Source organism: Thermobia domestica, chromosome 2 (genome assembly GCF_964235325.1).
Source record: "Thermobia domestica chromosome 2, izTheDome1.hap1.1, whole genome shotgun sequence".
Taxonomy (NCBI): domain Eukaryota; kingdom Metazoa; phylum Arthropoda; class Insecta; order Zygentoma; family Lepismatidae; genus Thermobia; species Thermobia domestica.
This window is the reverse complement of record NC_137455.1, coordinates 108,933,498-109,043,416: the sequence shown is the minus strand read 5'-3', so window position 1 is coordinate 109,043,416 and position 109,919 is coordinate 108,933,498. Positions and strand designations below refer to the sequence as shown.

The 109,919-nt window shown below is 36.8% G+C and overlaps 1 protein-coding gene across 1 annotated transcript; it reads left to right on the top strand.

Annotated features, from left to right (window-relative positions):
• The first annotated feature begins 22,503 nt into the window (after positions 1–22,503).
• Positions 22,504–108,841, top strand: LOC145674622 (uncharacterized). The gene is made up of 3 exons (XM_081744839.1): positions 22,504–23,175; positions 79,862–80,002; positions 108,511–108,841. The coding sequence occupies exons 1-3, from the start codon at positions 22,932–22,934 to the stop codon at positions 108,576–108,578; spliced, it is 453 nt and encodes a 150-aa protein (XP_081600965.1). The 5' UTR covers positions 22,504–22,931; the 3' UTR covers positions 108,579–108,841.
• Positions 108,842–109,919: the final 1,078 nt, after the last annotated feature.

Genomic DNA, 109,919 nt, shown 5'->3' with positions numbered 1-109,919 from the left:
TAGTGGAGTTTTGTTTAAAATGTGGGTAGTTGCAGAGGTGTATCTTGAAGGTACGGAAACCCTTCTCCGAAATCCCTACGTTTAAGTAAGTTTTTCCAAATTTTAGACCTACTTTAAAACTTTTAATACTATTATTATTATTATTATTATTATTATTATTATTATTATTATTATTATTATTATTATTATTATTATTATTATTATTATTATTATTATTATTATTATTATTACTGAATATTTGAGACCTAAATATTACGTCTTATTCCAATGCAAATAAGCATACTGGAGTTAAGAAAAATCAAAAGAAATTTGTTGGACCCTCTATAAGGTTGAATTGCCGTATAAGAGATACTTTGGAAGGAAAAGAGGGGAGGGAAAGAAGGTGTCAGCTACTGATCAATATGAAAATCGAACTTTCGGATGCCTTAACAGAAACTAAGTAGGATTTATCTCCATCACGATTCATAGTAGCTCCCTTTTTTTGGGTAAAAGACATTGGATTATGTTTGCGTTATATTGATATTTTAACAAAATATATATACAAAAAAATAGTTCGTATTTACCAATTTTGGTTAAACGAATATATGGAACGTGTTTGAAAATGACGAACGGAAATATTATTATTATTAGTAGTAAGAGTGGAAGAACGTAGAAACAATTTCAGAATGTCGTTTCAGACAAATTTATGACTCATAATGGACCTTAAGGATGACCGTTTTATATTCATGAATTGTTTGCGAAACACGCCGTTTCAGACAGTAGGAATCAGAGTGTAGACTGTGACGTCATGTTAGTTTTCCCCCTGTGAAGGAAGTCGTTTCAACTCTAACTTGTAACAGCGACAGAAACTGACTATGTTTTATGTTATTATACATCAGAAATATCAACTTTGTAAATTATAAAATATTTCTGAATTTCGTCGGAGGGACTCAAAGCGCGGACCCCTGACTCACGAAATGACTGCTCAAGCCACTACCCTAAAACTGCTCTTCTAAGTATGAGTCAAGAAACACTAGTATATATAACAAATTGCAAACGTTTACGATTGCAATATTTTATTAACGATGAAACACTGATTTCGGTGATGATAAAATACTATAGTCCAGAGAATTTAAGTTTAATTTTTTAAAAAAAAAAAAAGACCGAAAGTATCTTCGAACTTACTCTGTTATATTCGGTTATTCTCGTTTTACATTTATTTCCAGTAACGTTGAACGACAGGGACACGAACACAAATACATCGAGGACATTTAATATTTCAAAGGTTCTCCCATCGGGAATTGAAACTGAGGAATGTATTTCTGGATTGCATAAGAAAACGGGGCAAGAGGTTGTTATTAATTAAGACTTACAATTTTGGTAACAATTTCTAAGCCGCGGACTGTACCCCTGCTGGAAATATTTATCAACACTAGGGTGCCATAATTAACAGTATACAGTAAGGGGTTCATATGAATAAACTGTGGACTATGATGGGCAGACCTACTTTATTGATGTAATGATGATGGTATGGAAGGGCGCCCATCAGGGGGGCCAAGGTGGGGCGATTGCCCCCTTTAGAGGAAATTGTACTTCGGAAGATCGAAAACCTAATAGATATTTTACAATAATTACCTCAAAATTTGAGACTACATTTGAAATGTCGCTTACACTTGCCCTCCCTTGGAAACCACAACATGGGTGCCCTTGATGGTATGTTATATTAGAATTCTTTTAGATCAGTTTGCGTATCCTAAAGTAACATTGATTATAGAGTGTGGAACAACTAGCTTTAAAAAGCATGTATCGATTTTAGTTACTGACAAGTTTCCATTCACCCACAGTTCTGTGTTCTCATTTTTTTTAGTTGTAGTGTAATGCTTCCCTATATTCTGTATTTTAAATTTTACATAACAACACTGTTATTATTGTATAATTAGTTTAGCAGAATAATAATAAGCAGACATTTTTTCTAACGGATAGGGATGGGCACGAGTTAAGCTAAAACTCAACTCGAATTCAAGTCGAGTTTCGAGTCGAGTCAAAAGTAATATTCTCGAGTAGAGTTCCGAGCCGATTCACTGTTTTTGACGTCGAGTTTCGAGTCGAGTCGAGTTTGATAAATGGCTCGCTCGGTCAGCTTGTTTTAACTCGTTTTGAAATGGTGCCCTGATTACATTGGAAAGCGAAAGCCATGAAAAATGTAAGCTAAGCAGTAATATGGTATACTTTTAGTGTTGCTTTCTCATCACCACCGTCTCCTTTAGCCTAACCGGCATAATCGTGGGACGTAAAACTAAAGATTTCATTTTTTTAGTGTTGCTTACGAGAGCGGACACTGCTCGCATCTTGTCTCGTCTCGATAGTGAGTCCGCAAGAGATTTATTTATAACAAGCTCAGCTCGGCTCGGCTCAACTAAGCCGATGGCTCGAGTCGGCTCGCTTGGGGTGAACTATCGGCTCGAGCTGGCTTGGTTGGGATGAGCCATCTGCTCGATTCGGCTCAACTGAGCCGAGTCGTTGGGTGAGCTATTGGCTTGGCTTACTTCTCGGTTCGGGTCGATAGTGAATGAGCTGTGAGCCGAGCTGCTCGAGTCGTTGACAATTCTAAACCCGGACCGAGCAGTTTTATTGGCCTATAAAATTTAACAATGTTTGGCTCGTGCCCGAATACTCAACCTAAACCCTCAATCCAAATTCAGAAGCTCGTTTACAATGCCCTTGCCTCCTAGACTTCATGACTACCGAGGTTGGCAATCAACTAGTTTTTTAGTATTCAAATACAAACCGCCTATCTTTCATGTTTATATACGTAGTAGTAGTAGTATCATTGATAATAATTATGCTGTCTATGTAAGGTACTTGAAAAGAGTACTCGAAACTACACACCGGATTTGACTGGACTCGACTCGAAACTCGATCCGACTTCGAGTCGAGTTGGAGAAAATTTTCAAGCCGAGTTCTCGGGTCGAGCTCAAAGATGTCTGCTTCTAGTCGAATCGAATTTCAAAGAAAACTGGCTCGAACTCGCTCGTCCCCATCGCTACGAGTAACGCAGTATGGCATTTTAGTCAATGTTGCATTATATGAAAATGTTCATATACTGTAGCTGTCAAGTAAAAATTTGTCCTTGCTTTTTCATAAACTGATTTAGAACATGTAATAATAATAATAATAATAATAATAATAATAATAATAATAATAATAATAATAATAATAATAATAATAATAATAATAATAATAATAATAATAATAATAATAATAGCGGTAGTAATAATAGTACGAAAAATTGAAGTAATAAGATTTTTTCACATATTCAAAGTTTCGAACCTAAAAGTAACGCGTTACGTTTTAAGGGAAAGTAAAGTAACTTGTAACGCGTTACATTTTTACAAGTAACTTACCCAACACTGAAGATGCCCTGCTGTCAATCTTACTACAGAGTAGACGTGCGGAGCCAAAGAACGATACGTACGGAATTTGTTTCCTTTCCTCGACTCAGATGCTGTTGAATAGTATAAGGAAGTGTTCCATCAAGCCCAAATCGTAAATCAAGAACCAAACAGCGGATATGCAGAAGATGATCTTTATGAGTCCTATGTTTTACCAGCCCTACATAATGCATAAACTGGTTCAAATGCCAGGACTGTTACATGTCCAGTTTGTACATTATAAATTGATTACTTTAATGTATAATTGTAACACTTACACCCTCCATTCCAAAAGAAACCGAACGTTTTAAAAAGACAAAAAAGCAATGTACATTTTGGAACAAATCATTTTTATTAATCAATGTATTCCCCTTCTGCATCGATACACATATTTGCACGCTCCAACAAGTTGTCAAACGACTTCTCCATGTCCTTTATTGGAATGGTCTTTAGGACGGCGGTCGTCGCCTTCTCAATGGCATCAATCGATGCGTGCCACTTTCCTTTCATCGCCAAATGCAGTTTCGGGAACAGATAGAAATCGCACGGAGCGAGATCTGGTGAATAGGGCGGATGATGCAACCGAATAATGTGATTTTTGACCAAAAATTCAGTTACAAGTCGCGAACGATGTGATGGTGCATTATCGTCCAAAAGAGTCCAACTGCCGATTTCGCGATATTCGGGCCGAATACGACGAATTCTTGCCAGCAAACGCTTCATGACGCCCAAGTAAAACTCTCCAGTGACTGTCTGGCCGGGCTGAACAAATTCTTTGTGGATAATTCCTTTTGAATCGTAAAAACAAATCAGCATCACCTTAACTTTTGACTTCACCAAGCGACTTTTTTTGGGTGTTCCTTCATCCGGCGCTCTCCATTCAGCACTTTGCCGCTTTGTTTCGGGCTCATATTCAAAACACCACGTCTCGTCACCAGTTACAATCGATTTCAAGAAGTTTCGATCCTGCCGAGCACTTTTAACGATGTCTTTGCAATGAGCAATTCGATCAACTTTTTGGTCTTCAGTGAGTTTGTGTGGTACAAACCGCGAATTAACCTTCTTAAGGCCCAAAACTTCGGTCAAAATGCGGTATGCGGTTGTTTGAGGAATGCCTAATTCCATTTCAATAACTTTCACCGACGAATTTTTGTTATGTTTGATGAATTCACGCACTTTTTCGATGTTTTCTTCCGATAATCCGGTTCTGGGACGGCCTGATCTTTCGTCATCATCCAGCGTCTCTCTACCCGATTTGAATCGCCTGAACCACTCGTAAACTTGCGTACGGGATAGACACTCATCACCATATGCATTTTGTAGCATTTGGTGCGTTTCACTAAAAGTTTTACCCAGTTTAACACAAAACTCAATTGCAGCTCGTTGTTTGAAACTCATTTTCCGACCGATGTACACAACACACTGACAGTTGAAACGCAATAACTTTGTTGCCGTGCATCCAAATGTCATGACATTTATACCAGTTGTCAATGAGGGACTACGCCATCTACCGGTAAAATATTACAACAGATGGCACTAGTGGTACTATTTGTTTTCAAAAGTTCGGTTTCTTTTGGGATGGAGGGTGTATATTGCTCTGTTTACTTTATACTTTGTTTTTTATTTTGCAATTACGTTTCTTTATTCATTTTCACAAAGTGTAACACACGACTGCTGCGATACATACACGCGAGACTCCTGCACAGTCATTCTCTCTAAAAAGGGCCTATGTAAGCTTTTTTTTTTTAAAAAAAAAAAACACATTCATATTTATGTTATAGTGAAACAAACTGTTAGTTTCTTTGTATTTCGTAGAAGAAAAAAATAAGGGTGCACATGTATATACATCAGTTTGGCACATCAGTATGGAAGTACAAACATAAACGTATATTCGGAAGCATAAAACAAAGTGTTTTCATACATTGCGTTACATTCATATACGAATGAAGTACAATCATGTCCAAAATGATTGTCGTATATCTATAACTTCCTTCTTGTAAGAATATAATTTGATAATGATTTTGCAGGGTACGTTTAATACTGATACTAAGTATATAAGTAAGATCATTTTAATATCTAGTAATCATATTTTAAGTAATATATCAGTAATATACTGATACTAAGTAAATTTGTGGTAAATTTCATAGGAAAAGAATTATAAATACGAAAATTAGAATGAGTAAAACAAAATGTTGCTAAATGGACAAGAAAGTTTTGTTTTCGATTTATTGTTCTTATTTTCTGCTCTTTTGACATGAAAATTGCCGATTACACATACTAACATTATAAGAAATACCGGGAGAATTCGTTATCAAATTATATTCCTAGAACAACATATTTATAGACATATGACAATAATTTTAGACATGAGTGTACACACGTTTGGTTAAAAGGGTCTTTCAAATAGTTTTTGTTTTATCCCTCAATTCCATGAAATTCTTAGATACCCTTCTCGTCACGTTTTTTTTTTTTTTTTTTTTCACGTACAAATAAATAACGCAGTAACACTATGTATGATAATTTTTAAAAGTAGGCATTTTAACACTAATAAAATAATATTAACTAAGGGCCGCATTCATAGATGACGCCAACTGAAGATCTTATCTGGAGCAAAACATGTTTTGAGTAATACTTAATCTTTGATTAAAAAAAAAAATCCGTCTTGCGATAACTCTTATTCATAAACATATTTTGAGAATTTCTTAACGCAGTTACATCTTGGTAAAGCAAGATTGCTACGTGTATTCCTGCCTTGTAGACATTATTGGACCAATCCTACTGTCAACTTTGATTATAAATTAGTAACCGAAAGCTTGAGAAATGTTTATGAATAAGGTCAAAATGTCATTTTCATCAAGACTTTCTTTTTTGTCGGATGAAAAGGGACTAGAAAGCTAAGCGTTTTGCCTATATCGACAAAGTCAAATGCAATGTCAAGACGCACTAGCAGGTATCAAACAGGCCAAATTTGCACGATGCTTCCAACAATGAAATAAACGTTTGGACAAGTGCGTTAGCACTAATTGCGGGCGATTAAAGTTGTATTTAAAAGAAGTTTTATTTTAAAAAAACAGTCTTATAATTTTTATCAAGGATAAGCCTCTTTGGCGCGTCAAACAAACTATTAAAAGCAATTGGTTTACCCTCCTTTGAAGAAAGGGAACATTGACACTACGGATGGCAAATTCCGGAATTCGGAAAAAAAATCGAATTTCGGGAAATTCTCGAATTCGGAAAAAATCCGGAATTCGAACAAAATATTCATCTCATATATATTTTGAGAAAAAAAAACAAGCATTAAGTTTTCAATCTTTAAGGAATATTTTAACGATTATTACAAATAAAAATTAATTCCTGGAAAATTTAATTGATTAACTTAAAAATAACAAAATTTAATTGATTAATTTAATCGTTAATTTGTTAACGGATTAATTACAAGTCTCTGAAAATTTGGCGAAATATTTTTTGTGTATGAGTGTTCTATTTTCTTTCTTTCCTTTCCTTGTTACAATTCATCATCGAGAGCAATTGAATTGCGCACAATCTAGATCCCGAATTGCGCACAAATCTCTGTTGGCCTTTTTGAACACAGAGTTTTGTTTAACGTTGCCACAATGGTAGCTTTAAAATATGTGCGCATACAAGATCTTTTTCAGACTAGAATAGAAACAGAAATTAGAAATAACATACAAATTATTTTGAGGATTAACTAAATACAATTTGATCAGTAAATACAACAACTCAAGATACATCCAAATCCAGGTTTTTATATTTACAATCCACATGTTAAAATTTTCTTGGTTGCAATTTTAAGTCTGCAATTTTTAGAAATTTAATACTCCTTTTTTCATACTCTGAATAATCACCTTTAAGTATCTCATACTGCTTCAATATGAAGTTATATCTCTTCAAATCTTCCTTTCTTTGTGTACCTTTAACAAACATGAAAACACTTGATAAATATCTGGATCCGGTGAATAGAATTGTTCATATTAATGTTTATGAAATGCTTTCGCCCAATTTGCCGTTCCAGTAGCTACTTGGTGTTCTGAAGCTCAAATTCTAGGTGAAAACCTGAATTAAACGAAGCTAACAATTCTTATTACATTCTCAATGCTTTATTAATAGTAATAATATAGTAGGCATACTTTCCTCTACAGTCAAGTTTTATGGAAAATTAACAATTGAAAATCAAAATAACTAATGTTTTCCATTGTTGTAAATATTTTCATTAGTAAATTTATTAATGTCTGTCGTTAACATCGATTTTTTCCTGATCATATAATATATTTGTTACCAATGGCGCCCATGTTGTGATTTCGAGAGGGGGGGGCAAGTATGAGAGACATTTCAAATATAGTTTCAAATTTTGCGGTAACTATTCTAAAAATTCTATTGGGTTTTCGATCTTCCGAAGTACAATTTCCTATAGGGGCTAGCGCCCCACTCTGCCCCCCTGATGGGCGCCCTTGCTTGTTACAGTAGTATAAAAGATACAATAAACTTAGATTACAACCAGGGTGCGAATTGGCGGGGGGGATGCCAGGGATTTCCCCCCCTGACAAATATCTTTCCCACCCTGGAGAAGAAAAATTTTATCCCTGGCAGGGATAACTTTTTCCCTTTCTAAAGTATTTTTAAATGGACATAAAGATAAGATAGAAAAAGGGAATAATTCTTACTTTGCGTAGCTAACCTAAATATTACTTGAGTGAAAATTTATGAAAGATCTCACATCTCAACTGTATATATATATATATATATATATATATATATATATATATATATATATATATATATATATATATATATATATATATATATATATATATATATGTGTGTGTGTGTGTGTGTGTGTGAGGACTGGGTGCGCGTATGGGTGAAATTCATCCCCCCCTGGGAAAATTTTTCAATTCGCACACTGATTACAACACTATTAATATAGTACAACGAGAGAATATCAGAGAGAACAGAAAAAAGAAATTTTTCCTCTAGACTCAGAGCGTTCACCTCTGGTGCTTGGGGTCTCGGGTTCGATCCCAGGCCCCGCTAAGTGGACTTTGTGCTGGACAAACACCATGTGCGTGGGTTTTCTCGGGGTTCTCCCGTTTCCTCCCACTTTCTTCATTCCTACATTTCATTCATCACTCATCATCACCGTCTCCTTTAGCCTAACCGGCATAACCGTGGGACGTAAAACTCAAAGATTTCATTTCCTCTAGACTCCGTTTGTGTAAACACCTTTCGCTTGTCAATAAAGTCACATATTTACAAACATACCAGAAGAGAAAATATTTTCCATCTGACAACATTGCTTGATTTTTTTGTGCACAATCCTGTACATTATGACAGCTTGTCAACGGCTTATCTGATAAAACTGATAAAACCGGAAAAATGTGCGCAATTTCATTGCTTTTTTTTAGTTTTACGTCCCACGTTATGCCGGCTACGCTAAAGGAGACGGTGAAAATGAGAAATGAATGAAATGGTGGAATGAAAAAATTGGGAGGAAACGGGAAAACCCCGAGGAAACCCACACATACGGTGTTTGTCCACCACGAAGTTCACTTGGCGGGAGAAGGGTTTGAACCCGGGACCCTATGCACCAGAGGTTAACGCTCTACCACTGAGCCACCGCGATCCATCATCATCAAACGTATTCTGCCATTATTGGCAGGCCATTTGCTGCAACTGAGAAGCTTTCATGTTCTACGGTCTTCACCTAACCTCTTCGTCTTCACGTACGATTTTTCTGTTTTGATGTCGTCCATCAATTGTAACCTCCTTCACCCCTTCCTCTCTATCCTACCACCATACCCTCTAGCACGTCCATCTGATACAGGTCTTTCTTAACCAATTTCCCAACAAGTTTCTCTTCCTCTTCTTAATAATATCTAAAATGGTTCTCCCCCCCACCATTTCCAAGACCCTCTCATTTGTTTTCCGTAAGACACAACTAATTCCTCTTTCCACTCTTCTCCACACTCACATTTCGAAAGCTTCCAGTTGTTTTTAGTCTTTTTTGCGTAACGTCCATGTTTCTGACCCATACAGTACGATACTCCACATTAAGCATTTTATGAGTTTTTCTTAACTCTTTATTCAAGGTCCCACAAAATAGTACTTCCTTCCTCCTAAAGACTTCTTTCGCCATTCCTATTCTTGCTTTTATTTCACATTTTCACTTCATATTATCATTAATAATACTACCCAGGCATCGAAAACTAATCACTTGTTCTATTTTCTCCCCTCTTATTTCTATATTTGACCTCGACCGCTTCGTTCCGATCACCATGGCTTTTGTCTTTCTAACATTTATTTTTATTCATAGCCCTTCCTCAAGTTTTCTAACATCTTATTGATTTTCTTTTCAGATTTCGCAACAAGCATCATATCAACTGCAAACCGTATACATCTAATCATTCTACCTTCTATCGAAATGCCGTCTTGATTATGTAGGCTCATTTTTACTCTCTCTTTCAGATAGATATTAAATAAGTCGATGACAGAGAGCATCCCTATCGAACTCCCCTCCCCATTGCACTCTCATTTGTCACTTTCTCCCCTATTCTAACACTTACTTGGTGGTTCATATGTAAGTTTCTTACATGTCTTCGATCTTTCCATCCCAATCCAACATTCTTTAAAACTTCTAACAACAATTCCCAATTCATGCCTTCAAAAGACCTTCCATATCAATAAATCAGGCCCGTGCTGGCTTACTAATGAGGGCGGTGGACAAGTCTACCAAGAGGGCGCTCATACAAACGTGATTTACACACACACACACACACACACACACACATATATATATATATATATATATATATATATATATATATATATATATATATATATATATATATATATATATATATATATATATATATGTGTGTGTGTGTGTGTGCGTGTAAGTGTGTCTTGGAAGATTTAATTCCTGTCCCCAAGATAAAAATAAAAGTATAGACCAACCTGGGTGTAGAAATGCCTCGGAGTGATGACCACCCGAAAATTTTCGGAAAAATGCAAAAACAGCTATACTCCAGAACAAAATGTCGGATTGAAATTGGGCAAAAGTGAATGTCCATTATTTTTAGTCATAGATTCCATTAGTGTACAATCGGATAAAGTGCAGTGGCGGTGCAAGGGTGGCTCCCAAAGAAACTGGGGGAGCACAGTTGTCTTCAATATTGGGAGACGGGTAGATTTAAGTCTTTTTTTGGTGGCGAAGGGGCAGATGAGACTCAGATGAATCTGCTTTCTGAGGTGAACATGTTGTATATTATATATCAGACGGTGTAGATGAAATAGTGGTACATATCAATATTACAAATCAGTGCCATGAACTTATTCTGAAATCTGAATACATACATATTTGTAATTGGTATGCTTCTACTTAGACCGCATTAAATTTTAGGACACTTATTTTATAACAACTTAAATAATGACTTTTCCAAAACTACGAAGAAAGAAAATCAATTATGTATGACGCAAGAATACTATTATTTGAGAAAAATGATGATGATCTCAATAGGATTATAGGAATCGTTACAGGAATTAAATAAATAGACTAACAATAATTAAAGACGAATTTAATGTATTGAAATTGGGGGGCAGGCCCCCCCATTTCCTCGGGATTTGTGCCCTATCTACAGCTGAGACAATTTTCCAGCATGAGGAGAGGCACATATTCTTTTCTGACATTTATTGCAATTTGTGTCCAAGTAACGGGAGCTGAATTAATACAGATTGATGTGACGTAAATACGCCAGGATACGAAGTTCAGTTTGAAAATGAAAGAATACGATTCTTTTTTTAAATGAAACAATCCAAGAGACATCAATTTCATCTCACTTTCCTTTGTGGCAGTCGGACACAAATCATCACATTTCTCCCCCAAAAACACATTTCAAATCGAATTATTGGGGGGACAGTCCCCCGTAGTTCCAAGGTTGGGGACATGTCCCCCTCATCCTCTCGGGATTTGCGCCAATGACTATATGAATTTACTATATAGAACTGATATACAGAAGGACAATTAAAACCACTTCCCTCTAACGTGGTGTTTCGTAGGGTGCTCAATGCGTGAGACGCACTGTACCCTTCACGGGTTCTTCACCCACAGTAACACTATGTATTCATTTTATAGAACTAAGCCATACAGAAAAATAAATAAAACCGTTTACCTTTGATGTTGTTTTGCAAGGGTGCCTTGACGGGTTCTTTTCCAACGATAACAGTATGTATATTGTATAGAACTGTGCCATACAGAAGCTCTAGCGGATCCAGAGGTATCGTTTGGAGGTGCGGTTCGCTTTCTGGAAGATGAGGTAGCCTAAAAGTGACCAGAATTTTAATTTGCAAAAATGGGACACATATGAATCCGGGGCTGGAGAGAGGGGTGGCGTAAACCTGATTCTCAGATTATATTTTGTTACCCGATTTGTTGTTGTTGTTGATGATGATGATGAAAGTATATTCTTTCTCTAGAGTTAAATTAAATACGAACTTCCGTTTCGGAGGCGTGGTGGTATCATAATTCACTTCACACTTAGTCACCACAATATATCAGATACACTGTCTTGCACAGTACTTACACAAAGTACTATATTGACGATGGCATTTATATGTCATCTGTTATCTGCCACGAAGCCTCTCCCATATCTCCTCTGTGTATATAAATATAGCTTCCCTTTGTTTCACTAAAGTGATCGCAAGAAAACATGAAGTTTGACATAACTATCAATTTCATTATCCAATAGAATGCCTTGAGGGTATGTTCCGTTCGTCGACCTCTATCCATGACATTTTTTTTTCACTGTCTCTCTCATCTGATCTTTTATCTATAGCGCTATGGAAAGAACATTTCCTGAGGGCAAGATGTTGGATTTCCGTTACGTTTCGTTTTGCTAAACTCAATATTTCACCATGATTTCAGTTTATCAACATTGTTGACATTTTCTTAAGTGCGCGTTAAGATTGCGGCTACATAAGTCGTACCAAAATCTTCTGATGTATCAAAGGTGAAGAAAACATTTCTATGATTGGTATAGAACCCAAGATTGACGAGAAGTTGGGGAGTCATTGATAAGCCTTGACGTTATGTGTGCATGGAATAGTTCATTTCTCAAGAAAAGCTCCCAACTGTACTCAATTTATGCATTTAAAAATGAATGTGTAAGGAATTCAATTTCTGGTACATTCAGGAATTTTTAACTTAAGCAGGAGAGAGCAAGAAGACAAATATAGGACACTATTATAAAAGTGTAAACCTCTATACATAGGGTATTTTGATTTGTTGCTTGAGCTTAACGTTCTATGGTAGTGACATGACGGCTAAAGAAGACGTGCACTTATTGATTGTAATGGAATCCGAACCACATTTTTCGTTGAAATGTACCCTCACCGGAAATCAAACTTAGGACTATAAACACCGTATAGGGTATTTTGTCCGAATACTCTGCTTTTGCAGTGGTATAATTGAGTATGTAATAATAATAATAAAAAAAAGCTGACCAGACGAGGAAGAGGGGGTTGGAAATTGGCTCTATTAATTAATTTCTTAAAAGCAGCGTTTAGAAACATGTATGCCTACAACAACAATAAAATTATATTATAGTAGCCTTCACCTAGGTGGGATTTGGCACAATATTTCGCGTTCTCCCTTCTGTGTCTTTGATATACATATAATTGAATCGAGCTAAAACGCTGTCACGAAATTCAAACACCTCGCAAGGCATTTTAGTCAACCCTCACCTATTTTTTTTTTTTTTTTTTTGCCTTTCTACTGTACGTTAAGTGGCAAAAAAAAAAAAAATGCTCAAATACATGTTTCACTATTTTAAATGAATAAGCAAACTAGCAACTTTCATGTCTCTAGCCGTAAGGAATCCCGAAATATAGGAATCTAATAATAATAATAATAATAATAATAATAATAATAATAATAATAATAATAATAATACAAAAACGCTGAAATACATATTGAATTGTTTTAAGTGAAATATCCATATACCTAATTCCATGTTTCTAACCTTCAAAGATTCTTAGATATTGATATCTTATTATGATAATTGCAATCCCCGCCCCCTTTTCTTTACACCTCTTTTCCCCATTTTACTGAAGTATCAAAAAATGTTGAAACGCATTATTTTAAATGAGAAATCCAAATCCAAATTTCAGTTTTCTAACCTTAAGGGATTCGGAGAGATGATCATCTTATTAAAATAATTCCCACCCCATTCCCCCTTCCTTTCTTTGAATTTCCCAAAAATCCTTCTTTAGTGATACCTTAGATCGAAAATCTTATCTACTGTCCGAATTTCAAGTTTCTAGCTTAAGCGGTTTGGCCTGTGCGAAGATCAGGACGACTTCTTTATATATGATTACAATAACAGCTTGTATTATTTCCTAAGAAAAGATGAAATGCCATTAAAAGTCACAATGAATGTTTCCGTGTTGAACTACAAAAGTCACAGTTCTTTGTTGATGTAGTAGCTAGCGGACGTACCTTTGATATGTGATGCATGAGGTTCTGTGGTTTGATACAAGGTAAGTGAACATAGAACGCACTGCAGTGGTTCAGATCCAACTTTAAACTCTAGTTCTCGTTCTGTAAAGCATCGCTTTTGACAAACGACATAAATACATATCAATCAATCAATCAACCGAAAAGTATCCTCTTAGGTTCAGAGAGCTTTTCGGTAAGGAGCGCTGAATATTCTATATTTCTCTTTATTCAAGGTAAACGTAATTGAAGTTTCGGGTTTTGAATCACACATCATTTTTTTTTTTCTAGGATATAGTTTTAAAATATACATTTTTAGTTCAAAGAGTGATCCATCTTTCCTTCTTCCTACAGCTGTTTGTTCAACGAATAAATCATTCTCGCTCGTTTGCGGCTTATGGTGACAGTCTCAGGGAACAAGGGACAGAAGTTTTCACAATTCAAATATGTCTGTATTAAGTACCATACATTTTTATTAGACTCTGCTAGGCTTGTCACACAGATTGGATCGGCCAGATTGAAAAGACAATATTTTTATTTCCGGAAGTAAACTGGAAGTAAAAGACCTTTGGGAGAGCGGTCGCCCCCTCCGCCCCCACGTGGTCGTGGATCCACCAATATACAGAAGAATAAATTAAACTTTTATCTTTGATGTTGTTTTGCAAGGGTGCCTTACGTAAAAGGCGCACTGTACTCTTCACGGTTTCTTTACCCACAGTAACAGTAAGTATTTATTGTATAGAACTGTGTCATACCGAAGAATAAATTAAACCGTTTATCTTTGATTTGGTTTCACAAGGGCGCCTTACATAAAGGGCGCACTGTACTCTTCATGGTTTCTTTACCCACAGTAATAGTAAGTATTTATTGTATTATATAAACTGTGTCATACCGAAGAATAAATTAAACCGTTTATCTTTGATTTGGTTTCACAAGGGCGCCTTATATAAAGGGCGCATTGTACCTTTCACGGGTTCTTTACCAACAGCAATAGTATGCATTCATTGTACAGAACTATGCCATACAGAAGAATAAATAAAACCGTTTATCTTTGGTGAGGTTTCGCAAGGGCGCCTTACATAGAGGGTGCACTGTAACCTTCATGGGTTTTTTACCAACAGTAACAGTATGTATTCATTGTACAAAATTGTTCCATACAGAAGAATAAATAAAACTGTTTATTTTTGATGTAGTTCGCGAGGGCGCCGTATGTAAAGAACGCGCTGTATTCACCACCACGTTCTTTAGCAATAACAAATGTAAGAATTTATTAGATCTATATATATATAAAAAAGTTGTACCTTTATTTATAATGAGATGTTTCGGAGGGCGCACCGGGACATGTCCCGGTGGGCCAGCACGGGCCTGCAATAAATACAACATACACATCTTTCCCTTTTTCTATAAACCTTTCACTGATGACCCTTAATAATCCAATTGCATCTCTTGTGTCCTTACCTTTCCTGAACCTGAACTGGGTTTCCTCAACCTTTCCATTTGTGCTTCCACAACTTCTGTTCAGTATTCGAAGCAAAATTTTTGCTGCATGCAATATGAAACTAATAGTTCTATAATCCTCACATCTCTTTGGGTTCGATTTTTTAGGCATCAGTATCACGCAGGGGCGGATCCAGGACGGACTTCTGGGGGAGGGGTGCGTTATAATACTGCTACTTAGAGCTACTTTTAAGAGCTCCAAACTCTGGGATGGGATCTATGCATAAAATAAGAAAGTTTCCTCTTCTGGGGGGGGGGCAATCGCCCCCTGGATCAGCTCCTGGTATCACGATAATCGTCAGGAAGTCTGTTGGCTAATCTTCTGTTTCATATATTCCGTTACAGAGTAGAAATAATTCTTTCTTGCCGTTGTCTCCCATAATCTTAAAGAATTCGTTTGGTATATTATCTATCCCGGTTGCTTTCCCATTCCTAATTTCGAATAGCTTTTCCAAATTCATCCTGAAGTATACTAAAGCCTTGATCATCCTTGTGAACTTAATTTTCTACTTCAACATCTAGGCGACACGATCTATCCCTACTTTCATATAAGTCCTCAACATATTCTTTCCATCTTCCTAAGATTTCACTTTTCTCGCCGTCTATCTTCCCATTTTTATTTTCTACCGCCATCGTATTGTACCTTATTGTTTCCTTTCCTCCGAAGTTCTACAGATTTCACCTTGTATATAGGCTACATTTCCTCATATTCCCAAGCTTTTTCTAATTATTTTATGTCCTCGTATTTTCTTTTGTAAAACTCTTCTCTTGTTCTGTCTGTTTCCCTTCGTAACTCGTTGATTAAGAGGCCCCATCACGGCGAAATTAAAATACCGCTAATTTGACAGAAATTATGTGATATCTTCAAATAGATAAAATATAATCGAAATGTAGAACAAGAGCGCCCTAAACAATATCATTTTATATGAGATACCGTTATCACGACTCACCTACCTCCTTTCCATTTTCAGCCGTTTCGAAAATCGTCACTTATTTTCGCGTTTCTAAATGGCTGCAAACGGGAAGCTGCTAGGTGACTAGTAATAACGGTACCACATGCAAAATAATATTGTCTAGGGCGTTCTTGTTTCACATTTCGATTATCTTTTATCTATTTGAAAATATCACATAATTACTGTAAAATTAGCGGTATTTTAATTTCGCAGTGATAAGGCCTCTTAACTTCCTGTACATCTTTCTGCCCTCTTCTGTATCAACCTGTTTCCACATTTTCTGCAACATCTGTTCTGTTACCCATGGTTTCTTAGTAATTTTGTGTTGTCGGTAAACCTGTTAGTTCTGTAGCCTGCTGTATGCAAAGTTTTATATGCTCCCACCGTTTGTTACTATCTGCGACTATACCTTCCTCGTTTGAATATTTTTCTTCTAAGTTTTCAACGAAAAGATTTCTTATTTTCTCGTTTTTCAATATTTCAGTATTCAACATCTTGTTGCCTACTTTTTTCTGTCTACATTTTTCAGTTGAGTACCCACTACGGCCAACACAAAGTAATGATAAGAGAAAATGTCGACTCCGGGGAGGGTCTTCGCGACCTTCAAGCTATTCCGATATCTGTCCTGAATCATAACATAGTCTATCTGATATCTTCGGCCGTCTATTGAGGATTTCAATGTATATCTTGTTCTCTTGTGCTGATTGAATCAAGTGTTCCTTATTACTAGTGAATTCTGTCTACAGAAATTGACCAATCCCTCTTTGGTTACTGGTTAATGGAGTTTAGCGTCCCTCTTCATTACCGAAGCTACACGAAACGTAGTCCTCGGTTTAAGGTAATCTAATGTATTTAAATCTTAAGGCTGTCCTACCAGGATTTGAATCCGAAAACCTATACACAAAAGGCGCGCACGCCAGCAACTACACCAGCGGGGAGGGCTTTTCGCTTGTTACATGAGAAAGAGCATCAGAGGCGATAAAGTTAATAGTTGAGACTTTACTATCATATGGAATTACTTAGAATCCATCCACATCCACTAAGAGAGGTGGAGAACTTAGATCTGATATCTCGCTTTCACCTGCTTTTTAAGAAAGTACTTTTTAGTTTAAATCCCATGATTATGCTCTGAGGCTAAGGGAAACGTTGATGTAATAGTAAACGAAATGGTGGAATGAAGGAAGTGGAAGGAAAAGAAAGACACCCACGAGAAAACACTTACTTGGTGTTGCCCACCAAAAAGTCCACTTATAGCGAGAGCTTATATCGAACCTTTTAGCACCTGTAGCGAACCTTTGGGTGAATGGATTTTGACGTCACTAAAAATTAAGCGAGTAGTTTTTTCTTTGTGTTACATTTTTCCGTCCAAAAATTTCTGACCACTCGCCCCAATTAATATAACGTACGCTTTTACTTCTGAATCGATTTAATATGCAAGCTTAAGATTGATTGATTGATTGAGGTTTAATGAGAGGAAGTAAGCGAGCTGTAAGATTGAATAGTCCAATATCGAGTATGCAGATCTGCACATGTCTCTTCTGTTTGATTATCGTTAGGGTAAAGACATGCCGAAGATACCTCGCGGTCGAGGTTTAGGTTGTGGTCGCTACCTCGATATGGCACAAACACATGGATTCAAATGTGTGAGTGCATGACGGAGGTAAACGCTACATCGCACAGAGGAGTATTTATACCAAAAATCTGGCCAAAAGTTGAAAATATAAAATATGAGAAACGTCTCTCTAACCGCCCTTTTCGAACATGGAATAACTGCTAAGTGATATCCTGGCTCCTCGCCCCACCTGTCTTTCACCTTCCGACGAACAGGCAGTCGAAACTCAGTCATATCGTTTAATCTACACCGCTTTGTTCTCGATAACGTGATTTGCTAAATAATTACAGCCGTAATTTTAGTTGGTTCTAAGTAGAGTCACAAAATAAGCATTATGGAGATGGAAAATGAAGGTACCTATGTTAATATGAAGTATATGTAATTGGTAGTTACAGAAATATGTTTTAAATGTTATTGAAAACAACCATAAATAAGGCATTATTTTGTTGTAAAATGTTGTAAACAAAGGTGTTTTTGTGCGTGTTCCGGGCACTTCCGGGTTATTATTCTGACACCAAAATAAATTTTAGTGTTTCCTTAAAATGTCAGAAAGAGAAAACGTTTCACCTTCTTCCACTATTTTGTTTACCAGATGTCCAAGCTTAATGATATTTATGTTTGTATGTTCTATTTGTTTAAATATGTTCTCCTTTCTTTTCAGGATCATCCAAAATGTCAAAAGAAATAACTAAAAGGGCATTATATGGCATAGTGCAAGAACGTCCCAGTAAGAAGATAGATGAAAAGATGTTATTTTTGGAGGAAAAACTTATAGAGTTGACCAAATGTCCAGAAAGTGAACTACCCCAATTGAAACACACATTAAGTCATTTCAAGTTGGAGTTTAAGCAAAAATGGGCATCTGCTAATTACATCCAAGAACGTTTTCTAAGTAAAAACGAACAATGGCTGAGCAATTCAATTACATTTGCCGCTTGGACTTCAGAGAAACCAGGACGACCAACAAAAGAATAAAGCGAATCAAGTGACAGAAGTAAGCGGAGGAAAACAGAACATTTGAGAGAGCAGGTACCTGCGGAAGAGTTAACCTATGCTGCTCAAACGAGTCAACGTGCTGAAGAAAATACAGACGTACGTAAACTCATTAAAGATATAATTTCAACACCGACAGGAGCTACAAAGTTCAGACACGCGATCTACTAGGCAAATAAAAATGAAATCAAAAAGCACACACTGTCTGAGGCTTTGGCTATCTTTGTGGGGGGAGATTTTACTCGGAAACAATGGGAAATACAACACAGTGCAAACAAAAGTATTTATCCTCGCTACTCACTCATAAAGAACGCAAAAAAAGAATACTACCCGAAGGAGCAATCAATAAGAGTCACTAAAACATGTGCTGAAATTATCTTGCAAGATTTACTCGACCATACTGCTTTACGATTATGTATGTATTTGGACGAGAGGTCATAGCAACTTATACAGAAGAACTTTCAACTTGTCACAAAATAGGGCTGTGACAGATTGCAGCAATTCCAATTCAAACAAAAGTTTGAACATAATACAGATAGTGATGCAAATATTTTCCAAAGTAGTCTTCTTTCGCTACGATTACAAAGAGACAGTGGCGTATTTAGGGGGGTGGCTTCCGGGCTTAAGCCCCCCCGAAATCTTACTTAGTATAATAAAGTAAATGAAATATCTTGCAGAATTTTCACATTTCCAGGCAAAGCCCCCCCCGAAAGTTAGCAAAGCCCCTTCCGAAACAAAATCGTAAATACGCCACTGCAAAGAGACAATAATGAGCAGAAAAGAGCCACCTGGCAGAATCCAGTACCATCATCTCCGAGGTTCTGCAGACCGATCAGGATACGTTTTATTCACAAAACTAAAGATGTAACAAAGAACGAAATGGAATATATAGAAAACCAAGCAAAGAACTTGCAACCAAGCAACAAACCGAAATACCGACTGCTGGTGGAGTACTTGCGATTACACACATCTTGCTAACAACAATGGTAGACGCTAAGATTTGCAATGCAGCGACCAATACATCTTCTACTATGAGGTGTTATGTTTGTGGATTAATCGCCAAAGACTTCAACAGCTTGTGTAAAGGCAAGGAAGTTGAACCTGATACTTTGAGATTCGGACTGTCAATACTTCATGTCCGAATTAGATTCTTTGAATCATTGCTTCATCTTTCTTACAAGTTACCTATTAAAAAATTGCAAGTAAGATCAGCTGGAGAAAAAATTACGAAAGAGAGAAAAGAACAAATTATTCAAAAAGCATTTAGAGATGAAATTGGACTTTTAGGACGTTCCGAAGGCAGGGTTCGGAAACACTAATGACGGTAATACATCTAGAAGCTTTTTTGCTGATCCAGAAGAAGCTTCCCAACTTACCGGACTAGATAAAAATTTGATCCACAGGTTCAAAGTGATCCTAGAAACAATTTCAAGTAGCCATATGATTGACGTGGACAAATTTGAAGTTTACACACAAGACACAGCTAAGCTGCACGTAGAACTATATGGATGGCATCCAATGTCACCCACTGCCACAAAATCTTAATGCATAGTGCTGTTGTCATTTCACATTTTTTTATTGCCAATTGGGCAGCTCTCAGAAGAAGCTCTGATAAATTACAGTAAATAATTTTGGCCAGGTTTTTGGTACAAATACTCCTCTGTGCATCGCGACCTAGAGATCGTGAGTTTGTTTTTACATTTGATGTTCAGTGGAAGCATCGCGGTGACTCGTATTGTCATTGGTTCTCCATAGGTCTCTAAGCGCTGCACGGAATAAAATCTTCATTTGTTCAGAATTTCGTCTGCACAGGTTTGTGTGTGTCTATGCTCAAGAGATATTTCTGTACTGTTAAATTTGATTACAAAAGACATATTAATACAAATAGTGAGGCTGATGAATGTTTTAGCAATATGGGATAAAAGACATAAATAACACCATAATAGGCACGTTTTAAATAGAGAATAGAAGAAAATAGCAACTCAAATGCGAATGTCATGTAAGATAACCCGATTCATATTTATTTGAGAATTATTTCTGTAACTAGTTATTATATAAGGCATTGCTGGTTATGGGTAGGGGGATTTCAGGCTGAAACTCTCAAATTCCGGAATTTCTAAAAAAAAAAAAAAAAAAAAAAAAAAAAAAAAAGCTAGCCATATCTATGCTTTAATCTTCAAGTCCCCCCCCCAATTCCGAGATTAATAAAAAAGAATTTCTTCTAAATTTGTTACTGATATAGGTAAATAAATAGTGGTCAAGACAGGCACGTATTTAAAGGGAGGCGATGTCAAATAATGGAATTGCAGTGAGGAAACTACACTTGATGGAGTTAATACCCCCTCCACCACGAAACCTGAAGCCATAACCTGCTTTTGATTTTACTGGGAAATGATTTTCTCGCCCGGGTGCTGAAAGAGGACACTTCTTCACGGAAAATTTAAAAAAAGGTAAAAGTATTTGATTTATTGATAGAGATAGATAAGAGATGAGACTCAAAATATTTTTGCGAAATACGAGAGGAGACTATGGGATTTCTCATGTCTCGTCTCGCGTCCATCCCTATTTATGAACCGTTTGATCGTTTTAATTACACTGATGGAATAATTTCATACGCGTCACAGCAATTTTCCTCCTCAAACTGAGAACTTAACAGCGACGACGCGATCTCTTCGTTAAGTGCGCCCTTCATCCATCACGATCTCGACATCGAGGTAGCGACAGCGACTTAAACCTCGACTGCGACTTCTTCGGTATATCTTTATCCTTATACAGTAGTTATAATTATTATTATATGCATGTTGTTCTGGAAAAATAAACACGTACGCAAGAATTGATTTCTGCAGGAGTCCAAAGCTTCTAGGGGGGCTCCAAATTCAATAGGCTATGAGGATAAATTACATTAATATTTGAAAAAAAAAAAAAAAATCACCTTAAAGTTCAATTTACGGAAAAGTCGAGATTTTGAAGGGCCCACCTGCGTACATCTCTGCTGGAAGAAAGTTTTTAATTGATAGTAAGGGTGCAGCGGATTCTTTCCATTTAAGATAGCGTTCCTAAAGAGTGGAACACGTTCTTTATTTAAAAAAAAAAAAAAAAAGAGCAACGAGCCTTATAAAAAGAACTTTCCTAACTTAGTTAAATATTCACTTTATCCTTCAAATAGATCGCGAATTTCTTGTCTGAAAATTCTTACCTTCAACAACATACAACACTTTGTTTAAAGAGCTGATTTTCCTGAAACAGAAGTTTCCTAATTCTACAAATTTTACGTGTTATACTCATCACAAAATCTTATAGCAGCTAGTTATTGCCATTCTGTAAATAATTTATTGGTATCTTCATATGCTAATAAAGTTTTTGACAGTTTAATTTCTCATATAATATATTTCTTTATATGAGTAATAAATACATGTAATTGCTCAAGTAAAATGATGTTTAACATCAACAACACTTTGTTTTACGACATTTTTATCATTTATTTATTTTTTTTTTTCTTCTACGCTTGATACAGGCATGGAGTCTCTTTGTCTGTTAACGCATGGTTGCGCATAAGACGTGCTTGGTGGAACATTGCTTTACATGAAGATAAGTAAAAAACAGTATGGGCCTATATGCGTGCACACACACTTTTTCTCCCATATGCATATAGGCAGATGCAATAGTGCATAAATTGAAACTCATGTGCAGTGATGTGGCAACTGCGCGCCGATGACCTTGTGTGAATATTGCATCTACTAAGCTGACTTGTTTTTTTAATGTGCACCGGTAGAGACGAGTGAGAGGAGAGACAGTTGTTGGGTGCAGTTTGCCAATTGGCTCACGAGTCGAAAAACTGCAAGTTGCTAGGTGCATAAGCAAGAGAGAATGCAACACACAGACACAATCGTCGGACTGTCCCTATAGACACAGAGAGAACAAACGACTACAAAGTTTCGCTGTTCATTGACGCAGGCCAAATGGTTGGGAAAACACCATCTCGTTTATGTGCCCAGTGTCGAAATCACGGTCTCCGAGTTCCTGTCAAGGGTCACAAACGATATTGTGCATATAAGTTGTGCACTTGCAAAGAATGTTGTTTGGTAAAAGAAAGACAACGGGTTGTTGCTTTACATCTGTACGTGAGACGAGCACAAGACCAAGAGGAAGCAGACAGCAGCCAAATGACGTCAAGAGACCGTTCAAGAGAAGATGTTAGTGGGGGTGAGTGAATGAACTACCTTAATAATGTTCATGTTGTCTGACGTAATTCAGCGACAAATATTTCAAACGAACACATTTTTCACTTTTTTTTTTTTTTTTTTTTTTTTTAATTTCGGTAATGGAGCTTTCAAGAATTTTAACGAATGAGAAAATTATCTCTGAATATTTTGTTTGAAGTAATATAGTCACAGATAACATTTAATTAAGGGGGAAATCGTATCTAGTACAGATAACGATGCGGTAAGAAGAATTTTTAGTCACAAAGTAAAACGTAAATAATAATATACTTAACCTTATTACAAGTACAAAGGTCTTTTCTTCATTTTATTTTTTTAAAACTAAATTCCTGTACACAGTACAGAAACTTGAAGATTAAAAATTTATTGTGTAAATAAATGCTTCAAACTCCGGGAGAAGAATTTACGAAATTATCGTACATTCAGTTGCTCTTCTCAGATATGGTAACGTAAATTAAATAAACATATTTCAAACTAAAAAATCTAATTCTTCTATTTATTATATTAGACACTCATGGGAAGGGAGAGAGACGTGCTGATACACCTAACATTTTTAGCCAAACGTATATATTCAGTTTTTTTTTTTTTTTTTTTCATTTGAGGGGGGTCACAAAGATTCAGTGGTAGAGAGGTCACTTCTGGTACAAGCTGGTTCAAAGCCGAAAGATTTCATTCCATAATGTATGTATGCCATATAAACAACTTTTATAAATTTTGAAAGTTATATAAAGTGTAGAGAGAAATTCCAGAACCCAAAGGGAATAAGGTTTTCCGAAGTCTGATGAGTTTAGCGCTTGCTAAGGTACACTTATGTCCAAAATTATTGTCGCATATCTATAATTCTCTTCTCGTAAGAATATAATTTGATAATGATTTTGCAGGGTGCTTTTAATACTGGTGCTAGGTATAATCGGGAAATGTATATCTCTGGTAAATTTTATAGGAAAAGAATTATAAATACGAAAATTAAAATGAGTAAAATAAAATGTTGCTAAATAAACAAGAAAATTTTATTTTGGGTTTATTGTTCTTATTTACTGTTCTTTTGACATGAAATTTGCCACATACACGTCTTTGCCGATTACACATACTAACATTATAAGAAATACGGGCGAATTCGTTATCAAATTGTATTCTTACAACAACATATTTATAGACATGCGACGATAATTTTGGACATGAGTGTACGCGTGTTTGCATGTTCAAACTTTGCTGGAAGTATACATCTGGATCCCGTTCATCATAACATGATTCCCGTTCGAATTGAGCTTTCTGTGACGTCATACTTTTTATCTTTTTTTTTTTTTCATTAAGCATTTCTGACTTTTGTGAACACGAAAATACGCATTTTATTCATAATATATATAATACATATTTGGGCCAGAACTGATATAAAACAATATTTTTTTCTCATATATTAGACGAGTTTAACTTATGGTTCGAATCAACCTTTTTTTTTTTTTTTTTTTTTTTTTACGAGAGGAGGAAGGTATTCCAAATATATGTAGGGTGTAATATATAAATATAAAATGGGTGGTAAGTATTTCCCTGGCAAGGAAAAATTGTTCTTAATGAGTCGGGGAAACTACTTGATAAGAGGGGAAATCATCCTCATCTGCCCCCGATCTCTGTTTCCCTCTTCCTCAGCAATGTTATGGGGCAAGCAAGGTGCGGTGATCAATGTTTCAGAACCTAAAGATTTTTATCCAGGACTAGGTAACTTTGTAAATATCTCAATAATTTTATATTTTTAAGGATTTTTATTAAATATTTGTTTATTTTTTATGCGCCATTCTGTCATATTTTTTGCCATTTTTAGATCATAAAAAAATGCATGTTTTCAAAATTTTTAAAGTCAGATATCCGAGCCCTACTGATAAGAAACGAACTACCGTGTTCTACTTTTCGTTGGCATCATAAAAAGGGAAAAACAAACTACTGACTTGGCCGGGGAAAGACATTTCTGTAACATATAGTCAGTGCCGTCTCATAGGTGGGGCAAGTAGGGTGATCGTTGAATACCCTGCTCCATAGAAGGAAAATTATTTCAGGAAAAATAACAAGTTTACTATTTCTAATCCATTCTTGAGATTCAATACATTTAGACATGATTAACCATCACTTTGTAAGACATGTATACCATTAGTGTCACAAAGTGCACTCTCAGTTGAATATCACTAACATTAATATGAAACAGTCAGTGTTGGCACAAAATAATTGTTTTATTCATGATGGATATGGAATTCTCATATACAACATCGCTTTGACGGACATACATACATTCAGGGGTGGACTGGCTATGTAAAAAGGGCGCGGTCATATACTCTGGGAGGGCGCCGTCCATCCGAGGCTTTCGCTTTTATGGAATACCCCCTCCTAATAAAAGGAAGTGCCGGGGGGCTTTCCCCGGAAAATTAGTACACAAAAAACAACAAAAGATTAAGTAGCTATTGCAGTTAATCACGATAGAATTATACAAATTCAATATTTTCATAAACAAACACAGAGACTTTGAGTACTAAATATATTAGGTCTATATAAATCTGCACACTTTAACTGAGACTACAAAAATCACACCAGTTGTTTAAATTCTTCGGCTACATTTATTAAAAGCCTAATTATAACTGAAGATTTGAGTTAAGTTTGGGGCTTATGCTATTTTTCATACTTCTGTCCTTTTAAAACTATGTTCATCATGACATTAACTTATTTTTCATCTATTTTTAAAATCATTGATAAAAAGTATACATGAAACATTTATTACAAATTAACAAAAGTAAATTTAGAATTATATACCTACCTAGCGAAGAAAGAAATTCAAAAACAAAACTGGAAAATGCAAGTAAAGTCACTGTTTTATGCTTGAAGGAGCCTTCGCATCTCCCTGCTTTTCTCACACATTTTGTCAATAATAAGATTGTTGTCTATTATGGTCAGAATGTTTCTTTCTGAGTTCATTAAGAACAATGATTCCAGATGTTCATCTGTAAGTCTTGAACGGAGTCTTGTTTTTATGTATCTGAGCTTTGAAAATGCTCGCTCACAGGAAACTTATGTTGTCGGTAATGTAAGGAGATACTTAGAAACTTTGAATAATTCTGTGTAGAGTCTTGAGTACATACTGTACTGCAGAATCACATCGAAGGCGCACTTAAAGCAAGAATTGCACTTCACTCCATCACATTTTATAGACCTTAAATCCATTATATCGTCAGTCGGCCCCAAATATTCCTCCTCATCCTCCATGAAATCTTCAGAAAACTTGTCCTCTTCAATCAAATCTTCAATCGTACGAACCTCAACAGCTTCTTGATTCTTTTCCTGGTTCTCATAAGGGGATTTTGAAAACTCTTCCCACATTGATGAAAACGAAAGAAGCTCTTCTTTAAGTTTTCCCTCTTCACAATCAGGAATTAATTCTGTGATTCTTTTCAGTGACAACGAAGCCAGACTTAAACTGTTTAACATCTTAGGATCAAAACACTCTAAATCTAAGTATAAGCTTTGATTTTTAGCAAATTGTTCCTGCATGCTGTTAGAAATTTGGTCTAGAACACAGTTGAAAACGGTTACTTCAAATCTGTATTTACAGTCTTCAATTACTTCATCAGAAGCTGGTTCCCCTGCCATTTTCTCTCTTTTTCTACATCTTACCTCAGGCAATTCTGTTTCTATAATAACTTGTTCTAGACTAGGGACATCTGTAATGAGTCCTTCAATACTATTTGACATTTCTGTTGCAAAGTGTTTTGCTGCTTTGTTGACTTTGTCAAACTGATCCCTAGCTTCTTTCAACCTATTTTGAGTTGAGGATATCAGGCGCCATACTTGGACATAGTCTAAGTTTTTTGTTTGCAAGTAGTCTGATAAAGGTGTGGTATGCTGAAAAATCAATAAAAAAATCATAGCCACAATGATAGTCTCAAAGGAGCACAACTTTTGAATGAGAGACATTGCATCATGTCTGACTTTGAATTCTTGCGAGTTGCCAATCACACTTAAAGCTGCTACGAGTTCCACATATACTGGTTTTGATTTTCTTGGTCTGGCATCCTTGGCCGAATGCCCAGTAATGAAAGTGTCCAAATATTTTTACAGCAGCGTTGCTTTTACTTCTCCATCGAGTTATCCTAATAGCTTCAAGACAGACGCTTGGGTTTTGTTCCAAGTACACCTCAAGTCGTTTCTGGGATTCTTCCAAAAATATCTGAATTTCCTGGAGACGCCCAAAGAAAGATATACAAACACCCAAACTCGGCCAAAGGGCAAGGCGGTAGGCCGAGTAAAGACGGGAACTGGGGGCGGAGCAGTGAGGGTGGGAGGGTTGATATATAAAAATCATCCAAAATGACCAATATTGGAGTCAAATCTATATATTTAGGGATAAATCTAATATCATTAATAGCATTCCCAGAAAGAGAAAGAGCGAGGCCGCAGGCCGAGCAAATACCGGGCTCTGGGGTGAAGCCCTGGCTGGCAAAGGCTAGCAAATTTATAAAATAATTATGTAGCTTTGTTTTTTTAAATTGTGTTCAGAGAGGAAAAGATGGGTCTTAGCCCCTCCCGCGGAGGGCGCAAAGGCACTGATGTGAGGTGGGCGCAGCGGCCATCGGGCCGGTACTTGATTATGGCCAGTCCACCCCTGCATACATTAACTATTCTATGCTCGCACTTGGGAAAACTCAAGATAACACCTGCTATCCTCATAACTATCGTCAACCTCCACCAACCAAACATAGCTCTAATAAGTTTTGAAGAATTTAGTTTATTATTATTATTTTTTTTTTTTATCCATTACGCTGTCCGTGTGTCCGTCCAGACGTTCGGGAGACAAAAAAATCTCAAGAATAAATTGACATAGGCCTATCAGACATTTGGTCAGGATGTAGTGTCAAAACTTAGGAATGGAGTTAGAAAGGATGTCAAAACCGGAAGTGGTAGAAATAAATAATTTCTGCTTTATTACTATAAACGTTGATCGGTACAGAGCACAAAAACGGTGATAGATACCAATAAGCTGTTTTCTACAGTCAATCAAGCATCCCAAGACTACATTTCATCTTGGGGGCGCGGTGGCTCAGTGGTAGAGCGTTCATCTCCGGTGTTTGGGGTCCCTAGTTCGATCCCAGCTGGCGCCATGTGGACCTTGTGGTGGACAAACACCGTGCTCGTGGTTTTTCTCCGGGTTCTCCCGTTCCCTCCCACTTTCTTCATTCCGCCATTTCATTCATTTCTCCTAGCCGGCATAAACGTGGAACGTAAAACTTAAAGATTTCATTTCATTTTTTACATTTCATCTCCATCCTTAATACTCTGCTGAAACCGAAAATGGAAGAAATCAAGTACTTTCGGTTTTAGCGTTGATCGTTATAGTGTAAAAACGATAACAGGTAGCAAGAGACGATTTTGTGAAATTAATTATATTCCACTTCCACTCTAATCTCTCTACTAAAATCAGAAGTAGCAGAAATCAACCACTTCCGGTTTAAAAGGTGATCACTATAGAATAAAATAATAATAAATGCCGAGGAACTATTTTCTGTAATCAATGAAGCATCGCAAGAATATATTCCACCTTCACTGTAATCTCTCTACTGAAACCAGGAGTGGTAGAAATAAACCACTTCCGATTTTAACATTGATCATAGTTGTAATAGACAGAGTGAAGCGGTTTTGCAATCAATCAAAGAGTCCCAAGACTATATTTAGTCTTCCATCTAATCTCTCTACTGAAACCAGAAGTAGAAGAAATAAACCACTTCCGGTTTAAACTGTGATCACCATAGAATAAAATCATAATAAATGCCGAGAAACTATTTTCTGTAATCAATGAAGCATCGCAAGAATATATTCCACCTTCACTGTAATCTCTCGACTGAAACCAGGAGTGGTAGAAATAAGCCACTTCCGATTTTAACATTGATCATAGTTGTAATAGACAGAGTGAAGCGGTTTTGCAATCAATCAAAGAGTCCCAAGACTATATTTAGTCTTCCATCTAATCTCTCTACTGAAACCAGAAGTAGCAGAAATCAACCACTTCCGGTTTAAACGGTGATCACCATAGAATAAAATCATAATAAATGCCGAGAAACTATTTTCTGTAATCAATGAAGCATCGCAAGAATATATTCCACCTTCACTGTAATCTCTCGACTGAAATCAGGAGTGGTAGAAATAAGCCACTTCCGATTTTAACATTGATCATAGTTGTAGTAGACAGAGTGAAGCGGTTTTGCAATCAATCAAAGAGTCCCAAGACTATATTTAGTCTTCCATCTAATCTCTCTACTGAAACCAGAAGTAGCAGAAATCAACCACTTCCGGTTTAAACGGTGATCACCATAGAATAAAATCATAATAAATGCCGAGAAACTATTTTCTGTAATCAATGAAGCATCGCAAGAATATATTCCACCTTCACTGTAATCTCTCGACTGAAACCAGGAGTGACAGAAATAAACCATTTCTGATTTTAACATTGATCATAGTTGTAATAGACAGAGTGAAGCGGTTTTGCAATCAATCAAAGAGTCCCAAGACTATATTTAGTCTTCCATCTAATCTCTCTACTGAAACCAGAAGTAGAAGAAATAAACCACTTCCGGTTTAAACTGTGATCACCATAGAATAAAATCATAATAAATGCCGAGAAACTATTTTCTGTAATCAATGAAGCATCGCAAGAATATATTCCACCTTCACTGTAATCTCTCGACTGAAACCAGGAGTGGTAGAAATAAACCATTTCCGATTTTAACATTGATCATAGTTGTAATAGACAGAGTGAAGCGGTTTTGCAATCAATCAAAGAGTCCCAAGACTATATTTAGTCTTCCATCTAATCTCTCTACTGAAACCAGAAGTAGCAGAAATCAACCACTTCCGGTTTAAATGGTGATCACCATAGAATAAAATCATAATAAATGCCGAGAAACTATCTTCTGTAATCAATGAAGCGTCGCAAGAATATATTCCATCTTCACTGTAATCTCTCGACTGAAACCAGGAGTGACAGAAATAAACCATTTCCGATTTTAACATTGATCATAGTTGTAATAGAAGAGTGAAGCGGTTTTGCAATCAATCAAAGAGTTCCAAGACTATATTTAGTCTTCCATCTAATCTCTCTACTGAAACCAGAAGTAGCAGAAATCAACCACTTCCGGTTTAAACTGTGATCACCATAGAATAAAATCATAATAAATGCCGAGAAACTATTTTCTGTAATCAATGAAGCATCGCAAGAATATATTCCACCTTCACTGTAATCTCTCGACTGAAACCAGGAGTGACAGAAATAAACCATTTCTGATTTTAACATTGATCATAGTTGTAATAGACAGAGTGAAGCGGTTTTGCAATCAATCAAAGAGTCCCAAGACGATATTTAGTCTTCCATCTAATCTCTCTACTGAAACCAGAAGTAGAAGAAATAAACCACTTCCGGTTTAAACTGTGATCACCATAGAATAAAATCATAATAAATGCCGAGAAACTATTTTCTGTAATCAATGAAGCATCGCAAGAATATATTCCACCTTCACTGTAATCTCTCGACTGAAACCAGGAGTGGTAGAAATAAACCATTTCCGATTTTAACATTGATCATAGTTGTAATAGACAGAGTGAAGCGGTTTTGCAATCAATCAAAGAGTCCCAAGACTATATTTAGTCTTCCATCTAATCTCTCTACTGAAACCAGAAGTAGCAGAAATCAACCACTTCCGGTTTAAATGGTGATCACCATAGAATAAAATCATAATAAATGCCGAGAAACTATCTTCTGTAATCAATGAAGCGTCGCAAGAATATATTCCATCTTCACTGTAATCTCTCGACTGAAACCAGGAGTGACAGAAATAAACCATTTCCGATTTTAACATTGATCATAGTTGTAATAGAAGAGTGAAGCGGTTTTGCAATCAATCAAAGAGTTCCAAGACTATATTTAGTTTCCCATCTAATCTTTCTACTGGAAACAGAAGTGGTAGAATATACTACCACTCCCGGTTTCAATACTAATTGATAAAATATAACACTATACATAGGGCTGGCCTTGAGCCGATTGGACCGATTTCTCCCAATCGGGCCCCGTGCTAGTGCCTTCTACTCTACTGCCCAACCTAATATACTCTTCAGTGCCGTTTTAACAGCATATTAGGCCCCAAAGCAAATAAGTGTGTTATTGTCCCTATGACTAAATTTTGCTCCTAATGCAAGTAACTAATACATGCCATTCTGCTCGCAGGCCCTCCCGTCCAAGTGGCTATGATACTGTTAAGATGGCTCTGCTACGCTCGGTTGTCAAGTACACACAATAATATATTGCAATACATGTACATCCATGGACTCCACAAGGGAGGGTGTGGCATTTCTCTAACAAATAAAAGAATAGTTTGTATTAAGTTTCCGGGCATAAGCAAATATTTTCTGAATTTAATGTTGCAGTAGATTCTTTATTTTTAACGTTTACAATTTCCGTTGAAAAAATAATTATGTCCAGGGAGTATTCTGCACCCCCTAACACTTCCCAACTACCCTTACACACACTCCTGGGCTTAAAAATATTGTTTTCTTTGAGTTTGTGTAAAAATGTATATCATCATTCAGGATGCACACACTCTTTTATTTTAAACACCTCACTAAGTAAAACTTCCTGGCGTTCTTACTGTTTATGTCATGTGATATTACCGTGAATACCGAGATGGTATCAAATAAATCAGCCTCAGTGCGACTTCTTTGCATATCCTTTTACTTATTATAGCTATATTAAAAATACAAAACCAGAGGACAAACTTTGCCCTCTCCTACGAAAAGTCCCGTGGATGTATTTAAAAAAAATCAAGACAGAAAAACCGTGGATGTATGCTAGTTCATACTGAATAGGTGGCTACTTATGAAGGTTTGTCTTCAAAATTTAATAATCAAATGGAAAATACAGTCCCGCTAATCCAAACTAATTGAGACCGAACCCTGTTCGGATTACGTGATTTTTCGGATTAGATTGAAAAACAGTAAAATCGAGGTTTGAAGCCAGTGAACAGGTCTATTGTGCTGTAATACATAATGTACAGTATTTCAAAACACATTTTCTGACTACAGTATATGTACTGTATTGGAAAAGTGTTTAAAATGTTGGAAAGACTTGATGCATTTATTTTTCCACGTACGGTACATACATTAGTTACAAACCTTTTCGTGAGGGGTATTATTATCTATTTGTAGTTAACTCTGTAGCGGTCGGCAGCAAGGTTTGAAAAAACCCGGGCTTTTTTTGAAAAAGCCCAACCCACCTGGGCCCATATGGGTTTTTTCGGGTTTAATTGTTTTTTTCGGGTTTAATCAGTTTTTTTAATATTTCAATGTCTTTGGAGTAAAAGTGTTAAAATGTGATTTATATTTCAAGATTGTCATTGTCACAACTTGCAACAATTTTCTATTCATTGCTGTTTTGGGAAAGTGGCCGCCATTTTGAAATTTTACATTGGATCGCCAAGAAAATCTATACAGCAAATTTGGCATATCTCGTGCTTCCACCGTCAAAATTTCAGCTTAAAAGACTGAAAATTGTTCTTTGTAGCTTGGATACTTGCTATTTTGAAAAAAAAAAGCCACCATTTTGAAATTTTACGTTGGTATGCCGCCAAAATCTATACAGGAAATTTAGAGTGTCTCGTGCTTGTATTCTGAAAATTTTAACTTAAAAGACCGATAGTTGCACGCTGTAGTATGTGTAGCAGAGGCAGACAAACGAGTTGAGTTGATTTTGTGTTTAACGTCCTTCAGCAGAGAGGTTATATGAGACGGGACCTGCTGAAATACGTGTAATCCGAACCACATGAGCTCTCGCCGGGAATCGAACTCGGGTCGCCCACGCCGAAGACGCGTACGCTAACCGCTTAGCCATGAAGAAGCTTGGCAGACAAACGAACAAATGTAGATCAAGTCATCCAGAAGCCTGACTGACGTTCCCCAAAATGAATACCAAAAGGGGTCTATTAATTTACAATAAAGATACAATTCACGTTGTATGAAATAAATAAATATTTCAAAATGTCTTTTATGAAATAAACATCTTCCAGCGTAAAATAAATGGCTTTACTGTTGAAGTTCACTTCCGATAATTTGTGCGTTCAATTAAGGGAATTTGCCGAGCACTTGTTGCAAAACGTTTTTTTCATGAAAATTAATTAAAACAATTAACAAAGATATAATTCATATTTTATAAAGTAATTGTTCCAAAATGTCTTAAATAAAATTAAATATCTTCCAGCGCAAAACAAATAGTTTTATTGTTGAAGTGTTAATTTCTGATGCTTCTGCGTTCAATTGCGGGAATTTCCCGAGCGCTTCTTTCACCAGGCAGATTTTATTCGAAAATACAGGTTTCTTTACTGAACATCGAAACTTCCGCTAGTACGGAAATTTGAATTCAGCACTTGAAATAGTAAGCATTACATAGTCTTCGGAACTCCGAGGAACCCTTTTAAATTATGATGGCACAACACCTGTGCCATGGCGTCGACCTTCGGAATTTGCTTTATAAGTCTCTAGTAAAGCTTTTTAGACCTTTTTTTTTTTTTTTTTTGCATTCATTCAAATATGGAAGCATCATAGAACATATTTTATGAGCATTTTGCAGCCTCGCGTGCTCTGTCTGGGGGCTGTGACGTCACAAACATGGACGATGGGCTTTAAAAAAAGGATATATTTGAGAAGTTTTTTCAAAAAATCCCTGACACATTACTATTTATCCTAGAATCGTGGTTTGTACCTCGTTGGTTTCGTTATGAGACAAGCTTTCGAAATGTACCACTCAAATATCCCTATCGTGTACCAGAAGCGGCAAAATCTCGTCCAAAATGGAAAAATGGGATTTTTAAAGAAAAATTCCCTTTTCCCTATTTTTCTCTCCACAGGTACACGATAGCGAAATTTGAGTGGTGCTATTTGAAAGGCTGCCTTACGCTGAAGAAAATGAGATTTACATTAATTTGTTCTATAACTATCTCAGGCTAAGTTTTTTTTTTTTTTTTTTTTTCGGGCTGGGCCCACTTGGGCAAACCCTGGTTGGCAGTTTGTTAACTGTTGTCATCCTTTCAGTTCTTAATTTCCTAAAACTGCGTATTTTCGCCACACAATGAATAAATAAATAAAATTTTCCTCCGGGACCTGTTCGGATTAACAGGAGGTTCGGATTACTGGGACTCCAGTGTATGTCATCCATCTTCCATCAGTTCCTTAAGATATGTGATCGTCTCATCACTATTTCATTTTGTCTGCAGTCGATAACGATTTCAAGCTGATTATGCCTTTCATAAGTAGCTACCTACGATGTTCTCACAAGCGTACATTAGGTTTTTCTGACTTCAATTCTTTCAAAAGATACAGCTGTTAAAGAATCTTTAAACCAACGAATTCATATTAATGTGAATTTCATTATGCCTTACAAATATAAACTTATGGAAAGATAGACTTCACCATTGTATTTCCCGTAAAATTCTAGCCCAATTTGCATGGCCCCCTTCCTACTTGAAAGAGTCGAACGAGATACAAGATGGCAACGAGGATATACCGGCCGGTGAGACAAAAATCCACTCCCCCCCAAAAAATCTCTTGGGTAGAGTAGCAACTTTGCTAATAAATCCTCCCTCCTTGCAGGAGGGGGAACCTTTGCTTCAAGAAGAAGAAGATGAAGATACAAGATGGCGGCCATGATTAGCATACCCTCAAATTGATGACTATTTTTTCCCGTTGTCGGTAAATGTATGTTTGTTGTTATCCTTTACTCGTTTTACAAGTAAAATGAAATTTTCTAACTTGAAATACATTGTTATGGCTTATTATGATCAATCAAGGTTTTTGGCCACTGCGGTCGTCTTTATGGACGGAAGCACTTTAAATTTTATTTATACTCGTTTCTTGATATTACACTCTTCTCTGCCAAGTTTTGTCAAGAAACTAGATTTCGACATCGACAGGTTTACTTGTAAGACAAGAAAACTATGAAATACTGGTAAAATTGGCATAAGGGTGAAATATGTATTTTAAACTTCATTCACTGTCACTTCATTCATATATATGTCAATGTTGTTTAAAAAAGCGGCATCGCAGTTTGCTACACAAAATCAAAGAAATGCAATGCACATATTCCGGAAGTCTTACATTTACATAATCCAGCCAAACACTGTTCTAAACTCCAACTGTCCCAGTTTCTCTCCAAAACATAAGCTAATATCATTCTTGTAATATTAAAAGAAAATACCACTTTTATTAATTACAGTATATTTGTACTTGGCTAATAGAAATAATCTATCCTCAGTTACTTTTGGGTGACTGTTGTTCCATTATTTAATTAATTATGATCTTTAGCAAAAAGCAAGTGCATATCTATAATTATATTGTAAATGTTCATGAGGCATCACGGTTTTTATATCATGATGTAAATTTTCCATAGGATGTTCGCTTTTTATAGTCCGAAAATCCGGGAGCTCTATTTACATATGTAAGATTAGTAACTCTGAAAACAACTGATCGATTTTTTTAAAAAAATAGAAGAAAATATTGGGAGTTAAAAGAGGAAGATAATCATCAAGAAACGTGGAAGAAACATTTTCACGGCTCGAACCTAAAATAAATAAATAAAAAATAAACTCATTAATTCCAGAACCTATCAATAGACAGTATAATTAATTATGATAACTCTGAAAAATAAAATTACCAGCAGCGACTTATAGTCCTAAAAACTGATTAGCAATAATTGTGCTTTAAAGCGCCTTATAATAATTGCTGAAGCTTGTTTATTATATGGAGCGCTTAGAGCACGTGGCAATCAACCCATAAAGTTATGAGATAAATAGACATAAAATTTGTTATGTAAGCTTCTGCACGTAGGTCTACTTACCTTGATTTGGGACTTGTAAATTTCATCCGTTTTTCCACTGAAAATTATCGATAATTCAACAAGGAAATAATTAAACCATAATAATTTAATTGAAATTCATCGTAATTTTGCCCATGACAAACATATTACCATTTTATATCGTAAAGGTCAGATCCATCGTTATTGTAACAGAGCGGTGCTTGAGCGATTGACCGTAGAAATTCAAATTCCCATTAGTTAGAATTCGACAACCTGGTTTTATTATAAGTATAAACTCTTTAGTCGATAGAGAAGAGGCCGTGAATCATGTGACAGAGTTGATGGCGATGTGTTTAGGTGGGTCAGTGGTTCATGGTGGGTAGTGGTTGGAGTGGGTCATGGTCTGTTGACTGGTGGTTCCGAGTGGGTCCCGGGGCGTGTTTGGTCACGGTGGGTCATGGGTCAGAGTGGCTCATGGTGGGTCGTGGGTCATGGTGGGTCAGAGTGGTTCACGGTGGGTGGTGGGTCAGTGGATCGTTGGTCAAGCTTTTATTGACCCACGCCATCTCTGGTCAAATCTGTAAAACCAAACCAAACATAGAGCAATATTAATACACAAAACGCTCAACATCTTAGCTATTCATGACATAACTATTGCATGATCGGAATACCTCTATTATATCCACAAATCAACATTTGTCATATTTTATCGAAATACGTCATGACTTTTCTGACAACCTGATACTTTAAATGTTAATACGCAAAATTCATTGATCTCATCACTTATTCACTTACTCTCTTATGATCATCAAAACCTTTAGGATACTTCCCGTAGATATAGACAGTGAAATATAGTATTCAGGCTTGGTGTAGCGTGCAAGTAAACAAATAAAAAGCAACAGGATAATATTTCCCTCCCCCTAATCCACTACAATGGAGTGTGTTGATTGTTTAACAAAAAGACTTGAAATCCAATCAGAAAATTCATAAAATATAAAATTTGTAGACAAGTCACGACTTTGTAATAATAATAATAATAATAATAATAATAATAATAATAATAATAATAATAATGAAATAACAGAATTACAAAATCAATTACGCAAACAATACCTTCTAATTAAGAAAACAATGATTGCCACGACGAGATTCGCACCCGTCTCTCTGCCATACGAGTTTCATAATTTGCCAATCTACGACAAATTCCTCATACAAAGATAAAACAATAAACTAGTAGTTACGGAAGATAAAATAGAACTCTCTTTTTCTACACGTGTTGATGCAATTCAAAGAATGCAAAAATAATGTCTGCCGGCTTGCATTTTCGTGGATTCCAAGAATTTCAGATATCCTCTGATCTTATTGGCAGATGCAGATAGGACATCAAGAGTCATGACCTACATATAGCGGAAAGTAAATCGGCCCTCGTAGCCTAAAGTGTTGGTGCAACATCTTAGTAATAAAATTCATTTTTGGCGTGAGTTCAAACCCTTCCCAAGGATATTTTATTTTACTTTTTAAATTTTCATAATACTTTTTTTTTCATTAAAATAGGATTGAAAATAATACTCAAAAAAGTGATTAACCGATAATTTTTTAAATTTTCGTAACACTTTTTCTATTAAAATAAGGTAGCAGTTTTACTGTACGGATCCATAGTAAAGTTGTAGTAGTAGTAGTAGTAGTAATTGTAGTAGTAGGAATAATAATAATAATAATAATAATATAATAATAATAATAATAATAATAATAATAATAATAATAATAATAATAATAATAATAATAATAATAATAATAATAAGAGTAGTAGGAACGGGTTAGAAACCGCGCAGAAGTTGGTTGGGTTCTGTCCTCTTGCCCAAATTCTTCTGTACATTTTACATGACCAACTTCAAACAGCTGGCTAGGGTAACGCGCGAATACTGAAACTCTTCGGATCGGCGTAAATGCTGCCGGCTTTTCTTTGGAAATTAGAAGTTGCGATGAGGAAGAATTGTAGTAATGTAAATCGGGGGCAACTTGAAAAATGTTTCGTAATATTTCCCTTATTGACGAAGGTCTATATAACTTGCTTTTTAGTTAAACAAGGAAATCTCGAGTAAGTCATTGTGACACTCGTAAGGAACGTCTTTTTATATGAGTATTAGTATTTTGTAGTCTCGCATACAACGATTTTAACTAGCTAATAGTTTAGATAGAAGGTGAAGTGACGCGTAGGTAAGTGGTTAGCGTATAGAACTTCTGTTCGGCGGACCCGAGTTCGAATCCCGACCAGGTTGAAACATTCTTAAATGTTTCAATTTCAATACATTCTCAGTGTGACTGGCAATATCTTCTCTCCTCCAGAAAGAAAAGTACGTTGGAATGAGGAGAATTGGATATCTTTCAATGGGGGCAACCGTTTACAAACTTATTTCCAGCAGTTGTTCTAAATTTGATATTTTCAGCTAATTTCAAGCATTTCGTGATTCATGCGTGGTCAGTATTTTATTTCTCTAAACATACAGTATATAAGGAAATAATACATAACATACACAGCAATATTGATATTAATATACGGTGTTCTTTGGAAAACACGATCCGAACCATAGAGATTCATCTTAAAATGGGGAACTGTTTCGTTAGGCACCTACTTTATTGATATTAATATATGGTATTCTTTGGAAAACACGATCCGAACCATAGAGATTCATCTTAGAATGGAGAACTGTTTTGTTAGGCACCTACTTTACAATTTTACCTGCATAGACACAACGATCGAGGGTATTATTATTATTATTATTATTATTATTATTATTATTATTATTATTATTATTATTATTATTATTATTATTGCTGCAAAGTCGAGGCGGCTACATATTTTATATTTTATGAATTTTCTGATTGGATTTCGTCTTTTCCTTGAATAATCAACACTCCATTGTAGGCGGTTTTGGGGGAGGGAGATTTGCCTATTATTGGTTTACTTGCACGCTACACCTAACCTGGATACTACATTTCACCTTTCTATATCTACGGGAAGTGCCCTAAAGGTTTTGATGATCATAAGAGAGTAAGCGCATATGTGATGAGATCAATGAATTTTGCGTATTAACAACATTTAAAGTATCAGGTTGTCAGAAAAGTCATGATGTATTTCGATAAAATATGACAAATGTTGATTTGTGGATATACTAGAATTATTCGGATCATGCAATAGTTATGTCATGAGTAGCTAAGATGTTGAGCGTTTTGTATGTTAATATTACTCTATGTTTGGTATAATTTTACAGATTTGAACAGAGACCAATGAAAACTTGACCCACGACTCACTGACCCACCACCCACCGTGACCCATTCTGACCCACGACCCACCATGACCCACCACCCTCCGTGACCCACTCTGACCCACTACCCACCATGATCCTTCTGACCAACACCCACCATCAAACATTGACCCACCAAAACACATCGTCATTAACTCTGACACATGATCCACGGCCTCTTCTTTCCTAACCTAAAGAATTTATAGTTGAAACAAAACCTGGTTCTGAATTTCAAAATAATTTGAGTTTGAATTTCTATGGTCAATAGCTCAAGCACCGCTCACAATAACGATGGATCTGACCTTTACGATATAAAATGGTAATGTGTTTGTCATGGGCAAAATTACGATGAATTTCAATTAAATTATTATGGTTTAATTATTTCTTTGTTGAATTATCGATAATTTTCAGTGGAAAATCGGATGACATTTACAAGTCCCAAATCAAGGTAAGTAGTCCAACGTGCAGAAGTTTACATTACAAATTTTATGTCTATTTTTCTCACAACTTTATGGGTTGATTGCCACGTGCTCTAAGCGCTCCATATAATAAAAAAACTTCAGCAATTATTATAGTAGAAAGCACATGGTAAGCATATATGGTTATATGACGCGAAGTACTTTAATTTTTGTTGAGTTTATTTAAAGTTTAAAATTCCTTTCAGGAGCGAGGCTATATGAGACGTGGTCTTACGGATTAACGTGGAACCCGAACCACATGAGCTCCCGCCGGGAATCGAACCCCGCTGTATTTTTCTTTCTCAACTAATATCGATTGTTTTTTTATTATTTTTATATACTAACCCACTAACAATTTACCATATATAGAAAGTGTCACCCCTCCCCATAAAGGAGAATGTTAAAAATGCTAGGAGGCGTTCTGTTCATTTTCAATAAAGATTCAATATCCTGAATTTCAGCTGCGTAAGTTTAACGGCTTGTGAGATACTCATTTTTCGCAAATATTCGGATCCCCCCTATCCCTTAGAATATCATTATTATGAAAGCAATATGATAATATCCTAGTTTGGATTAAGGCCTAACTATATACCAAAAGCCATTTTATTTGACTGCAATTTGACTGTGATGATTAGGCACACATCGTTACATTCAATTTTTATACAATAATTTATATATTACAGTGATTCAAGAATGTTTTTCTCAGTAGTTAGCTTCTCTAACAACTCACAGGCTGTGTGTCTCTAAAGCCAAGTAGTAATATGAGTCCTATTGCAATTATTACAATTACAGATATTTATATCCAAAAATGCTTCAAGTTCTTTTTTCATTTAGAGATACTTCTCAGGTAAGTAAACAGAAACAAATAAAAGGGGAAATGGATGCTTTGAAAGTAAAACATACACAAATTCACCAGTGTTCAGAAGTATATTTTTAAATCACGCTCGACCGTACTCATAGGAGTTAATTACACGGTTCTGGTTAGGTGGAGTTATCCGTTTCTCCAACGTATCTACGTAGCATAAATATAGCAGAAAGGAAGTACCTGTTACTGGCAGTCTTCGTGGCCGAAAGTACTAAATCCACGGGCTAGTAATTATAATTGCTTTTTGTGTGTTTTTAAACCTGGGCCAAGGAAAGTGTTTTATTTTTATATTTTATTTTCTAAATTTTCATAACATGTTTTTCATTAAAATAAGATGAAAATAATACTCAAAAAGTGATTTACTTACGTGTGCACTTTTGCTATACGAATCCACAATAAAAGTAGTAGTAGTAGTAGCAGCAGCAGTAGAAGTAAGAGTAGCAGGAGTAGTAGTAGGAATGGGTTAGAAGACCCATAGGGCTCGTTTTGTTCCATCTTGACTGCCATGACAAATTTAACCACAACTGCTTCTTCAATTTTCTTCTTCAATTCAAACAGTGACAGTTTTCTTCTATTACTACTATAATACACAATACATACACCATAAGGTTTGGACAATCGCAAACTGCAAGCAATCAGAAACGTGACTTTAGTTTCTATGGCTATGGTCGAGGGTGAAAAAATGCTGTTCAGAAGATGCTGTCTACAATGCAGTGATCGAAGTGGGTCGCTGGGTCATAGTGGGTCAAGGTGAGTCACAGTGGGTCACGGTGGGTGGTGGGTCGCAGTGGGTCACATACTGTTCACCAACTCTCCACTGACCTTCTCAGAAAACGATCCACTGACCCAGTCTGTGTCTGAATTTGACAACACAGAAGATGGAAGACCAAAAATTGCATGTTCAGCATATGTTATTGTTTTACTTCACGCAAAGAAAATAGCGCGAATAGTGTTCGTGATTTTTACTGTGTTTCAGTGTTTCTCAGTTTTTGTCCCTGTTCTTAAAGAGTTACTGGAAAAATTGTAGAAGTGAGTAAAACGCGTACAAATAGGAAACATAAGGTGCTGAGGAAGGTTCGTTAAATTGGTTAACTTAAAAAAATAATCCAGTGCCCTGAAACACCAGATTCCAATCAATATGGGTATCTGTGATGTCTTGGAGTAGTGGCTTAATCGTTAGTTTCATAATGTTAGGGTCGTGGGTTCGATTCCGACTGAGACAGTTAAGGAAATTTTTATAATTTGCGATATTGAAACTTTTGATGTATACTAATATGAAAAATATTCACTTTCTCTGGGCCTCAACTCTGAGACGACTTCGTTCAGAGGTGAAATGCCAACAACACAAAATTACGTTATCCGTATCAACCTTGATTCGTACTGTTTGGGAACGTAACGTGTTTGGACAAGAATTGATGAATACATAAAGACTAAACACGTGCTTACTGCTGTAGTATGGGCTAAAAATGAGTTCCTATCCTTGTACAATTTGCAAATAGTGATCGAACTTAGAATTCTAGTCACGAGAATGGTCCTATTAAAGATGTCACCTCACGTTTCTAGCTAGAATAAGGGCGATACAAAATGCATTACTGTTATCAGCTAATAAATGTTTATATTCCATTTCTTTTCATAAAATGATAATTCTATCTGTAAATCCATAAACGTAATAATATTATTGCGTTCATGTGTAAACCTAAGAAACATCTGACATACTCTATTTCTTTTCTGTTCCTATGAACACCTTTGACTATGTTACTTTTCTTTCCATTGTGGTAATAATTAACATAACCTTCCCATACAGAAAAATTCATAATTGCTACAACGGGATTTGAACCCAGGTATCTGCAATGGGAGTTTCCTGTTTTCACCAATTTTTTCAACAAATCGCCCCAGCCAGAGTAATGTTCGCCACTTGCACCTCATGTCCTTTCGACGTATTCCAAACACTACAGGGACATGAACACAGAAATACTTAGGACAGTTAAAATTCTAACCTTGCTCTTCAGAGGAATTCGAACCCCTAGTGGATTGCGCCTCATAATCAGAAGCCGAACGCCCGAGATCACTCGGCTAGTGCCACCGGCGCCATTTCCCACAAAGCCGTCATATGAATATACTAGAAAATAAACTTGTAGTTATGGAACATAAACATAAAACTGTCTATTTCTACACGTGTTGATACAATTCAAAGAATGTGAATATAATTTCTGTCGTCCTTTGTTCTTTGGAAATTAGAAATTATGGTAAACAAGAAATGTAAAGTAAATCGGGACCATCCCTGAAACCGATGACCTAGCTTCAACTTGAAGAATGTTTCGTGATATTTTCCTCGTTGAGGAACATCTACATAACTTGTTCTTGAGTTAAACAAGGAAATCTCGAGTAAGTCATTGTGACACTCACATAAGCATTAGTATCTTGTGTATATTCTTCCATGAAACGATTGTAACTAGGTATTAGCTTGGGTGGAAAAGGAAGTGGCGCGGTAGGTGAGTGGTTAGAGAATTGAGCTGCTATTCGGTAAACTCGGGTTCAAATCCCGGCCAGATTGAAACGATTCAAGGGGCCGCGGTGGCTCAGTGGTAGAGCGTTCACCTCTGGTGCTTGGGGTCCCGGGTTCGATCCCCGCCCCCGCCAAGTGAACTTTGTGGTGGGCAAACACCGTGTGCGTGGGTTTTCTCGGGGTTCTCCCGTTTCCTCCCACTTTCCTTATTCCACCATTTCATTCATTACTCATCATCACCGTCTCCTTTAGCATAACCGCGGGACGTAAAACTCAAAGATTTCATTTTTTTTGAAACGATTCAAATGTTCCAATTTTAATGCGTACCGAGTGTGACAAGCAAGATCTTCTCTTCCCTAGAAAGGAAAAGGTGTTAGAATTGGAGAAGGTCTGTCAATGGAGACAGTCATTTACAAACTTATTTTCAGCACTTGTTTTAGATTTGATACTTTCAGCTGCTTTCAAGCATTTTCTGATTCATGTGTGATCATTGTTTTTATTTCTTTGAATATACAGTATATAATGAAATAATACATTACATACACAGCAATATTGAGAGTAACATATGATGTTCATTGGACAACACGCTCTGAACCAGAGAGATTCATCTAAGAATGGGGAACTACAGAGCGTTCAAAAAGTCTCTATACACCTGAATCGTGGCAAGTCAAAGTCGGATTCAGTCACATGAAATAAGTGTTGGTACGGCACAAAAGGCGGTTCGTAAGAAACTGCGTCTTATCCCGTATAAGGTGAGGGCGGTGCAGCAGTTACTTCCTCCCGACAGTGTAAAACGAGTGCAGTATTGTGAATGGTTTACACGGTTTGTTATGGACAAGTATGACGATGTTTTGGATAATGTTTTTTTTTTTTTTTTTTTTTAACTGATGAGGCCTGGTTCCATTTATCAGGTTACGTCAATGCCCAGAACTCACGTTTGTGGTGTGCAGAAAACCCACATGTCATACATGAAGTTCCTCTGCGTGACCAGAAGGTAGGGGTGTGGATTGCAATATTCAGAAGAAGAATAGTCGGCCCCATATTTTTCAAACAAACAATAGTTTCAACTCGTTATTATGAAATTATTCACCAGTTCATGGGAGAACTAACGGAAGACGAAATTCGTAATGCTTGGATACAACAAGATGGCGCTACAGCACATACAGCTCGCGAATCCATGAGATTACTGCAAGAGGTTTTTGGAGATCGAATAATTTCAAAGGGATTGTGGCCACCTCGGTCTCATGACTTGTCTCCTCCGGATTTTTACTTCTGGGGTTATGCAAAGAATTCTGTTTATAAAGGGAACTCCCACACGCTACAAGAACTCGAAACAGCTATTCGAGATTTTTTTGCTCATAGCATTCCACATGAACAACTTGTGAGAGTATTTGAGAACAAGAAGAAACGTGTGCAAGCATGTTTGGAGGCTCATGGGGGACATTTCCAACATTTGTTGTGAAAATGTGTGTTAAAACGTGTGTGTATATGCTACGCTCTATACATAGTGCTTTTATGCCATAAAATATAAATTTTGAGTAAAATAATTTTCTCGTTGCTTTGAATATGTGACAATTCAGGTGTATAGAGACTTTTTAAACGCTCTGTATTTCGTTAGTCACTTACTTTATAATGTAACCTGCAGAAACACCTGGATCACTGCTACCAACTGTTGTCAGTGCCGAGAAACGTTACGTGTAAGTTGGATTGCATCTGCCTAGGCATTCTCACAACTGCAAATGACCTGGACCCCAAGTAACGGGATGAGAGCACTTAGGGGGGAGATACTTTTGTGGTTCAGTGTACGTATTAGGTGACATATCGGTGTTCGAAGGTGGTGGGTGAAAAAGCGACAGAACTTTCTTGGTTACCTTGTAATTAACACACTTGGGAATGTGTTATAACCAGCTATAACAGGTATATATTTTCGCTTGTAATATCACTTATCTCAATCATCATTCATATCAACTTCCGCAGAATTACAACAATGTTTACCTTTACAATGAATACAAGCACTTGCCTTCTGCATACGCACTGTAAGGTAGCACATTGTGTTGTGCTATATCCGCATTTCACAAATTTTAATAAATAATTGGGTGCTGGTGATTGAGCCATTTTCACTGGTGTCAGATGTTCGTGACGCAATTCCCATCCTCAGCTACATGGATCCATTGCATTACCCGTCCAGTGTTGAACCTGGTGATACACTCTTTGTCTATGAAATTGCATTGCTTCTACTGAGGGTGGCAGTCATTCCGCCTTCACTCGAAATGTTGATCTTATCCCCTTGATGTTAACATTCGAAACCGTATTTCGTTTGGTGTATCTCCTGAATTTCCACCATAAAGGTAGACCATAGTTTCGTGACCAGCAATGCGAACTTCTTTTGATTTGCCAGCTGTCTTAAAAACAGCAACATGTTTCTTAAATATTTCATTCCTCTTTAACATTCTGATAGAGTCACATTTCGCTAGTGGATAAAACAGTGCATGCGTAAAACCCACACACAGACAAAAACAGCGCAGGCAAATACAGCGTGGACAAAAACGGCACATGCAGGTCTCGCAACGCTCATCCTTTCCTAAAGCAAATATTAAGGCAATAGCTGTGAGACTAATGTAGTAAAGCACATTAGCTCTTGCGCTGAACCCGGCCCTTGACCGTATCGCGATGATTTTCAGTATTTCAAACTTTACTATAGAGTTCATTTTACTGCTGATTCCTACCAGTCAGGACTATCACAGTCATGCGTTATGCAAAATGAGACAAATAGAGCATCCAAGATGTCAATGCAAAGAAATAGTCACACCAGAACATCGCGTATTATGGTGTCCATTACTGGAAGAACGGCTAGGTGGAAGAGATCAAATAAAAAGGAAAGAAATAAACGAAATTATAGCTAATGAGAAGGAATACAGGATATTGAGCAAAATAACATAGGACTAATCGGAATTAAGAAGAGTACAATATACTAGGGCAAATGATTAAAATTGTAATCAAAACGAAGAAGCATCGAAATAGGAATGACATTTATAATAGTGTATCTGAATGAATGGAAGAATGGCTGCAAATCTTTCTGGACCGGAGGACTCCTCCAGGAACGTCGGCATTCCGCGTGTCCCAGAAAGAAACTGTACGCTTGGATTCGATATATTCAAGGGTAAAACCGGATACGAGCTCCAGGTCTATCGGGAGAGTGTGTGGTTTATTTTTTTTTCTGTCGTGAGTGTCGGGAAGTGCGTTTTATGAAATAGTAAATATATAATGAAAAATATCTGAAGCACATGAAGGAACTGAAGCATAATCCATTGTCCGCATTGCTGCATTCAAGTGACATGCAAATCTCACAAGGAAAGGACATGAACATGTCATCCGAGCATCCTAATCAAGCCTAGTCCATTTGATAAACATAACAAAGCCATTTAACATGGTACTGGGGTTCATTAACCATGTTAGCATTAAAAAAGTCGTAGACCCGCAGGGAAAAAGCGATTACATCAACACTGTTTATTGGCAAGTCATGGTTTATAGTTCATTCCCTTTAATATGAAACAAGCTTTCCAGGGGCGCTATGTATTGGCGTCCATAATGTATTTGGACACGGAAAATTGGGATAAAGTCGGGAAAATTCTCTCCTAAAGTCCCTTCCGTCAACTTTGGCCCCCTCTGGAGCGGCCCCGGGTAAAAGTACACAATCCAAATGTATCTTGAAAAATGCTATAGGGGATGAAAAATGAGTGTACCAAGTTTCGTTTTGGTAGACGGAGTAGATATGGAGGGAAAAGATATATACAGGGTGGTAGGTAACTCCACCGACAAACTTTGGGAGGTGATTCCTTATATGAAATGAAAGAAAAAAGTTCTGATATACATAGGTCGCAAAACGTCTCCTTTCAGAGTTATGAACCGCCGAAAATTCGAAAAATCATGTTTCGAAACGCCCTGCCTTAGAAACTACAGGACCTATCCCAAGCGGTTTAAGGAATTACACAGGAACTAGTATGCGATCTATCTAAATATCCATATTTTAACATTATCCGTTATCGGCGAAACGAGCGCGCCATTAGTACTTAAAGGAGTATCCCTATACCTCAACTTTCTTTTTACAGTTCGTTTCGCCGATAACGGACCACGGTAGAACATGGATATAATCATGTCATAAGTTCGGTTTCGTATATACAACCTTTCCCCTCATATTCATTCCGAGTGTATTGGTATACAACCTTTCCCTCATATCTATTCCGTGTATCATAAAGAAGCATGGTAAATCCATTTCCTAACATCTATAGTACGTTTCGAGCTACATTTGGAGTATTTGCTTTTAGCCGGGGAAACTCCAGAGGAGGTCAAAGTTGATGAAAGAAATTTTTGAAGGGAATTCTGAAATTATCCTTGTTTGAAAGGAATTCTCCTGAAATTATCCTGATTATAGGTACGTTATGGACGCCAATACATAACACCTCTGGAAAGCTTGTTTCGTACTGAAGGGAATGAACTATAAACCATGACTTTCCAATGAATAGTGAGCTCCCTCGTGGTTAAGCGGTTAGCGCACGCGCCTTTGGCGTGGGAGACCCGGATTCGATTCCCGGCAGGAGCTCATGTGGTTCGGATTCCACGTTAATCAGTAGGTCCACGTCTCATATATCCTCGCTGCTGAAAGGGACGCTAAACTAAAATCAACTCAACTCAACTCCAATGAATAGTGTTGATGCAATAGCTTATTCACTGAAGTCTACGACATTTTTTAAATGCTAGCATGGTTAATGGACCCCAGGGACTTATTCCATTGTCCGTGGTACCTAATTTTTTGTGCATGAATATATCTTTACGTTTATCGAATCGACTAGGTTTGATTCGGATGTCCGGATGACACGTTTATGTCCTTTCCTTGTGAGATTTGCATGTCATTTGAATACGGCAATGCGGATACTGGATTTTGCTTCTGTTCCGAGACATTTTTTTTTCATTAAAGGTATTTACTATTTACACAAAACACACTTCCCGACATCATTCCCGATACACACGACAGAAAAGAAACAACAAACCATACACCCTCCCGATATATCTGGAGCTCGTATCCGGTTTTACACGGGAATATATCGGGTCCAAGCATACAGTTTCTTTCTGGGACACGCGGAATGCAGACGTTCCTGGAGGACTTCATCGGTCCAGAAAGTTTATTTCATGCTGAATAGAATGAACTATAAACCATGACTGTAATGCACAATCTTCATGCAATAGCTATTTCACTGCGAATCTACGATTTTCTTTATACTAACAGATTAATGGGCCCCAGGGACTTACTGCGTTGTCCATGGTACCTAATTTTTTGTGCATGGACATATCCTTGTCAGGGGCGGATCCAGGGGGCGATCGGGGCGATCGCTTCCCAGAAGAGGAAACTCTTATTTTATATATAAATAAAATACATCCGTGAGTTTGGAGTAGAGATGGCCAGAACCGGTTCCTGGTGGAACCGGTTTTCGGGTCTGAACAGATCCGGTTCTTGAAGATCCGGTTCCGGAACCGGTTTTTCGGATCCAGGTCTAGAACCGGTTCTTCGGATCCAGGTCTAGAACCGGTTCTTCGGATCCAGGTCAAGAACCGGTTCTTCGGATCCAGGTCTAGAACCGGTTCTTCGGATCCAGGTCTGGAACCGGTTCTGAAACAGAACCACTTCCTCGCGGAACCGGTTCCGCTGGAACCGAAACTTTGTTACCATCCCTACGCTAAACGCGAGCTGCTGGCAAGCTGTGAACAGTGTGCTAGATGAAATGGTGGAAGCGACAGGCAGGCGCCCAGGCGGCGGCAGCTTGTCTCATTTGGCTAAATAAAGTGGGTAACTGGCAAACTCATTGGCTAAACAGGCAAACTGGCCAACTCATTTGGCTAAACACCCACTGGTGGACCAAAATTTTTTGGGGGGGCACAAGCGGGTCTGGGCGGGGAAGGCACAAGTGCATGGTCCTCTTGCATTATTTTTGAAGGTGAACTTTGTGCTTCCTTTACGGGTCTTTGGGGGCTTTCAGATCCAGGTCTGGAACCGGTTCCTAAGATCCGGTTCTGGAACCGGGTTTTCAGATCCAGATCTGGAACCGGTTCCTAAGATCCGGTTCTGGAACCGGGTTTTCAGATCCAGATCTGGAACCGGTTCCTAAGATCCGGTTCTGGAACCGGGTTTTCAGATCCAGATCTGGAACCGGTTCTTAAGATCCGGTTCTGGAACCGGGTTTTCGGATCCAGGTCTGGAACCGGTTCCTAAGATCCGGTTCTGGAACCGGGTTTTCGGATCCAGGTCCGGAACCGGTTCTGAAAACCAAATCTCCGAGAACCGGTTCCTCGCGGGACCGGTTCCGCCGGAACCGGAACTTTGTGGCCATCCCTAGTTTGGAGCTCTTGAAAGTAGCTTTCATTAACATTATTACAACCCACCACCCCCTAGAAGACCGTTCTGGATTCGCCCCTAATCCATGTTATGTTTATCGATTAGACTATGTTTGATTTGGATGTCCGGATGACACGTTCGTATCCATTCCTTCTCAGACTGGGCGTAAAAGGCGGAAGGAAAAACTGACCAGGTCCTGCACTAAGTGTTCCGAGTGGGCCCTGGATCTCAAGTGGGTACGCCTGAGACTGTCGTGTTACAGATATCCAACTAGGCACATGATACAATAAATAGATTTATAAAAACATAAAATAGGAAGAAAAGTGGAAATTGATCATAATGAGAGTAAGCAGATTTGAACGTGTACAACGATAGTGAGGTGAATATACAGGGTGTCTCAAAAGCAATAGTAAAAAATGAAACCACAAATTCCTGGCAACAAAACAAGCAAAAAAGTTTATGACATATAGTAAGGAAGTGCACCGGGGCGGAGCTAGACAGCTCCGAAAGTGGTGGGAGAGGAATTTCACACCTACCTACCGGAATAATGAAAGAAGCTAAGAGGGTGTTCAGAAATACGTAAAATCATATCGGCTTGATCTGTTAAACGCAAGTTACGTAACTGCACCAGAGATTCTCCGTACGTCATTTAAGGATCTACTGAATGTTTCTACGGCAGGGGAAAGAAACGGTACAGTAAATATGGAAACCACACTGAAAGAAGTTGTTATCCATGGCACAATTCCACGTACGTGTACAATGGGAGTCAAATCAAAGACTGACATAGTTGCATAATCTCAAGGGGCAATGGAAAGGGGTATACCAGATAGAAACTTTCAAAGAGAAGGTAGAAATAACAAGTGTAACTAATAATGTAATGCAATGAAATACCAGACAGAATACACGACGTACTGTGCTTGTAACATAGTATTTAACACAGAGTAGCACTACAAACTACTAGGTCATACGGACTAAGGATAAACGTATCTACAGAAGATGTTCAAAGTGCTGTCCTCTCACATCTATGCAACGTGATATTCGTCGCTGTAGTGAGTTTCGAATGCGTTCCATCACTCCCGATGTGTTGCGTAACTGTTCACACGCATCTTCAGTGCGGTTTTGTAAGTCGGCAAGAGCGTCAAAAGGAAAGCTGTAAACAACGTTTTTGAGGTGTTCTCAGACACTTTCTTCATTCCACCATTTCATTAGTTTCTCATCATCACCGTCTCTTTTAGCCTACCCGGCATAACTGTGGGACGTAAAACTTAAAGATTTCACTTCTCAGGTACACGATAGTGACATGCAAGTGGTACCGCTTGAAAGTCTGAGTCATTCCGAAGAGAACGAGGTACGCTTCATGATTTTAGGATAAATAGGGATTTGTAAAACAGTTTTGGATATGTGAATGTTTTCCCTATTTACACATTTTGCTTTAGTAAAGTATCTACAGTATTATCACTATTTATCCTAAAATCATGAATCGTACCTCGTTCTCTTTGGAATGAATGATCATTTCTAACGGTACTACTCCCAAATCGGTTTCGTATACCTGAGGAGAGACAATTCCCTCCAAATGGGAATTTTGTAAGAAAAAAATATTTTCCAAGTTTGGGTCCCTCTGCCCCCCTGTGTTAACCTTAGTATCTCAAAATCACCTAAAACATACTACATAGTGTGTGTAACATCTGTGCAAAATATCAATCTCATATCTTGAAAACTTAGGGCGAGAAAAATTATTAACTCATATGGAAAGAATATTCCACTCTACCCTACATCATAAAATATAACACGAGGTTATATAAAATATTTCCCGCCCTCAGTTTTCAAGATATGATATTGATATTTTGCACAGATATTCCATACGCTAGGTAGTATGTTTTATGTGATTTTGAGATACCAGCGTTAACACAAGGGGCGCTCAGAGGGACCCAAACTTAAAAAAAGGATTTTTCAAAAATACCCCTTTTTAGGGAATCTTATCTCCTCAAGTACCTGCTACCGACATGCAAGTGGTACCATTCGAAAGGCGGATTTATTCCGAGGTACGATTCATATTCCTACAATGCTGAGGCTGATTGAATATTATAAAAATTGACTGAAAATGTATTATCCGGGGAAAATTGGTAAACCGGCTAGAGCATCAAGACCATTTTTCTTTGCACCATTCGTCCTAGCTCATTTCCTCAATTTTTTATGTCATTCGCATGTTCGTGTCATACCTGAGGGGAGATATTCGCGATAAAGGAGGACACTTTTTTCATTTTCGTTTTTTCCACTTTGGGCAGAAATTTCCCGCATTAGACATATAATAGGGAAATTTGACTGGTACAGTTGGAAACACTGCTTTATTACGAATAAAACGAGGTATGAACCATGATGCTACAATAAATATTCTCGACGCAATAGCTGCTTGACTGAAAGTCTAAAATTAGCTTTAAAGTGTGGAAGTCTCAAAAGGGTTAAATAAACATTGTTAATAACAATGTGCACTGGAATTCGCATCCGAGAGCAAACAATACAACAAACATTGATACTTTATGTGTAAAAATATCAATGACAACCGTTCAATGGATTTCTAAACTACATATAATGAGGCAAATGGGTGTCCGGTTGTCAAGCGGATGATTACCAAGGCGCGGATTCATCGCTGCCATAGTAACAGTTGATACGGTTAATGGTCTCGGGTTTCCATGAACAAAGACCCACGGTTGTCAAAATAACTGCCCCCGAAAGATCCCCGTTTTCATGGCAATTATTGCAAGGCGGTGCCCTGTTCACAAATGAGACAAAGTGCCCAAGTGCTCTAATTTTGCCAATCAACATTGTTTGTTTGGTTAAAATATTTAGCGAAATGCTGTTGGAAAGATAAAAAAGAAAGTTCATTTTTAAAACTGGAGTCTGAAACTAGTCAAAATACATGGAAACCAACCACGCATATCCATCTGAATGTAAAATAGCTTGTTTATGAAGTAATAAGTTCATTTTTCTAAACAGCTATAAGTGGCCAGGAAAAACTAGTCAGATACGTCGACCCTTGTTGAAGTTAGTTTGTTTAGTTAAAATATTGTAAGAAAATGCACAGATAAACAGGAAGTTATTTTTTTAAGTTCTCAGTGGAATATAGCACTACCAAACCCAAACAAATTTATTGACCTGTATCGAATTTCATTTGAAAATAATTTAAGAAGTACCTAAGATCAAGTTACTAATCAAGAACGCACTATTTTTGTTCATTCTTTCCTTTTGTCCGCTCCGCGTCGCTCCATCCGCTGTTTTTCTCTGTGCACGGTTTTTGTTCATGCGCTGTTTTGTCTACCTTGTATTTGCGTGCGCTGTTTTTGTCCACGCTGTACTTGCAGACATTGTTTTTTCCACGTGCGGTCTTTGTCCACTCCCAGTTTTTGTCCACGCGGTATTTGCATGCGCTGCTTTTGTCCACTCCCAGTTTTTGTCTACGCGGTATTTGCGTGCGCTGCTTTTGTCCTTGCGCTGTTTTGACCGGATACCTAGTAATAGGCAAGTGCTTCTTCTGTAAATAAGATTTAACAGTTTAAAGACTGATCATTTATAAAATGTGTTAGGCGTAACTTATTTTATGCTTTTTTTCTTACTGTTACAGTAAGTATTAAGAGCGAAAGGTGGTTATAAAAAGTGGATGACAAATTGTTCATGATTCTCTCTTGAAGGCAATTTTGAAATCTGATTCCTGCTCTATTTTTCTCAGTAACATTGTAGTACATAAATCGAAGGACTTGTAGCAAAAATAGGCCTTGTCGAAACAAGATTTTTTCAGAAAAAATGAATAGAAAGCCGCATGTTTGTGTATATTTCAGAAGGTATCAGAGACACATATAAAGAAACAGATTTGCAAAGTTTCTCATACTATGTACTACAGAAAGCTCTCTTTTCATTCTTCAGAGAAATTTTGTGTTTTTAAAAGGGTTATTTTCCAAAAATCCCCGAAATTGATATTAAAAATGGATATTTTTAATTAGATTATAGACAGAAATAATCATTAGGATTATATACTTGCAGGCAGACAAGATTATATATATATATATATATATATATATATATATATATATATATATATATATATATATATATATATATATATATATATATATATAGATAGATAGATAGATAGGTAGATAGATATATAGATATAGATAGATAGATAGATAGATAGATATAGATATTAATCATCAGCAGCTGCTAATAGGCCTATCTATCTATCCTACGTTTGTGGAAAGGTAACTCTTAAGCCACGCCATGATCAGTTTCGCTCACAACAGAATAAAATCGCTTATAACTCAGGCATAGGTATTAGTTCTACATTACTACAGCATTCTACATTACTACATTACTACATTCATGAAAGAGCATAAAATGGTGAAAAACTTTTAGAGGAAACATTTTTCCGAATTCGATCTTGTAAAGAACCTGTGGCTAAAAAACTGTCGTCACGCGCAACCAATACTGGGTAAAAATGAAAATAACAAGAAAACTATTATATTTAGCTCAAAAATGCACTAAAGTTAAATTTTAAAAGACGATTAGACAAACAAAATGGAAAAGTTTGGGTGCTCTAGCTCCAATGGTTACGGAATTATAGTGAATAATAGAAACGACTAAAATTTCAGCTTTCTCCCCGTCCTCCTCCCATTAGGTATTTTTTCTGGCATCCAGCATTTTTGTGATCAGATTTTTTTTTTTACCAGAGTATGCATTTCTTTATTAAAAATAAATTATTTCGTAACAGTTTCTATAACGTAACGTTATTTTCCTCAGGCGTTAATATGTATGTTCATATTAATTTAGGTAATAGAGATATAATAATATTTTTTAATGCGTTCGCACCTTCTATTCAAATAATATGTGCAATACATAAAGCTCCAACCCATTATATAATTCAGAAACGAAATGTTTGGAATCAATTAATTTCTATTTTTTTATATTGGCAATTTTTATTAATTAAAATAACTTTTAATAAATGCATAAGTTGACCGTATACATAAATAAATTTGTTAAACATTATAAAGATTATGTGGAATTCCCAATGAATGTGACTGACAATTTCAGACCTCGCGGTGAAATATCGCACACTCCGTTTTCACATTGTTTGGAGTTCATTCCACGAAACATGGTGTATTTCGGCAGATGGTTTCATATCTATTCCATGGATGGGTTTGTTCACTGAGGCATTTTTCATAGGAGTAAGATTTCGTCTAATTCTTTTGCTGGTGGTATAGTTCCCCGAATTGAGGCAACATTTCCTCTTTATAAGACTATGCTTATACGTTGTGTTAAAAAGGAACTGGCTCTATCATCTCCAGTTAGAAGAGTAATTCGTTGACCAACTTCCTTGATAAAATTGAGACCTTCTTTGCCCCAAGCTCCACTGGTTTCCATAGCTATAGTTACAAATCGGTATTTGTCAATTAGGTTATTATATTTGTTTCTCTTTTTTGTTTCTTTTCTACTAGCTATGGTACCAGCTTGAACCGATGAAAAAGAAATATTGGAAGGAGCGAACGTGTTGGCATTATGCTTAATTATGTGGAAACTTATTATTTAACCTTGTAAACGCATAAAACTAGATGGAGTTGCTATTAATTTTTCCATTAGTGTATGTGCAGGCTACTCACTATAGAGATAACATAAATATACTGAATATTATATTATATAAATATAGGTAGTTTCTGATATCTTGAATTACCTAGGTAGGTAGAAGTGTAGTTATCAAAATAGGGGGAAAATACAAGTACACAAAAATACTTCTATTGAAATAAATTTAAAATGAAGGCTACATACATTATACAATTGTAAATGACGAACACTGATAATGAAAAAAAAAAACTTATTACAACTGGAAATTACTTACGAGAGTCGCTGATAAGAAGATATAATAAAATGGGATCATGATATAAAATAGGTTGAGAAAGCCTCCTTGATTTTTAGATCAATAAAACATGTAAGAAATCCATCTATATTAGAAGAATGTGTGTGTGCTTTTATAAGAAAACGTACGACTTATTCATTAACATAATTTGCAAATTGGATTTTAAACATTGTTTGTCCTTGTTCATAAGGTTACCTAACGCGCGTAGGGAAAAAAAAATAGTATTTGGCGTCATAGATCTCAGAACTTGTGAGAACTATATTTATTAAGCTGGTATTAAGAGAATAGTTATTAAAGTTGTGACTAATTAAGTATGCATTTATGCATTCGTGTTTTCTTAGTCAAGGTTTAAATTTACTTTTCTTATGGGAAAGCTATTTGTCCTTCGTCAAGCCAGATACTTCCTGTTCCAAACGAGTGTTGGTGTTCTCTTGTAACGTACTGATCTTTGAGGGTAGAATTCTCTCAAAATATTGAAATAGATAAATCAAACTTTTCTATTGAAGAAGTTCTGACAAATACGAAATAGAAACGTATATGCAGGGCCGGATCTATAATCCTGCGAACTACGCATTCGCAGGAGGCGCCAGATAAAGAGGGCGCCAAACTGGAAAGTGAATTTTGTGTTTTAGGAAATGTTACGATGAAAACTTTTCCAAATAGCTTCAAATAAATATTGTACAGACTGAAATACAGTAAAATACGTACATCAAAAGGACAATAAAGTCGAATGTTTGTTAGCTGTAAAACACCTCTTTATTGACGTCAATGACACACTCACAAGTGATCCTAGTTTGAGATAATTTCCGCGGCGCGGGAAAATTTAAGAAAGATTTCTTTTATAAAAAGGAAAAAAGGAAGATTTTACGAATATGAGATAAAATGAAGGAAAATTTAGCTTTTCAATAGATGTTATACTAAGCACTACTTCAGTACGACTAAAGACAGCAGCATCACGACCTTTTTTGAGAATATCATTGCCAAATGTGTCTTGGATGGAAATGGAAATGGAAATGGAAATGGATCAACAAACAAAAGGAAGTAAACTACATGTGTTGCTTAGGGATTGGGTGGTATTGTCACAGTAAAAACTAATGTCTTCAAGGGTGCTCCGCTTGTCATAAACAGTGTCCCCGCGCCCGCCTTCGGTTCAATGACCACAGTTAAGGGTTGAGAAAGGTCAGCGTAAATGAAATGCACATTATCGAAGGTCAAACCACTAGGCTTTTGTTGTTCACTGTTTCATGGAAGGGGACAAATACTAAGAAAAGACGGGCGGCACAACTGGAATTTTTGATCATTTCTAACTCTGAGGGAAATATCAATGGCTTACAATCGCTGCCCACTACTTTGCTAATGTCTATTAGTCCATTTGTCATTCACCAATATTTTCGTTTCTATCCTGAGTTGTTTCATTATTATTATTATTATTATTATTATTATTATTATTATTATTATTATTATTATTATTATTATTATTATTATTATTATTATTATTTATAATGATATCTGTTTTCACTTTTCAATAGCACTTTATTTTTTTACGAGGATGAAAAATTGAGTGGAGCATTTTATCCGAAAAGAAAGCTACGAAACTTGAAAAAAGATGAGAACCAAGTGAAGGTTCCACTTCTTTCGACTTCTGGACAACATTTCGAAAGTGATAATCATACAAATATTTAGGTCGGGCAGTTGTCAATACCAGTTACTGTTAACGAAGCATTTGCAAGTCGACAAACTTTTGTAACTGTACGTTTATTTTATTTGATTGCAGTAATTTAATTGTTAAATTAAATTAGAATGGATACGGCCTTTTCGGTTACGGATCTATTAAATTTAGTGTATTTCAAAATTTGTTTGAATACAATTAGTTTTCACGCAGTATATGCGTATATAACTCGAAAGGGTACCTGTGATCGAAACCGAAATTGTAATCGAAAGATCATTAGGATTATAAGTAACCCTTTTTTTAATTTTATTTTTTTTTTAGAACCCTTACTGTCAATCACAACAGCTCGTTGTATTGTAACAGTGTAACAATCATTATCAATCCATTCTCTCGTATTAAATTCACATGGAGCGATTTTTCAAAACATTTGGTAATAGTCCTAATGCAAAGTAGAGTTTTGATTATTAGTTATTTGTGTTCAGGGATGCACCGGCGGCAAAAATAAGATAAAAAGTACATACAACAAAATCTACATGCAACACAGTGTGTTTATATGATGAAAGTAATGGGGCCCCTCCTGCTAGCATGTTTCCTAAAATAACAGTTAACAAAGAACAGCTGGATATACAAAAGACCCAATTACTTTCAATAGCTTAGGACCTAATCAAACCTAAATCTGGCTTTGGATCCACGTCTCACATAGTCCCGCTGCTGAAAGGGACGCTAAACTCAATATCAAATCAAATATTACTCTCAGTGGTTTGTACTCACGTATTGCACTCACTGATCTAAAATTGGAATAGCATCGAGATAAAAGCATAAAGGATCGAAACAAAACAAAACAAAACACAAAGGATTGAAAAAATCACAAGATGAACTTCATACCTTTAGAAACTTTAAAATATTAAGTAGTAATCCACAAATCGCTTAAAGTTCTGTCCCACACATTATAGGCCCATACCTTGGAAGTCGACGTCTTAGTCTGTGCGTCACATTATTCCTATAGTGCGTCCAGTAAGAGAACGTCTCTGACAGCTCGCAGTGACATTGCCATTACTCGCGTGTCAAGGTTTTTTCGGTGCAACTGTAGTGGCAATTTAATTAATAGTATAAGACAGAGTGATCGTGGTTGGTAACACTGATATCAAAGTAGGGGCTGCAATGTCCCACCGCATGTGGTAAGAAACGTCAGAGACCATCTCTTGTTGGCCGTGCTATAATAGGAAACAGTTACGCCAATAGGTAACGCCACCCGCGTTACCAGCCTGCCTGACGCTAGTATAGGTCATTAGCAAGCAGGGAATTTACCGATTTAAAACCGTTGTGGTGATTTAATTGGAGTTTTAAAACGATATTGTTTCAATTTAATTACAAGTCATTGTTAGGAGAAACCAAAGAACAGAACAATCTGCTGCTAAACGGTTCCTATTTTGCTTACACAGTAGTATATAATAATAATAATAATAATAATACTTTTCCAGCAGTATAAAAACTATTAACTGCATCAGATAGGCAACAAACTACATATATTTTAATATGCCATAAAAATTCACTTCTCATGATTTTCTCGCAAACTATTCATGATAATTTACCTTCAAGATGTTATTCCAAGGTTTATCCCAATGTTTATCTGTGAACAATATCATAATAAAACAAAAATTGAAGTTTAAGAATAGATTATAGTTTTGGGTCACAATTCAGTAACCATGCTGTAAACTGTCGTCTTGTTTGACTCATAAAGTAAAGATTGATTACTGTATACGTCACAAACAGTTTCAGCTTAACTTAGAGCATACATTCTTAGGTTTACGAAAGCAATTTTTTTATCGACTTTCTCAAAAACTACTCATGAGAATTTACAATCAGCTATATCATTTTGTTCAGCTCATTCAACAAGAATTTACCCTTAACCATGCCATTTTATTAAGCTCGATATGATATATAAGATATATATCTTAACTTAGGATAATATTTTAGTTAAGTTTGAGTATAAAATAAAGTTTAAGTGTTAGTCATAATTTTGGGTTATATTTCATGAACCACACTATTATGAGCGTCTTTGCCATGTAGAAATTAAGGGGAACGACTAGAACAAAGAATGATTGTAGATTTCAACTAAATTCACGTGTCCAAGTCATGAGGTAAATGGGAAGCTACTTCGGCTAGCGGGACCGCGTTTCTACCTCTACCAGTAAACAATCGATCACAATTTAATTCTTCCATCACTGGCAGGTTAGTTGCTACATTTTTAAAAGTTTATATATACTATGATCCTTATGGAGCTCCGTCTTGATGTAGAAATTATACCATAATACTATCCATTAAATTTATATTTCTCTGCTATTCTTGTTTTCCTTCCATCATAGCCTTTATTATATATATTAAATTATAAATTTCACACTATATATTTTCACTCTTATTATTCCTAATTCCCCTTAATGCCTTATCATTTCAATTAGCTGTTTTTCCATTCTCATCAACATACAAATGTCGGAGAACTCAAGTCCACGTTTCTGCTCCGCAGAATACAATACTCAGCATTTAATTCCTTTTCGTAATTCATTCAGTGATTCACATAGTATGCTTTGCATCATCATTACCACGATCATCTTAAACGTATTTCGTCATATTTCACGCAGCTTTTTATTTGTTTATATTTCATATTTTCGTTAATAACACTACCTACTGTAAGTATTGAAAACTAGCCACCTATTCTTTCTTTGCTCAGACTATTACAATTATCCCAGCTACTGTTCCTGTATTTTTTTTTTTTTTTAATATTTAATCTTAAAATTATTATAAATTTTTTGTTTATCTTTTTCTGACACCATGTTAATTTTCAATTCAGATTTCCTAACGGCAGCCTAATCACCTCAAAAACAAATATATTATACTAGTCCTAGTTCCTGGTAAATTAACCTGTTCCGTAATCAAACTCTTCTTTGCTACTCTTCAGGACTGAAAATACATGTCACTGAAAGGCAAAAATTTTTGTCAAACACCTCTTTCTTCTCTATCCTATACTGAACTTGCCCATCCCAACAACATTTAATGTGGTATCGAGAGAGATAGCAGGAGCTAGGTGAATGGAGAGTGGTAGTATTCAGTGATATTATTATTTTCTATTTCAGACGTAGTGATCTCTTGTGAGCATATGTAAATTTGGAGGCGAGAGGGAAAATCCAGCGTTTTCTCATTTATCGTGAGGCTCACATCATAGACCATGTGAGCCTCTTGATCACTCGACCATTATTGGTTTATCTCAGGTCCTTGTTTCTTCCCATTTCCTTATTCCTACCATGAATTAAATTTTAGTGCATTTGGAATTATCATCTTCTGTTTTCAAAGCCATTCTTATTTTGTTTACTTATTTGATGTAAAATGGCCAGACTTAGAGTAATGTTCAAATCCAATTTAATCTGAATTTGGACTAGATTGGAATTCGTAGATCAAGTTAAAATATACTCCAGTTATGCATATCTATTTTCCTTAAGAACAATAACACTCAAAAATATTATATGAAATATGTAATGCATTTCCTTGCAGTCATTATAAACGCATTATGTGTCGAAAATGTGTGCGGTGCAATGCAACGAAGTCTTATCACAATACAAAGGTTGCATGAACTTATTTACGTTCATTTGATATCGGTCGTACAATGCGGTACAATCCACTTTCCTTTTATTCGTCTTTTTCTGCTTTAAGACTGAACTATTATATAAGCCATTAACATGAAGAAATAATGCGTCACAGAAGAGTGTTAATGGTTATTTATTCCATTAAAGGATTGAGAATTACCTGCAGATAATAATGGTCATAGTAGTGATCCTTTAAAGTACGAAATATGCTCAGATTCCTTGTACTTCTTGGAATATTTAACACGTAAAATCATTGATTTAAAAAGTAGTTGTAAACTTGGTTTTTATGCTGCAATAGTAGCATTTCTTGTACGATACTGAACAAACGCAGCTGCACTTTGAGTTTGAGGCAATAATACAACAAGTATAGTTACGCAGTTTTTTATGATTGGTGACTAAAGCCAATAAAATTTCTTTAAATGATTAAAAAAAAAACTTCGATATATTCAAATAGCGTTATGTTGAGTTTTAACACAGAACTAACATCTGTTAACGACCCTGCAAAGCGCGCCTAGTGTAATGTTATACGATTCACTTAAAGTGTAATAATAGCATATTTCTTTTTATGTATTTTGCAGGTACTACCGATTATTCTTTTTATAGTTTTGAATTGTTTACCAGAAAGCGCTTTGTTTTCGCCACGAAACAATAGAGTTCTTTGCTGTTAATTCCTTACGTTGTTGTAATAATGGAGAAGAATGTGTGGTGAAATAAAATTTCATTCGTGCAATCACACTTTTAATTATCTACATGTAAAAAGATGTAATATCTGTCTATGTTAGGCTTGCTTATGGAGGGTTTTTTTTTTTTTTAACTCTCATAACTTCCCATACTATAGACGAAAGAATTAGAACTTAACTAGTGAACATATCGAGTGACCTGTGAAATCCTGGACTTTTATTTAGTTCATTCGATAGTGCTTATTAAGAGTCTTCAACATAGCGAAATTAAATTATCGCTAATTCTAGATTTTTTTTCTATAATATCTTCAAACAAATAAAAGAAATATTCGAAAAGCAAATACGTAGTGCACTATATAATATTATTTTGCATGTGATACCGTTATCATAATTCATCTATCTGCTTTCGATTTGCAACTGTTGATAGATTTATCATTTTTTTTTTTTTTTTTGCGGGTTCTGTAAATAGCGGCACACCAAAAGTAAATAGGTGAGTTGTGGTAAAGGTATCACATGTAAAATCATATTATCTAGTGTACTTCGTCTTTGTTTTTCGATTATTTTTATTTGTTTTGAAGATATCGCAGAAAAACCTCTAAAATTTGCGGTAGTCTAATTTTGCCGTGATGAAGACTCTTTGGTCGTTATTCAGTCATTTTGACGTATGATTAGCGTCATACTAAACACCTTACTACAGCACGAAACATATTAGTTGAACTCTTTAGTGTGCCGCTAATCATGCGTCAGACCGACTCTGCATAAGGCCTTTTAAGTCCTGCCTAATCATGTAGTAACTCAATCCAAGTCAGAGTTGGTGAAATAAACACAGTACAATATTCAAGAAAAATTTTTTTTTTAAAAAAAAGCTCAACTTAAGTCAAAACTAGTGTATTTTGCCATGAACAATCAGTGTTTGTTTTTCTTTTCTTTACTTTTTCTTAAAGCGGTATCGCATCGCACTTTGCGACACAAAATCATATAAATGCGACGCAAACGAAATATTGTGTCACAAAATGTGATTCACTTCAGATCATAATATATTACCGAAGTTGAGCTACTTTTACAACAGAAAACATTAAATTATTTCTATTTGGATGTCACACATATTAGTAAGCGTTCAGAGATAAATGTTCCTTCACTTGAAAACTCAACAGTTTCACTTTAGGTTCTCAATAAGATGAACCAAAACCAATCCACTACGAACTACATACCATATTTCTGGAGACTATGATTATATAGGGTTATTCAAAGAGAGCGCCGATTTTGTTACATCAAATTTACTTTATTTTTCAACTTTACTTTTGGAACTTTGTTTTTCCAAAACACACTAACAAAATTCATAAACATGTTCATCACAAATTCCGATTTCAGGTATGGTGAATGACGTCGGGCATATGACCTCCTCTATTGCACTGGCATGATGCAATAACTCTGTTCGTGAAATTCGCTGTGATTGCCTGTTTTGCTCAGAACGACCACTACGACGACGCCCAGAGCTTTCAATGTTCACTGTTAAACCCCTTTCAGTGAACTTTTTCATAAGTCTGCGAACTGTTGATTCATTCGGTGCCTCATTTCGCCCTGAAACAGCGCGAAGTCGCCTGACAATTACTGCATAACTTACTCCATTTGGATAAAAAGTTTTCACAATTAGCACACGTTGCGCTATAGTAAACTGCTCCATGGCTAGACACAGACTGAAGAAATGCGAGAAATTCAGACTAAGGCAACAATCGGAATATTTGCGGGTAGAGCAACAATAAAAAAAAAAAAAAAATGTCGGCAACTGAGAAGCAAAAAGTTGCCAGACGATCCAAAACCGGTGCGCTTTTTGAATAATCTTTGTACTTCGACCTGAAAATAAAGCACCTTAATGAGATACAAGACCCCGTTTTACGTTTCGAAAACAAGATTACTAAAAAAACATGGACTTACGCAGTGCTCTCTTTTCTGTCCTACTGTCTTTGCATGGTTATTTCAAGCTCTGGTACAGAACTCATAAATGACACGCCTACTTCTTACATAGGATTGGCCCAGAAATATTCATTTTACTAAACCCTTTTGGTTTCCATTGAAAGCTAAGAAAAAAGCAGCATTTTGATTAGAACTTTTAGCAAAATGGGGAAAATAAACTGGATCCAAGCAACATCAGGTAGGAAATGAACAGTTGTGTATGAAATTAACTTATTGTGCCTATTATAAAAATGAAGGTTCACTTTGAAGACTGCACAATTCCAATTCTCCGTTTTGCGACGGCGTTACGCATTCAAAACCAGTCAGAAACTTAGATATTCTACAGAACAAAGAAAGTAGTTTAAAAAATATAACTGACATTTTCTTTTCCATACCGTTATTGTTTATATTATTATTATTATTATTATTATTATTATTATTATTATTATTATTATTATTATTATTATTATTATTATTATTATTATTATTATTATCATTTCCTATCTATCAGTGGCAAGTTTTGATGGTAGACAGCGTCTACACTTTAAGTTTACTCCTTTTCCTAACTTTATAAATTCCCTTTATTTTTTAATTTTTTTACACGATGAAATTATAGATACTTTTCTAGAATCTGCTTCCATATAAGTAGATAGATCGGTCAGCGTCTAGCGTAACCTTGAATATTCTCCCTGTGTTGGATCCATATTCCTTGCATCAACCAATAGAAATGTATTAGCAACAGTGAAAGGCCAAACGCTTGCTAAGTAAAACCGACTTTCGCCACTGTCTATTTCGGGGTTGGTAAACTAATTCTACTTATGGTCAGTTTAATTTTTTCCCCCGGAATCGATTGCTTTTAATTCATTCCAAACGAGGATTCGTTTCTCCTTATCAAATCCATAGGTTCCGGTAAGTTGTGTGACTCCGAGTTTCTTGGTTTCCAAATCTGATTCCTCCAAACTAGGATTCGAGACGACATACACAGAAAGTTCCACATCTTCCTGAATTCTAGCTTTTGCTTGTTATATGCAGATCGCCTATCAGTGTGGACAAATATACGGTCATAAACGTACAAATACGGTAATGAACTCTTCTCCGGTCCGATTCTTTGAACGTACGCATCATGTTCTGTGTTGCTGTATTTTTGTTGCAAAACTTTATTATTTAAACAAAAGGTACTGTATTATTTTTGCATCACTTCTTACACCCTTCCTATATTCAAGGTCCCCAGGGGAAATTTGGAAATCAACACTGAACGTAATAAAGATGAAAAACCGAAATAAACTTATTACAGTAAATACATGTGCTTCAAACAGTCAGTCTGTACAATATAATGGATCCACATGTGACAGTTTTAACATTATACCTAAATGAGTTAAGCTTTATGAGTTTCCTTCTTGGTTCGAGCCAGTGTCGTACGCAGTTTTTCATCTAGGGGTGTTCATGCGCTCAATTTTGTATCCTTTTAGGAGAAGTATGATTTTTGTATATAATTTAATTTAGCAAATGTTTATTCTTTCATAATATCTTACTCAAGGAGATTTAAACCTCGAACTCCCCTTATGTACGCTACTGGTTCGAGCCATGGTGCAAGCTAACTTTAATACTACGTTTCAAAATTATTGTAACAATACTCTTTTACTTTCATTATATTGTGCACAATTTCAAAGCTAAACAATAAATATGTCAGGATACAGTTTCTTTTACCACTTTAACGCCCCATGTTTATGCTCCAAGGCTCTGAAGTACTGGTTTCTTTAGATATTTCTTCGTTGTTTCTCGATTGCTGCTTTTGCACTTTTCTCTGCCGAAATTGACTCCACTGTTTTATTTTCCGTTCTAGCCGCTTTTTAAAAACGTTTTTCGAGTCTTTCTCTGAATTAATATGTAGTTTAGATTTCTCTCTCTCTCTCTCTCTCTCTCTCGGGAGCGCGGTGGCTCAGTGGTGGAGCGTTCACCTCCGGTACTTGGGGTCCCTGGTTCGATCCCAGCTCGCGCCGTGTGGACTTTGTGGTGGACAAACACCGTGCTCGTGGGTTTTCTCGGGGTTCTCCCGTTTCCTCATTCTCACAATTTTCTTCATTTCACTCATCTCTCATCATCACCGTCTCCTTTAGCCTAACCGGCATAACGTGGGACGTAAAACTTAAAGATTTCATTTCGTTTCATTTTCTCTCTCTCTCTTTTTTGGCTTCAGTTGCACATTTTCCTCACCGAGAATTAACACAATTGTCTTTTTTCCACTTTTAACAACTTTTTAAAAGGTTTTCCAACATTTTGCAATTGCAAAGCAAGTCCTTATTTCGACACCCTAAACACGTCAAATTTACGCAAATCTTCTGAACTGCTCTAACTGGTCAAACATAAGAGATTGCTGTGACATGGTCATACGCTACAAGTCTTTACTATTGTTTTCAATCCTCGTCTGTTAACAATTTTTCCTAAAATGTTTTTCATCTAAAACAACAAAGGTAAATCTTTACCCTTCCTTTTTTTTTTCTCCCCGTGTAGCTTAAGGAAACTAGCTGCTGAGCATTTGTCGAAATCAATTGATCACCGCTTTCTTTGATGCCAGTTGCGGCTAGAAGTGATTGGTATTAAACCAAGGTTTCCTGTTGTAGTTGATATTATTGGGAACGGTGGTGAATGCTTCAAAATGAACGATGACAAGTCACATAACATGAACGAAGACAAGATAATTTTTTATCGAGGTCAATGATTTTTTGGGCTTAAATATGTCCATTCCCCCTTAACCCTTGAACTAAGGTAAATATTTTTTTTTCTTTCAGAATCTCCTTTTATGATTTGAAAGAAACATTATATTCAGTATTGCGTGTCTCAGTGTGTAAACTTTGGCTTTGGGTCAAAGAAGACACGTGAAAACTGTGGTCATTGCCATGTCAAACAGTAGAACAATAACTTGAAGGTCACTGTATGCATATAGGCTCTATTCACCAAAGGTGTCCAAACTCATGAGGTCGGCGCTCACGAGTTCGGAACTCACTCTCACTCAACCTCAACCTCAGGAAGTGAGCGTGAGGTCAGACTGGTTATGCGAGCGTGAGGTTCAGTGAGCGTGAGGTCAGACTGGTGAGATGAACGTGAGGTCAGACTGGTGAGGTGAGCGTGAGGTTGAGTGAGCATGAGGTCAGGCGGTTATGTGAGCGTGAGGTCAGGCTGGTTATGTGAGCGTGAGGTCAGGCTGGTTATGTGAGCGTGAGGTTAGACCGGTGAGGTGAGCATGAGGTCGAGTGAGCGTAAGGTCGAAATGAGTTTGTGAGCGTGAGGTCAAACTGGTGAGGTGAGCGTGAGGTCGATTGAGTATGAGATCGAAATGAGTTTGTGAGCGTGAGGTTGAGTGAGGTTAGGTCAAAGTGGTCAACTCTGCTATTCACTATGTTTCTTCCCTTTGAACAGCAGGGTTTCTTGGAAAAACTCGATTTCCATATCTCCCCAAGTGCAAACAGTTTTAAAGAATAAAGACGACTTTAGCAAACACAACTTGTCTAGGAACTGTTTAGTGACAGTTTGTTTTGAAATAGAGTACATGAAAGGCCATTGTTGTTTATTCCGAAAAAAAATTTCAAACATCAAAGTACTGAAGTACATTGCCGGAACCCTTTAGGGGCGGGGGAAGCCTGGTCCTCTTCCCTATTAAACTAATGGCGATGATAATGAGAGAAATGTGTGGATTTTGTTAGAAATAAGAGAATTAGAACGTTTTAAAAAGTGACTCCTATGTCGAAACAGACAAAGCAAGCATCTTTGCTAAATCCGTTGACCCATAAAGAACAATGCACCAGCATAGGAAATCTATAATTTTGTACGTTCAGCACTGGTATTACCTTGGTTGGCGGGGAAGTCGCAAGCCACTTTGATGGTAGTTGCCATACTGTGAAGGTCAGTTCTACACAAGTTCGAATTAATACTAAGATAGAATGCAAGAGGTGATCAGGGACGCACGCCGGGGGTGGGTCCTGGGGCCAGATCCCCCAAATCCGGCCTTTTTTTTGTAAATTTAGTCTAATTTTAGGGGCAATTTTACAATTTTTAATATAATTTAAGCTGAAATTGTGTTTGGACCCCTCCGAAAAGCTTTGGACCCATCCTGAAATAAAATCCTGCGTACGTCCCTGGAGGTGATATTATCTGCATAACCTATATTAGCCTTCAGAAGTTATAGTAGATAAAAAGGTTCCGTATAAGACCTTTTTGCGGACGTGAGAAGTCGCTTTAATCTTCAACTGGATGATGTATATACCAGTACCACGAGATAGGGGATATACGATTAACACCAAAACTATGCTATCAAACTGTTTGCGCGAAAGTGGATAAGTATTTACATGTTGATTATCAGTGTTAAGATCATTAGTAGTAACAGTGAACATAATTTTCCCGACAACATAATCCAGATTCATGTCTAGAAGTTAGCGAACAAGACGAAAACATTCCAGGATGCACACTTTGAAGACAATACTACAAGACTAGGCTAATTACCAAGTGTGTGGTTAAACAACAAGATCACAGGTGCTGGACACCGTGCAAGAGCATGTTTTTAGTAAAGTTTTCAGTCACACTCCATTTTGCTGCTGTAATTTACTAAAACCACTACGAAACTTAAGTGGTTAATTGCAGATGCAGTTAAGAAGAGCTCCGGATTCAAACCGAGGATCTCTCTATGGGAAGAAGAGAGTGTATCAAAAAGGGAAGATTATATACCTGCGATCTTCCAACTTGTGAAGGAAACCTATTTTCGCGAAGGACTCTCTTTCTCCAAGATAAATCTTCGCTGACCACAGACAAACATGCATAATATAATATAAAAAACAGAAATTTTAAATATTTTTTTTTTAAATTTCGGTTGATAGTTGTAAAAGTGATAATGAAATTTAACATGTTGTCTTGGTGGTAATAAAATTATCACTACCATCATATATTGGATAACCTTAATTTCGGAAGTCTGCTATATCCCGATGATTTGGTGTATTGACCGAAAGGGGGTAAGTACTAAGTACTTCAAATTTGTATTTATGTATGTTCTTTTTCAGGTAATTGTCGGTCAGCGACTCTCAGTTGATGGCTATGAATACTCAGTCCATTAATACTATGTGTATTCTGTTGGTATCTTCTGGCTCGGTTCCCCGATCCTGGTGAAAAAGCTACTATACTTGGAGCATATAAGTATAAATGCTCAAATCCCGCAAAGTATGTTATATGAGCTGTGAGGCCTATGTAAATCTTAAAATCGTGCGTGATATTTTTAAAATAATCTCTTTTGGTCCAGATTTATACAGAGATCTTTTGTTGTTGTTTAATGTCAAAATTTTTAAAGGGCCTTATTTATTTTATTTTTTTTTAATTATTAGTCTCTACCGTAATCATTATTCCTACTCCAGCTCATGGATCCACGAAGACAGCTGATCTTTCCAGCTCTTGGTAGAAGACCGCTGTCTAAATAAAAGAGGGTGCCATTTATGTCTATATAAAGAGTAGAGTTTTTAACCTGGCTCTTTCCGCTTTCTTAGTGGTGGCTTTAGGCGACTACTGGTGTTCCGAGAGTCTCATGCTCTTAGCCGAAGCACCTCTCACCTATACTTTGGCATACCCTCCTTCTGAGAGGGCTTACATCGTATTCATCATCTCTCTTTTACATGATGAACAGTGGGATATACAGATTTGACGGCTCATAATATATTAAGATCTTGATATTACGTTAATAATAATAATAATAATAATAATAATAATAATAATAATAATAATAATAATAATAATAATAATACAGGGTTGCCCAAAAGTAGGTATACACCCTTGCATTGATCAAGTATAACATTCTAGTTTATGGGTTTATTTGCTTCAGCTCTTCCGAGCTTAAGATGTAAGTAAAAACACATTAAGAACAAATAATAAAGAAACTAAGTGTACCTGATGGATAACAATGATAAATTATATAAAATGCAACGAGCTGATCAGTACGATACTGTATACCTACTTTTGGGCCACCCTGTCTAGCATAATGCAGAAAATAAGCATAATAATGAACAAATAATGGTTGGGGTGTTTTTGTTGAACTTTAGTTTTCGGATCATTAATGTTTCCCGCTGTAAACCCTAACTGAAGTGCCATATTCTAATTTTTACTGACATGGCTTTCCTCATGACCTCCTCTGTTGTGATGTATTATGTAACCAGTAATTATTTGAGATTTCCCGCCGGTGAGACTTTCAATGCACAGAGAGTGAAAGTAGTACTTTGAAAATACTGGTAATCAACGTTGAGCACGATCGGAGATATAGCCCGGGTGAATTTAATAACTTCAAAAGGAATATTCCCCCTCTCGGGCATCCTCCTGATATCATCACTCTAGGCTGTATTTTCCCAATGCTGAAACAAATCAGCTGCAATTTATCCTTCATCAGTTTGCAACGTTGAAAGAAAGAAAGTAGATCTAAATTGAAAGGGGAATTAATTTCTACTTCCAGTTTGAATAGATGGTTAACAGGCAACATGAAACCTATTCGTGGGACTCCGAATCACTTTCAAGAACCGCTTCTCGATATCTCTTATCGTTTATGTTCTGATACTTGCTGACAGAGGTCGGATATAGCCATTCTACTGTATAAGACTTCCAATACTTATAAACATAGACATAGCTTAGAAATCTAAAATTGACATTTTTTTTTCGTAGTATTTAATTTCACAACTAGATGTTACACCAATTCATCTGTCACCAGAGTAAATGGAAGTTATGTAAGTAATGACGACCCATTCTCTTGTCTACTCCCAGATCCAGATACTCCCAAAAATGAATGCTATCATTATTCGTTTAACTTCCATTTACTTTGTTGCTCACACCCACAGAAACGGATACGCTCAGCAGCAACCAGATTAGCCTGACAGCCCATTAGTACAATGTTATAACGGAACAAACGTCAATACGTATTGTCTGTCAAACAAATAAATGCATGTTTTCCGCGGGATAGTATCTTGCCTCTTGCTGCTATGAAAATATACTACACACTACCCCATATCATTTCTCCAGTAGTTTCCTATTTGCTGATCAGTTAAAACAGTATTCCTGGGCATCTTAGCGAAAAATGTATTTGCCTTTTCGTGCATTATACAAAAACACAAAGAGTGAACGCAATAAAAACGAAACAAAGGAAAAATACAATGCGATGTAAAATGCTTACACTCTTTCCACAAATCACTCAATGTATCGCTTTCATTGCAAGCAGGTCATGATGGTGTAATCGGTAACACCGTGGGCTAAAGTTCACGTGGTCCTCAGATCGATCCCCCTGAAGACATGTTTTTTTATTTTCTTGACAACAATAGAAGTTTTTTTAAAAATTATCCAGTCATCCGAGAAAAGGAAATTGTGTAGAAACACAACATTTCACTTTTGTATTCACATTATCGCAAAGAAATATGATCATTTCTTGCAGTTCAAACCGTAGACAATAAGTTAGTGAATAATGTTTTTCGGTCTTTTTATAAACAATGTCCAGTGTGTTGTCGGCAGAGCTCTACACTGTAGACCTTAAAGTCGCAAGTTTCTGAGGAAAACAGTGTCCATTTATTATTATTATTATTATTATTATTATTATTATTATTATTATTATTATTATTATTATTATTATAATTGTTGTTATTATTATTATTATTATTATTATTATTATTATTATTATTATTATTATTATTATTATTATTATTATTATTATTATTGGGCGCGTCCTCAGGTTGCGGATCGAGGAGAAGGCCTCTAGATATAATAGTTAGCTGCAAATATACTGAATAAGCAGTCGCGGACAGACGACTAGGAGTGGTCCTCCAGCTTGGGGGTTTGGGTAAGGTTAACACCCTCATCCTGTAAAAAAAAGGTACTTGTTCAGAAACATTCACAAAAGCCTCGGACAAGGACTGATAACTTGGCACGACATCAGCAAAAGAAAATGGACATGAGATTTGGAACATGGGATATTAGAAGTCTTTATAGGGCAGGCGCGTTAAAATCTGTAACGAGTGAGTTAGAGAAATACAGGATGGACTTAGTAAGAGTTCAGGAAGTTAGGTGGGAAGGAAATGGATCTGAGAATTCCGGAAATTTTACGTTCTTTTACGGGGAAGGAAATAAAAATAACCAGTTAGGAACAGGGTTTTTCGTTCACAAACGAATATTACCAGCAATTAAACGGGTTGAATTTGTTACTGACAGACTTTCTTTTATTACTCTTAAGGGACGGTGGTGTGATATTATTGTTTTAAATGTACACGCTCCAACTGAAGATAAGGGTGACGATATAAAAGATAGTTTTTACGAAGAAGTGGAACGGATATTTGACCAACTCCCGCGATACCATATGAAGATTCTATTAGGGGATTTCAATGCAAAGGTAGGACGAGAGGATATTTTCAAACCGATTATAGGGAACGAAAGTTTGCATAAGGAAAGTAATGACAACGGTGTTAGACTCGTGAACTTTGCAACATCCAAAAACCTAATCATGAAGAGTACAAAATTCCCACATCGCGACGTTCATAAATACACTTGGACATCACCAGACGGAAAAACACATAATCAAATTGATCACGTTTTAGTAGATAGAAGAAGACAATCTAGCATAATTGACGTCCGGTCGTTTAGAGGGGCTGATTGTGACACTGATCACTACCTGGTAACAGCGATAATACGGGAGAGATTATCGTTGAATAAAGGTAATACTCAATGTCCGAAAACGGAGAGATTTAATTTAAAGAAATTAGAAGAGAGCCAGGTAAGAGAGGAATACCAGATTGAAGTATCGAATAGATTCTCGGTTTTAGAAGACTCGGAGTGCACTAGTGTTGAGGATACTTGGATTGAAATTAGAGATAGCATTAAAAGTTCAGCAATAGAAAAATTGGGACACGCGGAAATACGTAGGAACAAACCATGGTTCGACCAAGAATGCATTAAACTAGCAGAGAAGAGAAAACAGGCAAAATTACGCTGGCTACAAAATCCGAATGAAGTAACTACACAAAATTTCGCAGATATCAGGCGGGAAACTTCCAAAACTTTTAGAACAAAGAAACGGGATTTTTTGAAAGCTAAAATTAAGGAACTTGAAGATAATAGTAAAAATAAAAATATTCGGGACATGTATAAGGGGATCAGCGAATTTAACAAAGGCTATCAACCTCGTGCTTATATATTAAAGAAATCTGACGGGACAGTTCTCACTGATACGGATAGCCTCTTAAATAGATGGAAAGATTTCTTTGACGATTTGCTGAACACGCAGCCAAAAACTAATGTGCGTGGAGAAAAGGAGATACACACCGCAGAACTGTATATTCCAGAACCCAATCGAATAGAAGTGGAAGCCGCTATAAAGAAATTAAAGAAACACAAATCTCCGGGTGTAGATGAAATTCCGGCTGAGTTAATTTTAGCTGGAGGCGAAAAATTGTGGAACAAGATACACAAACTCATTCTCCTTATCTGGAACAAGGAAGAATTGCCACAAGAGTGGAAAGAGTCAATCATTGTTCCAATTCACAAGAAAGGCGACAAAACTGACTGTAATAATTATCGAGGCATTTCTCTTCTGTCAACATCCTATAAAATCCTTTCAAATATTATGTTAGCAAGATTGACCCCATACGCAGATGAAATTATTGGAGATTATCAGTGCGGATTTAGACGAAATCGATCAACTATCGACCAAATATTTACCATTCGCCAAATTCTCGAAAAGAAGTGGGAATACAATACCCCGATACATCAACTATTTATTGATTTTAGAAAGGCTTACGACTCGGTTAGGAGAGAAACATTATACAACGTTCTTACAGAGCTTGGAATACCGAGAAAGCTAATTAGATTAATTAAGATATGTTTAAGTGAATCCCAAAGTAAAGTCCGGATAGGATAATTTTTGTCCACGAGCTTCCACGTCGAAAATGGCCTGAAACAAGGAGATGCGTTGTCGCCATTATTATTTAACTTTGTGCTGGAATACGCCATAGGGAAAATCAAAGATAGCGACCAGGGCCTAGAGTTGAACGGCATTCACCAGGTTATGGCATATGCTGATGATGTAAATTTAATAGGGGATGATAGGAGAACAGTAGAAATAAATGCAGAGATATTATTAAACGCTTGCAGAGACATGGGTTTAGAAGTAAATGCAGAGAAAACTAAATACATGGAAGTGCGTCGGGACCGTAATACGGCAAATTGTGGAGGCGTTGAAATATTAAATAATACTTTTGATAAAGTGGATACTTTCAAATATTTAGGATCAATATTAACAGACGAAAATCATATTCACGAAGAAATTAAATGTCGACTAAAAGCAGGGAATTCGTGTTACTATTCGGTTCAAAATCTCTTGTCGTCGCGAATTCTGTCGAGGAATTTGAAGCTTAAAATATATAAAACGATAATCATGCCTGTTGTTCTGTATGGTTGCGAAACATGGTCGCTTACTCTGAGGGAAGAACATAGACTGAAAGTATTTGAGAACAAGATCCTGAGAAGAATATTCGGACCCAAGAAGAACGAGAATGGGGAATGGCGGGAGCTTCATAACGAGGAACTACATAGTTTATACGGTTTACCCAACATTGTTGGGGTCGTCAAGTCTAGGAGGCTTAGGTGGGCAGGTCATGTAGCTAGAATGGAAGAAAGTAGAAACGCTTTCAAAGTCTTGACTGGTAGACCCATAGGAAAATGACCATTAGGAAGACCTAGGCGCAGATGGGAGGATAATATTAAGATGGATCTCGCAGAGATAGGAATACAAAGTAGAAACTGGATCCAATTAGCTAAGGATAGAAGTCAGTGGAGAGCTTTTGTGAACGCGGCACTGAACCTCCGGGTTCCATAGGCCATAGAGTTAGTTAGTTAGTTAGTTTTATAATGTCAAAAGAAGGAAGGAAAAAGACACATAGTCGAAGCTATTGATTCGAACAGAAGAGATATACTTTATCTCAGATTCTTTTTAGGTTTACACATGAACGTAATAATATTATTACATTTATGGATTGCTAGAGAGAATTATTTATGAGAACAAGAAATGAAGTATAAATATTTGTTAGCTGGTAGCAGTAATGAATTTTGTTTTGCCCTTCTTCTAGACAGGTTGAGTTGATATTCAGTTTAACGTCCTTTTCAGAAGCAAGGCTATATGAGACGGGACCTACTGATTAACGTGAAATACGAACCACATGAGCTCCTGCCGAAAATCGAACCCGAGTCTTTTTCTAGATAGGAAGGTGAGGTGACAACTTGAATAGAATCGTTCTTGTGACTAGAGTTGTAAGTTCGATCACTATTTGTAATTTGTGCTATTCATTTAATGCTTTATCAACGTTACATGTAGCGTAAATTTAATAATAACATGTTGGCGAAATCACGTTTAAAATTTGAAGACCGAGTTAGTTGTGTAAATTCGCACACAGATCGAGGTAAAGAAGCCAGACTAATGTGCGTATGTCTCTTGAACAAAGAAATCAGTTTTTCTGGTCTGGCCATCATCCCTTGTAGAGTATTCAATAGCAAGGTGGTCTGAGGAACTTGTAGTCCACGGATTGATTCCCGTGCAGAACCATTTTTAATTCTTGATCACAAATAGAAAAGTAAAAAACGAATCGAGACACATGAAGTTTAGAGCTAACAAGTAAGACCGAACCAAAGGTATGGGTCATTACGTGATTTGTTTAAGTATAATAAAATGGAGGAAAGTTGTTTTGTCTGCGTCTAGGAATGGAGTATAAATAAAAGAAGAAACTCCACTTTTGTCCAGAATTTCTGTCACATGTCTTTCAAAATTACATAAATAGAAATAACCCTTTCTTTTGATAGAAAATGTTAAATGTCTTCTTAGAAATATGCAGAAAAAGGAAACCATATATTTACAAAAAAATATTTCTCTAAAAAATTAAGAAATAAAGAAGTTATAATTAATAAAAGAAATCTCCGAAACTCGTCGTCAAATTCTAAGTTCCAGTTTCGTAAGCATGGCAAACGCGCAACGATATTTACAGAGAGAGAGGAGTTTTATGCTTTATTAGAAATACAACGTAACTCTTTCATAATGTTAGTACAGCTCTAATAATAATAGATATTAAACATTTTATACGTAAAAAAAACAAATAAAAGGAAATAAGCCATAAAATATGCGAAACGATCAGGCAGTTTGTGGCAGTGATTTTCTAATATGCGTTTACTATGAGAAAGAACCTTAACATATCTTCGTAGAGTAGATGGTTAGCGCACGCTCCCCGAATATTTTGTTTTTATCCACGATCATCAGTTCGAATCCCATACCCTACGCTGCCTTTTTTGTTTTAAGAAAAGCTTAATTCCATCAATTTCTTAAACAGCAATGTTTTGTTATAATAATGTTGCTTAGTATATCGTCTTCATTCTAGTTTATTTGAATATCTCCAAATAATTCAGAATTGCGTCCTTTAAATAAAGTATTACCACTATCAAGAATTTTATAAAAAGAGGATAATCCATTCCTAATCATTATCCAAACTTTAATGGGAAACTTATAAATATTTGAAATAGTAATTAAATATGACTAAACTTTAATGAAACATTACTAAAATAAAACATTTACTCCAAATAGTCTCTGCAGGTAATTTGTAGAAAACGGACAGAAATAGTGAACATAAACTACTAGTTGTTAAAAGTGTAGTAGCGATAGTTCTAAACCCAAGTAGAAAATAGCACTCTTTGCTTCATGAAAATAATAAACATTTTACAAAAATAATAATCTTTTGGCTGTATCGTAAATCTTTTAATAAATAAATAAATAAAATACATATTATGTATCATTTAATCACCGTGACTCGATAGTTGATTGCGAGGGTGAAGATATTGAATATTACTACAAACTGTTACTATGCTAGGGACTGCAAGTGGCCCAGTGGAAGCCGGAGGGTGTAGCTGAGTAGCGGAGGTGTTAGACTGTAGTGTAGTCAACGACTCGAGCGGTTCCGTTGAAATAAACCATCGGCTCAGTTAGGCTCAGGTGAGCCGTTGGCTCGAGGCGGCTACGCGGGGGTGAGCCATTCGTTCGGCTCGGTTTGGTCCAACTGAGCCGAGGACTCGAGCCGGCTCGGTAGGGTGAGGTGTGGGCTCGGCTCACTTCTCGGTTCGGCTCGGTGGTGACTGGGCCGTGAGCCGAGCCCCTCAAGCCGTTGACAACACTACAGTCTGACACCTCAGGCTTTTCAGCTACGCCCACCGGTTTCCACTGGGCCGCTGCGGCCTCTAGCTTTGTAACAGTTTGTAGTAATATTCATTATCTTCACCCTTGCAATCAGCTATTGAGTCATGGTGATTAAATTATTCATAACATGTATTTTATTTATTTATTTATTAAAAGATTTACGATACAGCCAAAAGATTATTATTTTTGTAAAATGTTTATTATTTTCATGAAGCAAAGAGTGCTATTTTCTACTTGGGTTTAGAACCATCGCTACTACAGTTTTAATGGGCAATTAAGAGTTCATGTTCACTATTTCTGTCCGTTTTCTACAAATTACTTGCAGAGATTATTCGGAGTAAATGTTTTATTAAAGTTTAGTCATATGTTAATTACTATTTCAAATACTTCCCCTTAAAGTTAGGATAACGATTAGGAATGAATTATCCTCTTTTTATAAAATTCTTGATAATGGTAATACTTTATTTAAAGGACGTAATTCTGAATTATTTGGAGATATTCAAATAAACTAGAATGAAGACGATATACTAAGCAACATTATTATAACAAAACATTGCTGTTTAAGAAATTGATGGAATTAAGCTTTTCTTAAAACAAAAAAGGCAGCGTAGGGTATGGGATTCGAACTGATGATCGTGGATAAAAACAAAATATTCGGGGAGCGTGCGCTAACCATCTACTCTACGAAGATATGTTAAGGTTCTTTCTCATAGTAAACGCATATTAGAAAATCACTGCCACAAACTGCCTGATCGTTTCGCATATTTTATGGCTTATTTCCTTTTATTTGTTTTTTTTTTACGTATAAAATGTTTAATATCTATTATTATTAGAGCTGTACTAACATTATGAAAGAGTTACGTTGTATTTCTAATAAAGCATAAGACTCCCTCTCTCTCTCTCTGTAAATATCGTTGCGCGTTTGCCACGCTTACGAAACTGGAACTTAGAATTTGACGATGAGTTTCGGAAACTTCTTTTATTAGTTATAACTTCTTTATTTCTTAATTTTTTAGATATATATTTTTTGGAAATATGTGGTTTCCTTTTCTGCATATTTCTAAGAAGACATTTAACATTTTTTATCAAAAGAAGGAGTTATTTCTATTTATGTAATTTTGAAAGACATGTGACAGAAATTCTGGACAAAAGTGGAGTTTCTTCTTTTATTTATACTCCATTCCTAGACACAGACAAAACAACTTTCCTCCATTTTATTATACTTAAACAAATCACGTAATGATCCATATCTTTGGTTCGGTCTTACTTGTTAGCTCTAAACTTCATGTGTCTTGATTCGTTTTTTTTACTTTTCTGTTTGTGATCAAGAATTAAAAATGGTTCTGCGCGGGAATCAATCCGTGGGCTACAAGTTTTTCAGACCACCTTGCTATCGAATACTGTACGAGGGGTGATGGCCAGAGCAGAAAAACTGATTTCCTTGTTCAAGAGACATACGCACATTAGTTTGGCTTCATTACCTCGATCTGTGTGCGAATTTACACAACTAACTCGGTCTTCAAATTTTAAACGTGATTTCGCCAACAAGTTATTATTAAATTTAACGCTACATGCAACGTTGATAAAGTATTAAAGGAATAACACAAATTACAAATAGTGATCGAAGTTACAACTCTAGTCACAAGAACGATTCTATTCAAGGTGTCACCTCACCTTCCTATCTAGAAAAAGACTCGGGTTCGATTCTCGGCAGGAGCTCATGTGGTTCGTATTCCACGTTAATCAGTAGGTCCCGTCTCATATAGCCTTGCTCCTGAAAAGGACGTTAAACTCAATATCAACTCAACCTATCTAGAAGAAGGGCAAAACAAAATTCATTACCGCTACCAGCTAATAAATATTTATACTACATTTCTTGTTCTCATAAATAATTCTATCTGGCAATTCATAAATGTAATAATATTATTACGTTCATGTGTAAACCTAAAAAGAATCTGAGATAAAGTATATCTCTTCTGTTCGTATCAATAGCTTCGACTATGTGTCTTTTTCTTTCCTTCTTTTGACATTATACTAAATAATAATAATAATAATAATAATAATAATAATAATAATAATAATAATAATAATAATAATAATAATAATAATAATAATAATAATAATAAATGGACACTGTTTTCCTCAGAAACTTGCGACTTCAAGGTCTACAGTGTAGAGCTCTGCCGACAACACACTGGACATTGTTTATAAAAAGACCGAAAAACATTATTCACTAACTTATTGTCTAAAGTTTGAACTGCAAGAAATGATCATATTTCTTCGCGATAATGTGAATACAAAAGTGAAATGTTGTGTTTCTACACAATTTCCTTTTCTCGGATGACTGGATAATTTTTAAAAAACTTCTATTGTTGTAAAGAAAATAAAAAGTATGTTTTCAGGGGGAATCGATCTGAGGACTCCGTGAACTTGAGCTACTGGCGGTATGATATGGGGTAATGTGTAGTATTTTATTTTCATAGCCACAAGGGACAAGATACTATCCTGCGGAAAACATGCATTTATTTGTTTGACAGACAATACAAATGATGCGATTCTTGCTGTTGACACTAGCCAGCGATTTCTATAGCGTTGCCATGTCACGAGTCTCGTAAGAAGGCGAAACGGATACGGCTTGCATACAAAGGTAATAACGGCTGGATCTTAAAATATAATGTTTGCAATAAATAAATAAATAAATAAATAAACTTTTGCTATTAAAAGAACTGTAAACTTAATAATATAATGAGTTTATAAGTGATTGTTACAGTAACTTTCTTCTACAATGTTCTGGGCTATCGTCGATAGTCCACAAAATATAGACTGATGAACCACTCTAAATTCACTTGACTGTTACCCCTAAATAGCAGCACAAGTTTACGTTATATGAATTTTACTGGTAACTCTATCCGAAGTAATTATATAAGTAATATTTTGATTGTATTCAGGGTTGGATCCAGGGGCGACGATCTTGGCGATCGCCCCCCAGAAGAGGAAACTTTCTTTTTCTATATATATAATTATACCCATCCCAGAGTTCAGAGCTCTTAAAAGTAGCTCTAAGTAGCAGTATTACAACCCCCCCCCCAGAAGTTCGTCCTGGATCCGCCCCTGATTGTATGATTAGAAATTATAGGCTATATTCTGAAACTTTATTAGAATGTATAGTATGCTAGTTATTTTCTGATGTGATGTACATATTTATTTTGCAGTGGCGAGAGAGCGTATGCTGTACGAATCTCTTCTTGTTATGAGACAGGCTTTCCCAGTTGGTGAAGAAGCAATGGCACTTTTGCTCTGCATCCTTAAACATTCAAGATCGGTACAAGAAGCGTCATGGAAGATATACCAAGGTAGGGTGCATTAGTTTACCTTCCGATATTATTTTAAATACTAGATGTCCAGTATACAATATTACTCTTTAAGCTTTCACCCTATTACGCGCCAAAGACGGTGAGTGGAAAATAGTATTTTATGTACCTCTCTGAAAGAGTGACTCATAGTAGACTATAAAGAGTTTTATGTGTAAAGCATGATAGGTAATATGTATTGTACCTGTAGTATACACATTGTTCAATTTATGACACGTCTGTTAGAGAGTGCTTTGCTATTTACAGCAGAACATTATATGTATATCATGTTTCGAACGGTCCATTAAATTAAGATTTTGCGATTAATATTTGTCGAATTAAGACAAAACTTTAGTTCATACCTTGCATGTAAATTAACAATAAAAATAATATATGATTGTCTTAATGTACCGTTCTCCAGTTTTGTCAGAGCTATGCTATGAACTGGTTCAGCTGTACCATAGGTTAACGAACAACTCCATAATCTATGGTTATACAGGGTTTTTCAGATAATACATTCAGGGTTTATAAACCACAAAAAGATTGAAGGTTAAAGATAAAACAAAAATTGAGGTAGGATAATGTAAGTTGGTGCATCGATGGATAGGCCTGTATTAATATTGAGTACTTTTGCTAAAGTGTTTGAATCTATTCTTTATAAACGGATTGAAAATCACATAAAACTATCAATTTCAGAATACCAGCATGGTTTCGTCCAGGGTAGATCGACAGTCACAAATCTCAGTATTCTTAACAAGTTTATAGCAAACATCCTAGATCAAGGTGGTCAAGTAGATATTATCTACACCGATTTTACGAAAGCATTTGATAGAGTAAATCACAAGGTACTAATAGAGAAACTTTGTCAATTTAACTTCTCCGCAGAGTAAATTGGCCTGTTCGAGTCGTATTTGAGAGACCGAAGGCAGTTCGTTGTTTATAAGGGCTACAAGTCAGCCGAATACTTGCAACTATCTGGTGTTCACAAAGGTCAAATTTGGGTCCTCTACTATTTGTAATATTTGTAAATGATCTTTCTAGATGTATAACGTATTCCCACAAATTGTTGTATGCCGATGATCTCAAACTTTTTAGATGCATAAATTCCTTAAATGACTGTAATCAACTTAACAAGATATAAATTCAGTAGTGAAATGGTGTCAAAGTAATTTATTGAATGTAAATATTAGTAAATGTAAAATCATGAGTTTTACAAAACGTAAAAAAAAAAGTGCAATTTAAATATTCGATTAATGAGACTCAACTACCCTTGTAAGTACTGTCAATGATTTAGGAGAAATGTATGATACGAAATTTACATTTGAACCTCATATTGATAACATAGTAAATGAAGCGAACAGAAATCTTGGGTTTATTAAGAATTAGTAGGGAGTTTCGTAAACCTGCCACGCTTCAAAAATTGTATCGAACTTACGTTCGATCCAAACTCGAATATGCGATGGTTGTATGGAACCCAGATACAAAAATTAACTCACTAAAAATAGAAAAAATCCAGTCCAAATTTCTTAGATATCTTGTATATAAGGAAACAAACATTTTCCCAAGAACTGAAAACTCTAATTCATTAAATAGGAATTTTGAAACTCTAACCCTCAAACAAAGAAGAACGATATCTGACATGATATTTTTATGTAATATACTTAATAATAACCTAGACTACAACGAATTGCTTTTGAGCTTTCAAATAAACGTACCAGATAGTAAAACACGTCCAGAAAACTATAACTTCTTTTATTGTGCAAAAGCAAGGACGAATATCCTAAATAAGTCGCCAACATGGAGGATTAATGCAACATACAACACTCTTAAAAAAGACAAATAATATAGATATTTATGCTGATTGCCTCACAAGGTTTAAAAGGGAAATTGTAAATATATTATTTCATGAAAGATGAACACTGTTATTGGGTATAATACCTGTTGTGTTCTGTTTCAATAAATAAATATGACTTTCATCCGATCTTGACCAAATTTGGCATGCTGGACTACCTTAGTATGTAAAATATTATAGTGTGTATGATTTCAGTTATCGAGTTATGGGATATCAAGTTTGGGGGTTGGATTTTTGTCACATTTTTTGGTTCTTAGTGGGGGTTTATGTACTTCGGATCCCACATTCTGCTGAAAGGGATACTAAACGCAAAATGAAGTTAAATCAAATCCTAACTGTGTTGTAAATGCAGCTGAAAGTACAAAGTATAATAAAGACTTGGTTAAGAAAAGAAATGGAGGATTTTTTTTTCATGATAGAGGATCTTACTACTTACTTTATAAATTTCTCCATCATTATGATTCTTCACAAAATTTATTTTTTTCTTATGTTAAAGCTAGGCCAGAGGCGTCATTTGGGGCTCCAAGGGGGACAATTGACTCCTTTGTTGACATTTGTATAGAATTTAATCCATAAGATAATACGTAATATACCAATGAAAATCCTGAAAATTACTGGCATCTAGGATTTTTCTCCCCCTCACCCAAGCAAAATCTGCAATGCCGCTGCTTGACTAGGTTTACCACATTTTACGTTTCTTCCTTAAGTTTTTTGTTTTGCTGGCACATTTTATATTATGCGTTTTTATTTCCTTCATACAGCGATTTCTTTCTATTTTTTTTTTAAAATAAGTAAAATAAATTATTGTCCTCGACATTTAACATATTTTTATAGGTTAGTGCGATTTTTCTAAAAATTAGAGCAACTGATTTCTCACATATTGTTAACAAAACAATCAAATGACGTAGCTTACAAGGAACGTATGCGAATAGTGACAGATATTTATGAAAACTGGTACCTTGACTAATTGCGGATCGATAATCATCGTGGTAACATTCACTCGGTGTGGAAATGTCTTGTTTACCCGCTACGTATAATACATATACCACACAGTGATCGGATGAGGCTATGCCGAATTGTACCCCAAAAACGCAGGACAAAGGCATAAAATGTAAAATTTGTCCAGGTAACCTGATACCTACGAGAGGGGAACACGTGGCCAAGAATATGGCAGTAGTGTCACACAAGCAGTGTTGCCGCCCCAACACAAACTTATAGTTATTCAAATAAAACGTACACTATTTTATAGCATTAAAACAATTGACATAAAACGTGAAAGAAAATAAGCAAAAGATGGGTTATCACTGCTATCAACTAAGGGAGATACGAGGCTCTAAAGTTGAGAAATTATGAGGTCCGTACAGAGTAACGAACAAGTGTACAATAACAACAAGACTGCAGAAGGAACAAATGTACAGTAGAGATTAAACCACAGTGTGTACAGCATCCAGTAACTAACAAGCTTGATACAGAATTCACCCAAAACAGGGCACATGTTAGAGTGGTCGTAGAAAGAAGTCCCATTTGATATAATACGGAAATGTGAACAGAAAGTCTTCCTGTAGTGCAGCAATTCCAATGGCGTCTGTGAGGAATCAATATCTCGAGCCGTTTCCGAGATCTATAAAACGAACTGTCTTTGGGTTGCAACACTGCATAAAATCCTGCATGTCTTCCAAACCACAGAAACGACGGTACAGCTTCTGAAAGGATAACAGAAAAGCTGTGGCACAAAAGGTAACAAATCTGTGACAAAAAAGTGCATCAGAATCGATTCGCAAAGATTAATGACCTATGAAAGATGTCAGTCAAGAGTTGTGAACGGGAGGAAGGAAGACTGCATAATATGAATAAAATTAACAAAATCTAATTACTATGCTAGAATGGAAATGTTGGAGGAGACTTTATATGTACTCTGAAAATTACTTTAAATTAATGCAACCTCCAGTCACAAAGTTAATTTACTAAATTTAGTTCAGTCGGTAGAGTCTTAAGTTGAATCAAATTAAATTTTGAAAAGCAAAACAAGATTCTCTTTAGCATGAAACTCTAGTTTTCAGGTAATCTGTGGTTTTAACACCCATCCTGCATGTGAAAGATACCCAAGATACGCATATCGCTTTCACAATCCATTGATAGACCCAGCTTCTGGCCTAAAAAGGAAACAAAGAGACAAAAAGGGTAACACATACCTCACGGCCATACTGCATTCAAGAAAAGAAGTTCAAAATTCCAGTGGTTATCCTTTTAATGCACCACTTCAATATATCAGATGCACAAAATATTGTGATGTACAGAAGCACACGCGCGCGCACGGTCTCACAATGAGACCTAAAAAAAATTAATAAAAATATTTCTCTTTGAAATTTTTATCACACTTTCTGAGCTCTCATTTTTAATTGTTCGTGCACGGTTTTGTTGTTGCGCCAATATCTTCTCACTTGCAGTGTCTCTGCCTTTCACTATTGTATACACTTCCTTGTAGTATTTCTTCCGTTTTCGGCGACCATTCTCCGTCTTCTCCTGTCGTGCTGCTATACTCTTCCACCAGTCGTACTCCCTCTAACTTTGGAGTTCTGCTGCATTAGCGGCGGTTCTGTGGTAGACCTCTGTGCGATGGGACTAGTGAAATAGCTGAATATCTGCTGAAAGTTCACACTAGCCTTCCATTATATGGCGCACTGAAATTATATGACACTAAACGCGCCTAATTTATACAAGTGTAAAGGCTCAGTCTCTTGTATTAAACGGCATTTAAATACACTGAACGGTATTTTAGTATTGGTGCTTGCCTAAAGCGTCAGGCACAGAGTTTGTCTTTACCAATACTGTACCTAACTGCAAACAACATTAACAGGTGATACGGCGTATGACGTAAAACTGCAAAAGTTAAAACTTGTGCGAAGCACTTCACAAAATATACGTGGAAGCATTGTCTCTTCACACTCGTAACCCTTTGCACCTGTTTCAATTAATATAAAATCACCTTGCAGACATTTCCGCAAACCGCACTTTGGTAAATGTTAGCAGTACCTCCTACGCTCTCATTCCACCACAAGAATATGAGTTCAGCGTTAACGAAGATAAACTGGCGGTAACTTAGCTTTTAGTGCTCATTTAATAAAACACACGCACTATGTATATGCTTTGAAATTAACTCACTGTCATTTTCAACACAAGGCTGACCGCGACTAATGTCGATTATCAGATTTCAAATAACTGGCGGTTAAAACAACAACTCCGAATTTCGTGTCCGATGTACACGATTCACGATCCAAGAAGCAACTGTCTTTCTGGATGTGTCCCGTAATGTTTTATTTACCTCCAGGTTCATTGTTCGCTCCAACTTTGGGTTGGGCCAAACCATTATAGCCCGCTTCACTCGAAATAGGTGTGGGAGGTATGTCACTCACCTGTAGGCTTCCCATGACCTAGATATTTCGGTAGTCAACACTTTTTCATATTCTTTTGCAATTTGTAACTCACTTCAATTACATCATTAATAGTCACTATGTGTGTTTGATAGCTTATTTATCAAGCTTTCATTTAGTGTATGACACTCACTCACACTGTGCTGTATTTAATAGAAAAATTAAAATAAACACCAAAATTATTTACACTTGGTCACTTGACAGGTTGACGTAGAGCGTTCACCTCTGGTGCTTGGGGTCCCGGGTTCGATCCCAGCCCCCGCCAAGTGAACTTTGTGGTGGACAAACACCGTGCTCGTGGGTTTTCTCGGGGTTCTCCCGTTTCCTCCCACTTTCTTCATTCCACCATTTCACTCATCTCTCATTATCACCGTCTCCTTTAGCCTAACCGGCATAACCGTGGGACGTAAAACTTAAAGATTTCATTTCATTTCATTTCAGGTTGACGTACACAACTTGACAGGTGATACCACCTAGTGGCGACACCCGGAACTGTTTGTTCAAGTGACATTGAATATTGCAAATTACTGAAACTGATGCATTGAAGGATTTTGCTTATTATTTGATAACTCATATTAATTACACAATTTAAATAAGCTACACACGATGCTAACATATTAAATGAACCCTAACCAAGGCTGTCGTAGCCTAACACAGCAAAATAATCTTAATAAAACTATTTGAGAGTTCTCTTCTCTCTTGCAACAGTAGGGAATTTCGTCAATGTTTTAAAAAAAAACTGAGGTGTGTGTTCGTCTTTTGAATACTTCCCACAACCATCAACTAGGCCCACAACTGACATTAGTACAAGCCATTTGTAGTAATCAAAATATATATCGAGCTAAATATATCTAAAACTACGGGAACACCCAGAAAGTTTATTTACATAACCAAAATACATAACATTGCACATACTATCATAACAAATCATGTATCAGCGGAGCAGACGAAGCAATCTTTTAACAGAGACATCTTGCGGATGTCACTGTACTACTACAAACAGAGCTCTAAACGACTATCACTATGACTCAAGTGGACTCGTCCACAAGTTTGAATTTGTCAACTTCCCTTTCTCTGACGGTAGTTCGTTGACCAAGGGACGCTTCTAGAGACTAACATGCTAAAAGTAGGTGTGTCTTGAAAAACTAGCACCTCTTTGTATCCTGGATTCTCTCATAGATACGCTAAAAATTTTATTACTTTGGAGAGCATTGTATTTGCGGACTCTGTGTCGCTGTAGTGGCAGTGTATGCTCCTATCTACAACTATCCTATGAAGTGAGACTAGCTATCCATATATGCGAACATTGGAGCTCATAGGAATTCTACCCATATAAAGATGGTTACCTTGATTCCTATATCTTCCCACGACGTGGGAGACCAAGGCTCCGTTAGGAATACAAGCTTTCTTTAAGTTTTTTTTGTAAGGCCTTCACTGCTTCTCTGCCAGAAAAAAAACGTATCTAAACTATAGAATGTTCTGTCTTCTTCGAAATCAATATTAAATATTATTAAAATATCATTGCTCCAATCCGATGTTAGTTAATGTTCAAATTACATATTCAAAATAAACAATATATATACATAAAAATACCAATAAAAGATACATGCTCCTGCTGATACGTATGCAAATTCCATTAAACTTCATATGCAAATCCCTAATTAAATGGTAAAAATATTCATACATTCTCGCAAAAATTAATTATGTAAAACAAATCGAAACACAGTTCATGTGCCGTTCACATTATTCCCCTCCTAAGGAAATGCAACCGTTAATAGCTTAATCGTTGCATTTTCTCAGAAGAGGTTCCGATACACTTTGCGTACATAACATACATATTCCGTATATGCAATACTTTAAACAAAATTTCCCTAATTATACATGAATATATCCTAACACTAATAACATATAACATAATCACTAACGTGTCATAATCACATCATAAATTGTCATATTATACTAAAATTATCTCTCTGCATTATCTAGCAGTATTTCTCTGCAATATTATCACTCAGCGCAACAACTCTCTTGTTTGCCAGAAGTAAGGAGGTGCGTCTGTGAGTGTATACATCTTCAGCTGTCCTTCCTGCATGACGTACTGTGTTTACTTCCTTCTTCTCCTACGTCATCAGGTCAGCTGGGTTCTGAGGAGGCGTGGCTTCACGCGGTACGTATTTCTTCAGGTGAAACACGTTTCTCTTTATTATCACTTCTCTCGTCTCAGGATCGCCGAGAGTGCACACATTATTCTGCGCTGTGGAGAGTGTGATGTAAGGTCCCGTGTATAGGAGAAGCATCTTTTTCGTTATGCCAGAGAAAGCGTCAGACTTGGGAAAAGCTCTCACCAGTACCAAATCTCCAACCTCGAAACGCGCTGGCTCGCGACGTTTATCGAAGGCCTTCTTTCTTCGCTGTGCTGACTTCTTCAGATTTCTTGCTGCTAGCTCGACATAATACTGTAACGACTTGTGTCTCTCAACTTCTGGGATCTCGAATAATCTCGCTAATTCTCTCGATGGTGATTCTCCCAGGTGCACTTGATATGGACTTAAACCAGTCGACAGATGTACGCTTGAGTTGAGACACTTTTCGATTTTCTCAAGATGTTTGGGCCATTCCTTCTGCTTGTCATGGCACAATTTTCGTAACATTCTCACTGTCGATTTCACACCCACCTCAGCCATATTTCCTTGGGGATAGTACGGAGTACTATAGATGGGCTTAAGGTTTAAGTCCGAGAGTTCCTTCTTCCACTTGGCACTTGAAAACTGTGTCCCATTGTCTGTCAATATGATCTCGGCAGACGGACACAGTTTCAGGAACTCCTTCAGCTTCTTCAACGCTGTGTCTGTGGTGGTCCTTCTGCACGCATACAGTCCTATCAACTTCGAGAAAGCATCCACGCATACAAGGATGTACGACACGTTGCCTACCCCCACAGGGAGAGGCCCCAACCAGTCTAAGCATACCATGTACCCAGGACGACTCACTAAAACAGGGTTCAGTGGTCCCGAACGATACATGTGAGGGGGGATGCTTTCTGGCACAAACCACAGGACGCTGAGAACTTCTTTATGGCACTCCTCATCTTCGGCCATACAAAATATTCGGTCAACATCGGTACGAGTTTGCTAGCAGACAGATGTCCTCGCTCATTGTGGTAATATTCCAACAATGGCTGCACAAGCACTTCCGGTATGCAAATCCGTAGACCAGAACGGTCACGTTTACATAGCCGTCCATTTGAGAGCAAGTACTGGTGGTTCTCGCTGGCGGTTTTCCTTGAGTTTTCCTGGTTCTGCAGCTTTCTCTTGACGTCGCCAAATACAGGGTCAGAAGTTTGCAGCTCTGGCAACACTGCAATCAGTTCTCTTAACTGACTCGGAATGTGTGTCAGTATAGTCATAAGTGATTCATTCAACACTAGTTTCTTAGCTTTATCAAATTGAACCCCTGTATTTGGTGGGTACCTGGAGTGGTAATCACTTAAGTTGTCCTTAGACTTTACATACTCGAACTCGAATGAAAGCATGTTCAAAGTTAGTACCCAACGCATCAAACGCTGCGACGTAAGCCTACATAACAGCAGAAAACGTATTGATTGATGGTCGCTGCGGATTTTGAAGTGATTGCCTGCCAAATAGTGCTTAAACTTGCACACGCCATCAATTACACCTGCCATCTCTTTCTCTGAAATCCCATAATTACGTTCTGCCGCATTGAAGATGCGTGACGTCATCCCTATTACACGGACCTCGCCATTTTCGTCCAGTTGATAAAGATGCGACGAACAACTTACGTCGGAAGCGTCGCATTCCAAAATAAGTTGTCTGTCAGGGAGCGGCTTCTTCAGCACTACCTTTTCTCTGAAGACTTCACGTATCTTTTGAAACGCTACGTCATGACAGGGCAACCATTGAAATTTCACTCCCTTCTTTAACAACTGAAACAATGGATACAATATTTCTGAATACTGCGTACTGAATATTCTGTAGAATTGACAGTACCCAATAAAACTCCTTAGTTCTTTCACATTTCTGGGTTTACGAAACTCCATAACTTTCTCCAGTTTCTCCTGCGACTTCTCAATTCCAGCAGGCGAGAGGTCATAACCAAGAATTGAAATTCTCCGGCGAGCAAATTGGCACTTTTTCAGTCTTAGGGTGAGACCGCCTACTTTTAACTTTCCTAAGACAATATCAAGATGGCGTAAGTGTTCTTCGAAAGAAAATGACAATATGGTCACGTCATCTACATAATGGCCACAAAATTCACGACACTCATCCCCGAGAATGGAATTGATCGCACGCACACATGAAGCTAAACTCTGCTTGGTCCCAAATGGTAGCTTCTTAAATACGTATGTAATTCCGTCGTGAAGGAAACCTAAATATTTCTGGCTGTTTTCTTCCACGAGAATTTGTTGAAATGAATCCACTGCATCCAAACTTGAAAACCATCGCCTTTCACATAAATCTCGTAATGTACACAGTGCAGGGATTGGCTGGTCGAATTCCGAGCGCGTAATAGCACCGAGCTTACGCGCATCCAGGCAAGTTCTTAAGGTCCCATTTATCTTTGGAACAATCACCAGTGGGCTAAGATAAGAAGTGGGATGCTTCTTTATTATACCCCACGCCAACCAACGATTAATGGTATTAGTTACAGCTGTTCTGTGTCGAAGAGGGTAAGGATACATCCTTGTCTTCATGGGTCGGTCATCGGTCACTTCAATGGAATGATAGTAGTCCCTAATGGTACCGGGCTTCTCATCAAATATGCGTCGATGTTTGTAGAGCACGTCGTACAACTTTTGCTTCTCCTCCCCACTCAAATCCGTATACTTTTCGACATGATCTCTGATATCGTCGGGTGTAGCCTGGGTTCGAACCTTCGCCCATTCCTGTGGCGAGTAAACAACATTCGCAAGTTCGGCTGCAGTTGGGAACTTCCCATCATCCAACTAGCTGCGCAGGGTAGCCAACTCTTGCTGGTGGCCTCCACCTGCTGACGCTCGCTCGAACTGCTCCGTAGTCAGCGGTCCTCTCCTCGACACGCACATACTACTAACTGTGGGATTCTCACAATCAACCACATCCTCTTCGAACTCCCAGGATAATTTTCTTATGAAAAGGTCTTCTTCCTCTACTTCAATGTCTCGAAAAGAAACTTCTATATGGTGGGGGTGATTAAGCAAAAGGACGTTTTTCTCATAATCTAATATCGCCCTACTCTCTACAAAGAACTGTGAACCCAAAATGAGTTCACGGTTGAGCCCTTTCACTATTATTGCCGAAGTATAGTACTCCTTATCTGCAATAATAAGTTCTAACAATACTTGGCCGATGATCGACGCCACGGAGCGACCGAACGCTGAACTAACTCTAATGTTTGATGATTTGATGAACGCTGGTGGGGGGTCTCGCTGACGTATTACTTCCCAACATTTCAACGAAATAGCCGATATGCTAGCTCCACTATCCAGTAATGCCAGAATTTTACTATTAAATAAACCTACTTCTACCTCAGGAAGTGTTACCAAATTATTATTGGGTAGTTTTTCGGTTGAACTATCTAAGAGGTCTCTAAAGATCGCATTCGTCTCATCAAACAATTTCCTGTTTATTTTAATTTTGTCCCCATTTCTCTGTAACAACATAATTTCAGGATGACGAATGTCGTTGTTTCCTTCACTATCAAAATGTGTGGTGCTAATTATACGTCTACAATTTTCGCAATCCCCATTCTCGAGTGTCTCTATAGTCTTTACATGCGTCTCTCTACTTTCTTCTTTTTCTTCTTCTACATCATTGTTATACTCTATGACATAATTACGCATATTCTCAGAAATAGATTTCGCCGGTTGAACTTGAATATCCAGTACGCACGTATTCACGTCACCGCTCTGAGAACATGCGGACAGTTCTCAGTTGCGTTGACTAGTTCCTGGTCTGTTCGCACGTGAGTTGCCTCGAGACGAGACTTGTCTCGAGGACTGTGCAGTCCTTTCGTCATGAATTCGGAGCTGATTAACCTCCGCCGCATAGTCATTGTTGCGATTGTTCTCGCGTGGCTGCGTGTTTCCACGACCCCTATTCCTTCCACATCTTTGCCCCCGATTGTTCTGATTTCCTGTTCGAGAACCTCCAGTGTCACGAGACTGACCACTGGAATTTCTCGAACGCCAATTGCCATTGTTACTATTATTTCTCTTGCTATTGCCTCTTCTCGTACCCCTATTGTGATAAGGCCCATTGTCCCTGTGGAACCTTCTGTCTCTAGTGGGGTTACTTGGCCTACTGTTTCGTGGGGGGGTGAAGATCGTCCTGTTTCTTCTTTTTCTTCCTCTACTGTAAGTGTATTTATTCCCCTCCTATTGTTGTTACTTGGTGGCTGGTACGTGGACTGCAGCTCACCAACAATATTTAACAACTCATCTATAGTGCGAGGTTTCGATGAAACGATGCATCTATAGATAGAGAATGGCAATTGTCTTGGTAAAACTCTCAAAAGTACCTGTGGAGGTAAAGGGGGTTCGAGAATACTGTTGGTGTGTAGCAACTCCAACAAGTATTCCGTCGGTTTCTTATTGCCTCGTGTCTCAAAGCGTGACGTCAAAATGGAGGCGCGGAGATTAGCAAGTTTTTCTTCGCTGAGATAAGCGTCCTTGAAATGCCTAACAAGATCCTGATACGTGTTGCATTTCTTCAGCGTGACTTGTACCCATTGACGTGAGATGCCACGAAAGCAGTGGGAAGAAAATGCCAGCCGTCTCTCCTCTGGTACACCCGTAAGATCGAAATAATTTTCCAATTCCACAAGAAAGTTGTGGGCCTGCACTTCCGATTCGCCTCCTCTAAAAACAGGAAGAGACAGATCTCTGTGTAGTAGTCCTAATGCCGACGCTACCTGGCAAGTAGCCACACTACCATTACTACTATTGTTGTTGTTGATGTTTTGAGGAGGAGGGGCAGCCTGCTCATCTGAGTGCTCACGCCTGGGGAGCTCAGGGAACTGTCTTGCATGGCTCGGTCCAGCGACCGGCGTGTCGACTCTCTCATGCGAGAAAGAGGCTGTGTTTTGATAGCTGGAACCGTTTTCTCTCACCGACTCCTTTAACAGTTCCAGCTGTTCCTCCCATCTCAGTTCTGCTCTACGTAACTTCGATTGCAAATGACCCACTGAACTATCCACTGTTGCCTTCACTCGGTCTATTTCGCTAGAAACGGCGGCTACATTTTCCCCCACTCTCTCCATGTCACCACGTAAATGGCTGACATCCCGAGAGACCTGAGCGAGGTCTGAACCAAGGACCTCAGAAATCTCGCCTATCTTGTTTTCAGTGTGTACCTCCAATTCACTGATCCTGTTCTCGGTTGCTTCAACTGACGTCTTTAGTTCTTGGCAGGATGCTGCGATCTTGGATTCCAGAGCTTCCGCTGAGGAATCGATCCTTGCCTCTAGCTCTGTCACATTCTGAAGCATTTCATGCCAAAAACTGGCAGTGATCTGCTTCTCAACAGCCTCTAACCTCTCTAGCATCGCTCTACTAGAGTTCTCCTGCCTACTTGCTAACTCCTCTAATGTTCTTTCATGTACCCTTTCTTGCTTTTCTAAATTTTTCTCCTGGTTTTCTAACTTCTTTGAAATTTCTAAAAGTGATATCTCCTGCTTCTTTTCTTGATTTTCTAACTTATTCGCAATTTCTAAAAGTGACTTCTCCTGTTTCTTTTCTTGTGATTCTTGTTTTTTTCCTGTTTTTCGAGCTTATCAGATATCTCCCTTAACATGTAAAAAAGTGACGCGAGACACGGGTCAGTTACAAATGTGACTTGCGCTGAGGTGCTAGGAACCGGTTCCTTAACCTGCTCCGATTCATTCGCCCTTTCATTACTAACGGTGCCTTCTCCAGGCGGAACTACTTCCTGGAGAGAGGTGTTTACATTGCCTACAGAATCGCTCTCGGTGTCCTGAGACTCCGATGGAAACTCCATGACTTGCGCAAATTGTTCGTTAATTACACTGTCGCCTGCAGAGCCTTCCATCGCCTTAGCTTGCGTCCGCGTTATTACCATGAATGTGATTATGAGTTCTAGTAAACAAATATGTGCTCTAATATGCCTAACTTCTCTAAATAGTATTCCCCTCCAAAAGGTTTAGAAACTTTCAATACACTTCAAAATAATAAATGCATATGACACACAACAATAATACACACATAAATGGTAAACTTTCTGGATGGCAGCGCGACAACCTGAAAGAAAAAAACATCTACTGACATCCGCGTCTGGCTTGTACTAAATTATCGTGAAAACGTTGGGTACCTTTCATGTTTGTGGCAACAAATTCCAATGAACAGACAAATGATAAACAAGACTTAATTTAATTCTTTTGCCATAACCTTTAATATTGAAAACAAAATTTAGCAAGGGACATTTCTATAAAACATGCATCCAGGATGGTGTGTGTGCCGAGCCCCACGCGCACGGCAGCCAAGTTCTTTGTGAACGGGAGGAAGGAAGACTGCATAATATGAATAAAATTAACAAAATCTAATTACTATGCTAGAATGGAAATGTTGGAGGAGACTTTATATGTAGTCTGAAAATTACTTTAAATTAATGCAACCTCCAGTCACAAAGTTAATTTACTAAATTTAGTTCAGTCGGTAGAGTCTTAAGTTGAATCAAATTAAATTTTGAAAAGCAAAACAAGATTCTCTTTAGCATGAAACTCTAGTTTTCAGGTAATCTGTGGTTTTAACACCCATCCTGCATGTGAAAGATACCCAAGATACGCACATCGCTTTCACAATCCATTGATAGACCCAGCTTCTGGCCTAAAAAGGAAACAAAGAGACAAAAAGGGTAACACATACCTCACGGCCATACTGCATTCAAGAAAAGAAGTTCAAAATTCCAGTGGTTATCCTTTTAATGCACCACTTCAATATATCAGATGCACAAAATATTGTGATGTACAGAAGCACACGCGCGCGCACGGTCTCACAATGAGACCTAAAAAAAAATTAATAAAAATATTTATCTTTGAAATTTTTATCACACTTTCTGAGCTCTCATTTTTAATTGTTCGTGCACGGTTTTGTTGTTGCGCCAATATCTTCTCACTTGCAGTGTCTCTGCCTTTCACTATTGTATACACTTCCTTGTAGTATTTCTTCCGTTTTCGGCGACCATTCTCCGTCTTCTCCTGTCGTGCTGCTATACTCTTCCACCAGTCGTACTCCCTCTAACTTTGGAGTTCTGCTGCATTAGCGGCGGTTCTGTGGTAGACCTCTGTGCGATGGGACTAGTGAAATAGCTGAATATCTGCTGAAAGTTCACACTAGCCTTCCATTATATGGCGCACTGAAATTATATGACACTAAACGCGCCTAATTTATACAAGTGTAAAGGCTCAGTCTCTTGTATTAAACGGCATTTAAATACACTGAACGGTATTTTAGTATTGGTGCTTGCCTAAAGCGTCAGGCACAGAGTTTGTCTTTACCAATACTGTACCTAACTGCAAACAACATTAACAGGTGATACGGCGTATGACGTAAAACTGCAAAAGTTAAAACTTGTGCGAAGCACTTCACAAAATATACGTGGAAGCATTGTCTCTTCACACTCGTAACCCTTTGCACCTGTTTGAATTAATATAAAATCACCTTGCAGACATTTCCGCAAACCGCACTTTGGTAAATGTTAGCAGTATCTCCTACGCTCTCATTCCACCACAAGAATATGAGTTCAGCGTTAACGAAGATAAACTGGCGGTAACTTAGCTTTTAGTGCTCATTTAATAAAACACACGCACTATGTATATGCTTTGAAATTAACTCACTGTCATTTTCAACACAAGGCTGACCGCGACTAATGTCGATTATCAGATTTCAAATAACTGGCGGTTAAAACAACAACTCCGAATTTCGTGTCCGATGTACACGATTCACGATCCAAGAAGCAACTGTCTTTCTGGATGTGTCCCGTAATGTTTTATTTACCTCCAGGTTCATTGTTCGCTCCAACTTTGGGTTGGGCCAAACCATTATAGCCCGCTTCACTCGAAATAGGTGTGGGAGGTATGTCACTCACCTGTAGGCTTCCCATGACCTAGATATTTCGGTAGTCAACACTTTTTCATATTCTTTTGCAATTTGTAACTCACTTCAATTACATCATTAATAGTCACTATGTGTGTTTGATAGCTTATTTATCAAGCTTTCATTTAGTGTATGACACTCACTCACACTGTGCTGTATTTAATAGAAAAATTAAAATAAACACCAAAATTATTTACACTTGGTCACTTGACAGGTTGACGTACACAACTTGACAGGTGATACCACCTAGTGGCGACACCCGGAACTGTTTGTTCAAGTGACATTGAATATTGCAAATTACTGAAACTGATGCATTGAAGGATTTTGCTTATTATTTGATAACTCATATTAATTACACAATTTAAATAAGCTACACACGATGCTAACATATTAAATGAACCCTAACCAAGGCTGTCGTAGCCTAACACAGCAAAATAATCTTAATAAAACTATTTGAGAGTTCTCTTCTCTCTTGCAACAGTAGGGAATTTCGTCAATGTTTAAAAAAAAAACTGAGGTGTGTGTTCGTCTTTTGAATACTTCCCACAACCATCAACTAGGCCCACAACTGACATTAGTACAAGCCTTTTGTAGTAATCAAAATATATATCGAGCTAAATATATCTAAAACTACGGGAACACCCAGAAAGTTTATTTACATAACCAAAATACATAACATTGCACATACTATCATAACAAATCATGTATCAGCGGAGCAGACGAAGCAATCTTTTAACAGAGACATCTTGCGGATGTCACTGTACTACTACAAACAGAGCTCTAAACGACTATCACTATGACTCAAGTGGACTCGTCCACAAGTTTGAATTTGTCAACTTCCCTTTCTCTGACGGTAGTTCGTTGACCAAGGGACGCTTCTAGAGACTAACATGCTAAAAGTAGGTGTGTCTTGAAAAACTAGCACCTCTTTGTATCCTGGATTCTCTCATAGATACGCTAAAAATTTTATTACTTTGGAGAGCATTGTATTTGCGGACTCTGTGTCGCTGTAGTGGCAGTGTATGCTCCTATCTACAACTATCCTATGAAGTGAGACTAGCTATCCATATATGCGAACATTGGAGCTCATAGGAATTCTACCCATATAAAGATGGTTACCTTGATTCCTATATCTTCCCACGACGTGGGAGACCAAGGCTCCGTTAGGAATACAAGCTTTCTTTAAGTTTTTTTTGTAAGGCCTTCACTGCTTCTCTGCCAGAAAAAAAAACGTATCTAAACTATAGAATGTTCTGTCTTCTTCGAAATCAATATTAAATATTATTAAAATATCATTGCTCCAATCCGATGTTAGTTAATGTTCAAATTACATATTCAAAATAAACAATATATATACATAAAAATACCAATAAAAGATACATGCTCCTGCTGATACGTATGCAAATTCCATTAAACTTCATATGCAAATCCCTAATTAAATGGTAAAAATATTCATACATTCTCGCAAAAATTAATTATGTAAAACAAATCGAAACACAGTTCATGTGCCGTTCACAGAGTATAGGAAACATTAACATATGAGACAACGACAAAGACAAAATACAGTGAATATACAGGCGCAAAATGTTTTAACATAATACACCAATACACGCAACAGAAAAAATATAAATAGTGTGGCAAAATACGTACATTTCTTGCCCTAGCCGCACACTCGATATGAAGCATCAAGCACGTTAGTCACTGGATGCTGTGGTTTACTCCCTACTGTACATTTCTTCCTTCTGCAATCTTGTTGTCGGTGTACATTTGTTCGTGTCTCTGTACGGGCCCCATAATTTATCAGCTTTAGAGTCTCGTATTTCTCTTACTTGACAACACTGATAACCCACCATTTTCTTAGTTTCTTTCACGTTTTATGCCAATTTTTTTAATGCCATGAAATAGTATACGTTCTATTTGAAAAACTATAAGTGTGTTGGGGTGGGAATACTGTTTGTGTGACACTGCTGCCATATTCTTGGTCACGGTCCCCCTCCCGTAGGTATCAGGTTACCTATACATATTTTTTATTTTATGCCTTTTTCCGGTGTTTTTAGGGTATAATTCGGCACAGACTCAACATATCACTGTGTGGTATATATATTATACGTAGCGGGTAAACAAGGCATTTCCGTACTGAGTGACTATCACCACATGGATTGGCGATCTACAATTGGTCAGGGTACCAATTTTCATAAATATCTAGTTGTCGCGGTTCGCATACATCCCTTGTTAATATTTATAGAAAAAAAATAACAGGTAGCATTTTTATCTACCATCTACCTGGCTTCTCAATTTTATTTTCAAAAATAGTTTGGTTTTAACATCTTAGCATTCATCTGTCAACAGCATTTCGATCATATCGTGGTTTCGATCGATCGTGATATATTGGTGACAGGAACAAAACCTACTGTGAACTAATAAAAGCAGTATCGAAACTCTAAAGAGGTTGTGGATTTCTATATGTCCTGCAAGGAGTTTTTAAACTCAAAAGAAAGATGTAGGATTATCAAAAGAGATACAAAATCTTCATTAAAATATAAGTAAAAGCAACAAAGATTTACGTATCATGGTTGGATTTGAGTTTAGCGTCCCTATCAGCATCGCGGATATATTAGACAAAGGTCTACAGCTTAATGTGAAATCCGAACTTCGTGAGTTCCCACCAGGCAGCGTAATATACTGTCTTGTGTTATAATTATTTTAAATGAAACTGTCGCAGTTTTCATTTTTGAGTAAAATATTCTACGTTACTATGTGAAATCATGCATGTGTTTGTTAAAAGTAAATTCAGAATATCACGTATTTTCCTTTCTTTGTAAAGTTTTCCTCTAAAAATCTGGCAGCCCTAGTCAAGTAAAAACCTGACTGTCAGACGTGTATTCTAAATATAATAAGCGAATATACAGGATGCCCCAAAAGTAGGTGCACAGTCCTACAAAGTATGACATTTTAGTTTATTAAGATAATTAGTTTATTTGCTTCTGTCTGTTCCAAACTTAAGGTATGAGTGAAGAGATTAAGAACAAATAATAAAGACACTACGTCACTACCTGGATGGATAACAATAAGAAAATCATATAAAATGCCATGAACTGTCAGTACGGGGCTGTATACCTAGTTTTGGGCCACCCTGTATATTGGAGAAAAATAAAACAAGGATATTTCGTTACCGTAAAGGAAAACTGTAAGTTTTGCAAAGTAAGTCCAGAGATTTCGACCCTAACCTAAACTAAACTAATCAATCATTCTATCCTAAGCTAACTTAAGCCTTAACATGCTGGACCTACTCTGCGGCACAAAGACACTATCCGCCTTATGCAGAGTCGTTTTGACGAATGATTAGCACCATACTAAAGGCCTCACTACAGCAGGAAACTTATGTTAGTCGAACTCTTTAGTATGGTACTAATCACGCGTCAAAACGACTCTGCATGAGGCCCTATAAGTTTACAACTTCCCTTCGACGATTTTGAACCCATCAAAACGTTCGTCAGGCAATCTTTTATTAATGTAAACAATATGCATGTATTATTATATTCGAATGTTTTTTTTCGGAAATAGAAATAAATTTTGCACAGATGTACATGAATTACGAAGGGGAGAGGGCTGGAAAATTCATGAAATCACCAAGAAGAAATAATAATGGAAACATATCATTGTAGTCATTAGAGAGGCTATATATTGTAAACCTCTCATCCCGTATATGATCATTTTATCATTGTTATTTCCTTTGTTACAAGTTTTGTAAGAGGGGCCGCGGTGGCTCAGTGGAAGAGCGTTCACCTCTGGTGCTAGGGGTCCCTGGTTCGATCCCAGCCCCCGCCAAGTGAACTTTGTGGTGGACAAACACCGTGTGCGTGGGTTTTCTCGGGGTTCTCCCGTTTCCTCCTACTTTCTTCATTCCACCATTTCACTCATCTCTCATTATCACCATCTCCTTTAGCCTAACCGACATAATCGTGGGACGTAAAACTTAAAGTTTTGTAAGAAGATATGGTGGAGGATTTAAGGGAATTCGAGAAGAATGAGTTTCGCAGTGTCATCAAGTTTTTGTGCTGCAAGACAAATCCTCTAGGAAATTCATAAAACTTTGCAAGATACTTTGGGGAATACGCTCCTGGATATATAAAAGTAGCGAAGTCGGTGAGGCGTTATAAGACTGGTTATCGTGAGATTGAAGATGAACCTCGCTCAGGCTGGCCTTCAAGTGCAGCGACCACGGAAAACATACACAAAGTGCATGACATGATCATGGAAGATAGGCGCATATCGATCAAAAACATTGCTACGTATGTGGGAATATCGCGTGAGCGTGTGGATGTCACAATAGCAAAGTATTTCGACATGCGGAAGGTCAGTGCCAAATGGATCCCAAAATGTTTGAATGCTGACCAGAAGAGAACACGGATGCAGATGTCACAGGAAATTTTGGAAAAGTTTCAAAACTCTGGTGAGTTCATGCGCAGTCTGGTGACAGTAGATGAAACATGGCTGCACTACTATGATCCAGAGACTAAACAGCAATCCATGGAGTGGCCCTACAGTGGATCTCCTCGACCGAAGAAGTTCCGAAGCCAAAGATCAGCTGGAAGATGCTTGCATTGGTGTTTTGGGATAAAGACGGTGTCATCCTTATCAAATATCTTAAAAAGGGTGAAACCATCAATGCTGGGTTTTATTCCAATTATTTGATTGAGCTGAAGGAGGCTCTGAAGAAAAAAACGTCGAGGAAAAGTGAGCAGTGGTGTTCAGTTTCTCCAGGACAATGCACCCTCTCACAAGAATCATCAAACCATGCAATTTCTAGTGGATCTGGGCTTCACCTGTGTACTCAGCTGATCTGGCTCCCTCCGACTATCACCTCTTCCACATCTCGAAAAACATCTCAAAGACAAACATTTTCCATCCGATGAAACACTCACTGCGGAAGTGGAGGACTGGTTTGCATAGCAGGACAAGATCTATTTGCAAGGGTTAGAAATGTTTCATGAACTTTCCAGCCTCCCCTCGTAATGTATGGGGCCACAGTGGCTCAGTGGTAGAGCGTTCATTTTAGTGTGGTGGGTTTCTGGTTCAATTCCAGCTCGCACCAAGTGGACTTTGTGCTACGCACATTCTATGTGTGGATTCTCCCAATTTCTTCATTCTATCATTTCATTCACTATCACCGTCTCCCTTATCCTCGATGCATAACGTGAGAAGTTAAACGAAAAAAATTAATTAATGTTCGCAGTTGTATCTGTGTTTTAAGTTAAAAGTTTAGCTTACGTTGGGGTGCTTCCATTTATATTCTGTGTTAATTTACTCCATGGTAGTTTCAAGGGTTTTAATATGAATGTTTTTGTTGCAAAAAAAGATCACTAACTTACCTTTTAGTTGCTGAGTTTTTTAAAAAATAACGATATCTTTATAATATTGATATAACTCTCCTGTGCTGAAGTTATTACTCACGTTATTGAAAATGTGAAAAGAGGAGAAGGAAGACAAATCGTAATAGATGAAGAATGTGAAGAGAAATTTCATATGTTGTTCCCCTCTTTTACGTAATACCTTGAATACCTAAACCTCTTTTTTTAAAAAAAATCTCGTTGATCTCACGAAAGAACTTCAAAGTTGCCACCTCTGCTAGACTTTTATCTCGTGACGTCAGGGAATTCATCACTCTTGTTCTCTTGGCGTGTATTGATACAATATTAGTGAGCGAGTGTGAGTATCGCCGTAAAGGCAAACGAACTGAAATAAAATCTCGGAGAAGACCGCTGAAATTACTACCCTTACTTCCCAATCCTTCGCAGTAATAACATTCAAACTACAGAAGGTTGCTCAATTGATATCGGACCTGTTTTGAAGAATACTTACCTTACAGAACACCTCGCCACCAACACTGATGGTATCCTATTTGATGCCCAGCACAGTGGACTATCGATTGACATCGAAGTATCCATTGAAGCGAACTCTGCCGAAGCACGGGCAAGAGAATTCAGGTTCCACTCCTCCTTGCAATCTTTCTAGAGACCAGCGAAATATGCAGACACCGAGATTAAAAAGGTATTTTCAAGAGATCGAGGAAGAAATCTATTGGACTAATATCGGGCCTCTTTCAAGCATGTCATGCAAGAAAATGACATGAATTCCTAATTTCCGATCTATTTCCTGATAAAAAACACAGAATAAACAGTATGACTTGAAGCCTTGTCCACATGGATTCTCACTTGGTTGGCGTCCGCACCTACAATTATGGTATGCTGATCCGAAAGATAGGTGCTATAATGGATTTCTATAATCATCTTGCATTCGCTTTCACATTTTTATCAACCTGATTTATCAGCAATTGAATCCTGTAACAACCGTAAATCCATGCGGGAAACCTTGCCGACAATAACAAAGTTGCAACGGTCCTTATCCTCGCTGTCACAGTATGTTCCCAGATGTCAGTGGCGTACTAATTCACTTCGATATAAACTGAACCACTTTCTTTGTTATGTAATGTGTATTTATTCTCTGTAATAATGAAACTACTACAGTGAAACCTGTCAACTTGGCCACCTCTCTAAGTTGGCCACCTGCTTATCTTGGCCTAGTTCGTCTTGAACCTGCATTTTCCCATAAGACATTCGTTACTTACTACTCTATAAGTTGGCCACTTGTCTATCTTGGAAGTTGGCCACACTGAAGCAATGTTTACCCTATGATGATAATGATAAATTTGCCTGCGTATCTTGGCCACGAAAAATACAATTTTGTTATTTTTCTTAACTCTTTCGAATTCCCATATGAGAGGCAGATGTTCTGTATTTGTGACTGGGCACAAAGAAGCATAGATTCGCACGATTTGTTCTTGGAGGTCAATGGCCAGAACACTACCTTCATAAAAGGGTGGTAAAGGAAGATGTGACTAAGAAAAAGCACGTACAGGAATTCAGGAAATGGTCGTACGTATTTGTTTACCCTGTCTGTTTTGGTAAAACCATTAGCTATATCGGCTCCTTTCATCAGTGAGAAACTTTAGTAATTCCGGAAAATTCTCAAGGTTAAAGCTCAATTGTCATTTATTGGCACCTGACTGGATGTCAAAAGGTAGCGGAGGTTTTGAGATATGAATTCCCTCAAGATTTTCTCAAAACATCTTTTGCTCCGAGGGAAACAGTTCTATTAGTTCATTAATAAGAGGTAGTTAACTACAATATTAGAATGTGCATATCTGCCAAAAAGAATAAAGCAAATATGTCTAGAATGAACCACCATTCAGTAACAACTGAAAAGAAGACATATAAATTGCATATTAATTTCTCAATTTATAACTTAGCTTTTCTTGTTTTCAATCTGAATAACTCAGTGTGCTATAATATCAATTTTAGTAAACTGCGTACATACATTTCTATTTCATGGTTGTTTGTGTTATTGTGTTTTCAAACCGAATAATCCAATGTACCAGACTAGTTTTCAGGAAGAGAAAGGTATGCATATATATTAAACATACTATCAAGAGCGCCAATCCTGGGGGACCGATCCTCCCCCCCCAAAGCTCATGTGGCCCCTATTTTATTTATGAGTATACAATATTTGGTATAATTTGAGTGCGATTTGTCTTAAAATCTTCATATATATACCGGTACCTTCTGCATTTGACCCCCCCCCCAATTTACAGAGAAATCGGCGCTCTTGCATACTATAGTAATATTTTCTAGTAGTGTATATTTTTATGATTACTCTATATACATTATTTATAAGTAGCTGTCGTGCCACTGCTTATTAAAATTTTACAATCAAGTAATACTAGAAATCCTATTCTAAAAATACACAAATCACACTTATTTTCTGTAAGTTGGCCACCTGTCTAAGTTGGCCACTTTTCGATGTAATCAATGGTGGCCAACATAGACAGGTTTCACTGTATTTTATCCTAAAGACGCTGTAATATGTAGCAAAGATGTTTGTAACCTAATTCCAATATAACTGACCGGGAGAACTTTTTGCTCAATTGATATAGTATTAAATTATTATTAACTATAAATTATCTATTAATCAAATCATCTACTATAAATTATCTATACAGTGGTATCTTGAAACGAAATCGCCCACTACCGTGCAGAGAATATTTAGAAAGGAATATAAGTGTTTATGTGCTCCGGATAAAACTTCAAGCAAAGGGTTTGGGAAGCAATTCCGTGCCACGAGAAACGTGACACGAAAGAAAAAAGGCGGAAGCAAATTACGCGTTTGCACACATGGAAATATCGAGGCAATTCGTCGCAGTGTTGTGGACTCTCCAACGAAGAAATCGTCGACACGTTTGTTTGTGGAAAATAATGTATGGTTGATCAGCTCTTGGTGTATTCTTCGGCAAGATCTGCAGATGTTCCCTAACAAAATTCATGTATTTCAGAGCTGACGAACGTTAACCGTGTTAAGAGGGAGATGTTCGCACGTGAATTCGGTGATCACATTGAAGTGGTGTCAAATCGATTTCCGGCGTTCTTTGATTACGGATTTTCCTGGCCATTTACCATCCCTGACTTGAGCCCCTGCGATTTTTACTTATGCGGATTCCTGAAAGAAATATTGTCCGCTAGGGTTCCTCGTACACTGCAAGATTTGCTGACGGCAATCATTGATGCCGCATACTTGTCGATAGACGGGTTTTCCAGCACAATTTCACGATTTGCATGCTCTAAGTTCGTAACAGTGATGGGGGACACATTGAACTAGCCATACATTCTGTTCTCTATTAATGAAACTTAGAACAGTACACTTTACAGTGATGTTTTGGTTATTTGTATATGTTAATTCGTTTTGTTACAGTAATAAAGTAAAAAGAGGACTAATTCACTGAAACATCCTGCATATAGGTCCCATGTCATTGAAATCAGGACATTTCAAAAATAGTTTTCTCGAACTTTCAGCGGTTTATAACTCTGAAAGTAGGCGTTTTCCGCCCAACATGAAAAATGTATTTTTTTAAAAAATATAATACTACATCAGATTATTACATATTTCCAACGTACATATTAAACCTATAGCATGTTTCTTAACCAGTGTTACAAACTAATGAAGATACAATATCACAGACATCCAAATGTTGTAGTCCACTACAAGAGGGTCAATCCATGCTAAGTGATCGAGAAAAAAGGAAAATTGCCGCTCGACCTTTTCAAAAAATCTTTTTTTTTTCTTCTTCAGAAATGTTAAGTCGATATAAGAGTACTTCAAAACCACAATTAATTATTTTTTACATCGCATGGCGACGCAGTGGCTGCCGCCATTTTGCATTTTCTCGATTTCAGGCGTTTACATTCTTTTGAATATCTCAGCATGTATTTGTCCTGCCAAATTGAAAATTTCTGGATGTCTCCGAATTGTGCAGAGCTAAAACTTTGATCTCTTAACATTTTTGCCTAAAACCACTTGAAAGGGGTGAAATCAAAGCCTATAGTAGCAACATTTTTGGACATTGGAGACATGTTTGGGAAGAGGAAGCAACTGACGTAGAGGTCTGAATTTGTGTGTGCATGTACTCCGGGGTCATAAGTTTATACCAAAAAATTTGCAGACCTGTAGCTGCTCCCAAAGGCCTGAAAAAATAGTAAAGTTGGGGAATTATGCCAATTTAGTACATTTCACTGTCCAATATCTCCAATGGGCCTGGATAAAAAAAATCTGAAACTTTGAGAATAGTTACTCCTTTAGTATACCAGAGGGCCGCGGTGGCTCAGTGGTAGAACGTTCACCTCTGGTGTTTGGGGTCCCAAGTTTTATCCCAGCCTCCGCCAAGTGAACTTTGTGGTGGACAAACACCGTGTGCGTGAATTTTCTCGGGGTTCTCCCGTTTCCTTCCACTTTATTCATTCTACCATTTCATTCATTTCTCATCTTCATCGTCTACTTTAACCTGACCGGCATAACCGTGGAACGCAAAACTCAAAGATTTCATTTTTTTAACTTTAGTGTACCATAACACACAACAAAGCGCGTTTTGTGCTTTTGAACAGAAGGGAGTCAAAGTATTAAGGAATTATGTCATACTCTAGATGTTTTTTTCACAAATTCAACTGGAAATTCGTTGTTGTGAGGTAAAATAAACTAGGATGATTGGTTAGTCCAGTCAAGGTTCTCAAGCTCGTTTCTTTCCTCTAGTTGTGACTCACTGTCTTATCACACCCACAGCAGCACTAGTGAAGAATGCCGCTACCAGCAGAAGGCGAGAAAAGTCAAAATGTATACTTGACAAAACGTCCGTAAATACTCATTGTTCTTGTTGCTTGCTATATCAATGATATTCAGTCATGTTTATTGTTGTTTTAACTGTAACTCACGCAGGAGATGTTGTCCTTTCGGTTTATCTACATTCCCCAGTCAGTGAACACTCACTCGCTGTAAATACTGACTGGGGACTGTAGATCAAACGAAGGTACAACATTCTCGTGCATGAGTTGACAGTTAAGAATAAACATGATTGAATATCATTGATATAGCAAGCAGCAAGAGCAATGAGTACTTACGGACGTTTTGTCAAGTGTACATTTTGCTTTTCTCGCCTTCTGCTGATAGCGGCATTCTTCACATCTAGAGGAAAGAAACGAACTTGAAAACTTTGACTGGACTAACCATTCATTTTACTTTATTTTACGTCACAACAAATTTCCAGTTGAATTTGTGAACAAAACATCTCCTAGACTATGACATAATTCCTTAATACTTTTACCTCCTTCTGCTCAAAAACACAAAACGCGCTTTGTTGTGTGTTATGGTATACCTAAGGAGTAATTATTCTCAAAATTTCAGATTTTTTTTTTTTTTATCCAGGTCCATTGGATATATTGGACAGTGAAATATACCAAATTGGCATAATTCCCCAACTTTACGATTTTTTCTAGGCCTTTGGGAGCAGCTAAAGGTCTGCAAATTTTTGAGTATAAACTTATGACCCCATGGTTTTAGGCAAAAATGTTAAGAGAGCAAAGTTTTAGTTCTGCACAAGTTGGAGATGTCCAGAAATTTTCAATTTGGTAGGACAAATACATACTGAGATATTCAAAAAACGTAAACGCCTGAAATCGATAAAACGCAAAATAGCGGCAGTCGCTACGTCGCCATGCGATGTTGTAAAAAATAATTAATTGTGGTTTTGAAGTACTCTTATATAGGATAAACATTCATGAAAAAATTAAAATTTTTGGAGATGGTCGAGCAGCACATGCTTGATCAGTTAAAATGGATTGACTCAACAGTAATAATGCAAGTGAGACGGAGTAATAATACATATCCAAAATACCTTACTGTCGATACTACGGTCGTGACATGTCGCATTTTGAATAAATAGGAACAAAGTTACAAGAGATCGAAAACAATCTGACTTTTCCCGAAAGCTATATTTTTTAAACATGTTTAGATGACTATCAAATCCAATCACGTTAAATAGATTTCAAAAAACATAAAGATCATAATGCCGTTTAGAGCAATATATCATCTAAAAACTATTCGGGAGATATGGAACTATTCGGTAGAGATTGATATACTGCTTAAAATGATGTATTTGTAGGAAATTTTAAGAATAATTGTTATTTTCGTTTCTTTCTGTAACATCAAGTTATTTTCTGGTAGTTGTAATTACAAATGTTCAAAATCACTTATTTTTTAACACTAATGTAAACTTTACCAATATTTATCATGGCTTCATAGCAGTTCGAGATATCAAATTACTGTAAACGGAATTGTGATCCTGATGTCTATTAAAAACAATTTAACATAATTAGATGTAATATTTATGTTTTTTTTTTTTTTTTTTAATAAAAGTCTTTCAAAAATTTCAAATTTTCAATCTTCTGTAACATTGTTCCTGTTTGTTCGAAAAAAAAAATATGTTGGTTATAGTGTTGTTATACACTAAGGTACTTTAATTGCGTTATTCCTGTTGTAAAGCCCTTCAAAATCTGGATGTTTGTGATACTGTATCTTTGTTAGTTTGTGATACTGAGTAATAAACGTGGTATTATAAGTTTTTGCTTAAAATGTAGTTTTAAAATATGTAATAATCTGACGTATCGGTAGTGTCATTTGAAACCACACTGCTACGATGGTGGTATTCCAGATTAGATCAATTTCCCCCTGTTGGTGTTTACATCATACAAACTTTCAGCGTATTACCATGTATTAGTTTAATCCTGGAATAGAGAGTGTTGCTATGTCATCCCACCTATTCTTTGTTTACTTACAGAAAGTAGCATTGAACATTCTGGGATGCCTTCCTTTTCTGCATTCTTATGTTAGTTAAAATTATGATCTATTATTATGCTGACATGTATTTATTGAATTAATTTTTGAGTTAGTTCTTCATAACATTAGTTTATATTTACATCGTGTTACCCGGTACTCCATATGTGTATTGCTGAGTTTTATATTATTATTATTATTTGAAGTTCTGTAATTTTTTAAAGTCATGCCGCTGTGAACTTGTTGGACCCAATTTAAATTGTCTTTGGAAATCTATACGTGATATTGCTGATGAAAATTACTGCAAATTACTGTGACTTAAGTTGAAGATAACGCTGAAACAGAGACGGCGAAATTGTTTCCACAACAAATACAATATTCTGTATTTATGTATATTTTTAGAACATAGCCCTACTTAAGTAGTGTCAACAATTGTGCTTCACTAGCAATCTCAGTCATCTTTAAACATCAAGTTAGAATTAAAATAAAAACATTTCTGCTAAATTTAGTCATAAAAATATGAAGTTAATAGTTAGGGTTCACTAGCAACCTATTTGTCTATTAAAAGGTACAGAAATTATCTGTGTATTTCAGGGTTAAAAGTTATAAGAGCGTTACAAGATAAATGGTTCACCTGCATATAAAGCACATTCATATATACACTAATATTTGAAACGTTCATTGTTGATATGTACAATTTGATAACTCGCCAATTCAGCTGATAATTTCATTTCTGGGAAATGATTTTCACCAAATAGGGAATTCCAAGCGAGAGAAACACAGTCTCTGCTAATAAAATATAGGAATATTATATTATGGGCCCAAAATTTATGAACCCATATAAATTGCTTCTTGCTGCTTATATTACAAACATTTAATAATACAAGCACTTTTCGAATTATTTCAGGAACTTACGACCTAACGTCGCGAGGATTTGTTGGGCTAGACAACTTCCTACGAAGCGGATATGGCTAGAAATTACCACAAACCTAGCCCATAACACTTCAACTACAGCGAACATCCAGCCCTGCGTTTTCAAAGTGTTATAATGGAAGTACCTTGATTTATAAACATCAGGTTTATATATGTACAAGTTTATTCTGACTATCAGTTTCAATCATATCTTGTTTAAATAACTTTTAAGGCTGATATTAATGTGTGATATATAAATATATATACTTTTAAAAATTTCGTTATTCGAAGAGTAATAAAAATTATATATTATATATTGAAATTAAGATGATGTTTTATTTTCTAACATTACTATATTGCATTACCTTTCAAAAATTTAATTTTCGAACTATTTTGAACAGTTATTTTCTTACTGTTACACTTAAGAAAAATGTGAACTGTTGTCATTGCATTACTGGAATCACTGAAGAACAATTTGGATAAATTAAAATTCAACTATCTGCAACAACATGAGTAAATGCAAAGGAAGTGAAAACAAAACATTAAATAAACTATATCATACTGCATATTTTCAACTCCTTCAACGTTTTATTTATGTTTCATCACAGTTATATATTTAACAAACCGTATATAAAACAGTCGCTAAAATATTACATTTTTCAGTTATTGCACTATCATAGTGGCAATCGACACTACACACATAACTATTAAAGAAAAACAATATAAAGGTACACTCGTTTAAAAAAAAATACTGTCATTTTAATGTGTAAAAAAGATTCTATGTTTCAATTTATATTGAAAACAATTTACGAGATATCAGAAAGCCTTATAATAATTCAACTAGAAAATGAGCGCCTCAAAACACTGGAAGACATCCATTTAGATCAAATTTTCAAGACATAGATACTTAAATCACGAATATTTTCCAGTAAATGAGATAAATCATGTATGAAACAAATATTAGCTGTGTACCAAGTATTGAAAACAAGATAGCTGAAAACGTGATTTCTTGTCGAACAAAACACACATTTTTGCTAAGATAAGTCCTACTTTCATTTCAACTATTAAATCTACAATCTAACATATGAATTTAAAAATATTATTCTTTAAATACATACTGTTTCTCCCATTGACAGTATTTTGTAAGCAAACTTTTGACCTGTGTAGAATATATCTTTATAACAATGGATACCATATATTATACTTAGAACTTCTATAAATGTAGTACATATGAAAAAATGTGCACAATAAATAAGCATGTTTTAATCCGTACCAAGCTTCACAAGCATTTGAAAACAGACCACGGAGTACACATTTTAAAAGCTTTAAGTACTAACTTTAAGTCCCGTGGAACGCCAGTGATGATCAAATCAACTTTGAATGGAGTAAAACTCACAATGAGTT

What these genes read in the sequence shown, in the direction of transcription:
- LOC145674622 (XM_081744839.1), top strand. Translation starts at nt 22,932, where the DNA reads ATGGTTGGGAAAACACCATCTCGTTTATGTGCCCAGTGTCGAAATCAC. An exon ending in AAGAGAAGATGTTAGTGGGG is followed by an intron (nt 23,176 to 79,861) that starts GTGAGTGAATGA and finishes TTTATTTTGCAG; the next exon opens with TGGCGAGAGAGCGTATGCTG. An exon ending in GTCATGGAAGATATACCAAG is followed by an intron (nt 80,003 to 108,510) that starts GTAGGGTGCATT and finishes GAATTATTTCAG; the next exon opens with GAACTTACGACCTAACGTCG.